Raw genomic sequence first — 117,219 nt, 5'->3', positions numbered from 1 at the left:
CCTGCAAGCTGTTGATCTTGGTTGTCACTTAAGAAGTAAAATATACAATTTACTAGCCTGATTAGGGCCTTTTATGGTCATAGTTTTTCATGTTAGAGCACCTTGTATGGCGTCTTAACCAAAAGATAGTTGCACTTGAAATGTTTTGTTTTACAATCTAAAACTTAATTTCTTTTACTTAAAGGTTATTGTTTGACATTTCTAGAATATCCCATCTTTGCTGCAGACTTTCCAAAAATAAGGTGAGTACATTTCTGTGATCATTTTTTCACAGACACTGTAGGTGTCCCTGTTTCCATGTTGTTTGTATTTACTTTTATTCTTCTGTTTGTTGTCCTGTTTCCACCAGAGGACACTGTTGCTCCAAAAACTAACACATTAGACTCTGCAGCCATGTTGGGATCAACAGGTAAGGCAATCTGGTAAATACTGTGTTACACAGTTGATGATTGAAGATGATTCAGATCCTTAGGCTGTTAGTGATACTGTTATGGTAAATATATGACAGCAGAATTAATGATATTGACTATTTTTTCTCAGTCTATGTATTTTTTCTTTAATATTTCACTTCACTTAAGATAACTTAGTAAGGAAATAGTCATATCACGACTGTTGAAAAAACACCTTCTGCAAAGACAGTAGACAAGAAACCCAACCAGAAATATTACTGATGCTTAAACAAAAGTTCCTCCACACAGATTTATACAATTAAATCTGTCTTATTAATTCATGAATTTATTAGAATTTTGTATACAAATATGTACATAGTAGGGAAAAAAAACTTGACATTTGAAAACTCAACACTTTTTGCAGTAACAGTATTCTGTCATCGTGTGTGTGTGTGTGTGTGTGTGTGGTTTGTGTAGGCCTATGTACATACATGACGTGTGTTTTATCAGCTCCCAATTCCCTGGGCCTCTCATCCTGCTTCCAGGACTGAGTCATTTTTTGTGAGTATAACCGACCAAGTATGATTAGTTTATCAAACGTGTGCATATGTATTTCATGAGAGAGAGTCCAAAAAAAAAAAAAAAAAAAAAAAGTGGTATGATTAATTTACCAGCATTCCGCAGGGTCAAGGAAATTGATGCAGGATAATTGGGCACATAGGGAATCCTTGGCAATTTGTGCTTTCAGACTCTACTTGAGAAATTAGATGTCAGTGCAAATCTGAAATTGCTCCTCAATGTTCTCAAAGATTCCATGAAAATTTAAACATAAATCTTAAGTATTTCCAGCAAAGGGATTCTTTCCTTTTTTTGTGCCAACTTGAAATGAAGCCCTGTGAAAATGATCTGAATGAAGTGAAAGTGTATGAGGGGGAAAAAAGACATCCGAGCTTGTGTAAAGTTGGGGCTGCACTCCGAGGAGGATGTCGGGGCTCTTGCTCTCCGTAAAATCCTCATGCAAGAATTCATTAGATTCTTTTTGACAGGAAGTAAAGTTTGAATTCATCTGAAGACGTGTTATTATAATATTCAAGATATGTACACCTATAATGCAAAATATAACTCAGATGGTGTGGTATAGCCTACTTTTTTTCCACCGGTTGTCAGTGTAGAAGTTAGAAGGTACAAACATACAACATGTGCTCATATGAATGAGAATAAATTACACAGGAGTGAATAATTGATATAAAGGAGCATATATTTGTCAAGTTCCGGAGGTCATTGATTGATAAAGTTGCTGTGTATGTTTTAGTTTAAAAAGAAGTTAGAACATTTGTATTTTGAAAAGCATCTAGACTCTGATAAACCACTTTATTTATTTATTTTTAAAGCTTTCCTATGCAGTGGTCATTAATTACATTTTTATCAATTTAGCTTCAATTACAAGGATTACTGAAAATGAATAAATCATCACCCAGTCTGATCAAAACTTGTGGGAAATTTTATATTCATGCAAGATCAAGATAAACTGATCGCTTAAAAGTCTCGCTCCAAACTCCTAGTTATATTTAAATGTTAGTGTTTATTCCTCACGGACACACAGTGCAAAAGAAAATGCTAAACAAGAATATTTTTGGTAAGCATACTACATACTGACACTCTGGAAAACGGCTTCATTTGTCCTCATTAAAAGCTTAAAAGTCCATGAATAAATAATCATTAAAGTGGATACTTTTTTCCCCCCTTTTTTTATCTTCGGCCTTATGCAAAATACACTCACTGACTAAATAAATATGCTCCATAAAGGCTGTTTAGAAATGTGCCCTCCCCCCTCTACTTCTACATTTAGATAGCTGACATGCACCTAAAGATCAGATCCTACATTGGCTGTTGGTTTTGGAGGGAAAAATTGGACCTCCGAGAGTCAACTTAATGCAATTAAGTGAGGATGATGAGTCTTTCTCTCTCCGTGCTGCTTGAATCAGTAAGCAAGGCGGAATCAAAACTTAAAGGCAAGAAGAAAAGAAAAGAGCGAGAGACGAGCGTGCACAGACCGGTCCCAGCGGTTTAATTATTTTAATTATCTCTCCTCTTTCAGCTTTCCTAAAAAAAGAGGCCATTAAAGGATGCCCGTTTGGGTTAATCTGATTAAAAAAACAAGATGGAGGGAGAGATGAAAGGCTGCAGATGTCAGTGCTAATCAGGGGAGTTAAAACTGCTATTTGTGAACTGGGACGGTTGTTAAAGTGGGTAGAAAGTGCATGCAGTGTGAGTGTTTTTTTTTAATACGTTTTTCCTCACTTCAAAACACCTCCTTCTTGCAGCCTCTGTTGATAAACTCTCTCTCATGCATCTCCTCAAACTAACGCCATGTTTGATTCTCCGCCGCGCTCTGTAACTGTGCTGGCAGCAGGTCAGGCAAGCACAGCGTGACTGGAATGAAATAGTAAAAGTTTAAGTTTAGTCCCCAGTGATATGGTTTCGTTTTCGTAAAGCAACATTAGCAATTAGCAACACCAGAGTGAACACGTCTTAGATTTTGCAGAAAGTCGGCCAGTAAGGCACATCATTATCGATTTACCACTCTCTGCATCTTCATTCTGAGGCAAAAGATAATAATAACCTGCTTCTGATCAAGTTATTTTTGCCAATAACTTAGTCCTTAAAGTGTTGTTTTCTTGAAACAAGTGACAGAAAAAATGTCGGTTTCCTATGCAGATTAACTTAAAAAGAGTATCGTGCATTTTCTACAACTGGATTAAACATTTCTTGATTCTCATGGGGCAAACTGTCTTATTCTTTCTTGTTTAAATATGCATGAAAGTAGAGGGGGAAAATAGAGTTAATGTGGGTGTAACTCAACGTCCAGCAAGTACAAGACAGCTGTGCACTGAAATCAGTCAGAATGGCCTTTTAATTCTGCAGTATTCTTTCAGTTTCTGTGTTCAATGCAGGGGAGTAAACAGATGTTCTGGTTATGCGTTCTGGAGTGTGAAATCTTGTTTCAAGGTACACACACATATAACAATTCTGGAAAATTCTTGAATTAGGTTGCTTTCTAATGGAAGCATGTTTAAATATTCTCACTGCACTGGCAGAGTTCTTCACTTGTTTTAAGAAAATTTAAATTTTTTAAAGAAAAGTTTAATATTTCTATCTTAAAATCAATTTTAGATAGAACTGACCTGATAAAATGGAGATGATTTTTGCAGTGTAGTTATTTGATGTAGTTAGAAGAAGCCATATGCATCAACTCTACATCACTCAGCAGGCCAAATGCAACTGTGTCAACTTTGATAATGTAGGGAATTGTTAAAGTTCCTCTGACTGCAGAGCTTGACATTTGTTCAGGCAAGAATGAGCACAAAACCAGCACAGGTGTTGAGCCACAGCATGGCAAGAGAGGAGGGGAAAGGAGAGAGAAAAAAAAACAAAGATCTACTTTCAAACTAAATCAAGCAGAAGGAATGTCCTGAGTGTGTACAGAGATGGACGGGAGCCCATGCAATATTAAAGCGCCATGTCTGGCAATGCCAACCGTGCCACTCCTCTCCGCGGCTCCCGCCCTCCTGGCTTCCCGGCCATCGGCTCTTTCCTCAAGGTGACACTTCAAAGCGGGCACGCAGACGTGGCAGGCCTGGCTGTCGGCATGGAGCCAGCCCCCAGCCCCCCTCTTCCTCCTCTTTCTCTCCCGCCCACCACCCATTCTACCCCGCTGCCCCCACCACCACCACCTCAAAGACACAGCTCCTACCCCTGCTGGGCCAGGTCAGCGCCAAGATCCACACCGCTTGCCGCCTTGGGAGCCGCTGTCAAAAAACTCTTCCCCACAAGCTTAATTAATAACGGGCCATTCCTAATGCAAACCCTCTGAATCTGCAGCCTGTTTCCCTCCAATCCTATTGGTGAGTTCTGAGGCCTCGACAGAAGGCAGACAAGGAGAGGAGGGCTGGTTGGGGATACATCCAAATCATTTGAATTTAGATGATTGGGATTCACATGCATTATTCTCCGCGCTTTATAACCTATTTCCTGTGTTCTACAGTGTGCCTGGCTGCCTGCTTGTCTGTCTGGGTGGGTTTTTTTTTTAAAGATGATTGGAGACACTCGAACCAAAGAATATAGGGCTGCTCTCCTCAGCCTGTCTGACAGGTGGGGTAGGAAAAACCTAAATGTACACACATATACACACACCTAGTCTGCATCAGCTGGGTCCAGGGCCTGTAATCACCTCTCAAATCTGGAGGGAGAATTTTACCGAGCGCGCCATGATCGATATTTGCCGATCCGTCTGCCCGTATCAACCTCAAATAAAAGCAGAGAGCAGGAGACAAGGCAGCACAGGCAGGTCGTGGGGAGGTCTGCGGCACCCCCCGTTTGATGTCTGTGAAAGCGCTCATCAGTGTGTAGAACTGGCTTCATCCCGGCACGTCGGGTCACCCCGCCTCACCCTGAGCAGCGCACGGCTGATTGTCTCGCTGTCGGGGCGAGTGGGGTTGTTGTTTTCCGAGGTGAGAGGACGGATCTTTTCCAGCAAGCTGGGCTTCAGTTTTTTAATAGGGCCCCAGCTCCGGCACCTCGCAGGCCCGCTCAGGCCGACACGCTGATGATTAGGAGGGGAACTCGTCCAAATTCACTCCTCCTCCTCCTGCCAGTCCTGAGCTCATGTTGTTACTGTATTTTTATTAACTGCATGTGCTCCTCTGCCTCATCCATTGCATTCTTGATGGACTGAGTGGGGGGAAAAAGTGCGGGCTAAACAACCCTGTGTGCCTCGAGAAGCCGTGGTTAAATGGTACACAGCTCGGAAACATAAGGTTTGCAGTACGAGCGCAGCCACAAGAGCATTGCGGCATTTAGGGCAAGGAGCTGGTTACGTTAGCTTGATACACTGATATAATTAGGTCATAATAAATAAGAAAGGCAACGGGGAGTGAGGGCGTGTCTCAACAGTGGCCATTAGAGAAACCACATAGGTTGCAGTTTAAGAAAAAAAGTCACCTGTCTACCTGGAAATACACACACTTTCTCTGCTCGGTCTCACACACATTTACTCAGTGTCCTACTTGCAGAGTCCTTATGAGTGTTGTTCTAAACCCCAGAAGCCCTGGCCCTTTAAGTGAGCTAACTGGGGTGGTTGTAGGCTCAAACCAACCTTAATTAGTACACTTACTGCACAGCGAGGGCAGGTACGAAGGCGAGCCTCTGCACTGCAGTTTCCCTCAGATTAAGCCTCTTTTAGACGAGGCTGTAACCTCCCACAATGGCGCTGTAATTAACTTCATTAGCTTTCAATTCTCTTTTAGTTTTGGCAAAGTGGGTGAGGCTTAGTTTTGGCCTCCGTTGAGATAAGAGTCGCAGAAATCGGTTAATCTCATCTGTCTGTGCTTTATCTCCACCAATGTTGCTGTATTTCATGCGTGCTACCTGCTGTTCATCTTGGCGACATGCATGTGCATGAGCGGGTTGTAATGAGTCAGGCATCGGGTTTTAATAAGCAGAGCTTTACCCACAGATCCTTCTGTGATTTGCATCCATGTCGGACACGAGGCGTAAAGCGGGGTGATTGATTCATGGCTCGTCCCATATTGGAGCGAGAGAGAGAGAGAGGGAGGAGAGAGAGAGGGAGAGCGAGGAAGGCCATAGATTTATTATCAAGCTCAGCGACAAAGGGAGGAAGAGAGTGTGCATATGTTAATCCGCTGGCTGAACGATGATCAAAGACTGGAACAAGCTGAGCCCTGCTGATCGCCTCGGGGCAAACGATGCTCTCCAAGCAGCTGGGAAAGTGTGCAGACGAGGAGTAAACAGATAGTTAGAAAAATCAATAGCCGAGGTTTGGGCCGTGGCTTGGTGTGAAGGTCAAAGGAGGCTGGTGTCCGCGGCGTGTGGAGGGAAGTCTGGAAACCCGGGGTTCTTTTAAGCCAATTTAAGAGAAGTGATGTGTTTACAGCTGAGTTGTGTCCAGGCATGAAGGAAGTTCAAGCTGAGGTTACGGCTGCTCTGGTCAGCTCTGTAATATAAAAAAAACCCCCATCAGTTCTGGTTCAGACTCAGACATCTAAGGATTTGATTCATGGACAGTGGCATGGGTATGTCTTTGTAACTAGGACCTCGCATCAACTTATTTGGGTTTCAAAGGAAGAAGGATTTTCTTTTTAGTGTCAAAACACCCAGCGTGGGACTCGTTTGTTCGTTATCTGTTGTCCCACCTTCTTTTGACTGTCCTAAAGTATTCCCACAAGGCCTCTACCTCAGGTACCCACGCCGGCTGACTGCTTTGGGAATTTGTGCCTTCCCTGTGATCCCGTCCTCAAGGCTCATTTTTGGTTTGAATTTAGCATTTCCATCATCAAAACATCCAATTCAGTATATGTCATCATGTAAATATTGTAGAAAGGCGAGTACTTTCTCTTTCATCAAAACAGTCACCTCACAGCTTCATATCTACATTATCTATTAAAAAAAAAAACATTATCTGTCGTTACTCTATCTATTATGAATTCATATCTTTGTTTTCCTATAGCTGAATAATTAAGATGACTTAGCTGTTTACCCCCAAGCTTTGGCGTCTTTTGACTTCCTCCACATCTGAAGCGGATTGTTTTTGTGATTAGTCACTTTGTTTAATCTGGTAATGATGGCATCCCCTCAGGCTAAATGCCTGATTTGTGCTTACCAGTTTATTTATTCATTTGTACTTTTGACGTGTTAATCTGCATAAACGGCGCAGAGTTCCACCAGGACCCCCGAATGTGTTTCTGCACCTGTCAATTACAACAAATCTGAGACACCAGGAAGCAGCCACCCTGGTCTCTGCACCTGGATCGGGTTAGAAGTCTGCCTGTCAATCAGCCCTGATCTACCCGGTCCTGTCAGGGAGATATTGATATTCAGCCCTTCATCTCTGCCTCTAGTCTGTAGCATTAATTGAGCAGAACCGCTGCTAATTATGATTGATGAGAGAATGTGCAGTATGGCAACGAAATACAGTAGCACACAATGCAATGCTCCATTTTTACCCTGAGGCAGTGGTTCTAACCTTTTGGCTTGTGACCACTTTCCACCGGTTGCATATATTATATATATTTATGAATTGTCTGAATAATTTTTAGGCCTCACAAGAAAAAGCAAAGATTAGAGGAAAGCCTTAAAAATATACTTAAAAAATATACTTAATTTTGTGTAGCACAATAGGTTATGCTTTCCTATCCTGTTAATCTTGGTACTTACTACTCCTGACCCCATACTGGGGTAAGGAACCACTGTTTCAAGGGAACTAAGGCTGAACAATCCTGTGTCATTTCGGAGTCTGGATCTGGACCTGGATGAAAAAACACATTGTAATAGACAAACTGATGATGTCGGGAATTATTAGGGCTTTGTATACACTGCGCAAACTCATGACCCCTGATTTATGGCCACTATATGTATTGTGTCGCTGTGGTGCAAAGTTTGCAGAATCACTCGCAGTAGATTTGCGCATGTGCCATTTAAATTGTCATTACAATGCATTTAAGAGTAATGGCAGTTTCATGTCAAATAGGCCCCACCTAAATGAATTTGGCAACAAATCATAGGAAAACATGGTGGCATGTCAGTAGAGCAAATTAATTAATAAAACGTTTTCCAGTTATTTTATTGACCAATTTTGATAAAAAATTGGATGAAATTGTTTAAAACTGGATGAAATTTGATAAAGGTAGGAGTTATAGTGGGCCGTCCATTAATTGCAGGGCTGGTGATTCAATCCTCAGCTTCTCCTGTCTTCATGTCGAAGTGTCCTTGAGCAAGGCACTGAACCCCAAATGGCTCCTGATGGTCAAGCAAACGCTTCGCCACCCTCCATCAGTGTGAGACTGTGTGGCACATTGTGAAATATTAATATGATAATTAATATGAAAGCACTATGCAGTCGATTTACTAAATGTGTGTGGTCTATACAGGAAGATTTTTCTAGAACCAAGCAATTTGGGGGGTGGGGGGGTCTTCTACACCTCACAATGAACCAAAGTCTAATCAGTTCTTCTTTGGCCCAAACTTTCCACCACATTTCACGAAAATCTGTTGAGTAGTTTTTGAGATACTCACAAACAAGCAGACATACGGAACCGAAAACAGAACTCGTGTGTTGATACTGATCACATCGTCCGAACAGTTTGCAGCACATAAACACGACATTCTGTTTTGATCCAGGAATTGTTGAACTGGATAAACCAGTCTGCCAGGAGAGCTGACAACAGACCAAATGTCAAAAGGAACTGGCTGACCTCTCGTGCTACAGCCTGGCCATTAGCAAATCCTCCGGTGTGTTGTCGGACAGTCTGAGACATATAATTTACTGCAGCATGGCTCAGTTAGCCCTACAGCAGGCCTCTGGTTATCTGATGCAAATGTTCCCAAACGAAACGAATGCGAAATATCAACAAGCTCTGAGTAATTGCGGCTGATAAAAAATGCATGGAGGTTGTGGTGCCGGACTCGCTTCCCGCAGATGCAGGGAAGTTATCTCTCATTACCCAGACCGTGATAAAGTGCATTGACTTCGCCGTCAAGCTAAAGCAATGCAGTCAGCTCCGTCTAATAAAGGCTGCTGCCTACCACGCACTTGCTCCAGAAATCCATTTGCAGCAGTTTGTTACGGAGGAGAAATATTGTTACTGGCTGCAGCGATTAATTTTCTCTCTCTGTGCTTTGACGCTTGTCTCCGTAGTTAAAAATCCCTGCACATGAAGATGTGATGTTTTATTTGTTGTAAAACTTAATTTATACACAAGTACAGATGTACACTAACAACCCCCACAGTACATTTAAAAAGTACAGTCTGTTGCAATTCTTCATTGGTGTACTGGGATTACCAAATCAGCTAATTTTCAACAACAGCTTGTCTTTATGTTTCTTGCTGTGCCATATTTAAGACCTCAGTCCTTCTATCTGTCACCTAAATGTCAGGAGTCAGGACAAGATCTGATTCAATCTGCCATGCAAAACAGCTGTTCCAAGAAACCTGAATAATAAAGAGGATGACACGACGGCTGTCTCTGCGAGCACAGCGGGGGATCCAAACTCCACAAACCAAAAACATGAGACTAGATTATGAGGAATGGATGAGGGTGGTTTCATGGCAAAGATGAGCATGCTGCTTGTAGTCTGTGGAGATTTGAAAAATATTCGAAAAGGATGTGTAGATGTGGTTGGTGCCTCGAGTTTAAAAATCTAGGAAAGGTCAGCTGAAAGATGGTGCCACTGTTTTCAGCCCATTTGCTACTTTACTACATTAATTTACGTATTTTTTAAATGTTTGAATGTTTTTCTGACCTTTCAAGCAGTTATTGCTTATTATTTCAGTTTAGTTTCGTATTAAAAATCAATGTGTAGACTTCAAACTTGCTTGAGAGATAGATAATAATAACACATAATACATCACAGTGAACATCTTGTCATGTTTTTGTTAACTTAATCTTGTCCAATACTTAGGTTTATGATCATGTACCTGCTAAACTAATGACATTCCAGCCTCAGCTGTGCTTTGTGTTTAGTGCTAATTACCAATTAAACCAAGACAATGAACATGGTAAACATTATATCTGCTAAACATCAGTATGTTGGTATTGTCATTGTGAGCATGTTAGCATGCTGACATTAGCATTTAGCTCAAAGCACTAGTACAGCCTCACCGCTAGCATGGCTGTATACTCTTGTTTACAAAACTGTATTATTGTCTTTACTGTTTTTTATTGTTTTGACATTCTGACTGTCTCACAGCAGTACAACTAAAGTCAAGACTTAAGTCCTTGTTTTTGCAACTTATGTCTCAAGTCCAAGTCTTAAGTCTTAAGTGTACAGCTCTGGGTGAAAGCAAGAACTGGTTTGAAAACAATGCATTACCCCAGGATGATAAGTTTTAAAAAGTAGACTAGAAGTAAAAGGTGTTCTCAATGATACGTTATCCAAGTTGAGTTTCATACTGCACTGAAATGAATGGAATCCAGTAGCTTCCTGGAAAATGGAAAACGTTAAAAATATATTTTTTTACATGTATGCTTTGGAAAATGTTGGACAGCTATGTAAAGTATAAGAGATTTTTAATAAATGGGTGAAACATGCAAAAAACACATTATTAACACTCAGTGTTCTGCTCAACCTTTCCAAATTCTTATAAAAATGCTGTCAAAAAATGAGCCCTTTTTATGAGAGATAACATTTCTGTGAACTTTGAGATCTGCATGTTGCCCATGCAGATGAAAGGATCATCAGCAATTCAGAAAAAAAAAACTTCACTTCTCAACTAGGGTTAATGCTTGTGGCAGTGCACTGACGTCAACAGCTGTTCTCAAACAAGCCCTTTGATGACTCATTGACAGCGGAAGCTCCCGATTGCCACTTTCACTAACTGGGGAAATGTCAACGTCTGCGCTCAACGGAGGCTGATCACAGTCCCTCTACAGCTCCCGCCTGCCAGAACGAGGCAGTGATGAAATAGCTCTGGTGTTAATGGATGTGAGAGCAATCTTGACCCTCTCTCAAAGAGCAGGCTCTCTGTCTCCATTAAAAAGGGCCTTTGCTTTGGTCTGGATCAGAGCCTTGGCTCTCTCTGTGCCACAGGGAGTAGCCAGACAAAGGTAATTGTACGCCTCCTCTGCCCCTCCACCTCCACGTCAGGACTCAGGGGAGCGCCTGTGGAGGACACAGATTTTGAAACAGAGAGAAAACACACACAGACAAGTAATGATTAGGTTATTAGCGCTGAGGTGACTAATTACCTAATTGTACTGTCAAAAGGGGGAGCAGGAGGGGGGAGCTGGGCTGCAAGGTGAGGAGAGAGAAGCAGAGCAGGAGTGTTTGGAGAGACACAGGTTCATCTCGTCTCTCTTCCTTCCCCAGGCTGGGCTGCAGGGGTGGGTCCCTCACTACGTCTCTCTTTCCCCACGGCGTCCCCCCAGCCGGCTGTTCGGGTCCCGGTGACATCTGCTCATAGCATGGCGTGTCCTCACTCCCCCCTCAGAGGCCGGAGTCCCCCCCCACACCCCCGCATGCCTCCCCGTGCAGATGTTGTGGTCCCTGGGTCCTGCCTGCGTGGAGAGCGTCAGGCCCGTTTGATGTGTGATGAAACGGAATCAAGCGAGCCAAGGTTGAGGGGGTGAGGAAGGGTACCAGGAAAGATAGGAATGAGGGAGGAGGAGGGGAGGTAGGAAAGAGTACAGGGAGGAAGGGATGTTGGGATAAGTCTCATTATAATATCTATCAGAGGCCAGGCACACAGCACAGGGTTGGGATGTCCCTGCACTGGAGGTCAGAAACCTCAGGAGGAAAATGATGGGAAGGAAGAGAGGAGATGACAGGAGGAGAAGAGAGGAGGGGAGAGAAAATTAATGGAAAAGAGAAGGGAAGTGAGGAGAGGTGAGAAAACAAGATGAGAGGAAAAGAAATAACAGTTGAAGAAACAAGGAGAGGAAGTGAGATTTGAGGAAAGTAGAGGAAACACATTCAAGGAGAGGAAGGTAGAGGAGAAGAAGTAAGAGAAGAGGTCAGGAAAGTAGATGAGAAACAGAGCCGAAAGAGGAAACAAGGAGAAAGGAAATGAGATTAAAGGAGAGAAAACAAAAGGGGAAGAGAAAAAAGTTTATGGGAGGAGACAGGGTAAGAGGAAAGGAGGAAGAAAGGAGAGAAAATAAGAGAAGAGAGGGAAAAAGACAGAAGAGGGAAGGAAAATAGATTAGATTAGACAAAATGAGATGAGAGCATAGGAAATGAGAGGAAAGTAGAGGAAACATCTGGGGAGGAGATGAAAGTCATTGAGAGGATACAGAGTGAGAGGAAAGAAGGAAAGGAGAGAGTGCATGAGTAGAGAAGAGGAAATTAAATAAGAGGAGCAAAAACATAAGGAGAGAGGAGGAAACAGGAGAGAAGAGGAGACAAAATGAGATGAGACAAAAGTAAATTAGAGGATAGAAAGCAAGGGGAGAGGAAATTAAATAAAAGGAATAGAGAGGTAGGAGAGTAAAGTAGATGAGAGAAATTGCGGCAAAGCAAGACGATAAAAAAGAGGAAATAAAATTAGGAAATGAAAAAAGGAGAGAAAAGTGAAAGAAAGAAAGAAAGCAAAAAGAGATGAAAGGGCAGGAAAATAGACAAGGAGATGGGGTGAGATGAAAGGAAAGAAAATGTAACAAGAAGTGAAAAAAACGAGGCAAAAAGGAAAGTAAACTAGATGAGAGGAGACTCAATGAGATGAGAAAAATTAAATGAGAGAACGAGAGAGAGGAAGCAAGAACAGAGGAAGGGAGATGAGGGAGAGAAAACAAAATGAGAGGAGAGGTAAGCAGATGAAAGGCGATGGAGTAAGAGGAAAGTACACCAGAGGAGAGGTAGGAGAGAACAAAAAGGGATTGCGGGGAAAGTAAATGTGATGAGCTTAGTGAAAAGGAATGCGAGGAGAGAAAGCAAGTGGAGGAAGCAAGAGGAGATAAAACAAGATCAAAGGAGAGGGAACAAAAGGTGAGGGTAGTTGATGAAAGGAAAGGAAGAGGGAAGAGGAAGCAAGAGGAGAAAAAACATAAGGAGAGAAGGGGGAAGTAGATGATAGGAGAGAAATTGAGACGGGAGAAAAGGAAATGAAAGAAGAGGAAGCAAGAAGAGAGAGGAGGAAATTTTAATTAGAGAAGAGGAACCAAGAGGAGAAAAAACACAAAGTAGATGAGAGTTTAAGAAATGAGGGCAGGCAAGAGAAGAGGAAACAAGAAGAAAGGAAATGAGACAAAAGGAAAGAAAAAGTGGGATGAGATGAACGTAGATGAGAGAAATCATGACTAGAGGAAGGAAACAAGAGGAGAGAAGGCAAGAGGGAAGCAAAGGAAAGAAAACAGAGTTGGAGGGGATAGTAGATGAGATGAGAGAAAAGGAAATGAGAGGAGAAGAAGCAAGAGGAAACAAAATGTAGGAGAGGAAAGTGGATGATGAGTGGATGAAGATGATGAGGGTAAGAAGAGAGGAAACCAGAGGGGAAGAGAAGGAAGCAACCAAAGAGGCAATGCAATTAAAGGAAAAGAAAGAGGAAACATTAGGAAAAGACTCAATGAGATGAGAGAAGAGAAAATGAGAGGAAGCAAGAGATGAAAAGAGGGGCAAAAAAGGGTAAGAAAGGACAGGAGACCGAATGAGAGGAGAGGAAACCAGAGAAGGAAGAAATGAAAAGGAAAGGAGAATAGAGGGAATAGATTAAATTAAATTGGGGGGGTGGGTTTGTATGAGAGGACACAGGGTGCAAGTAAAGGAGACCAGAGGAGAAGAAATTACATTAGAGGAGAGGAAAGAGAAAACAGCAGGAGAAAAGATATACAGTAAGTAGATTAGAGAAAGCAATGGGAAAGGAAATGAGATGAAAAGAGAAGAAACAAAGGGGAAGGATAGGAATGAAAATCAGAGAACTTGTGATAAGAGGAGAGGAAGCAAGAGTAGAGGAGCTGGTCGCAGCGTTCTCTCATGTCTCCTTCCTCTTTCTTCCTCCAACATGGCTGTCTTCCCGTGTCTCTTTGCTCTGCGTTCCTCTATATTCCCTGATTTACTCCTGCATATCTCTGCCTAATCTTGCTCCCTGTGCAGTATGTTAATTATTGTTGTGAAAGAACAGAAAGTTAATGACGACGACATGGAGAAAGATGATGATGATGATGCGATTATGATTACCACTTAGTGCGGGCAGTGCCGTGCCACGTAGAGAAAAGTTTAACGGGAGGAAGTGGGTGAAGAAGCGCTAACAGGGGACCAGGTGAAGCGATGGATAGGTTAGCAGTTAAAGATCAAAGTGAAAAACAAAGGCGGATTTCAAACGGGCCCAGAGAGCTTGGCAACAGACCCGCGGCTCCTCTGATAATACTTAGATCTATAAATGTTTCTTTTTTTATTTATTTATTTTCTTATTTATTTTTAAAATTATTCATCGCCATAATAATTTGGGCCTAACAAGCACTTGAGGGAGACGGCTTCCTTTTGCATCTCTCTCCCCCATTTCTTTAGTTCCCCGCTCTGTGGTGCTGGGAGCTCGGGGATTTGGGGGCACTATTAGAGAGAATTTCTTTTATTTGCTGCTAATGAATGATATGCATGATACTGTTTTCTTTTTTCTTGTGTACTTTGTGGGGGTAACTGCGAGGATTGGGGCAGGAGCTGGAGAATTGGACTCTTTTTCAAGGCTTTGTTCATTTAACCCTCTTCTCGCCTTCCGAGCGAGTGCACGAGGTTGTTATCGTCACTTTGCCAGATTTCCAATTCAAATATGCAATCATACTTCACTTGACACCAGTGATATGGCATAGTTTGACTTTGTTTTTCTATTTTCAGTCACACTGTATGTTTATGAAATATGGGTTAACTGGTCTGTAGATACAGGAGAGGCACAGCAGGTCTGTAAACATCTCCGCCACAGAGAGAAATAACTGCACATTTATTGTTCTTGATTCTTAAAAGGATTCCAACAGTTTTTTATGCCCATATAGTGCAAAAAAAGAACAATTCACTCATCCTAATACTGGGCAGACACTGCACGATTTTATTAATCTTCTATTTTGACTTAACTCACACTACACATTTTAATCGGCTTCTCTGCACTGCCAAAACATACCACTTTTAATGTCACACTGTGCGGACGAATTGATCAACTAATCACGACATGGATGCTCACACTGAACACAAACACTGAACCTCTGATCAGTTTTGTCCACTGACAATTCTAAGAAACATTTAATTCAAACAAGATGGCTGCATCCTCAAAAATGTGGACAAAAAGAGAAAGAAGAAGAAAATGGACCTGCAACTAGGATGATACAGACAATATGGTCAGTCTGTTTTGCAGCGAAGTTCAGTTTTATTGATTGCACAGCACAGTCAAGACTACAAGCAGCCACAACATGTGAAATACTACTCCAGTAATATTAAAGTTAAGTTAAGCCGACCTGACCTGCCAGAAATCCACCCGATTGTAAAATTAGTCAGGGGCAGCCATATCTGTGCTTGAAATCGGGCTCAAGTCGTACAGTTTCTGCCCAGCTTAAGTCACTGATGAGAATTGTCCCAAATGCCCACACACTGCCAAAAAAAGATACATTTATTACACATCCAAAAGTTGTTTAATAACCTATTTTTAGTTTATAGAATTACATGGTCTGTAAGTTGTGACAATGGTCCTGTGACCGAAAACATTGACTTTTCTTTCACATTCTTCACACTTTGTCGCCTTTTGAATATGCAATGAATCGATCCTTTCTAGTGTCTGAAGAGCCTCTTCAAGTCATTGTGTGTGTGTGCAGGCATTTTTTCCTCGGTTATGGGACTGTTAGATACACACATACCTGACGCTGCTTCGTGAGGAACCTAAAGTTAAGAGCACAAACCTTCACAATGTCATGTTTCAGCCGAGTGTGTGAATGAATTGTCTGTTTCTACACTGCAAAACACTTTAAGAAGTGCTTTGGTACAAAAGTGCATTACATTCACCAAAGAATGTCTAATTATAATGTCTTTACTTCATATTTATGTGAAAAAGATCTCATATGGATCTCATGTATGTTTTTTTGGTGAATACAATGCATGAAATGTATTGAAAAAACAATGTTTCAGTCATAAACCTTCATCTGGCATTAAACTCACAATATGAAACAACATCTTTACACTCACGCCACCAATCAAAAAAAGAATCACAAACACCTGAAACATTTATCCTGTCAATAATTGATGAAGGTCTGTGACTGTGGTGACAGTGTGCAGGAATTTGCAGGTATTAAAATTATAAACTAAACTGCTATTTAGTTGAGTGCAATTTTTCTTGTTTCTAGAATTTTCTAGCAAATGTTAATATTTAGAAACAAGACAAAATAGGGCAAATCAATTGAACAAAAATCTTGAATCAATTTGATATTTGTTGGAACCAGGAAAAATTATTGGAGCCTTCATGGCAGATTTTTTTGTCTGTTACCAAAAAAAAAAAAGAGCCCATAACAAACCAAATGACTTGTTCAAACTGATATTTTTGCAGTGTATTCTCCTGGTGCTGTATTGTATAAAGTATTTATTTTGCTGTTTGTGCAAAGATGTTGATATCCGCTGGGGAAACACTGACCTTCACCTCTCTATGCAAGAAATAATGCAAATACCTTTTAAAGTGTCGTCTCGGTAGACTTTTGGAACAACTGCACACACACACACACAAACGCACACACACATGCATACATAGACAAACACAAGAACATAAACTATTTTGCCTGCAGTGATGGCTGCAGTACTATATTCCAAATGTTAAAACAGCAGCACACATCAGTGTGCTCTGTGCCGGCGTAAACATGGCCTGATAATGACCTCCCTCCTGACTGGAGAGAGCTGCTCCTCCTCGGCTGTCCCTCCTCTCTTCTTCTTCTTCTTTTTCTTTGGTGCGATGTGCGCGTCGACCCGGGCTCCGAAAAACTTTGAAGTTGCCTCTCTGCCACCTTCTGCCTAAATCGGCATCTTCAGATGGGAGTTGATGGAGGCGCTATTGTCTCCCTTTGGAGCGTGCTGCAGGAGAGGTTGTGTGATGAATGTTTGAGCAGTGGTGATAAAGCAGCACTTTTCCCATGCTGAGAGTCATGCCAGAGGCTTCACATGCCTCGCCAGTCAGGAGGGGAGAGTCCAGGCCGGGCTGCCCTGATCTTTACCTCCTACAGTGGGCTATATGGATGGGGCTTCAGGGAGCTTTGGGGCTAAAGGTCGACTGTATAAGTACAGAGCAGCTCCATAACACACCTGAGAAAAAAGACTTGTGTGTGTTGATGTGCAGATTCCAACTGATGCCTGCCCTTTCTTCTCTTTTAGACACAGGGCACAAAAACAAACTTTGTACTAATATGTGTGGACGCAGAGGGCTCGTGTTGATGTTTAATTCAACCCTGTAAATGACCATTAATTAATAAACCTCATACTTCAGTCTTCTCCATGTTGCATGAGTGGACGTTTATCTTTTAATCTGGCAGCCAAGATGTTTTACTCTGAATGAGAAACTACCACAGATTAACTCAATTAGAGCAATCCACTGAAAGATTATCACTCAGATGCATCTTGGAGATGTTAAATCCCCACCTTTGTTTGTTTCTGCACAGCTTGTTGCTCCCCAAACCCTGAACATCTGTGCAGAGGGAGGGGATGTTGGGGGGGGGGTTTGATGGCAGGCCACATGGGGAGGGCCTCCTCTCCCTCAGTCTGTCAGCCCACCTGACTGCTGCTGTGGCAGGCCTGCCCAAGGCAAGACCACAGGCTAGGGCCTCTTGTGGGCCTCGAGCAGGGCTCGCCAGCCCTTCCCAAGCCCATTAGAGCACCCCTCCTCCCAGGAGGCTCCCACCCAGCCCTGCAGCCCTCTGCCCCAAGATGCCATCGCTCTCCATCCTGCTCTGCTCTGCGCTGAAATAACTCTATTGTTTTCCACTGTTTGCCATGTTGTGTCTGTAATAAGAGTGGTTTGGGGGCATGTTTCTTTATTTTTATTTATTTTTCTGCCTTATGCTTGCCTTGTCCTCGGGCAGTAAGGTTTCAAATCAGGCTCCTGAGAGGCTTCGGCTTCCAGTGGTGTGAGAGTATTTTTAGGGAACAAATTCCAGGAAGGCCTTTCTTACAGTTACTGCACTAATGTGGTGTGACTGTCAAAGCTTCCACTTGTGTTGGCCGTTCCCCTGAATAGTCCAACATGGAGGATTGTCGAAGCACTTAACCTGGATTCACTGTGCAAAGACAATACCCGGAAGTATTTCTGTTGTATATTTCTCTCTCTGGTCCTTACATCTTTGATTTAATGAGATCGTCTTGGGAGCGGCTGAGGTTCTCAGAGGCAAGGTGAGGTGTGGGGGGGGGGGGATCAGATATTCTGGATATCCTGTGATTCTCTGTCTATTTGAGTCTTTTTGATCTAAATGAAACTACAGGGTGCAGAACAGACCCTGCATGTGAATCAGACCCAGTGACTTTGCATACGAGCTGCAGAAATACCAGGAGAGCAAATTCATGTTCAACCCCAGTTGTGGATGCAATTTGTGAACGTGAGCTTCTGAAGCGCACTGTAATTGTTCAATTTATAATTAATCATATCTGATTTGCCAGATTGCCATAAACTTGGGGAATAAAAATTGGGGTGTGTTGGGGTTTCTGATTTTTTTAACGCATTAAGTATTTATGATCCTTGATGGATATATAAACTGTGGTAAATCCATCGCCTTGAATATTGATTATCTCTAATTAAAAATGCAGTTTGATAAGAAGGTTAGCAGCTTTCTCTGGTCAGCCTCGACCCGTTTTACAACTTTCATATTATTTATATTAATTCCTGACCTCCTTGTGGTGTTTCCCTGCTTGCATTTCAGTGTGCCAATTAGCTGTGGAGCTCCTTAACGAGCGAGACATTAGTTCTAATTAGGATGTGGTTAACTGCAATGCATTAAAAGGCGAAACCCATCATGTTGAAGGATGACGGTGTCACCGCTAAGCCCGACTAGAAACAGCTGTTGACTTTCCTGAGAGGGTCGCGCTATAAACAAATACTCCCCTGAGCACAGCGAGATGATGGGACACCTACCCGTACAAAGTGATTGAAAGCACAAAATTAAAAAAATTAGGTGATTCAAGTGTGGACATACTATTGGGTGTTATCTCAAAATATGTAGGCCCACAAAATGATTTAGGAATCTTCTGTTCAACCCTGTCTCCTAGAAATTATGTTTATATACTATAAAGCCAGAAATGTAAGGCGACTCAAAACACTTGGTTAAGGTTAGGGAAAGATTGTGGTCTTGGCTAAATATTGAAAAAGTCAACTGTGACATGTTATTTCACTTAAAAAGTAAATGGCGATGTGTTTACTTTTTAAAATATTTATCCACCTTGATAAATAGGCTTCATTGCAGCTCTGACACTGCACAGCAAGGGGAGCAAATCAGAAAACAGCGAGCGCCCTATCCGTTAGACGAACAGTAAGATCAAGAATGAGAAGTTTAAAAAAAAAAACCTTCTATATAGCACAGAAACTAATACTGCCCAGCGCCCACCAAGATCTTTCCCTAACCTTAACCTTTTTGTGGCCTAAACCTAAAGGCTTGTGCCTTGTACAACCACCATCCAACCCAACCATCTCCAAAGGATTTGTGGTACAAAAACGTAGCGCTTCCTGGATTGAAAAAAACATTTACCATAATCCATGCAGCAATTATGTTTCCTCCAAAATGTATCAGGCAAAACCATTTATTAGTATATGAATGTAATTTTTAGAAGACAGGGTTGCTTCCATTCTGCCTTTTCTTTACATAATACTTAGTAAAAACTACCTGGTTACCAACTACCTGGCTACCTGGTTGGTTCCCAACAAGTTCAATACATAAATGACAATTTAGTAATTTGTTGTTGCCTTTCAGAACGACAAAAACGATCCATGAGTGTTTTCTGGTTTAGGTTTGCTAACGGTAGCTAACATTAGCCACCATAAGCTACTGGTCATACCAAGGCTGTATCCACAAAACCCCTGAGTGTATACAATTGAGCAAGGGTGCGTTTCATTGCTTATGAATTCAACTTTTCAAGCGTAAGAGCTTGCTATTTCTTCCTTCAGAAGTTTCATAGCCTCATTAAAAAAATTATCTTAGCTAAATTATCCTACTCTAAACGTTTGCTTATTGATATTCCTGTCAGTTTCCAGGGCTGAACAGTATTTCTTCTAAATTTAAGCACGTGCACACATTGGCTGTGTATATGCCTTTTATTTGTCCTTTGGGGGAGCGGTTAAGGTAAAGTTTAAACAAAAACAGATTATTTAAATACAATTCCATGTTCTCACAGCATCAGGACTGAAGGCATTTGGAGAACTAAGACTTTGGTGAAAATCTGTTAACACCAGAACAGATTTAACTGTTGGTACCATGAAGCACCATCTTAGACACTTACATTTCATAAACCTTTTTAGGTGAAGCTGTTCAATTCATATGGAGATTCTGAATCTGAAAGATTACCTGAAGTCGGAATAGCTGGCAGACAGCTGTTTTTGCTAATGTGTGCGCGGGTACGAGGGAGGAGGAGGAAGATGGCAAGGCGGCGGGGTGTAGCTGAGGATGTGCAGGTGCACAGCGAACGTGACAGAAAGGTACACAGACAGAAAACAGACTGAAACACGGGGAGAAAAGATAAAGAGGAAGAAGGAAATCATTGAGCGAGACTCGTAAGTGGGAGTCGGCATAAATCGTCGTAGATTACGGAGCCTGTGGAGATCTTTCGGCTTGTGTTCCACCTCTTCCTGCCTTCTGTTTGACATGAGAGTGAATGAGGTAATCCACGGTGCTCAGGGGTACACAGGCTCTGCTCCCATCTGGGCTTTGAACCTTTTGCTCACCTCATGCTCGGTCTCTGGTGTGTCGTGGTACAGTGGAGCATGTCAGACAAAGAAATTAAAGATGGCAGTTTACAGGGAAACACTCTGCTCTTTTGGTAACGCGGCTCTAAGAAGAACCTGACAAATTGATTTAAAAGGATGAAATACGTTCCCCAACCCACAAACGTTTCCCCCTCACCTTTTAAAACATATTTACCTCCCCGTCTGTTCCTGTTTTGTCACTTTGGGAACGTGTGCGTACTTTCTGCACGTTTGTGTCTGTTTGCATGGTTGCATTTATGTACTCATTCATTTTTCATGCTTGTATTAGTACTTCTTTGCAGCTATTGCTATCAATCATGGGGGGTTTTTTGTTTGCATGTAAGATTATATACGTGAGTGCGTACAATATGTGTGTTTTGAAAGAGCCCTGCTTGCAAGTGTGTTTTCAAAAGCAGGACTGCGACTGTTCCTTTGTTGCTCACAGCTGTCCCACATTAGGGATCAGCTATTCCCCAGGCAGTAAAGGGTTTTCAGAGGCCCTGCTAATTGGCTGTAATCTCCTTTTTAAACTTGAAAGCCAGCAAGCCTCCAGCCTTGCAGTTTACAAGCAATTAATGCAAGGAACACCAATATTGCTGGTCACAACTGGTGTATATCTGTTCCCTTTTCCTGCGGTTCCCTCTTATCTGATCTCACGCCGTCGCAGAGGCGGATTGACTCCTCCTGCATTGTGGGCCCCGGTGTAAACAGCTGCTCAGTAGTGGGGCCTTCTGGGGAAGAGGCACGGCGGGGGAATTTGGTCTGAATCTTGAAGTGTCCGTGGGGATGATGGCGGGATTTGGGGATCGGAGGGGTTTCCTTCTTAGGCGCTGATGAAATAATAATGCACAGAGTTGGCGAGGCTGAAATTTGCACATGAAAATCCTCTCCCTTCGCGCTCCTTGCGTCTAATGTGCCGCCGATGACAATCCCTGCCTCTCACAGTTTATATGCAAATGAGTTCTCTCAGCTTCCTCCTCCTCAGAGAGTCGGCCAGCCGAGCTAGAGAGAGCGAGATAGACAGAGAGATATAAAGTGAAAGAGACAGAGTGGGGCTTTTTTGTTGTGTTTTGTTTGTGTTTGTCTTGTTTATTTTTAAAAGGATTTTTAAAAGATGATAATATATTTTAATTTTTCCCTTTGTTTTTTTGGGGTTTTTTTTCCTGAAAGGCGATTCTCTGAAGAGTTTGAAATTCCAGACTTTTCTTTTGTATTTAATTGGAACATAATGCCGGTAGTCTAAATAAAGTGTTTGTGTGAAGTGAGAAATGGTTGTGTAATGACTAATTTTTTTTTCTCCAACAAACACATCTCATCTTCCCCTCAGGAGTCTCATCCACCTCTGCCTGTCTGATTATTCTCTTTCGATAAAAATACTGTTTCCTCTCCATGACCTCTGCTGTGCCTGGTTCCCTCTTTTTTTTTTGTCCACAGGCCTCGGCCTTCATGCTCAGCCATACTGTTGGGTTTTGCAGAGAGGAGCCTGGTGTTAATATCACCAGGCACTCCAAGCTACTAGTTATAAATTGGGGTAAATGTAAATTGAAGAACAACAGACCAAAAATCGGTCCATGCTCTAAAAAAACAAATCTGTTCAGAAAACAAAACCATGTGGATCTAAAACAGGAATATAATGATTAGTAGCCCCTACACAGCCAGCCTAAATCTCATGAGTTCAGTTTTTGTTTTTAGTGGAAAACATCCAGGAAGCCAGACCAATCAACAAACTCGGCTAGTGGTTTAGATGATGATTTCACTTCAAAACCTAATGAACATCTACTTAAACTAGGGGTTGTAAGTATAAAATAAATAATGATTCGGCGGTAGTATGACCCAGTTTTCATCACAAATGCATTCAGAACCTGATTACAGCAGACAGTTGAGGACAAATTTGCCCAAAACGTCACCTTTTTGCACTCAAACTTGTTCTACTGCCTACTCGTTATGATGTCTGCAAAGGGCCCACCGAGGCAAATTTTCAGGTTGGCTAATTGATACTTTTAAAATGATTAGCTAAACAGTAAGTCATTGTCAAAACAAGAAATGGCTGGAAGTTTCACTGTCTTTTTTCACTGATTTCCTGTACCCCTATTCAAAGCAAACAGAGCCCAGTCAGACAGAGGAGGGGTGAGATGGATGGGAGGAAGGGGGGGTACAGAGGGGGAGAGGAGAGGGGCTTCATGTCAGCCTGCTCTGCTAAGTCACGGCCAGTTAGTTAAAGCAAACGCAGGCGGACCCTGGAGAGAACGCAGGGCGGCGGAGAGTGCCAATCACAGCCGAGCCCTGGGCATTCCCCGGTACAGCTCGCCTTGAGCAACTTTTTATTAATTTAATAAACATCCCACAGAGACGGAGCGGTGTGGACTTACGTACCCTCACAGACAACAGCACCGCTCGAGCCTAATGAGATGTGCTACTCACACACACAATTATTCACACATATACGAAATACACTCTTTCTGAAAACACACAAGCATGCAGCCCACAGGCTTGGCTCAGTAAACATGGGGGGGGGGGCGTTAAAGAGTCAGTTCACCTAAATTACAAAAAATATATTTTCTCACTTTCCTATTTTGTTCTCTAGCCATGAAGGCAGTTGTGGTTGTGTTTTTCTACCTGCACCCCAGTACAATGGAGGTGGATGGAATTCAATTTGTGGTGCTCACATTTAAAACATATCTTACCTAGAAACAGACTGTTCCTTTGGTAGAAAGTTGTTCCAAAGAAAAAGTATTCACTACGAGCTCTGTGGATTATCCAGAGTAACCAGGACAGAGTTTTGTGGTGCAGGGCTGGGTTTTGAACCTCAGTACTTTTTGGTACCAAGTGTGGAAAAGTGTGAAGTATTGAAAGTTGGGGATTGAATGCTTGGACAGATTCTTAGGCTTGTCTACTTATTATTTAATCAGGTATTTAACACTGATGCAATGAGCAGGTTGATATATTTTAAAAAATGTTTAGATTTCCCAGACTGAGGTATCGAAAAAGGATTGTTTTGGTATCTGTACTGAAAAATAGCTATGGTATTGGCACCAAGATCTCATTTTTTTAATCAATGCCCAGCCCTTGGCAACAGATGTTGCTGTTGAATTTTAACCTATTTTATCAATGCTTTGAGCACCACATCTTAAATTCCATTAACCTCAATTATATTAGGCAGAAATCTCAGAGGTGGATATCTTAAAACCTAAGCTTAAACAAGCTTAAAAATCTGACCAAGCATTCCTTTGATACTTGTCACTTTTCAATACTCGATGCTACAGACACATTTTGGTCGACACTCAAAGTATTGAGGTTAAATATAGGGATGAGCGAATACTCCATTATCTGTATCTGTATCTGTTCAACCAACTAAAATATCTGTATTCGTATCCGTACTCAGAATGGGCGGGGCGTAAATCAGACGTGGGTGGTGTTTAAACCAGAAGTGGGCTGGGTTAACCAGAAGTTGTTCATTTAAGCCTGAAATTGATATGGGTCGATCAGAAATTGCTATATTTATTAGAAAACTATTTACAGAACAGCCTCAGAAGAGAACCATTTACAGAACTTTAAAAAAAAAAGAAAAGCTATATTACAGCATGATACTCGTACTTGTAAAAAGTACATTATCATAAAATGTACATTATTGGTACAGGATATTAGTTTCATCTGAGTACTCGCTCAACTCTAGTTAAATACTCAGCGTTACTCTTTCCATACTGTTTACTCTGGATAATCCACAGACGTTGTAATGAACACTTTTCTTTGGAACTACTTTCTACCAAAGAAATAGTCCCTTTGAAAATTGTTGTGGTCCTGTAGATTATCCAGAGTACCATTGTTTCAAGAAAGAGATGTTGCTTTTGAACTTTTAAATGTAATTTTTCTATGCTTTGAGCACCACAAATGAAATTCCATTCACCTCCATTGTATTTGAGTGTTGGCAGAAATGTCTCAAAACTTAAAACCAAAACTATCTGTATACCATTAGATACCACTAGATGTAAGTGAGAAAATACATTTTTTTGTAATTTGGGTGAACTGACCCCTTAAACTGGCACACCATCTTTGAAATATACTTCTTCTCTTCGGCCCCTAAAACACTCCTCAGCCTTGAGTTCATTACGATTCTGCGAGCATCGCAGTGATGCTCCAGGGGTCCGACTAAGAGCACAAAACATTATGAAAATAATAATGATCTCACTTTCACGCTTGTTTCTTCCTGCCCCGGCTGCTTATGGCGGGCGTCAGTGTCGATGGGAGTCATTAGAAGGGTCGGGCTCTCCTCTCGACTGATGAGGAACGGCTGCAGCAGGAGGGACCCGGGGAGCAGGAGAAGGACAGACTCCAGCACGCTAACAACCACAACCATCATCATCATCACCATCGCCACGTGTACCTGCTGCTCCGGGGAGACGCTGCCTCCTGTCAAACAGCGGAGGGACCCCAGTTCACCTGCAATGCTAAGTCGTGTGTGTGTAAATGTATGTGACTGCATCTGCTTGTGTGCGTGTGTGTGTGTGTGTGTGTGTGTGTGTGTGTGCATCCTGCTGTCTACATAATTCCCTCCCAGTCTCGGCTCACTCTTTGGCTTTGACTGTTCACTCCTCTTTCTCATCCTTCACCTCACCCCTCTCTCTACCCCTCCTCCATTTCTCACTGTATCACTCCATATATTCATGAATTTCCTGTTTATCATGAAAACTTATGCATGAAAATAGAGGGTGGGAAGGAAAAAAACAAACAAAAACAACACCAAAAAAAACAAACAAACAGGGTGAATGTTGATGGGGGTTTTGTCTTGTCCGGGTGCAGTGCTGCACAGTCAGCCCAGTCCTCAGGGGACATATGCAAGAAGACCCTGATTCCATCTCCCTTTTCTTTTCTTTCCATTTGCTTTCTTTTTTCTCTTTTCTTCCATCCACCCACCTACCGCCTTCCTTCTTTCCTTCCCAACACCCCAGCCTGCCCCCACCTACCCGCTGCCTTTCTCTTCTCGTCTCTCCTTCACAGCGTCAAAGCCAGTTACAGGCAGAGGAGCTCTCCTTCTTAAATAATTCACAAGTTGATTAATAGACTCACAAGGGTATAATTAGGCAGGGGAGAGATGGTGGCTAGTGTAACCAGTACAGTGCTTAGGGGAATTAGAGAGCGGGGTTATTGAGGAAATGGAGAGTACCAGTAAAAAAATAAAAAAATGTGGCGGCTGAAGTGGTGGACTCGGGGAGGAGATGAAGAGGCAGGGGGAGGATGAGGAGGGGGGGGGGCACCTTTTTCTGAGGCTATGTGTTGGATATGAGGCAGCCTCTCCAGGAGCATGGAGCCCAGGGTTTGTTTGATGTGGAAATTGGACAGTTTGAATCCGTCTCCTTTAATTTTTCACAACTTACAGGCCCCCCCCTGGGTGCCTCACATTCCTCTTATAGGATATAAATTAGTTTTTTTTTTTGTCCTCTCACTCCCTCAGTTTTTAAACCACTTTTTTTCTCTTTTTCTTTTACACATTACCCAGGTACCCCTGTTATTTTTTTTCAGCGCCTTCTTCCTCTTCCTCACTGAACGGAGTTGCAGTTTCACCCCCGATGTTTGTCAAACAGTCAGTCATCAGCATAAAACTTCACTTATGTTGCCTCTAAGGCATCTTTTGTATTCTGAAAGGGATGTGCTTTTCGCTGCCAGACTGGTCTTCAAAACAAACAAACAGAACAGTGGAACAACAGATCTCTCTTCTCAGTTCAGACATCATATTTCTGTTGTGGTGATCTCTGTCTGCCTCGCTTTTGCTGTTAAAATAAAATGAAAAGAACCAACGGAAATACACCCAGACAGGTACAACACTATGCCTTTCCAGCTTGTGTTTTTTTTTTTCTCCTCCTTCCCGGGAAGTTCTCTGCGAGTTAAAGCAGTCATATTGGGTACACATTGCTGTTTCTTTGGTTTGTTCCTCTGTATTTATTTCATTGTCGATATCTCAGATTGCGTACCGCGGTCCCACTCAGCTGTGTTTTTTCACACACAGGATTCGCTGATATCCAAACAGACTGATGTGTCCATCCCGGCGCACAGGGCTGACTCTGATGTGCGGCATGTCTGCCTGCATGTCGACGTGTCAACTCTAATTCAAACTCCTCTGTTCTCCTCTCATCTGTCTGCTCCAGATGTTGCACTGGATGTCAAAATGGAGCTCTGCTCCTGAAGAAAAAAAAAGGCAGAAAGCAACACATTTCTCTGTTTGTAGAAACTGATAGATACACTTTGAAATTCAATTCAGGCATGTAGGAGGAGATGAGCCCAATTCAGCAAGTGTGAGCCTTGATGCCACTGCTGATTTCATTTCTTGCTTGTTATCTGCACTGAATCATCTGACGTGACTGCCAAGAGAAAACATGCACTGCTTATCGGTTAATTCACTGCTTTGCTTGTCTGTATTTGACAATTGTGCATTAATCATCCTTTCTGCACCGTGTAATTGGCCCTTCTCTGTTGTCCCCAGCAAACGACTAATGACTTCTTGATATTTTTCTTGGCTGTGCAGATGCCCTGCCACCAGGAGGCGCCGAAAAGCGCGGGACCCCTCTGTGTTGATTTATTTATCTGTGTCTGGATTAAAGCCTGTACACCTGATAAAGGGGATGTCAGAGGAGCTTTGACAGCCACAGAGGCGGCAGAGTGTGTGCGATTTGGTCGCTGCGCCGGCAAAAACAAGGAGTGCCGATGGCATCTTTGAAGTCTTGACAGACGAGAGCCTCTGAGCATCCCCTTAATCTTGCCTTCCCCTCAGAAAGGCGTGCGAGCAGGCAGGTTCTGAGCACGCACGGCTCCCTGTTTGCCTTATTCTCTTAATGACACAAACCATTCAGCGACCACGCATGATAGCATTTCATCTGGCATAATGTGTGGTGGCTGCTTACTTCAAACGCTTCAGCACCTCTCCGCGTTAAGCCGGCTGGAGACGGCAAGAGCCGGGACATGAACACAGAAGGCTTTTCCTATTGGCTTGATGGGATGCCTGTGTGTAGTGTATGCTGTTTGATTGTGCTGATTGTTTTCGTGAGCCCACCTAAAGCAAATACAAAGAATCTGCCGTGTATGATTGTCTGGAAATCAGATCAGTGGAGAGAAATATGTTTCACACCTGAACGCTCTGTCTGCCTCGAGTGATTCACGGCGCTTATAATGACCCTTGAACTGTTCCCATTACTGTTTCTTCACACAGCACATATGATATTGCTTCCTCACATAAAGACAAGTTACTACAAAGACAACGTCATGGAAGTGCAGCAATAGGCTGCGAAGGGCTGTCTTGCATTACTCTGCACTCCATCTTGAGCTTATTTCCCATCAGCACTGATTTGATGTTTTTCCATCAATTCCCATCTTCCTCCCTATCACATCCAGGACAATGACAGAGCAGAAATGCGGGTGGAGTGGAATACGCTGTGAAGGACTGGAGCTGCTGGGCTGAGGAGGGCGCTGGGGTTAATTACTCTATTACTGGGTGGCTCAGGCAGGAGCTGTTTAAACAGGCCCCAGCCAGCAGGGGATTAGGCCTCATTACTCCAGCTAAAGTTACGCCCACGACCCTTCCCCACCGCCTCTTACTGCGGGTTTGTCAGGCATTCTGGGGAATATTCATATGGAGGGAGGAGGGGAGGATATAGGAAGGAAAAAGAGATTAAGACCAAGCAGAGGCAGAAGGACAGGTGAGGGGAAGAAGAGCAAACTAGCGAAAACGGCGTGGCTTAACTCCAGCGGATCGCCTGCATCATCACCTGATCTCAGCCAGGGCTACAATTATCCCCCCAAATGCCAGAGCGTAGCAAGATTAGCATCTTAGGTTTAGGTTACCCTCCCTCCCACCGAACCGAACCCCCGGCCATCCTTGGCCACCGTCCTCCTCCTTCAGGTGTCTGATGGCACTCGGTGATAATGACGGTGCTCTCGTTTGCAGGAAGGATGGGCCGTTTGAAATTAGGTCTATGTTTGTGCTCCATGAGCGGGTGCACGATGGGTCAGTTTACCGGGTCTATAGGGCATGAAACACTTTGGTTTAGACAGTCATATCACTCTGTGATGAAAGGTGTCTTTATGAAATGGATTAGTGGTGTTACACTGTGTCCAATGTCTGAATAATTTCTGTTCACTGCAAAAATATTGTATTTGTAGGGGTCATCATTTTTGTTTCTGGGTGTTTCACCTATTTACTGTAAACTACAGGGTTTCCTGCAGTCTTTTATAGTGTAAGCGGGCCACCTCGTCTGAGAAAAGAATAAGAGTCTACAGCCATGCTAGTGGCTCTATGAGGCCATTCAGGACAGTGGTGCTTTGAGCTAAATGCTAATGTCAGCATGCTAGCATGCTCACAATGACAATCCTAACATGGTTATGCTAAGCAGGTATAATTGTTTAACAAAACATCTAGCGTGTTAGCATGCTAACATTTGATAATTAGCACTAAATACAAAATGCAGCTGAGGCTGATGGAAATGTCATTAGTTTTGCAGGTATTTGGTCATAAACCAAAGTATTGGACAAATCGAAATTTTGACCTGATGATGAAAAGTCAGGGCATCATCTATGTGACCCCTCATGATGAACTGTAACCACTTAGATGATTTATGTCTGAACCAAATTTAATGGAAATCCATTAAAGTAAAGAAGGGTGATTCATTTCAACATATTGCCACTACAAGAATTGTTTTATGAACTAGAAGATAAATGATCTTTTCTTATTGGAAGATCATTCTATTTTTTTTAAGAGAGGTCAGATTGTTCTTGAACTGAACTGAAGTTTAAATGGCTGTTAGGTTGAGCTGAATATTCTTTTTTTGCCGTGAAACAGGGTAAGTGTCCAGTTGTGTTTTCACTCACAATGACCTAACCTGCATCAGTATCGATATGCCTGGGAGGATAAAGACTTTAGGGATGTATTTCAACAAAGTGGGTGTCTTCCAATTAGAAGAGTCAACTGTGTACTGGGAGAACTAATCCAAGGGCTTTTCAAAACAGATTTGTGAGAGCTTGAGTTGTGGCTTGCTGAACTGCACACTCAAAAGTTTTGTGTCAGTGCCTCTTTGTCTTTAGTTCAATCACCTGGAACACATAAAAAAAAACAACCTACAGACATACACTTTCATATCGCACATTCACACAGTAGACACGCAAATCTCTCCAGAGGGGCTGCCAAATACAGTCGATAAAAATCCTATTTCATATGAGTCAAAATGCTTTCTTGATTTATGGGACATGCTCGCTCGCCAAACTATGTGATTTCAGTTCAAATCCAGAACAGAGCTTCTATTATATAATTGAGGGGGAAAAAATCAATAGAAGCAGCTGGATGTGGCCGCGGCAGGCACGGCTCGCATCCATATTGAGAGTGTGCCCTCTTCGATCTGTGTCTGGGCTGGGCTCAGCTTCACTAGCCTAATCACACATGGAGCAGGTCAATTGGAGGACTTAGCCAGTGGCGCTCTCCAATGGCATATGTTAACATGAGTCTCCCTCTTGCTCGCTATTAAAAAAAAAAGAAGCTGCACCTGAGATCCTTGGCCATTCAGAGCTTAAAAAACAGGGATTGTTTTAAACATAGCCTGAGGTGAGAGCAAGATTCTCCGCTCCGGTAACCTGAGCGCGCTGGAGGCGGGCGGCTGAGGACAAGAGGGGCAAACAGGATATTTATCCTATTGATTTTCTAAAGTTGAAACAAGAAGATTTAGGGGGGCTTGAGTCTTAAAATTCCCAAGGAGCCGCTCACTTCTCGGCCACATGGCCATGAACACACACACACACAAAAAGCATCTTGCTAGTGAGAAGTGTGAGCGAGGTTTAGGGGCCTTGAGCTGCAAAGCTGTGCTGTGCTGTGGAATGATGTGCCCCAATGTGTGTCAGAGGAATCATTATAGCTAGTGCTAGTGCTGAAGCCCGCCTATGGTGTTTGAGTGTGTGTGTGTGTGTGTGTGTGAGTCATGTAGCAAAGTGGAGGTGTGAGCAGACAACAGATGGGAAGGGCCTCAGTATTGCAGAGATGTGGCTTTTGTCTCTCCTGCTGAAGGGAAATCAACAACAAGCGCACTATGAAGGAAAATGTGTGGGAATTTGACTCAGCACACAGAAAGTCTCCTGGAAACTTACAAATGCAGATGGCAGGTTCACAGTGCAAGGACTATGAAACTTTGCTTGTTGCTATATTCAGAATGTTACATTTAGTCATAAATTGTACTTTAGAATAATGATCTCGCTGAAAATTGACTATTTTTGCTCGTTTTCTCCAGTTCTGTTTCTCCATTAACAATGTTAGGTGACTGACAGTAGAAACGCTTCGAGCCTTGGATGGACTTGAAACTCTCCTGGTTGAATCATCAGTAAAAAAGATTAACAATTGTGGTAGAAAATATGTGGGATTTTTCAAAGCTACCTGATTAAATAATAGTCGTAATAACATTATCCATGAAACTGGTGTTCCTTTGTTGAGGAACATTAAAGTAAATAATCAATAGAAACATTTTAAATAGGAAGGGGAAAAACACCTTAGATAGATCTTTATTTTTCCTGAATGACTGTATTACTCTACTACAATGTACCTGAATGTGTTTTAGTTCAGTAAAAAGACTCACACAGCCAAAGTGTTAAAGTTTTAAAGCCTAGTGAGTGGTACAAACTCCACTCATCCATCAAATTCCTCAATAAACTTCATTACATCCAGAACTCTGCTGCTCGATTGCTCCCTCACTCCCCTACCTGGGACCATGTCACCCCTATCCTAAAAAAAGTTTATTGGTTCCTGGTATTGCAGCAGATTCAGTTCAAACCTCTCCGTAACCAGCCCCCGTCCTACCTCACTGACCTTCACAACCACACTGTTCTGCCAACACCAACCTCCTGTCTCCCTCCTCCAGGACCAACATCAGACCACTGCCTCCCCCTCCTCACCTCTTTAAAAACACTTTTACTGTTTTACTGATTTTATATCCAGCTCCTCAGTAGCCTGCCTGTCAAGGTAAGCCTGGACTTGGTGATTTTGAGGTCAAAAAACAACTAGATGTCTAGGTTAAAAATTGGTTAAATATGGTTGATAAGTGAACAGTGTTTGAATAATAATAATTTAATAATAAATTCTGTTAAAACCATGTCATCTTGACACTACTCCAATGTTACTTGACTAATTTGAGATTTGACTCCCAAAAACATTAAAGTCTCAAGTTTTGACCTAGAAATCCCAGAACAAGAATTCACAAAAACACAAAATTCACATGACAGTCTGTGCATTGAAAGGACTCAGTATTAGTTTAATACATCTTTGAAAGTAAAATGTTCAAATGCCATAATTTTGATGGTCAATATTCATTCATAATTTCCTTTTTCATAAAACATTTGCAAAGCCGTTTTTTTAATGTTTTAAATCTCAGTGTTTGCATCCATGTTTACTAGCAGTCTTCTTCTTCACTGCCTTTGTTGGCGCATTACTAAGTTTCTTGCCGCGTTACCACCACCAGTCGTCAATCAGCGGAATAACTTGAAACCGTCGGCAGAATATGATATGCGCCGCTCACGCAAGTGCAAAATACAAACAAAACAGTGGACCCGCTCGTAAAAACATCGCTTCATATCGCTGCTAGCGGTCAAAAACTCCACAGGGGACCTTTAAGTACTGTATACATTGTGTGACTGGGATGTCCAAGATGAAAGTTGACTTTCATTTTTTGTTCCTAGATCGCACTGTAAGACATGTCCACCGACGGCTGCGTTACAGCTTCTGCAACCAAAGACGGTCTGCATCAAAATTCAGTTTTTACAACGTGACCGTTACCACCCACATGTACAAACCAGCCAATCAGAGTATGGCCAAGACTCTAAGGGCCCACAGACATATACACATTGATACAACATTTCTATCTATTGTAAATGCCATTTCCGAATAAAGGTAGAACAAATGGCAAAAGCTTGTTTTGTTATGAACTTGTAGGATTGCACAGTGTATAGGGGCATTTAGACTTGCCCTCAGGGACTCGAGACTTGACTTGGACTTGCCCCAAAAGACATGAAAACAGCTCTGCCTGGATGTCCTTTGACCTGCAAATGACCAAAACCACCTTTACTGGGCTGTAATTTTAGGTCATTTTGTGCTAAGTTAATAATATAAACAGTATCATCTATTTCAACATAAATACATCACTTGATGATAATTACAGCCCATCAGGCAGGTCACAGGTCTGCGGTCTTGGCTGCAGTCGTCTGTCTGTGCTCTCCAGCTGCTCCTGTTGGACTTCCCGGGTCAATCTGCAGCCACGTCTCGTCGCCCGGCGGTCACGACTCATGACTCCTCAGTCATGCTCGCAGATGATTGCTGATCTCATAGGTGGAGAGGAGGTGCCACGGTAATTGTTCTTTGGAGTGCCCCAATTATGCCAATAAATGGCCCCTCAGTGATGAGGCTAATGGCGAGAGACCTCGTTTGCATAGCATTATCTTAATTGAGCCCGAGGCCTGGCATGAAAACAAGCCCGAGATTATGTTACTGATGGATGGTGGCGATGGTCCGGCGGCAACCATTTACCCGACAGCTATATTAATTAACAGCTATCTAGTTACATGGGCTTTAACAGGGATGAATAAGTTAACATGGTGACTGTGACGGCGGTGGTGACAGGGCTCCTGTGCTTATGTGTGGGCTTCTAATGGAGGAGACACACTAATATGGGATGTGTGTGTGTGTGTGTGTGTGTGTGTGTGGAGAAGGATGCTAAAGAAGGCCTGGCATCAGATCTTATTACCCATTTCCTAAAGGAGGAAACCGAGCCAGCGTTAGTACCAGCCTTTAAATAAATCACCACACAAAGCCTGTACTAATACTTTTAATCGTGAATTAATTACACACTCATTGCAGGGAGAGAACCCATAAATGTTCCAATATGCTCGGGCCTGAAATCTTTATCGCACAATATTTCAGGGAAATCACAGCTCCAGAATGTGTTGCCGTGCGTAATGTGAAGCAGGGACTTGTTGTGGATCACCCTGAGACCAGAACCTGGGCTCACACATGCAGAGTGTGTGTTTGGATCAGGATGGAGAGGGCCAGCCAGGTAGCTCTTTTGTTATGTAAAGACCTGCCATGTGATCCGGCAGGATAAAAGAAGAGAGAAAAAGAAACCGTTCAGATAAGCTTCCCCTCATCAGATAATCAAGGATGCCTTTGCTCCAGTTTCCCCTTCTTAGCATAAGTGTCTGATCAACTTTCAAAAAGCTCATCAGTCAGAGTTGCTCCTTGGAGCTCCACTCCAGGGGCTTAAGCAGGTTCCTGCAGGATCTGCCTGCCCGAGTCGAACTCTGCACCAGGGGGTCTTGGCCCGCGGCTCGCCCTGGAGGACCCAAACAAATTTGCAGAAAATCAGTTATTCCGCTAGACACAGTGAACGGACAGTTCCAGGATCGTTAATTGGTATTGTTTTGTAACATATTTGAGGCCTGGAGTTTATTTTATGAGTAACGTTTGTAGGGCTGCAACTATTCCCTTTACTGATTTATCTATTGATTATTTTATAATGAATCATTAAATCTATAAAATGTCAACTAGCCATCACATGGTAACATCTACAGATCACTTGCTTTAAATGAATAATCCAAAGGAATTAAATTTACATCAAGGCTATGACTAACGATTATTTTCATTGATTGTTTAGTTCATGAGAGGCCAAAGAATTGTGGAAAATGTCCTTCACAAGTTCTGAGAGCACAATATTCGACCAATATTCCACAACCCAAAGATATTCAATTTACAATAATATAAAATTTTCATTGATTGTTTAGTTCATGAGAGGCCAAAGAATTGTGGAAAATGTCCTTCACAAGTTCTGAGAGCACAATATTCGACCAATATTCCACAACCCAAAGATATTCAATTTACAATAATATAAAATTGAAAAAAATAACAAATCCTCACATTTGAGAAACTAAAACCACCACATTTTTGCTGTTGATCGAGTAATCGATTAATCAACTAATCACTTCAGCGCTAATTTCCACTGAGATGAAACAGAGAAAACCTGCAGTTCTCATTTGAGAGGCAGGAATGTGCAAATGTTTTCCATTTTTTTCCACTGGATGAAATACTTAAAAAGACAAATCTGTGATAAATCTTGACTCATTTTGAGTCACCTAATCGATGAATCAACTAATCGGTTCCTTCAGCTACCCTGTGTTTGATTACAGTTCTCTTGCTGCTGCTCTACATTTCATGGGAAGGATTTTTGTCCTGCATTGTCTCCTTGGGTGTCACTACTTTGCCATGCCATGGTGCAAATGAGCCATGCAAATGAGACAACAGAGATATGAAATGGTTTCTTAACAATATGCAGAAGAGGTCAGCGAGCCGCGCTTGGCTACAGGCTACAATAAGTGAAATTAATTACTGTTTGTGCTGCCATTTAATTGCAGCTTCCCAATGAACGGCTTAGACTTTTTTTTTTTCCTGTTACATTTTCCCACCTCGACACCCCTTTGCTCCTTGTCAAAACTCTTCCTCCACCTGTCACAGTGTCTGAGCTTTGTGCACGGCCTCCTCCCCTCCTCTTCCTCCTCTCCGTCGCCCCCTCCCTGCCTCCCCTGCTGCCAGTTTTTAACTACACTCCACTCTGGCCTCTGCTCTACTTGTTACAGCCCCAACACGAGTGCAAACAATCAAAGTCTTTGGGAACGCTAAAATATGCATGGCTATCTGTGACAGACAGATAAAGCAGGGCAATTAGCCACGTAATCCTAGAGCATCGTACGGAATAGTCCGCCTCAGCTGTCCTCCCTCCCCTCCTTCTCTTTACTCTCTTGGTCTCCATTAGTTAAATGTACTCTGTGTGTCGGCTCCCCATCAAATCAAGTAACACTTCCCCTAATTGGCTTATAAATAATACAGCAGGGCCTACATTATAATTTCATCAGTGGTAAACATTGCAGGGGCAGTTGGTAAAGAACCTATCCCTCATTAATTTCTTAATTTGGGTAGATGGAACGAAGGGGAAGTGAGGGAATGAAAGGTGGAGAAAGAGAGAGAGATGTGGAGATCGGATGAACGGAGGAAGTCGCATCACCTCAGGCAGAGAGAAAGAGAAAGCGGGAAAAAAATGTACAAAACAAACAAGGGGAGGAAGATGCTACTGCTGCTGCTTTTGTTAAGAGATGTCAGATATTCAATCCAGGGGTTTTGTCAGTACTCCTGTGCAATAGGTGATGAGGGCCCCACCGCCCCCATTTTACACACAAATACACACAAGTAAACACACAATCTCTCTCCCCAGTCTCCTTCGTTGTTCTTTTTTTATACCGACTTAATGAATATTTCATAACGAGCAGCATAAATATTCATTCTAATGGTTTTGCACATAGTATTTCCTTTTTTTTTTTTAACAACAAAAATACTCATTACAAATTCTGCATAACCAGGCCCTGAAATAATTTCTCTCTCCCTCTTACGCAGACGCAAAGAAGACAAGATTATCTAGATCAACTGCTCAGACAGTATTTCAGCAATAAGTCACCAGAACTGTGACTGAAAATCTTCCAAAAAACGTCTGGTGTTTGCTTTAAGGTGCATGTGCAAAAACGTATTTATCTATGGGAAAGGCATAAAGTTCATTTTTAATTTCCGTCATCGGCTGCAATCGCAAGACAAACCGGAGAAATTCACAAAGATTCCCCGTGTGATGAAATCCTTTTTGTAAAAGGCAATAGGTCTGTAATCAGCCTTCCTCCCCTTGGCAGATAAATGTCACCCAAACCTGCTATTATATTGCATAATGCACTTTTAAGGGAATTTTACATGGCCTGTGATAGATGCTGTAAAATATGAGGTGTGAGAATATGACACCCTCTGATCTCTGAAAGACAGATATTAAAGCAAACTCTCAAATGAGCCATTTCCCCCCTCCCTCTCCACTTTCTTTTCCTGCTGAAATCTGAACTATAAAAGGCACAGAGAGCCCTTCAGCCTTCAAGAGGAAAGTTAAGCGCTCCACATTCTTGGTGAGATTTTGAAAATGGAGCCACCTGAAGGCAATCTGTCTCCACTGGAACCTAACTTGTCACCGTTACAGAGAGCTGTCACTTCACGGCGCCAGCGCTGATGGAGACAGACATCTATCATCCGCCGCATTTACGAACACACTACGTGATGTCTTGCAGGCCTGCCGAACAGTATGTTTCACTTAAGATCTGCCGAAAACACGCTCAGGCAGAGCCACGAGTGCTTTTTGTTCACTTATCCCTGTCGCTTTAAAGCGAGAAAGAAAATATAGTTCTGAAGCAATAAAGAAATAACTGTCCATCAATCACACTTAAAGCTGCATCACACAGATCTCATTAAACTGAGACGCACTAGAAAAAGCAGCAATAAGTCCTGATTTAGAATTTTGCTCAAGTAAAAGTAAACAAGTATTAGATGTAAAATGCATTTAAGCATCACATGTTCTCATTCCTGTCAGTTTTAAATTACAGGTACATGTTAAAGCATCAATAATGAACAATCCCCAACATTGGAGATCCATCATGGCGGTATAATGTAGTCATTTAGACTAGACTTTTTTGTTTTTTTCCCCAATAATTTATAAAAGGCTAAATTATCAAGTAATTCACGAGAAAAAAAGTCTGAAAAAATAAACATAATTTGCTGGATTAAACCACAAGAGGGCCCTGGAGCAAAGAATGAACTGTGGGCCACATGTGACCCCAACCCCAATTGTATATGTATTAGTTAGTAATTAATAATCAGTTTGTGGAAACTTGATTAAGCTTACACTTATTTTGGAAACATGCACCATTTCTTGAAATAACAGAGGCCATAAAACTGTATTTTACTTGATGGTTGTCTTGAGACAATACTTGAGTAAATTTACTCAGTCACTTCCCACCTCTGAAAGTGAGGGATGTTGTGCTAAACGTAAGGAAAGGTTAAACCAACCGAACACCCCCCCCCCACACACACACACACACACACACACACACACACACACACTTAATTACAGCAGAACCAGAGGAGAAAGAGAGCATGTTGAGAATGAGCTTAATTAATGTAGCAGTAAAAAGTGGCCCTCCCTCTCCATGTCCATTCTGCTGTTCAGTATTAGTTCCACTTCAGTGCTCTCAAAGCCAGGAACAAATAGTGACTCTAATGATGGACATACAGCCTCCCCCCTCTATCCTCCTTACACACCCCCTCGGCCGGTCTCGGGTCACTGCCCCCCTGCTCCCCAGGGATGGCAGAGCAGGGGAGTCAACCAGTTAGACAACCATGTTCACCCCATCAGTTCAGAGAGAGCAGAAGACACTGACTTCATTAGCACTGACAAGTTTGGGGGGTGCAGCACAGTTTAGAAAACTTCAGAGACAGAAGAGAGAGGCCTCATGGGGGAGTGGAGAGAGACAGCAGCTGCAGAAATGCAATGACGCAACTCCGGATCGTCACTGTGTTTACTGTGATGTACTTCTGGGCTCTAACTTTGCAGACAGCCATGTTTATTTCAGAGCTGAGGGACATTCTGCTTCCTGTCTGGCTGCTACACATTTGCAATTACTATAAAGAGATGTAATGTATTTCTGAGGTCATTATCATTAAAAAATGTCCCAAAAATGTATATATACAAAAATACTTATCACTACATGTATATTTATTAAACTAATTGTTACAGTTGATGTTGATATAGATTTTAGGTCATCTTGCCCAGCTCTGCAACTTCACTGATAATTGCTATCATATCCAAACATTAACTTTTTTTGTTATAACAAACTGCATAATCCTCAATTTGTAGCCCCACTCCGAAAGCGCTTGAATCAGTTGAGGAAAAAGGTATTCACTAGAGGAAAAATGAAGGCAGATGACGCACTGGTTATCAAGAAAATTACACTTTAATCTAGAAAAGGCTTTAAAAGTTGACTGGCTTAAGAAACAGGTGAAGTGATGTCCCCATCCCCACCCCATCTGTAGATTTCTTTAAAAACAAGATTTTGGGATTCAATAGTTGACTAAAATACTGTTAACTTCAGCGAAAAGCCTAGAAAACAACCAGAATGTACCATAGTTCAAAATAATGCGGGAGATACGAATAAAATCCTCCATTACTATATCACAATATCGTGATATAGTATTTTTCAATTTTTTGAAAATCATTTGAGAAACTGTTGGATGGATAAAATAACTGGGCAGGAATGTCTGCTTTTGTCGAATCCTGCAAATGAAATACCTCACAAATCAAACTCCTTCAACACAGTGATGCAAAAATCATAGAAATCTTCAGTATTGATTTGACTGATTGATTGATTTGCCCACAGTGGCCCAGTGCAACTAGAGATATTAAAAGAAAGCTACAGATGTAGACAGCGTGGCATCTCTGACGTTTGACAAATGTATATTGTCTCATGCCGTATATATCATTATAAACTACTCCGGAACTTTTCTCAGAAATGTGACAAAATGTAGAAAGAACCAACAGGAGACTCGTAAAAGCAGCAAGTGTATAAAAACAATGTCGCGATCCCACCAGGTGCTGCAGTCACATGTCGGAGGCAGTGAAGCAGCTGCCATGTTTTTACAGAGTAAATTGGAATATTCTGAAGCAACAAAATGAATAGACACTCTTGAGAGAATACAGCGGGACATATCGCGTTCAAAATCTAGTCTAAACAAAACAAAAGGAATATAACATGAAATTAAGGCGTGAAAAGGTGCCATGAATGTTTCATGCCATTCAGCCACTGACATAAAGGATATATAAAGGATATAAATATTGTATGCAAAGAGAAAAATCCCCCGTTTGAAGTCTTGAGAGCAAAGACAGTGGGAGAGAAAGGGAGGGGAAGCAGGTAATTACTAGCGGAGCTGCTCTTTGACGGATTATTACACTAAAGCGAGAGGAGGATCAACCAAACACAGCTAACCTCTGTAACAGTACTAGTCTCCACCTATCAGTGACAGGAACATTACAATCTGAGGAGCCACTTCCACTTGACAAACTATAACACGGAGCACCAAATCCCCAGGCTGGGGGGAAAAAAAACAAAACCTGGCAGCCATGAAGGCACCAAACACTGCAAACCTACCGCAGCCAGGGCTGATGAAAAGCCCATACAAGGCTTTTAGTTACTTTAACTTTTCAGTTGACTTGCTCATGCTTTTTGGAGTGCTGTCTAAAACTTGTAACTGAACTTAAGCAGTTTTAATGAAGTGCTGAACTCAGCTCATTTTCACAAAAAGCAAGGTTATCTTACAGTTCTGCTGTTTTTGGCACAATCAGGAGGATTCATGTTTTTCCTTTGAACTTGTAGTCCTTTGTTTGAAAATCTGTGATTAAGCGGTCTTATATAAGATACTATGGCCAACGCTTTGGAGAGAAAACAAAAACGCTTCATACAAAAAGACACAGCTCTATTTTTCCGTAACAAAATTGCAAATGTCTCTTCATCAAATAACAATGAAACTGCTGCCACGCCTATTTGATTAAGTTTTGGTTTCGAGGAATGCAAGGAAAACAATGGTTTTATAATTTGACATGAAAAAAACTTAACTCAAGGTCCACTTACTAGATTTTTATTAGCTCAGAAACTGAGCTTACGTCACCCAACTCCTTCCTGCCGAGGCAGACCATGAGATGTGATTGAAAGCTCTAGAAAAAGCTATTAAGTGGACCTTGGGTCAAGACTAAACATTCACGATCAATGGCTGTACGTTTTTGTTGTATGTATTGCAGAAAATGCCATGTTTAAGTCCACAGTCTGCAATCTTTTGCACATTTCAAATGCAATCTTTGCACTAAAAACTTGAGATCGGTTAGTACTCTTCGAAAGGGCCACAAGTATTTCACTAAGTTCTGTAGTTTCAGTAAATTATCATTATGTTAAAACAAGTAGTACATCTACTTAATAGGATATTATTGCTGGTATTGTTTTTACCCTTCATTTAAATATTGATCGTCGTTTTGCAGCTGTACTCTTAAAACTAATCTTACCAGTAGTCCAAAATATTCCAGTCTCCTCCTGCATGGGATAATGTGATAAATGATTCACTTTCTAGTAAAATGGGAGGCACCCCTTTCTTACCCCAATGGACTGAATCTTCACCCAGTCTTGGGCGAATAAATGCCACCACTGGGTAAAAGATGTGGGGTTTAAAAAATAAATAAATAAATAAATAAAGTTCCCCTTTCATGAGGTCCTGTGTGTTTGGAGCTGAGCTGCCTCCTCTCTCCTCGCCCCGGGGCAGGCTATCATCTCCAGTGACACCAGAGGGAGGGCAGACCCCACCCCACCCCACCTCTGCCGGGCCGGGGGACGTAAGGGATGAGAGAGGCGGTGGTGGATAGAGGAGGCTCTGCTGGCCCAGTCTCTCAGGTCCAGCTTCCTCTTTGATCACCGGCCTCCGACCTCCATGTCTCCAAAACAAGGAGCCGGGGCCGAGAACATGCAGCGGAGCCTGTATCCCCTCCCTTCAGCCCTTGTTCCCTTCAGTTATGAAAAAAAGGGTTAATTGTATTTAACAATATGCTCTCTATCTCTCTCCCCATCACCGCCACCCTCCCCTCCTTGATTAGAATTAGAATCACATCTGGCGCCATGTTCTGTCCCTCATTACTGCTGAATCTCATTACAGCCCGCTCCCGTGGGAGGGACCGCGCCGGGTTTTTAAGCACACTTTTCGCTTTCTTCCTGCCTCTTGCTCATCTCATCTGCCTCGCCGCTTCTTCTCTTCTGCGTTTACATTAGCGGAAGTCCTTATCTGAGAGAATGACTGAGCACCACCACCCACCTCCTCCTCCCTCCCTCCCTCCCTCCCTCCCTCTTCCCAGAGCTCGGAAATTGTTTTACAGTGCCAATTAAAGTAGGTATGTTGAGTTTTTTCCAGAGTATGTATTATTCAGAGTGTATTATTTGTTGCGCTCAAAAAAAAAAAGATGAGAAAAAAAACTCACTAAAATAGGACTAGCAGAGTAAGTTCCACTCACTTGCAATACAAACTACACCAAAGGAAATATAGTCAACATAAGGAAAATGAGGGAGCTTATTTATGGTGCCCTAAAGTCTTACTGAATAATAGAAACCTCCACATATAACCACATTCTAAACTTTGTTTTTGCACCCTTGTGCAAACACTGTGTCTGACTGGGAATTGATTTTAGAGGGGGGGGGGGTAAAGAAATCTGTAAAGTTTGAGTCCAAAATGTTTTACCTCAGTAAAATATTAATTTAAAACCATGGCAGGGGGAAACAGTTTCTCTGCACACTTTGTAGGCTACACTTGTGAGGGAATAAGAGTTAGAACGTATAATCAAAGCCTTTTATTTGCACTTTTAAGATACCAATATAAAGTAATAAAAACATGAACAAAATACATGAAATAAAAAAGAATTGTAGCAGTGATGTCTGACAAAATTGAACCCTGCGTCAGAGCGGGAAGCTCTGAAGGTCGCAGGGAAGCCCTGAGGTTCCTCCGGTTGTCCAGCTCTAGATCATCGGCGAGTCGCAGAGCGTGCAGGGCGCCTGCAGGATCTTCTTTATCCACTCCGGATCTGTGGAGAAAACAGAAGAAAACAAGTCGTAAATGTGATGGGAATTTTAAATGCTGGTCTCGTATTTGTCGCGGCACAAGTCTGAACTGAATGTCAGCAGCACAAGGTTAAATACACCGCTGTAATTACTTCCTCATTAAATTTTTGTAAAAGAGGTCTTGATCTTCTAGCTCTTAATGTCTTATGCTTGAAGAAAATAAATCAGTTTAATAAAACCACCAAACACTGTGAATGAGCCATTTCTCAAGTAGTTGAGGAGATTCATGTCATGTCACTCTATTCAAAGTGATTTTTTTCCCCCCTTTGCGGTGAAAGGAAAAGAAGAAAAAAATTTAATGAGAGTCCCATGACAACAACAATGTTGGTCATTAATTAAGATTTCAACTGCAAAATAAGTTTTAAAATCAATCAGTGATGCAGCCTGTGAGAGAACACTCTTCTTCCTTGATATTGATCATTACTGTTTCCTCTTGTGCACCAGATGCCCAATTTTCACGAGCACTGGTGCCCTTTCCGTAACCGTACTGCCATGTAGCTTTAACAAAACATTTAGGTAATGCACACCTATGTTTGAAAGCCCAAAAGCCATTACTCTTTACTGATAGATGAAGCCAGCCATGTTACGTATTCCACGTCTGCAAAGGGCTTCATACAGTAAAAGCCAACAATAATTGCCCCACATGGTTTTAAAACCAAATATAGAAGAAGGCAAAAATCTGTAAGATGTTTTGAGAGAGAGGAACTGTGACGATGTTGATTTTGACAGATGCCAAAACTGCACAGACCTGTCAGTCTTTAGCTCAGATAGGCTGGAATGACCAGCAGAGCCGTGCCTCAGGCGCTCAGGCAACACCGATAAAGACCTGGGACACATGTAGCAGCCAGATGAAGCCAATCCTCAAACATTGGGAAAGAGTACACTGTTTTTCTCTCCCAACTCTATGTTTTCTACATTTAAGTTAAAGTAATTCATGCTCATCTCCAAGTTCAATATAACATCATGAGTATTGGCCAAAATGACCACAGAAATGATTGACAGCTCAAATCAATGTTCTCAGTCGGAGCAAACATCAATCTCTGACAGTCAGTGCTTTAACATTCACACAAGAAACCAGGTTACACAGGTGGCCGTTTACATGCACTTTAGTTACTGTAATGCAGACTTTGGATGGAATTATTTAGAATACAAGGATCGCTGTGTGTAGTGTATTGATCTTTCCTGTCATCCCGCCAGACACTTTCCCTGTCTGAAGTCTTTGGCGTGCACATGCTCATATGTAAAAAGCCAATCAGAAACCCGGTCACGCGCATACGTGGCAAAGAAATCGGCTTTCTCCAGGAGAAATCTGGCCGGGATAATTGGGTTCCTCTAATCTCCTACCATGATTACAGAGACTGGGTCTCGTTTACGTGATGGTTAGGAAATCAGGTTATTGCAGAAAGTCAACTATAACCCGGTTACCTAAGTGCATGCAAAGTGCACACTGAGCTGCAACAAAGCAAACTCAATAAAGTCATACAAAGATTATTTACCCCTGCACCAGTACCCATAATTCCCGAGTGAAAATGTTAAGAATGCCATTCATTTGAAAAGTTGGTATAACGAGACAGATTTCTGAGAAATAGAGAAGAGAATCTTTCATAACTGAATCAGGGCTATGTACTTGTTTCAAGTGGATTTTACATGTTCGCTGTTGTCAAGTACAATTCTTGGAAAACTTTGCATTTTAAGAGTGCGACAAAACTTAAGTTTTTTGGGATAAGAAATCCCTTTTTAAACACTTTTCAAAAAAAAAAATAAAATCAAACAAACAAAAACAGCTAATTACAATCATTCATGTTTTTTAAGCATGAAGTTTTCGAATGGACTCGAAATCCAAAATGTCAAGCGATGATCTGAGCGGCAGAGCGGGATGAAGGCCGACGTTGAAGGTGACAGGAGGAGATGGCTGATGGAGAGTGAGACTGTGAAATGGAGGTGGAGAGAGAAGGAAAGTGGCGCTTACCCTCAGGCTCTGGCAGTCTGGCGATGCTATCCAGCAGGAGGCAACGTCTGAACGTCAGCGTCTGGCAGGCCTGGTATGACAACACACACCTGGAGGAGACCGAGAGAAAGGCATTAGAGAGCTGGCTGGCAGGGACAGAGACATGCACGCACACACACACGCACACGCACACGCACACACAAAAATAGAGCAGAAACAGCACTGAGGTACAACTGACGGGCACAGATTTCCCTCTCAGTGCCCACCAGAGGCACCACGTTCTAGCTAGCGAGAAGGCAGGAGAAATGTTTGGCAGAGGATATTTATGAGGCGATGAGAGTGGTGCGTGGGTAAATATCAGAAGGTGGGAGGCTTGATTACTCCTCTGTGAAGATAAACAAACCGTCAAAGAAGGCATTTGGCATTAAGATTCAATTCATATCCTGTCAGGCTCAACTGTGGCATCTGAACCAGAGGAGCACGTTGAGGCTAAAGCTAATAATAAAAATTAAAAAAAAAAAAAAAAAAATCTTTAGTGGATTAGATTAGATCAAGAATAATCCGCGTACCTGAGCCACATGTGACCGTTTTTACAGGTTGCTTGTTTGTGTTCGGAGAAGGGCAGCACCGCCTGACACAGGCTGCAGCGCTCCGAGAACGTCTGCTTGTTCATCTTGTTCTTGATGTGGCCAATCAGGACCTGAGAAGGATGATACACACACACACACACACACACACACACACACATACAGAGTGTGTAAGTGTATAATGGTAGCAGAGAAGACAGAAGCATGAATGTGAGATTAGTGCTGATCTCATAAAAGGCTAAAACACAGCTGATCTGAAACACTAATATCACAGCTGATCAGCAGTAGTGGCTGCACAAAGTCTTATCGTTTGTTTTACCCAAGTGCACTGCATCTTCACCTGATGACATATACTATAACATGTCATAAACAGACATTAATAAAAGACTACAATGGCTGTAGAATGAAACAATTTTAAAATGAAAAATGCAATAGCTACCTAAAGAGAAAATGTGTTTTTATATATGTAAGAACCATTTCTGATATTTCTGTAGTTTGTTACTTTGTCATTTTGTTAAAAACAAACGAACAAAAAAAAAAAAACCCATTAAACCGTTCAAGCGAGTCAATGTAACTTTTCCTGAACAAAGATGCAAGATGGGCACGTAAACTTCTATTTCCAGGGAAACAGTGCATCTTCGGTGGTGAGGTCATGCTGCACTACGGTAACTAAAAAGTCCAAGCAACAAAGTTTTCAGAATTTTTCAACAATCCCACCTTTCTGCTCATCCTATTGAATCAAACTGCCTTTCTCTCCATAACAAATGGCCCATTGGTTTACACATTGATTTGACCCTCACTGACCTACTTCAACAGGAAATACATCACATCAAGGAAGTAATGAGGCCATTTCATGGGACCTTTAAAGGAAATATTAATGCTGCAGCATGTAATGATATTTTAGACAATAGTGCACTTCCACCTTTGTGGCACCAGTTTGCGTTTGATGCTAAGGGTCAAACACAAACTGCAAAAGCCTGTAGCGGCAAGGTGTATTCATTTGAGTTTTATTGCTTATGAATTCAACTTTTCATTTTTAAGAGTACACTGTGCAGCTGCACTATTTTGGATTGTATAAATATTAGTTTGGGATCATCAGCATATATCTGACATCAAGTCACTCTGATCAGGGAAAACAAAATAAGATCACAACAATCGTGGTAAGAAGCTGAAGTGAATAATTATCAGGTGAGTCACTGAGTTTTACCTCTGAAGCCCTGTCGTTAGCGTCTTTGGAGAGGTACTCCACCAGGCCACAAGTGGGTATGCTGGTGTTCTGAGCAATCCAGGTGTTGAGGTACACCACCCCTAGCACCTTCTTCATGTTTTCTCTCATCAGATGGGTCTCTACAGCATTGATCCAAGCCTGCACCTCCGCCATCTGCTCCTCCCGATTCTCCTCCTTCTCATGTTTAACTCCACCAGGCTCGCTTTCCTCTTCGTCCTTTTCGTTCTCCTCTTCCTCGTCCCTTACAAACACCTTGCTCTCCTCGCGTGTTGGTTTCCATCGGTGATCTGTAGGAGGCGTCTGTAATGACTGGTAAAGTATACGCACCAGAAAGAGCTTGAAACGCCACAAGTAGGGAAAGTCTACTTCCTGGATCTTTAGATCGAGCTCTTCCAGCAGCGACGCAGGGATGCACTTGTTTTTCAAAATTTGCCACCTCACGAGATCAAGCAGGTCAGCCATTTTGTACAAGTTCTGCGTGGGAGACTTGAGCAGCAGTGCTGCTGCCATTTCTGGCGTTTTCAGGGTCACAAAGTCAACCTGGTAGGTCCTGTGAACTGGATGATAGCCGCCAACCAGACCTTGTGTGCTGGCAAGCGCAATATACGCTCCGTTGCGGCTCACTGCAATCCCGTGTATCCTCCTCCCTGTTAGGTTTTCAGGTCGCAACATGTCCTCTTGTTTGAAAATCAAAGTGTTCTCTGTAAATGTTGGTGTTAGCTTCTTTATCCATCCGTCTATGGAACACGTGTACACTGCGACGCCATGTTGACTGACCGCTAGTGAGACCACAGGGAGTGAGTGCAGCCCTGCCACGTGAGAGTTGTGTACATTTAGTCCGGCTGGCGAAATCATGAGCAAACACCAAAAGACGTAGCAGCCGCGTGAGGCCACGATGAGGCTGCAGCTAGATTTTTGGATCGGGTGGATCATCGGGACACATTTAAGGTTTTCGACGGCGATCTCGTCGCACTCCTTCCAGAGGATGACGGGATGCCGGAGGGTGAAGTAGCCCTTCACTCCCGACAGGCTGACTGGCAGGATCTTGACGGGTCCCACCTCACTGCCAACAATCAGTCCGCTCATCCGGCGATCTGCGCTTTCATACTCCCACCACGCCAAGTCACTGGGTCTACTCACACCTGATTCGACAATGTCATAAAACACGACATCTGCCCCGTTTATAAAGGGCAACACAAACTTCCACAAAACAAGGTCACCGTTTTCCATTAAGACGGCGAGGAGGACCATCTCCACGTCTATGCATGTGTTGTCCGACTGAACCTGTTTGATCGTGTAAACGCTCGACCACTCCATTCTCAGAGGAGTCTGCATACGGAAACGCCGCTGCAGCTCGTCAAAGTCCAGCAGGTTTGCCTGCGGCGGCTTGTTGTCTTTTTTGGCGTAGCCTCGCTCCTTCAGCCTCTCACTGTACTTTTTGGTGAGATCGACTAACATATTCCACTCGAGACGCTTGTGGCTGTTATGAATGGTAAGTCTGTGGTCAAGTGTTAGGCAAGCGAGCAGACAGCGCCCACTTGAGTCACAACCTAACGGAGACCAACTGCCATATTTTATTCCTTTGTGCACTCCTACCGATGGGTTGATCACTCTGTCGGACAGAAAAACTTGCCTTACTGTGGGGTCAGGATGTGTAGAGAACTTCTCCATCGCTTGAGCTAGCTCTGCTGCTGGTCCCACCTTAAAAAGTTAAAAACACAAATGAAAAGCAATATGAGGTTAAAGGTCATTTCAGCATACATCCAAACTACATATGAAACAATATTCGCAGCTGGACTGTTGAGGACATTTGATAGTAAAGAAAGTCAGTGCTGACAAATTCATAGAAAAATGAACAATCATTTCACATTTTAAAACCGCATGCTTTGAAATACTCAAAAAATCGTACAGAATTTTAGAGCTACATTTTTAACTATTGAGAAATCACAAGGAATCTGACAATGTGATGCACGCAATTCTTCAGGTTTTAGCAGTATCTGTTAGCCTGGCATTGCCAGACTGATTCGCAAATGCATATTAGTCTGGAACCTCTCAGTTCATTTTCGATTACCAAGGGCCGTTATCAGCAGGCACAGACCAAAATGCCTCTGGACGCAATTGGAAAGACCGACAACCAATCAGAGCAATGAAACGTGCAAGTTGGGGCAGTGCTTTGTCTGTTTTCAAGCAGGAAAAAAATGGCGGCCTGGTCACAAACTTTCTCAAATTACAGCTAAACAGCACACCATATTGAAAAAAAACCCAAATATATATATATAAATTTTCTTCCCCCAAGTATATATAGCTGGTTGATGCAACAGTATCATCAGACAGATAGTATGAGGCCTCTAAAAATCAAGTTGTGCTTTGAGTGCCATTATCTACTGCTCCCTGCTCAGTAGCCCTCCTATTTACAAGCAGTTATTCATATCTATAAATGACAGCAGAAAACCAAGTTTGTCTGTCTGCCATTGTGCCTAGTGGATTATAAAATTCAGCTCCATCCAGTATTTTATCTGCCAAGTGGATTTTTGGAGTGGAGACGAACCTATAAACAATCCTGTTTACACACTAGAGCAGCTGCGCAGGGACAGATTTACCACAGCAAAATTGTTTTTCAGTTTCTCTTTTCATAAACATTTGTATTCCATCGCTTTAATTATCTTTCTTTCAGTTCAGTAAATAATGAAAATACAGAAACATCCACCACTGCCAAACTAATGGCACACAAGTGAATATTAGCTTGGCTGTGTTTCTAAGGCTTGTTTACACAAGTTGCTTAACAAGTAGACAAATAGAAGTAACACTACTCACAGATGTTATTTTCTAATCACCTATATTGTATGTTCTTTAGACACAAATGTGTTACTTATTAGCACTGGTATTACCTTAAAATGTATTGGCACTTTTATACATCCATGTTGTATGGACCTGATGGTCCCTCTCTGGCTAAAACACCACATACACTTGGCAGTCCAAGACACACGGCAAACAACACAGCTGCAATAAATAACACATCTGCATGTAGTTAATTAGTAAAAATTAAGGACATTGCAAACAAAACCCTGCTGACAAGTGAGGCAGAAATGTACTCTTTACTTCAATCAGTCCAGCCTTTTATCCAGTCCAGTTTTTAAAGTTTCACAGCTCTGAGAATGTGGTGCAAATACTATGAAAACAATCTTCAAAATCCTTTTTTACCTAAGAGGGTGCCAACCATTTAAAAGTGTAAATGTTTTTTTTGTTCCCCAGGACTACTCACTTGTTACTTATGAGCATGAGCGTCACTTTTCCATAATAGCTGAAGATTTAGGCAGTCATATGCCATAGAGTGTCGCAAATATTATATTAAAGTGTCCCTCCACTAAAAAAATTGCTTTGCTTATTGTTACTGCACTTGGATGTTTGACCTTCATTGTGCAGAATGATCAATGTGCAGTGTGATGTGGAAAATTTGAGCCTCCAGTGCACATACACTGAGAATGGACTTTTCAGACATCTTGTGTCCAGCTTTTTGAAATGAAAAATATCTAGATATTCATAGATTCTGGATTGTTCAAGGAGGATGAAGGAGTAGGTGTAATTTTAAGAATTTTGAACCAGTTAATTGATCTTTTATATGGAAAAACCCATATCAGACACAAATTCGTATTCAAAGCAGAGCATCAGCATATGTATTAAACATGTCTGGAGGGGACCTTAAAAGGTTTTCATTTCATCTACAGACAACACCAGACTGATTATTGCACTGATAGATTCTGTCTCAATCCTGTTTAAGATTAGAGCTGGGTATCGCCACTGATTTCCCAAAATCAATTTGATTCCGATTCACAAGGTCCCGATTCGATTCAATATCAATTCGGTTAGGGACGTTTCAGTAACAATACCAGTTTTGCTTGGATATGAAAGAGATTCTCAGAGAACTAATGCTGTAAATTGTACAAGGAACCCTCTAACCTGGTGCATTATTATAAATAAATATATAGATATTAAGGAAAAAACTTGACATTTAAGGTTGAAATAATGTCCCTTAATCATACAGTATTGCATTTCTGAATGTTGTGCTGTTATTTCCGCGTTAAAAGAAAAAAAGGATAGATTGTTAGAAAGACTGTGTGATGACTGCTCACTCAGTCAGAGGTCAGTCAGGTGAGCCCGGGAACCTGTATACCTGAATGGCAGAGTTCCACTCGACTCACAAAGCCTCCGTGATACAAGTGAGTTAGCATAATATATTGTAGAATTTTTATGTTATTCGCGTATTAATACTGCGTGGTTATGCATCTACGTTTATACGCACTGTTTGTTAACTTCCTTCTCCAGTGCTTTTTTTTTTTTAGCTCGGAGAAAGAGTTCATCAAGCTAGCAGCACAACACGTGAAAGCAGCCTGATCTGGAAAGTTTCCCGAGTTCTCCAGTGTCGCAGCCTTGGTGCGCCTTCCGATCCGCGGAGCCCAGCTCGCTGCACTTCGCGGCCGGAGAACGCTTCTCCTGGAGAGGAGCAACCGAACGCTGGTGGCTGGGCTCCCGCTTCAGCTCGGGGGGGAAACCGGCTACGTCCCAGCCTCACACACCGAACAAATACGGGTAAAACACCACTTTCTGACCTGGGTGTGTTTTTCTAATCTTTTTAGCTACCTGGCTAATGTCAATCTTCTTGGCAAACAAAAGCCGCGCGCAGCGTTTTTCCTCTCTCACCGCACGAGCGCTTCACTCCTGCGCTCCTCTGCCAGAAGAAAAACGCCATAGCCTAATAACACAAAGATCGATCTCTGATTTTATAAATCGATATCAGATAGTTCAAATGAAGATCGATTTGAATCGGAAAATCTTTTTTTTTTTAAACCCTGCCCTATTTACGATGCTACAATAATTCATTTGCAGCGTTTGATTTGGTGTCAACATGACAGTAAACATCTCAACAAAACCAGTGGCTCTCCCAGCGATCACCGATGAGTTTACATCCCAGTAACATCATACCGTCAAGATCCCAGGCAGAGTTACAAGAAAAAAAAAACAGAGGCTGAGTAATACTGACACAATGAAATATACATTACGGAAGAAACAAGCATAATGTGAATATGATGACCAAACAGGTGGAGGCATTAATTGTATATTTCTGTCAGCTGTGACAGTCTAATACAATGTTCTGTTTCTGTAGAGTTGAAGGTATTTTGAGGCTCTTTAAGAAACACTTCATTCCAGTGGATTACTTTTAACCATGGCTGACATTTTACTGCCTGCCAGACAGCTCTGAGACTGAGGCCAGTTCATGAACATGAGCAGAGTATGCGTGTGAAATGTGGAAATTGGTGGTCGGATACTCCTCTTTAACTGACGCTTCCTTCTCTGTAAGCTGGAGAGGGAGGGAGAGCTACGCTAACTAGCTCAGCAGACGGCTGCAGCAGTTGTGTTTGTTTCCTAATACAACATATTATAGCATGTGCATAGTCTTTATCAGGGGTTCACGAACGCGGTCGACCACTTGACGGCACGGAAATTCAGTAACTTACACAACCAGCGGCAGGTTGAGCTATCAGTCTCAGAGTTTACTAGCTAAAGTTCTATCAACAGCCGCTCTTCCTACGCTAACGTGAAGAGCTACCTGGGTCCATACTTCTTCCTTTATTGAGTGTCACCCTCTGGAGTAAACAGGTGAACATTTGTGGATATTTACCCGCAGCTTGTACGTTTCGGTCGGGACGGGAATTGAGGTCCTGTGTAGCATCAGGTCCTGTTTGTTGCTGTGGACATCGCACACCAGCTCCATCAGCGACATGGAGCTGGTGGTGCATACGGCCAGGCGGTGATCCTGCGACCAGGAGAGCGGCTGCAGCCCGCTGACCGGGGCCATGAGCGGGACGGCGGGGTCCCGCTTAACTGGTACATCATCCGGGCCGAAGAGTAGACCATCCTCGGTTTCTAGCTCGGTCTTGATGACTACATTTCTGGGCAGTGAATGCGCCGAATCTGACTGACTGGCAGCCGCCATGTTTTTTGTGCGGCGGAAGTGATGTTAGCGAGGGCGGGAGGAGAGGAAGGAGGGACTTCCTCCGCGGAGTTAAATAGTGCACTGTGTATAATGTCAACAGCAATAAAGTTTATATCTGTAAGGTCAGGCCATTTAACACTGCTGGTGGGAGAAGTAATATACAATATATCTATGACCATATCATAGATATATATGATAAAATGACCACACAGTTGAATCAAGTTTTTATATATAATAAAAAAAAGTATTGCAGGACTGTTGTATTAGACTGGACTGCATTACTTTTAGCTAGGCTTACCAAATAAACTGTCAACTGAGTGTATGTTCCCAGTGATATTTTGTGACATTGTATTTTATTCTAAATAACAAGTCAACTTGCCAGTCTGATTCATAATGAGATTGTCCTTTTAAATGAAAGCTTAGATGTAAATATTTGCTGCTGGAAAGGGGCTTAAAGGGACTTAAGATGGGTGGACTCACTGCTGCAAAGCATATATTAGTTACTGAGTGGAAACCATGATATGTCAATTTCATACCAGATCGATACATTTCATTAAACTTACACATGGAGCTTTCAGTCACAGATATCCACGGAATCTCTGCAAAGACTAGAGCCCTGTGTTGAAACCATTAAGAAAGTCGAAGACTTACAAATTGTATAAAATGAAATGTCCTCATCTCTTGCTTGTCTAATATTCATATTTTTATGAAGGGGTTTTAGGTGGAGTTATAAAAATCTAGTGGTTTCCAATACATCCCAAGATAAATCTGTGGGGTCACAAAATGATTAAAGGGATACATACAAACAAAATTCTAATTTGTCTCTGACTTTTCTGTGATTTTTGCTTTTCTTGTGAAATATTGGATACGTTCACCTCCTCAGACCTTTTAAATCTTCTTTAAATGAAACAATCTGAGAAGAGAAAATCACTCTTCGGTTGAGCTGCTCACAACTCAGGTCCACACTCAGGCCATAAGCTGTGATAAAGGACATTACTTCATTTTAAGGGGTCATAAGCCAAAAAGGTTGGCAACCACTGATTTATTCCATATTGTAGTTTTACATACCTGACTGTACATGAATTAAAACCAAAATGAATTCCCATCACTTAAAAAAAAGATAGGGGTGATCATCAGTTCACTTCAATTCAATTCAATATTATTTATATAGCGCCAATTCATAACAGAAGTTATCTCATTGCACTTGGGAGGGGTGGGGGGTGGGGGGAGGGAGTCACATCAGTTATCATATTACAATGATCATCTGACAGTCATCCATTCATATGTCTATTTTCTATACCTCTTATCCTGTTCAACTGGAACTGGTTTAATTAAGCTCATACATTATCAAGATAACAGTCATTCAATCGGCCCAGCCTTCAGCAGAGGTTCAGCTCATTCCCATGTGAGGAGCAGATAAACGTGTTGGATGACTGCTTCAGCTTCATAAGTAAAGAGAGGTGTAGATATGATAATGTGAAAATAAGAAAGAGGTGTATCATTTCTATTTACAAGGTGATTGTTGCAGTTTTTGACCTTTAATCCTCTGTAGCAATCAGAAAAACTATAGCACTGGATCAAATGCGGAAAATACCATCTCTGATCTCTGAAATGTTGTCCTTTGAACTCTCCACTTCACTTGAGTGCCAATCAATCTGCCATTACCCCCCGAAAGACTGTCAGCATCCGTCTAAAGTAATCACAATCAATAACCTTGCTCAGATTTTGAATGCGTGTTGTAATTATCCATACACACTGTGCACGTGTGAGACACAAACCTTAACAAGAGGGAAAAAAACACCGTAAAGGCAAATTCATTATTTTTTAAACTGAAAGGAATTTGAAAACAGTTATATAGCTATTTGCTTGTTCATATCACAGCTATGAAATCCAACATTCATATATTTGTGCCATCGAACCGTCAGTGTGTATGCAATATTTACATTGGAATATTTGTCTCCATAGGTTTCTTTCGTCATAGAATGATGACACCATATTTTCTGTTCCATTTTAGCACATATACTGCTGGTGACCAGTAAATTAATCTGAAACATAAATCACCAATACGTTTGTAATACCAGACTACTTAACAACCTTGTTGGCATATTTATCTTTATCAAATTTCAAATGAATACCAAATATATTTCTTTGTCTGTTTCATGTAGAATAGCGATTGTGTGTTTTGACTTTGGCAAAGCCATAATGTCTCAGAACAAAACAGCACATGTAGCTTTTGACAGTGTTTTTTAAATAGCTTTTAACTGCAAGTCTACATTTTCTTTTAAAATATTTTTTACTTATCTGTGTGTGTGTGTGTATATATATATATATATATATATATATATAAATATATATTTCTAACAGCAAAATCACAATTCTTCTGTTTATGTACATTTGTTTTTGTTGTTTTTATTTCACACTTGCTTTGGCAATGCAAACGTCTGTTTCACATGCCAATAAAGCCCCCTTGAATTGAATTGATTTGTGTCAGGACTTGCACATCCTTCTTTTAATTAGATTAGATTACATGAAACTTTAATGATGTCCATGGGGAAATGTCACTCAAAGAGGGTAGGTCTGTGTTGAAACATCACTGATACTCAACAATGACATATTCACCACTCTGAGAGAAAAAGCAGAATGAGCCCAATACTTGACAGGGACGACATCAGTCATTTCATCTGTCCGAGTGCAGTCACTCATCACCAAGAGAGATCATTAACTGTCATATGTCACCGTTAAAGTAATGAAAATATGAAAACTGTCCTGTCTGCAGATGATGGCTCGGAAATATATATCAGCATGCTTTATGCGACGAGTCACCGGACGCTCCTGGACCGGTCAAAGGTCAAATGCAGCAGTCGGATGCAGAGCTGGAGGTTCCCAGGCAGACAGTGATTTGTTGCAGCCCTCACATGAAAGCTCCTCTCGCAGTAGCTGCCTGACTCTCAGCAAGATGACAGCAGGATTTCAACAGGCAGAGTTATTTGTCACAAAACAAATTGTTACAAATCTGTGAGACAAATATAGAATAGCGAGCCCACCATGTTTTAATCTCTCATTTTTCTGTGTTTTGTTTCGATAATCGAAATGAATAAATGAACGGGGACCATGGTATGTTTCATTCTTAATGAAGCGTGTAGTGAATGAATATTTCACACACCTGCTGTGTGTCTTTGGTGGGTTTTGACTGGAGACCCAATTCCAGCCTGGGATGTATGAATGTTGGATTAAACATTCATCAAATACTGTCACAAAAACCTTATCCTCTCCTGTCAACCACACATAAAGATGGAAACAGGCCCCTGCGCAGGCCAAAGGAGCCCAGCCATGACTTGAACCTCAGCCTTTGGTTTACTTATTGTGTGGTAGTGGAATTATTTAGGTTGCACTGGAGTCATGTTATGGTATACAGGTTGTGTAGAGTGGGTTTATGGATATGGATGGGGTCAGCTCAGGTCAATCCCCTGCATCTCTAACATCCACCTGCTGTATTGTTATTGCCTGCAGGTTCCTCCTCAGCCTTTAAACCCTCAGTAGACCACATCCTCTGCTGTTTGCTCACTCCGAGTGTCACTGGAGCCGCTTACATGTATCTTGCGAGGAAGCCCACAGGGACGTTTTGATGCATGGTTCATCATACATGTTTTAATCATTCAGTCTCTCAGACACCTCCCAGGAGGGGGCTGCTGCAAGCACATTTCCGAGTACACACAATTAGTGATATAATCATGATGATGATAATGAAATGTATTTAGAGCATATCAGCGTGGTTCATTGTGTTCGGGGGAGACATTAGCAGGACTGCAGCCCTGGAAAAGCCTCGGCGCTCGGGCTCCCGGCGCTCTCCCTCTGGAGACTTGCAGAGCCCAGCAGGTTGCCACGTCAGAGATTAGCAGTCATAGCAGTCGACTTGGCGCTCCTTCTGTGCCATCAACTGTGAAAGCCTCACCTGACAGGTGTTGCTCTCAATCAGTGCTCCTCTGCCGCCCCCCTCCATGCTGTCCTTGGAGTGGGAAGGGATAAGGAAGCCTCCCCCTCCCCCTTTATATATCTTGACAGCCTCTAACAGGCAATGCTCTAAGATGCACTGGGCTTCATACACCAGAAAAGCAACTGCAAATCCCCCTCTCAATGAGAAACTATTGATATCACATCAGTGACATCAGTAGGAAACACAGTGCTGGCCTTTTATTTAGCTCCCCTCAGGGATGTTCAGTCACCTGTTAAAGGTCAAGGTGATAGGATGTCAGGATGAGAGGGAGGGCTTCAATGCAGGAATAACAGAACATGCTGGGAACTGCTTTAACAGACTGTAGGCCAGAACGAAACCAATGATCACTTGTTAAAAATAACACAAGAGGGCCAAGGGTATCTTTGTTTCGAAATAAAAATTGATTTAAGTGTATGTCAATAGAAAGGTTTCAGTCGTAGTCATCTGGACACTGTTTTCAGAATCAAGACGTTTCGTCTCCCATCCGGAAGTCATTCTCAATTGTTTTTTTTGTTTTTTGTTTTTTTTTCACAATTGAGAATGACTTCCGGATGGGAGCCGAAACGTCTTGATTCTGAAAACAGTGTCCAGATGACTACGACTGAAACCTTTTCTACGATAGAACACTCCTGGACGAATGAGGGACTACACCGCCTGTATGTCAATAGGCTATTTAATGTTGAATGCTATGATGAATGGAATGAACCTCTGACATCTACCCGTCACATGCCCACAGCAGTGACGGAGAATAAGCACATTCACTTTTACAAACAGTATTTAGCAAAAAGAAAATCTACCTGGCCTTTAATGGCCACTTCATATTATCTCTGGTTACTCAGCTTACAGTATCAACAGACACAGTCAGCACAGATGACATAAACACCTTACTGTGAACAGTTTCCTTTGGAAATACTTTCTACCAAACACAGACAGCTGTTCTGTGGATAATGCAGAGTAATGGCTGCGACTGATTATGGAAAAACACATTAATTCTAAATGTATTAAATGTAATTTTTTCAGTGCTGTTCTGCTCCATTGTATTGGCATCGAGGCAGATCATCAGCCTATCTCAAACCCTTGTTTTTGTGTTTTGTAATTTTGGTGAACCAACCCTTTAACTGCAGGTGGGCGAAGCCTGTGAGATATGTCATGCTAGCAGTTTGAGTAGCATATTTCTGCTCTCTCATGACATTGTTGGCTAGCTGCTGCATAAATCCCAAGCACCCCTACGACAAGGCGGACTATTTAAACGGCCAGGCCCCGCCCACTCTTTTGGTCGACTCTGCTCATTTAGAAACTTAAGGGAAAAAAAGTGAAAAACTTCGAGGTAACTTGCCTGTAACTGCTTGTTGCTAATGCTGCTGTTTATGTAGCCTTTTCATAAACAGGATACTCTGCCAACGTCTTCAACGAGTTTCCTGTTTTGTGTGGAAAACTAAGGGAGTCTTCTAAAAGAGGGATTTATCATCAACTGTGATACCAGGGATATGCTTCACTTCAACAAGGTAAGTAGCTAGCTTGATTGCTGCTTGTGCTATCTTGGATATTGAGTGCGTGTTGGCTTTGTTCAGTCCCTGTTAATATCTTGCTGGTGCTAATATTTGCTTAATATTTATAAGCCTTTTTCATGGAAGACATTCTGACTTTACAGTAGGAAAAACACAGGTGTAAATAATAAAATTACTGATGGCTGAATTCCATTTAGCTGCTTTGGTTTCAGGGTCCTGGTATTGGGCATGCTGGCTCACTGTCACGCTCGTTAACTGTTAATGTTACTGGTAACACCTGTGCTTTTCCTTCCATGACTAGTTAAAATGTCTACTGTGAAAAAAAATGCCTATATTCTGCTTAAACCTGTGTGCTATATTGATATTAATTATGAATTATTCTTTTGGTTGTTGTTTGGCAGATTATGCTGCTGACTTAAAATATGACTAGACAAGTTTCAGTGTTTGTGTTATGAGCTAAATTTGTTTTGCTTGTTTTTGGGGGTTTCCTGGTAGCTCACTATAACCTCTGGTTTCTAGTTTCAGAGTAATTGTAGGAATGTGAACATCATTGCCCATACAGTACTCACATAATTGATTATGTGAGTCGATACCAATGTTTAAAATAACAATTTGGCCGATGCCGATACCAGTGTTTTTTTGTTGTTGATAATTTTGTTTTTGTTGTTATTTATTCCCCCTTTTGTGCCAGGGAAACAAAGAAATCTTCTTTATAAAAAATAACTGTACTGTTCATTGCATGTTTGAATGAGCATAAATTCAATCATACAAATTTATTAAACAACCTTTTAATATAACTTTCTTTCACATGAAAAACTTTTTTTTTTTTAAAGAAACGGCTTCAAAAGCCTTTTTAGCCTGCTATACAACAAATACAAATAACCAACACAAACTTTAGCCAGCGCAAAACTGATGCGACACAACAGATAAACGTCGGCCACTGGAATCTGTGAATGTCATCCTATTTGCAGATAGGCTGATAGCGGCCGATCCATTAGGTGACTGCCATTTTCTCACCCTGCACTATGATCATTCGCCTGGTTTTCCATTTCACCACTGTGCATCTTTGAGTTTGACTGGCTTTTGAAATAGAATAAGACCTTTTATGACAAAAACTAAGATTTAAAGTAGCGGTTTTTCTCTTCTGTTTCCCATAAAAATGATCTAATGGAAAATGAATAGTACTTGCTGAGCAGTAGATCACCTGTGGTAATTTTGCCTGATAATGCAGGACTCTCATGTGTAAGAAGTAACTTTCTAGAACTGCTGAATCAAGGGACTATTTGTTTAGTTTACAAAATCCTGCCACTACCTATTAACTAGAAGGTATATTACCAGGTATACCCGAGGCCGGGCCCTTATCTGTGGGTTATTAAGGGAAACATGGAAACTGATTGGGTTAGAACTCAGCAGGAAAACCAGCCTTACTATTTATTCCAAGCGATAATGGCTGAATTATTCATCCTGTGTGATGATTAATTAAAAAAAGCCTCAGGCCCTGTGGCAGGTACTTGCTGCTGAGGCACACACCGACTTTCCCATGTGATGTGCTCGATGTCTCTGCCTCCGCCCGCGCTCCTCGTGCTTTCCTCTGCATGTCTTTAGGGAAGGTGGTGCCCTCACACACGTTACATGCCTGTGCACCCAACACTTTAACCTAATTCACACATACATGAGGTGAAAGACTATGGCCTGGTAATCACATGTAAAAGCAGACTGGGGGTCAAGTTCAAATAGTTCTCATGGCTTGCTTTAGCCTATAATATTACAACTGGTTCTAACTTATAAAGATACAGTGGATGCATGTACGATTCTCATATAGGACTCGACCGTGTATAATATGTTGTAATTTTATTCAGGATTCGACATTAACTTTTTGCAAACTTTTTACCTTTCACTTGTCCAGGCACAAAAGTCACTTGAATTGAAAATGACAATAATTTACTTGTTTCATTTTGTTTGCGAATGCAGAATGCAGTATTCAGACGAACAAACAGTTGAAAGCATCCAAACAGTGTCAACATAAAAATGATTCACTTTATGAATTTTATGAAAGTGGCTATATATAATGTTTTCACCAGGTATATTAACGGCGTCATCCATGATCGATTAACTAGTGGACAATTTCATTTCGCTCTACCCCTCCCGGGCCATCTACCGACAATCCCACATGCTCTGCAGAGAAACACAGAGTGTCTTTTACTTATGCCATTGTTTAGTAAAAGCTTGTAAGTGCACCTGTTGGTGCCAGTGTCATTCGGTACCACGTTGTTTTCGATTGTTTCGATAGGCGATGTCATTAACAACAAGCCTCCAACAGACGCGGCTCACCAAGCTGCTGTGAAAACAGACTCGTGGGTGATAAAGTCCAAAACACGAGTTGTGTTTTTTGGGGCGACTTTATAAAACATACTGCTGACGAAGAAAGTCAACACATACAGGGAGAAAGAGAAACTGAAAGAGGCGCGGCAAGCCTGTGTGTGTGTGTATGTGGGGAAAAGAGAACTGAAGGGAAAAGCAAGGTGAGCAGATTAACAAGATTCAATAAGGTGGAGGATTAAGTAGAATTAAAATGGTGAAATAAGAAATAGGGTGCGTGTATACAGAAATACCCTGGGCCATATCGCCCACCCCTATAACAGATATTCAAAATGCTATATGGCTATTGTAGTTTTTATTTGAGCCATTTTGTAGTTTTAAGAGCTGCCTTATCTTTAGAGCTAACTTATAGCTAACTAAAGTGTTACAACTAACCCCGTAATGACAACTAAACACATCAGATGAGGTGAGGCAGGGAAAGACAGTTAGGTCTGTCACCAAAGAATACTCTATCTGGCATGTGACATTGAGCAGATACTGCAAGAAATTAGAAAACCTCACAGAACAAAAGTGAAACTTTACATCAGTGGTGAGCAGATAGCGGGCCCATGGGCCAAATCTGGTGAAAGCTGACGTTTTCCCTTTCATTGTTCAAAACATTTACGTGATTGTGTATATATATATATATATATATATATATATATTGTGTTGTGTTTAGATAACATCAAACTTGGCTAGCAATCTAGCTCTCCCCACTCTCCAGTTAGCTATGTTAGTAGCTTAGCTAATCTCAAAATCTTTTTTTCGTTCAATGCGACTGATTCAGTGAGAGCAGGTCACAATTCTCTAAGTTGGTGCTTAGCAAACGTTATCATACTTCTTGGTACTTTCCCCTGGCACTTGGCCGGGCTCCGGAGGTAAAATGTTTGAACTGCGAGCGGTTCCTACTCTGCGGGTCAATCAAGGCATTCTGAGTTGGACGTATTGTGGGGGCATTTGTTTCAAACTGGTATTCTGAAAGTATTCATTTGACTAAATAGCAGAGTAATGAGTGGCACATAACGTGAAGACAACCTGGTTAACCGGGCTAAGCCGACTAGCATGCTACAGCTGATAGAAAGCAACTGGTGCACTGCCAAAACGTTTCAGGTAAAACTCGTGCTCTAGAATTTCCGTTCCGCGTGTGCGAGTAGTAGACATAAATAGACTAATTTAACAGTAATTGTTTGGGTCACAGGGCGTATCGATCCGAGGAAGTCGCATACCAATCGTCCTGTACGAATACACATACCGCTTACTCCCCTAATAGGTAGACAGGCAGGTAGGCCAGCCAATCGTTTCATTTGGCCCGAATGAAATGATTGGATGGGCTTATCACAGTCCTGTGACAGCCACAGATACTGGATTTTTTTTTTCATTTTTTCCCCTAGCACATTTTATGTATTGTTTGCTGTTGGGATATAAGGAGAATTTCAACAAATATAACAAAAAATGCTTCTGAAATACATTACCTACCCTAGCTTTAATGTCGAACCCTATTCTACCATGTGTTACTGGAAAGAAAATGCAGGCTGACAGGTTTGGTACTCCATTAGGTTCCTCACAGCAGACTGATTATGATTTTTAATTTCATTAATATGTTTTGCCCCATTGCCCTGTTGTCTTAAAATCGATATGGTCCTCAGCAATGAATCTTCATCTGTCAGTAGTCGATAGATCGTCAAACAGCACAACCCTAAAGATAAATAAAAATGATTGATTTCTCAAACTCCAAATAGACTGTTGAAATATGTTTGACATATTACTGTTTAAGTTTAAGATGTCATATGGGTCACAGTGGAATTTAAAAAAGAAATCCAATGACCGCTGTTACAGCAGTGTTGGAGATTTTTAATATCAGTAGTTTCATTTCCCTGCTTCAGGATGCTCTTGGAAAAGTTTTGACACATCTGTACGAACTGGACATTTCAAGTCTGCTTTGAAAAGATCTTTTAGAATAAATAGGGTTATTTGGACTTGCTCTGTATAGTATTAAGCCTGCAACACAAAATGACAACACACGGAGAACTTGTTTGCTGGTGGATGCAGAGCTGCAGCGACATGCATGCAAACGTTGCAAGCTCAGTTTTATCCCACAGCCATATTTGTATCACCAGCATCATTTTGTGGAGAGACCATATAGCACATTATACAGGGTTGTAGTAGTAGTAGCCTAATAATTTTATTTGGTCTTTAATAACAAAATTAATGCATATAGAAAGAAATAAATAATAATAATAAGGCATTTAAATTAAAAGGAAACAAAACAACAGCAAGCATTTGACCAAAAAGGTCAATAACAACATAACATATTCTAATAGGCAACCCTAGGTTTGATGAGAATCTGTTATTACATTTGATATAATTTTTAAACCGAAAAAGCAAAAATAATAAGAAATTCTGTTATCTGAGAGCTAAAAGGGGACATGAGGATGTTCAGAGGTACAGCCTCCTGTGCTGGCAGTAACTTTATACAGGCTCCCAAGTCATGCCCCCTTTTCCTAGCCGACTTTGTAGAATTCTTATCTTTTAACCACATTAATCATGATAAAAGCATTATCATAGGTGATTTTAACCTACATGGACAAAAAGTCAGTGGTCAGTGGTCCCACCCATAGCCACGGCCACACCTTAGATCTGGTGACACTTGGACTTAGTGTTGATGTGTCCTCCATTGTTGATATGGCTATGTCTGATCATTTTTCTGCATTCTTTTCGGTTATAGCCTGCACAGCACAAAAAAATACAGAATGCCTTGTTGTGTCTTACTCCTGAGGTTGCTGCAAATTTCATGACCTGTTTAGAAAGTACACCAGCAGCTATTTTACCCTCCTATTGTGATGATCTGGTAAATCACCTAATTACCCAACTTAGGCAAACTATTTACACTGTTGCTCCTGTCAAACAAATAAAGGCCAACCCCAAACAGAGAGCCCCCTGGAAAAATGACAAAATGACAAAATTAAAGAGAAATTGTCGTGTATCAGAAAGAAAATGGATTAAGTCTAAATTACATGTCCACCGTGACATTTTCTGGGAGCATCTTGGTGTGTACAATAAGGCAATCAGAAATGTTAGACAAGTTCATTTCTCCAAACTGATCAGTGATAATCAGAACAAGCCAAAAATCCTCTTCTCAACAACTTCTGTCTTATTAACCCTGTCCCCTTAGACTCTGGTGATCTTTTCTCCACATCCAGATGTGAAGAGTTTGCAGCATACTTTAGGGATAAGATAGCCATCAGGTCTGTCATTGCTCATCTAAGGTGATTCTAAGTGATAACTTAGAATCCCCTACCTCACTATGTGCGGTAACCCTAGAGTCTTGAAGGTAGTATCACTGCTTAATAGGGCTGTCAACGAATATTCTAAATTCGATTTTGTATAATCGAATTGTAAAAACAAAAATCAGACATTTGATTGTGAAAATTAAAATTCGATTGTGAGAAAAAAAATCAGCACTACCGTGACTGTCTGCCTCGCGAGTTCTCGCGTTGCACTGAATGCACTGCATGACGGACAGGAGTCACACAACATCACTTTCACTGATTGATAATGACATGTAGTTCAAGCTGAAATGAGCGAATAGTTCAACAACAACCGTGTGGTAATGATGACTGAGAGTTCACAAACCAACTCGGCCACAGAGAGAGTGATTTGCACACTGAGCAATCTGAAAAGCTCTGTTTGGAAATACTGTAAAACTTAACTGGTAGCCCACCTTAGAAAGGATGAAATCTGAAGGCTACTGTAGTTATTTCAAGTTGCATTCATTTTTATGAAAAACAGTTTTGATCCTTTTGATTGGTGGATCCTTACAGACTAAAGGAATAGGCTATAAATAATTGAGGAATGGACACATTTTTGGATTTTACCATGCCGGTAAATCTTAAAGAATTATACTTTGGTGCTCACGGTCTCCGTAAAATGAATGAACAATTGAATGAACAATTGAATTGTGGAGAATCTAACTGATCTAACAATGTGTAGCATGTCCATATTAATAAAAGTTTAGACATGTATATTTGTATGCACGATCTAAGCAGCTTAGAACTAGCTCAAGCGGGTGACCCGGTTGATTTTAAGAGGTTTTCTACATCCAGAGAACTTCTATAAAAAACAGACCCAGCATCTAATTGAGATTTGGATTTTAGTCAGTAGATGGCAAAATTGTGGAACCTCTTGATAAAGTTGTATGCAAGCTACAGTTAGCCTACCATTCCAGCACTAGCAATCCAAGGGCACATCTTGAAAATATGCACCCAAATGAGCATGGCCTGATGTCCGGAACTAAAAAATTTTGCTTCACATTTTGCTCTGGCCTCTTTAAGTTTGTATTCAACATAATACCTTATTATGTCAATGAAATGTACTGAAACAAATGTATATGTGACACAAAAAGGCAATTTATAATTTTGGCTGGTAAAAGATATGCTTGGCTGGTGGATTTTTTCATCTGCCAGTCCCCTTGGCCTGTGAGTCAAAAAGTTAGTTTTGGACACTGGGCCTTGGTAAAGGTTGTGAACGACCTTAGAATCAACTTGGACAAAAAAAAACTCTCCGTGCTTGTTCTCCTTGACCTGAGTGCAGCATTTGATCAGAATCAGAATCAGAAATACTTTATTGATCCCCGTAGGGAAACTCTTTGTTACAGTAGCTCGCCTTTACGTCAGTGCACACAGGAGAAAGTACTAACAAACAATATGATACACTATAAAACAGGTCAGAAAATAAATTTAAGTATCAGTCTAAGGCAGTTTGACTGATACAGTCGACCACAACATTCTCATAGACAGACTACATAAATGTGTGGGCCTCTCTGGCACGTCTTACCTCACAGGTAGAGAATTTTTTGTTGTCCTCGACAAACACTCATCTAAGACATATGACATCAACTGTGGCATACCACAAGGCAGTCCTTTTCATTCTTTATATGCTGCCCCTTGGCAGTGTCATCAGAAGACATGGCATCAGTTTTCACAGTTACGCTGATGATACTCTATATTGCTGTGCCTCCTGATGACACAAGCCCTATCGATGCAAGTGTAGTTTAGACATTAATGCTTGGATGGCTCAGAACTTCCTTCAGCTCAATCAGGATAAAACAGAGGTACTTGTCATTGGAGCAGAGGCACAGAGAAAGAAACCAGGCTAAAAACCTAGGTGTCATCATAAACAATAATTTAATTTTCGATGCCCATATCCGTGACCAAATCGGCCTTTTAACATTGTGAAAAATAGTGTGTCCATTTCTCTTCACTTGTACACACTTTTATCACTAGTAGGCTGGACTATTGTAATGCTCTCATTTTTGGTCTACCAAAAAAAGCCATAGATCAACTTCAACTTATACAAAATTCAGGTGCTCGTGTGCAATGAAAGCACACATTATACCTGTTTTAAAATCGACACACTGGCTACCTGTTAGTTTTATAATTGATTTTAAGATTCTTTTATTGGTTTACAAATTACTAAATAGTCTCGCTCCCAACTACGTGTCTGACATGGTTTTAAGATATGTACCCACTAGATCCCTCAGGTCCTCTGGTAGTTGTCTCTTGGTTGTTCCAAGGATCTGGTCTAAGCCCCACGGCGAGGCCACTTTTAGCCACTATGGCCCCAGCCTGTGGAACAGCCTGCGGGAGGACCTGAGGGGAGCAGAGATATCTTTATATGAAAACTTGAAACATACCTTTTTAGCCTAGCTTTTATCTATTGTGGGTTTATTTCAATTTGCACTTTTTCTTATTATTAGTTGTATTATATTTTTTATATTTTTATGTTCAGCACTTGGAGTTGCATTTGATGTATGATTTAAGCTATATAAACAAAGTTTGATTGATTAAAAGCTGATAGTGTGAGATGGCTCTGCAACACCCTCCATTTTGTGGGTTCCGTCTTGGTAATAGATTTCATGAATAGATTTTTGGATGGTCTTTCCTGCACATTGATGCATTGTATCTCACTGTAATCAGCGGCTAGTTGCTGCCAGACTCAGGTAGGTAGCGGCTGTTGCGTCCTCTGACCTAGTGTGGGCAGCTGGCAGTGGGCAGGACATGCCCTGTGGCAGTGCCAGGGGAAGGCCAGGAGGGCTGGGGTCCAGGCCTGCTCTTGCCTCTGCTCGGGCCCCGCTAATGGAATGGGGCTGGGCCGCCCATATGGCACTTGTGAGAAGAACTGGGGGCTCTGGAGGTTGGCACGCGGAATCACCAGGCAGTCTCCCGTTAGAAATTAAACAGGACAGGGCCAGACCTACATGATCACCCCACGACCACCAAGCGTTATGGATGTGCTCGCTGATGGGGATGGAGACACACTTGCACCAGAGGCTTCCATCTGCCCTTAAAGGATCATACCATTGTTTTTGGATGTTTTATTCCATTAACTATAAATTTTAAATATTTCTCGTTATTGCCAACCATTTACCAAATCACCTTAAGGTTTTAAATTGATTCTCCACCTTCCAGGCATCGTTTGGTTTCTATTTTGCTGCAGTATGGGAAAACAACTAGCGACCTGAAATGTACGTTGTGGTTGCACAGTAATGCAGTTGAGAGCAGAGGCTGCTCTAAACTCTCCCCTGTTGGTATATTGTGGGAAAACCAAAACCGGGAGACGAACAATAAAGTAACACAAGCGTTGTGAGTAGAATAATGTGATTTGGGTCATTTCTTCATTACAAAAGTTAAAGTGCACCAACAGAGTTTTCCAGTAGTTTGCCATTAGAGACTGTTGATAGTGAAGACAACATCAAGCAAATTGACAAAAGACTCAATAATCCTCTCCTTTTTAGTAACACTAATCATACAGTATTTTGTGTATGCCATTTCCACTGCAAACCTTCAGCTCACTAAAATAGGCACTCTCTATGACAAGGAGAAAGAAAGAGAAAATGTAAACACGATTACTTAGGCTACTAATGATTGAACAGAAATGGTCTCCCTTTTTAGTAGCTACACAAGGCAAACCTTCCCATTGTTGCTCTCTATCACAAAGTGACTGAAAGAAGTTATTTGGGGGTATACTGTATGATAATTGGTCAGGAAATGGACAGATAATGTACGCCACATTAATCTAGTGTTGTGATGGTGCAACAACTGAAGTACAAATCAATATCAATGCTGTGGAGTGCCATATTTATCTGGACACAGCTCATATTTATTTAGTAACACTACCATTTTCAGTCAGACTTCCTGCTTCATTTGCAGTAACTACTCTGAGAAGGCCTCACTTTTGTTTCTGTGGAGCTGGTCGACAAAAACAGTCCAGGTTAATGAGCCAACAACTTGGAGAACGTCCTCTATTTGGAGGTCAAGGAAAAATCGGGTTTGCCAGAATGTATGCGTTAGCCCCGTGAACAGGAGCTGGCCAGATAGGCTGTGTGTAGGCAATGAGGTGGACAGGGGGAGAGCAGTGTAGCCCACCAGCCCTCTCTGGCACCGGACCGACCTGGCTCCTCTCTGAGCTGCGTGGGACCAGGAGAAGGAGAGCCACATGGGATGGGAGGAGAGAGGAAAGTGTGTTGGATCGGTCTGCAGTGCTGCAGTGTTAACAAATGTGTTCACATACTGTATGTACTGAGATAATGCTTACCCTCTAGAATAACTCTGTGCTCCTTGCTGACTGTACCACACAGGCTGATGCAAACGGAACTAAAATTACCACTTCAGGGTGACACTAGCAATTTGTACTGCAGACCTAAAAAGGGAGAAATAGCGAGGGTAATTCACGGAAAAGTCAGCGGAAAAATACACTTTGACGTTGCCCTGCCCTGGTTTTCCTCCTAATATTCCATTAAAAAGTGAGGCCAGACTTTTAAAACAGGTCACTCTTGCTAACCCTCCCTTCCATCTCTATTTCTTCCACCTCTCACTCTCCTCCTCCTCCTCCTTCTCCTTCCACCACCCACCTCTCTGGATCTGGAACAAAAGCCACCTCCGCTGCCACCACCTCCCCTCCCCATCTCCTGCTTTTCCATTTTATTGGTGACAGCTGCCGCGAAACAAACTCGCGGAGCGAGAGAAATGATGTGTCAGTGGAAGGTCCTTTAGCCCGCGCTGCTAATCTGTCACACGCCGTTTGTTGTTTACTGTTTCCTCCTGCTCGCCGACTGGCCGGCAGTGTGCGCCGCACAGTAATGGCGACAGATGCTGACCCGCAGAAGTGTGAATCTTGCCGATTTCTCCCTGCTGTCAACCTGTAAATTACAGCTATCGGGAGTAATTAGACCCGATAAAACCCTTCCAAGCCTCACCCCCCTTGACACACACGTGGACACACACACACAGCTCTGGCCTGTCAGTGACCTGAGTGTGTGCCATTTTGAGAAAAAAGGCTGTAGGCACTGAGCTGTTATGTTCAAACTCAATTTTTTTTTAAATTGTAGATATATTAGTTAGTTTTTACATTTAAAATGAAATTAGGGACTTATATACTTTCATTATAGTGGTCTCTGTAAAATATTGAGCACTCTTGTCTGGTTTAAGGATTTTGTCTCTCTTTTGGGTCAAAGTCTGACATCTTTCCCCAAAACACTTTGTGACTTTGAGGACTCTAAGATTGATGCTGGCAGCGACTCTGAAGTTGCAGAGGTGAGTCCGTCCACAGTGAACTACCTTGAATGAATCTGCAGACGTTGCCAGTCGTCCTCTACTTATCCTCACTGAGGTTTTGCAGGGACAGCGGGGTCCTGGGCACAACCAGAGAAGTCAGCATCGGGGCCACCTTTTCTTGCCCTGGCATCCGTGTTCGGCCTGCAACCACCACGGCGGCCACCACTGCCAAGCATGCTCTTAAAAGCAGGGCCTGTGCCCCTTTAAGTAACTTGCGCGATACCAAAGGTCACGCAGCCGGGTCTTGTCATCCTCTCCCTGACTCTCTGCTCTCCTCCTCCACCTCCTTCTCCAGCCCTCAGTGCCCACTTCCTGACCATCAGAGCCAATCACTTTCCTCCTCCTCTGCCGCCGCCAATGCCGAGCAGCAATCTGTCACCCGGGCACTAGGAGATGCCACCCTGCCGGCCGCCTTCCGTACACTGCGGTAATGGCTTCTGGCAGCCCTAGAAAGATAAGTAACAGGCAAAAAGGCAGGAGAGCGGGATGAAGAGGGAGGGAGGGCCAGAGAGCAGGGGACCCTCTCTCACATTCAAGCTGCCCCCATCTCGCCGCTGTTCGACCCTCTTCTCCCCCTTTCGTCTCACCCCGCTTTGGCCTGGTCGCTTTGCACGATACTTCAGTGAATAAATGAGTCGTTTTAATCCGACTGACAAGCTGGCATTGCCCAGCCCTGCCCTCCATCTGTACTGGCGGCCAGCGCAGCAGCAGGCCCCAGGCAGCCCGATGTGCCAATCCAACACACAGCTTATCCTGGCTGTAGCTTCAGGGACAGAAGGGTTAGAGCTCTATGCGGCAGCTACCCTCTCCACCAAAAGAGCTATTTATATAAGAAAGGGATTAGACGGTGGAGGCTTTGATGAACTGGAAAAAAATTATGAATTTGCTGCCATCTTGCTCTAGTGCACGTTTGAAGTCCTTGTCTTTTTAAACAAAAACTGCAGTTTATTTTCTGCTTTTCCGTTTGATCAAATAATCGTGTGTGGGCGTTAAATTTCATTTTACACTTATTCTCAAAGCACAGATTTATTTTTTAGCGGTGAGATTTTTATGAGATGTAGTTCTTCCCCACGATTGCACAACAATTGTTGCCCTCTGCAACAGATGAATGTGTTCACTCGCCGACAAACATGAAACTGAAAGTGTAACTAGCCTCATTTCCATCTGTCCCCACCACTGAGGAGTTAATTTTGCTCTGTCATCCTTGGCACAGCGAGAGGCCAAATGCACTATCACTCACGCAGTCTGCCGTCCTGACCGAAAAACCCAGAGGGAGAAAAAAAAATTGGCCGCAGGAGGTGCTAAACCCTCTGCTCCATTTCCTCTCTCCACAAGCTCCTCTCCACTCCCTTACTTGGCCATGTGTCACCTCCAAGTCGTTTGGGAAGGGACCTGGTAACATTTGAGTGCCCAATTAAGCGCAGGGGCTCAGTCCGGGCCCCCCTCTATGTTCCGTTCAGGCACGTCACTGATGAGCAGGCTGCTATCTTCCCTATGAACCACACACACTTACGTATACACATTCCTCCCACCCTCTCATTCCTTTTCATGCTTACTTCCCCCGTCAGTTCTGCCTCTTTTTCACACAAACACACTCTCCTCCCTGGTAAAAGATCCCCCACAGATCTGTTTGCAGCTTACCTTTGGAACAGGAGGTTATGACTGTTTGATCCATGGCTACTGAATCCGTTGCCAGTTATACACTGGGGCCTGGATGCTGCTTATTAACCGGAGGGGTCCTCCCACTGTGCCGCCAAGAATCTGAGGCCCCGGTGTTTTGCTGCTTTTGGTGAAAGATTAAGCACTGTTTTCTTAAATTAGCCTGGAAAACATGAAGCATAAACATAAAAGAAAATATTCTTTATCCGCAAGGTCAACTATGCGCTCATTATCACCCAGATTGAATAATTACTGAACTTAAGAAGTGTAGAAAAAAATGAAACAACAACTCAGAGTTAGCGCAGTCAGGCCTTTTGAAGTGTTAAAGGAGTGCTTATTCCCTTAACTGGAGTGAAAGAGCATCGCTGGATAATTTAGGTTACAGGCTTGGCGGTGACAGCTGGGCAGCATTGAAAGCCAACCAAATCGACATAAATCACTGACTTTTTTCAATAAGTAGGTTAATATCTCAGAATGGTGTTTAATGTTTTATTCAGTGCAGAGGCAGGGACAGTGTTAAGGGACAGCAAGTGTTTTTGAATGCAGATGGGAGGTGGAGGGCTGTGCAGGGTTTGGCATCTCCCTGCAGTCGGCTCTGAGCACGCCGGCCCTGTTAAAGGAGCGCGGGAACAATCCTCGCCCCTCTCGAGCCCTCTCCATATTAAACAAGTGCTTTGTAAGTGTGCCGTCATTACTATTCATCACAAATAAATACTTAAGCACTGAGAGCTTAGCACCCTGCTGCTTTACAGTTATCCATTATTTCTGTCACCTGGTTGTCCTTTTTCTGTCTCCTCCCCTCACTGCCTCTTTCCCTTTTGTGACTGAATGTTCCGGTGCCCTTCAACTCAGTAGTGTGCTGGGAGGGAGCTGGTGGCTAGTGCCCATGTGCCAAGCCTCCCTGCTTTGTGTCCCATATTCTCTGCCCTCACCTGAGGCCTTGCCCCAACAGGACAGCAGGGCCAGAGGCTTTATTGTGCACTATGTGCTTCCCAAGACGATGCCCTTCTACTGTTCCACTTTTCCCCTCCACACCTTTTCTTCTCTTTTTGCACAAACCTAACAAACACACCCACACAAACACCCCTCAAGTTCAAACATGCACCAAGTCCACTCCTGCCCCAGACATGGGGGCAAAAGTCCACTGCACCCTGTCCTCTACGGCTGGTTTTTGGAAGGTGATCCGATCCTTTTTCCTCTGCCACTGTGCTTGGCGGGCTGGCTGGCTCTGGTGCAACGCGGCGTGCGCTGGCGTGGACTGAGGCTGGGCCAGTGTGCTCAGAAGCTGATGAATTGCAGGCGAGATGCGGGGCGGCAGCCGGCGAGGAGCTCCGGCGAGCGGCCGTCACGCGCTATCAACGTCTGCTTGTGTGATGGGGGAAATCGGAGAGACAGTGCTGACAACTTAATTTAACACCAGATCTGGAGGAAGCCAGAGTGCCACTGCGCTCTGGATAATTGATAACTCTGCCACTCCACCACACCTCGCCTCACCTCGTGCCCACCACGCCTCAGCTCATCATCTACCCAAATCAGTGGTGGACACATTACTGTACAGATTTTAAAGCTTGTCAGGTTGTTTTGCACTGTAGAAAGCAAGGGTGGAAAAATACTTTTTAATACTGGTGCCAATACAGAACCTTAGTTTCAGTATTGATATTGTAAGAATTTTTTTTCCAAAGCCTTAGTTTGAAGAATATAAATACCTTTTTTCTACATTTTCCTTTTAACAAAATAACACTAACACTAGCACCTGTACAAAAACTTTGTCCACATAAAATACCAGCTAAAATTAGCAAAATAATGATTTTAATCAGGAAATAGCTGATCAAAGAATAAGTAATCAAGACTTAGGACTATTTCTTGCTAGTTTGCATGCTTGGTTCTACAATGTGTTTTTAAGCTTTATGCTGTATTCTCCCTTTTTAAAAAGTAGTGATTGCAGTCAAATATGACACACAATCTCTCCCTCGTTCTGACTTAAGAGTGACTACAATACGGACATTTCTCCTTGGGCTGCAGTGCTGCAGCGCTGTGGGGGGAACGCGCTGCCTGGATCTCCTTCACAGGCTGTTGGAGGCTGCCGAGCAGGAGCCCGGTTGACTGGTAATGCCCATTAATTACTAATACAAACTGCTAATTAGCAGACCAAACACTGGCATCTGTACAGTTTGTTTTCCCTGCAGCGATGATATTGAGTTCTAACACAAAGAGGCAGTAAACCTGAGCTGCCTGATGCACATCAGAATCAAAAGGGACTTTCTGCTAAGCACACATTAATGCCAGGATCATGCACCGGAGAGGTCAAATAATGGGCAAAACCAAATTTCATAAGGAGGAGATGGTAAATTACCTGTTGTACGATCAGCAAAGGACAGAGGTGGGAAGTAGATTTTACTTAAGTACTGCTTGAATACTTTATACTTTCCCTCACTATATTTCAGAGAGAAATATTGTATTACATATATCTGACAGCTATAGTTAGGCTATATTTGCAGATTCATATTTTACAATTGATATGAGATAAGCTCATGCTGGTTGTCAAGGGAAAGCTTTTTAACTTTTCAGGAATGCAGGTTTGTTTTAGTTTGTTCACAATGCATTTTTGACAGGGTCTAAAATGGTTTTGATACAAAATGAGGTTGGTGAATTTTCTCTACCTGTATAGGAGCTGGGCAATGAGTAGGCTACTTTACTTTTGATGTTATAGTACTGTGTATCAGACATCAATACTAATTTCATACTGACTGAAATGTTTGTAGTGTTGAGTATTAAAAACTGTCAAGTACCAACTGTTGTCGTTGAGCAACAGACATTGAATGTCTGGCCAGATTTCTGTTCTGTTCTTTGAACAAATAATTCCTAATTTAAGTCAACATTTTGCCAATTTTATTCAGGTTCTATGGCTGCTTGTGTTTAGACATCACTTAACATTTCAGAACATTCAAAACTTTTTATTTTTCTCAAATTGAAAAATTGATACCCAAACCCAGGTATCCTATTGGGAATAATATTGAAACATTTCTAACTATACCCAGCCGTAGTATCCTAGTAAAAATGCTGATGTCACTGTGGGATGGGTTTATCAATGATCACACTTCGGCACATTCTGCTAGTATCCGGCCCCCAGGCCCTACCCAGCTCTTCCCAGCCAAGACAAGATGCCACCCCACCCTGCCACCCTACACTTCTCCCACAAAAAAAAAAAATAAATGAGTAATCGGCCACAAAGTGTCAGCCAGCCTTAATCCCCTTTTAATTTCCTTGTGGGGCCTACGCCAGGGCTCTGGCTGCAGCATGAAGCTGGCCGCTGATGGCAGGATGGCCGTGGTGACAGGCAGGCAGGCAGCGCAGGCCTGGGGGTGTTTACTGTGATCCAAGCAAAGAAAATACAATAACCACACACTGCCACCACTGTTTGCCTTACACTTGAGTGGGATTTAGCTTTCCCCAGCACTCTGTCACAAGTATGTGTGTGCACACGTGCCCCCCCCAACACACACACACACACACACACAATTGTAATGCAACCAGATTTTACAATGGACATATGCATGCTCTTTTTCTCTCTGCTTCCCTCATGAGTGTGCACACACACAAACACACACCTACATGCATATATTAAGCATGTGCACAAGCACTCAAGCACACCCCTGGTAATACTGCACTAGATGAGGCTATTTATATCTTAATTTATACAGGTTGGTCTCAGCGTAGGGGTCGTTGCCACACAGCTGCCCAATCCCTGGCAATCCCACAATGCCAAGAGTATTATCTCCTTTTGAACAGCAATTTATTTTCTTTCCTCCTCAGTTATTCAAAAGTAAAGGTCCCGTCATTAAAATGTATGCTTTTTCAATGTACCCGCACCGGAAAAGGGCAGCCGGTGAACTGCATTCACTCCCTGTTCACATAATGAAAGGCGTAAAGGAAGAACGAGGTGCAAGCTGAGGAAACAGTGCACGTCTTTGTAACACATTTGCCCGAGAGGTGGGTTCAGTGGAACAAAATGGAGAAGGTTAACGTTATTCTGGCAGATGAAGGAATTTTTCGTGACATTTACACACAGCAGGGATTTTCTCGCTGGGAGCACCCTCAAAACACTCGACTACCCAGCATATGAGCAGTGGCATATGCATTAAGTGTATCAAATATCAAAAATGCCTCCTTGTTCCAGGAAACACATACTTGGAGGAAGCAATACACACTTAATGATGTAATCTGCTAAATGTGCACCAATTGCGGAGAAGAGGTGTTTGTAGAAAATGGTTAACAAAAGGGATTTTAAGTGTTTTTTTTTTTAAATTTTTGAGATACAGCTTGTAGAGCTGTCCAACGAATCAGCTGGTTGGTTTTCGAATATCACAGATGTTTTGGTATTTGCGTATATGTCGGCCAATAAACTGAAACTGTAGTGCAGAGATGCCAATTTGCAGAAATGTAATTTTAGAAGCAGTTTTCCATTACACAGCTTGTCCACCAGAGAGCACTGACAGTCAGTTTTTCAAATGTTAAATGTCCCGCTTAGCCTACAGTACATATCTTCGTCACAATAACTTAATATGACCAAATAACAGAATTAAGAAATCCTTATTGTTTTTGTTATGTGCTTTATGATTAAAATGAACGTCTGACATATCAGTATAAGATCTTTTAACTCTCAAATATAGAAATCGGTATTTGTCTTAAAAATCCAGTATCGGTTGGATTTTAGTTGAAAGAGAAAAGGTGTCCTTTCTGTTTGTAACTGTGACAAACAGAATCAAACAGTTTTGGTAATCGATTAATTGTCTGTCTTTTTTCAGCAAAAATACCAAAAATGCACTTGTTCCAGCTTCGCAGTTGTCTTACGTGATAGTATCCTGAATATCTTTGGTTCTGGACTGTTTGTTGGTCAAAATAAGCAAATTTTAAGAAGTCACCTTGCTTTAGGAGAGTGTGATGAGCATTATTCACTATTTTATGACATATTATAGTCAACGATTCATTGATTAACTAATAATCAGCAGATGAATAGATAATTAAAATTGTTAGTTGCAGCTCTGAAGTCAAAAAGTCAAACTATAACTACATGAACTAAACCCCTCAAATGTGAGGATTTGCTGCTTTTCTCTGTTTTTATATCATTTGTGTTTTGGAAAGAAAACAAAAGATTCAAAAAACATCACCTTGGGCTCTGGGCGCACGTCATTTTTCACTATTTACAGATATTTTATAGATGAAATGATTAATCGATGAATTTAAAAAAAAGAAAATAATGATTAAATTCAGCCATATGTGAATGTTTCTCCTCTTCCCACCTCTTAGGTTTATTTAAAAACATCTGCTATGGTGTTTGATTATAAATAAAGGCCTCTAAGTGGAAAAGAGAATATTCAAAGCATCTCTACTTTTTCGAAGGGTTTTTCTAAGCGCCAATTCTCACAGCAAAGGTCTTTATGGCAACATAAGGGGTTAGCCTAGATTTTCAGTCCAGTCTCATTTAAGGCTAATTCCTGTGTGGGTCTGGATGTTTGATCCCATTGCCCATCTGAAGTAATTAATGGGTTATTAGTAAACAGATATTCACGCTCGCTCACTCTTGCCAACTGTTTCATGCCATCTGCTGCCGGCGCACGTGCTTTGACATTGGAAATATGCTGCTGAACCAACACGGGTGTTTCAACGCATAGGGAATGAACCGAGCTTTCATCAAGTCTAAACACAGTCAAACAGTGTCATCTTTGTGTGTGTCAGTGTGAGTGTGTGTTTGTGTCAGAGAATAAAATAGAAGGAAGAGCAGGAAATTATAAGCTTGCTTGGGCTATTTTAAACCTGCTTGTTAATTTCAATCCCTTTTAACTGGCTCTACTTTTGATACCAGCCGACCACTATTCTTATATTTCATCTCCTCCACCCCCTCTCCTCCTTCTTCTCTCCCTGTCTCTCTCTCCTCCGGCTCTAGCTCTGCCCTCCTGTCTGTTTTTATCCTTTTTTTTTATTTTCAGTAATATAGAAGGGATTAACCCTGCTGGCCCCTCAGTGGTTACTGTTTCATTTTATTCTTATTAAAATCTTAAGAACCTGCTTTATTATTCCAGTTTGATGCTACCTCAATAATCCTCTGCCTGCCTGTGTGTGTGTGTGTTTGTGTGTGGGTGTGTGTGGCATGCAGCCACAGACCCATAGGTGTGCTGTGTGATGGATGTGTGTGCTTGTGTTTGGGCTGGCAGGAAGTCCAGGAAACATTACACACATTTTAATCACATGTGTGCAACATATAGATGCACAAACGCAATATTACGCTGGGTCGGAAATCCAGGAGTTTATATTTTTTAATATATTGAGAGAAGCATCATAAAATGACATATACATTTCAACTCATTGTCTCGTGTGTTTCTCTAATTCGCCACTTCTGACAAACGTATTTTTTCCCCGTCCGTGTTGAGATGGCTATTACCGCTGATGGGTCTCTAGTGTTTGCTGTGATCTTTCTTACAGCGAGCTGCATTGATTTTGTGAAACCTCTGATAAATCTCTGACAGGAACTAGACAGGAGTGTTGTCACAGCAAAGCTTCCCTGGATCATGCAGTGATTTCTCCTGCAGTTTCACTGACCCGGGGAGGTTTATTTAGAGAAGCAGTGCAGAGTGGCACTGTAAGGTGTCTTCTGTTGGTGTTTTTAATTACATCTACTGCTAAATATTTTAAAGTCAATCTCCACTGAACATCAGCTGAAAGATGTGAGGGGGTATTGATCAATCCAGTTGGAAATTTCATTGATTTCTTGAGTTTAAATTATTTTGTTTTGTGCATGAGTCAAGAAAAAGAGTGCAGTAGCTCTTGCTCTGTGTGTTTTCAGTTTGCCATATATAAGCAGGCAAATGGGGATAAATTAAGGATTGATTTCATCCTGCGAGAGGAATAGCTAATGTGACGTTAACCTATCATTTAGTATGCTTTTGAAGAGCATCTGTCCAGATCCAGCTGTAAGCCTTTCAACCTGGAGACCAATCATCTCTTCATTAAAAGTGTGATACTGTTCAAGTGTCTCTGCAAGGAGCCAGGAGCACACAGGATTACACTATTGACTTAGAGAAAGGTCAGCATTATTTGATTTTCTCAAAGGTTACTATTTATACGTATTTATCGAATGCCGTTTCCTCATAACATACTTGCGCGCGTGGGAATGGCACATATATTCATTTTCTTTTCTTTGTTCTCCCGTTTGGGAGTCTAATGCAGAAGTGTATGCATTCTAATTTCTCATTTACGATGCATTCAATTCAGATGAGAGGAGGATTGTTGGGGACAAAGCTGATCCCGCTGTGTGAGATGAATCAGAAATTGAACCAAAGTGTTTCATTAAGAGCTGTTGGCTGGCTGCTAAGACAACACGGGGGTGTAATGCCCCTCCCTCCTTCCTTCACTTTTAATTTTTTTACTCTTTCTATCCTTTTTCATTACTCTTTTACTCACATCCTGTACAGCCCGGCACCCCTTTCTTCCTCACTTCATACTTCTCTTCCCATTTGCCTTCCTCTTTTCCATCTCTTTCTCCAAGGCCTGTGAGAGCACCTCCTCCTTGCAAACAGAGACATAACCAAATCCTCCCCCCTCTTGCCTGTGCACTGGGGTCACGCCGTCAAAATGACTCTTTTTATTACAGTTCATAAACAGCGACTCCCCCAGCGGCCCCGGGAAATTTCACATAAACTTTGATCAAACAGACGTTAGCCTCCCTGGTCCTCAACCACCTCTCTCCATGCGTGAAAATAGCTCCGCTCAATCACAGGCAGAGAAAACATGCCGAAAACAGTGCAAATAGCAAGGCAGTCACTGATATATCAAGTCATTATTGACCAGAACACCAGGGGAATAGATCTCATATAAAAACAATAAGTTACTCTTTGCCTTTTTCTTTTCTCCTCTACCCTCCCCTCTTTTAGCAGAGGCGGAAATGTAAGGCGATGCACTGGCAGTAAACTTTGTGGCTTAAAATTAATAGCTTCGAGGGGAGCTCAGGTGAGCAATCGAAAGTGATAAAAGCATCCAAAATAAAAAAACAGCAGTTGATTTAACTGTGTGTACGTAGATGCTGGAAGCTGTACAATAGTTCTTCGTGTTCTTCGCTCGCTTCATCATCCTCTCCATTTCGTTTAGTAGAGCTGTCAGACCAGTTTTTCTCAGCGTCAAGGGCTCGCAGTGCTCCCTTGTTGGTAATCACGGTCGAGGCTCGCTGTAATGGAGATGAGCAGCAGGAAAGCAACACAGTGTTTTGTTGTTTAGTTGGGTTTTCGGGGAAGAGTTGCTACAGCTTTTCTCGATTGTAGCTCAAAATCCGAAATAAGGGGCAAAGATCAGTTCCTTTTCACTTTTCTCAGGTCATGCTTAAATGGCCTTTTTAATAGTGGTTTTCATTATAAAATATTGAAAATAGCACCTGATATTCAAAACCTCACACTTGTTTACTGACTGTGAATGGGCAAAAAAATCATCCAACAACAAGAAGCTTTTTTTTCTTCTTCTTTTTTCAAATGATTGTATCTCATTTTACTTTCAGATGCAGGGCAAATAAAGGGTAAATCTGTAATTTCATCGTTATAAAAAAAGAGTTGACTGAACTTTATTGAAATTAAATCACTAAACTGATTTGACATCAAATCTGGAAGCATCAAAAGGTTTTTAAGTGGAAGTTTTAGGGGGTGAAAAAAGTGATAAATCATTATTTGAAAAATAATAAACAAAAATAAATAAATTCTGTTTGAGGGTACTGTGGGTTCCTTTGTTGATGAAATAATACTGACCGTATCCTCTGCATATTAGATCGTGCCTTCTAGGCATTTACATGATTATTCAACATTTGAGCAGGTATTCATCAGATATCTTGCTCAGTACTTTAATAGGACTCTTGCCTACTGACACTCAAGTTTTGACTGATTTTTCTTTTTTCTTTTAATGAACAGACAACACTACTTGTTACTTTTCCACCACAGGACTTACCAATTCAAAAGTGCCACAGCCAAGTTCTATTTTTATGCATTTTTTTAGGTCTCTTCTTTCTAAAATAGTAAAACTACCTAATTTTGGAAGCTAAGCATCAAACGGATCGACTCTGCACATCCAGCCTGTCCTTCTACAGTAAGATTGTGATGATTGTGTGTCAGTGTGTTTGTGTCAGTTTTCTTTAGGAGCCTCAGCAGAACATGATGCAGCTGAGCTATAGTTACTCCTCTGTATTGTGTGTGTGTGTGTGTGTGTGTGTGTGTGTGTGCCTCCCTACCACACTGTACTGGCTCTGCCTGGGTCCTCATATCAGCCGGTCTATCTTCACCACCCCCCGCTGACTCCTCACCTTTCCCTCCACTGCATCTTATGACTCAACCTCTCCTTTCTTTAATACTCCGTTAGCTGCGCCAGTTACTCTATCTCTCCGAGCCATCTCCCCCGCTCTTTTACCTCTCCCCCCCGCCTCCCCTCACTGCTAATCCTCTCCCAGGCCTAATTGAAGGGGACAGCAGCTCAGCAGGGTCACACACACTGTGGTGTTAAAATGGAGAGCCCAGGTACCGAGTGACACGTCTCTCCATCCTGATCAGCTTGCCGTATATACATACCCAGCTGCTGTTATTGTCTGAGCCTCTTTTCCATTTCTCCCTCTTCTCCTCTTTCTCCTCCTGGGGGTCAGAATGCAACCTGGAGCCAGAAGCAGTCTACAAATTGACAGAGAGAAGCCCAGAAGAAGAAATGGAGGCTCAGTGCCTCTAGTTCATTATGACTTAGGATGTGAGTTAGGCAGCAGTACGTGTTGACATTGTCATGGTTATCACGGGAACATCTGTGTATGGCCTGTCAGTCGTGTGTGGGAGGGTGTGCAACTGTGCTCAAAGCGAAGGAGGACATGTTTGTGTGCCTGCATGCATATACATACTGCAGATGCATGTGCTCTCTGTGCATTTTTTTTTTCCTCCTGTTTTCATGTGTCCATGTGGAGGCTGATGGTTCCAGGTTTGGATGGCGGTGTCTTGGCACCCGCAGGTCTGCTGAGACCTGCCTCTGCGTAGGATCAAGGGGTGCAGGGGCTGCTGCTGCGCCCAGCTAGCCTGACTGTACACCAGCTGCAATCCCTAATGCCTCCGCCACATCCTTGGCAGGCTGCGCCCCTGCCCTTTTCCACCCAGCTCTCCATCTTGGCAAAAATGGAAGCTTCTTATTAATTTATTTTATTCCTTCTTCCTCTTCTTCATGCCTCAGGATATGTGACATACATTAATGCCATTTGATGATGGTGTTTGACCAGTGGGCACATGATTAAACATGATTTCTGCTCAGCCTTTAAATCTGCCAAAACAGTGCATTTAAGGGTAATTACACCGGAAGTAATTGCATAATATATTAAAAAAATAAATAAAAAAACGACCAGCAAGATGGAGTTGCAGTTTATCAATCCCGCTGCAGCACTGTGTAGAAAAATGTTTGATGTGGATTTTTATAGGGAGTCTGTTTATCTTTGTACTTGTGTCAATGTTTACAAATATGTTAGAATTATTTTGTATGGCTCATGGTGTTTGTCCTTTACTGTGTGTAAGAGGATGTTGATATTCTTAGGAAAAAGTGTTATGAGAGCAGTCAGGAAAAGTTGATTCCCATAAACAGGCTAACTTGAGACATCTGTTGTGAGAGGCACTTGAATCACTATTTACTGTTTTGCAAATTTCCATTGCACATCACAACCTGTGTTTTTCTTTTTTTTTTTATTATTCTCTGGCAAGTGGGAGAATTTGTTGTGTTTTCTTAGGGTGTTATTATGGTTGACTTTGGGGACTGTCAAAGGGACATGGCGCTGCTCAGTTAAACTGGGACTCTCAGTACCCATCAGGCCCCTGTGAGTCTTTGTGAAGACGACACCACAGAAGGCGCCTTCCAGAGAAAGCGTCACATCCAGTTAGCAGACACCCGGCGTGCTAAAGAGGTTAAACTGCTGCGCCTGGCACAGCCAATTGTATTGATAACCGTTTGAAGCTGGTTTTCTCTCCTACCTGGCATCACGCTTCACACGCTTTATTCAGCTTGCCACTCCAGACAAACTTCAAACCTGGTAGAGTGTGTTTTCCTCCACTCGGATGTATATAGTTGTGGGTGTCTGTGGGCGTCTGTGTGTGTGTGTGTGTGTGTGTGTGTGTGCGTGTGCAGAGCCAGGGGCCTTTGCTGTTGTTTGTTTGTGCTGCCTCCATTCTATAAACCAGGCCTCTGATCTCCCAGGCAACATGCCTCCAAATTCCTCTGCCGTTCCTGCTCCACGTAAATATATCGGTGTCAGTTTGTCTGATGATGAAATGAGCATTAGGATCCGGGGCAAGGCAGGGAAACCACGCCGCTTCTTTTGCGATTAAAGCCCTCCTCTCTGCAGTGTGAGATCTCCGGCTTCTGTTCGTGTTAGAGAATAAAGTTTCTGCGAGCAGAAAAGTGTCTTAGCACATCTGTGTTTCCTCTTGACTTCTCGGTCTATTCGTACTTCTGCTTTACCGCTCTCTGCTGTCTTTCCCTCTCACACTCCACCAGTCTTTCGTTATCGGCTTGTTAGCCCGAGGTCCTCGCCTTGGCCTGGAGTTATGGCTCTGTCGGGCAGCTGCTCGACCAGCCCTGGGGGTCCTCGGAGGCAAATGGCATGTCAAGGAGTGGTCACTGAGGTAGATTGTCTTCCCCACAGTCAGCCTCACCGCCACCAGCCTCACTTGTCCAATTAGGAGCTTTTTGGCCCCCCTTTAAGTCCCCAACCCGTCCACTCTTGACTGATTCTCCATCATCTCGGGCCCCAAGACGAACACACCTGACACCCTGCAAGAACACAGGTACACATAAATATTGTGTGTGGGCAAACGAGCTCAAACACAAAATAACAGCGCTCTTGTCAATGCATGCATGTGGGCCCTCATGTGCATGAATGAATAGTTCATGGACATAGCGGATATTTATGTGTTTACATAATAATTATGTTAATCAACCCAAGTGAAATATCATGTGGGTTATACCTTATGCTGAAATCACAAGTTGATAAATTGATCATTTGATTTAATTTGTTAACAATTTTGATAGTTGGTTGGACATTTAAGTTATTTATCAAGCAAAAATGCCAAATTAAAAAAAACATTCACTAGTTTCAGCTTCTCACATGTGAAGATGTACCACTTTTCTGTTTCATATCATTGTAACTGGAATATCTTTGGGTTTTAGACTGTTGGTTGGACAAAACAAACTATTTTTAAGATGTCACTGAGGACTTTGAGGAATTGTGATGAGTATTTTAAACAATTAGTCAAGCATAAAGATAATTAACAGATACATCTCTAATGAAAATAATCAGCCCTAGTTGAACCGTTCTTTTAAATAATAGCTCACTATGGTGCATCTGAGTCTTCGGGTTGAAAGTCTTGTTTATGGCTCAGTATGTAGAGCCTGGTACTGCATAGGCTAATTAGTAATACCACAATAAGTTGGGATTTTTCAGTGACCATTATTTGCAGTTGACCAGACTTGATTAGTGAGTTGCTCGTCCAATCACAGAGCTCAGTGGCAAATGCTTGAATCCACCTGATCTGTTGTTTTAAATTCTAATAGGTGTGAACTGATACAGAAACGGGCATTATTTTAATTAGTTTACACTCAGAGGTAAACTAACACTGATGAGTTTGCTGTGTCAAGAGGGTAGAGCTTGGCACTAGCACATGAATGTGCTGGTAGAGATATATTTTTAATTTAATACTTGCCCGTACTTTGATAATGACAATAATTCTGTGAAATATTGTACATGTAAATCAAACTGAGGCTGTGCTGTTATTCCTGTCTGCCATCGCTGATTGAATCGATTGTCATGTGCTTGCCTGCTCCCCCGGAGGCTACAAGCAACATGAATCATTTCCTTCCTTGCCAGAAACCACAGTGTTGCTCCCTTGGCATTTCTGCAACTTTCCCATAATTTTTCCAGTGCTGAGACTTGAATGCTTGATATAACCAAATTATAAAAAGAAAATCAACACTTTAAGTTTTGGGGTTTTTTTTGGGGGGGGGGGGGTGAATTTGGCAGCTTGTAAAAACTACATGTGTTGACATGTTCAGTCCTATAATACAGATCTTAGATGTAAATATATTATTTAATATGTTACTTAATACTCCAGCTCCATAAATGAAGGCATCATATGTAGCTTTCTAACATGTAGGGCTGGGTGATAAGAACTGTGGTTTGAATCGTATTGTGATGATATGATCATATTGTGTTATCATTTTACTAAACCTTTTTGTTCTATTAGTGATTCCAAGAAACCCTTCTCAAAAAAAAGTTATTGAAGTTTTTTTTAGTGCTGAAATAATTAGTCGATTTAAGTAATTAATCGATTAGTAAATTGCCTAATCATGTTATTTATCAAGCAAAAATGTCAAACATTATCTGGTTCCAACCTTTCAAATGTGAGTTTTAGCGTTTTCATATCATTGTAAATTGAATATATACATATTTTGCTTTTGGGTTGTTGGTCAGATAAAACAAACAGGTCACCTTAGGCTCTGGGAACTAGTGACAGGAATTTCTCATTATTTTTGACATTTTATAGACTAAACAATCACTGCTTTAACTGTAAAAATAATTGAAAGATTAATCCATAATGAAAATGATTGTTAGTTGCAGCCCTAAAGTTTTAGTTTCACGTGTGAAGAGTTTTGTCTGATGTATGTCACATATTTGCCATATCATTTTTATAGAGAGAGAGAGACAGAGACCACCTGGTCCCATAACTCACCCCCCTCCCCTTCCTCACCCCAACCCACACACAGAGAGAGAGAGGGGGGGGGGGAGGAAGGCCTTATTCAAAAATGCGTGGTCCTGCTCTGCTCTCTGCCCTCCACCAGGAGACAGTGTGTGAGAGAGCTGCCAGACATCACACGGAAGCACCGTTAAAAATACATGTATACCACCGCTCATCATTTATTGATGGCCTCTCCTCCCTTTATGTTTATGAGGTGAGAGGCCTCACTGTGGCCCTGGTCAGTGACCCCCAGGGTCCACCGGGCTGTCCAAGAAACTGCCTGTTCCCTTTTAATTTAGCTCTCTTTCAAATGAGACCAGATCATGGACATGCTTCCACATGTGTAAGTTGTATGCAGGGATCACTTATAAAGAGTAAATTGCCGCTGTGTTGAAAACAGTGTAGTTTCAAGAAAAATCTGCTTTTTCAAGGTTTGGAGAATCAGATTTACTACAAGATAGTTGACCTTGTATGTATAATGGGATTAAAGTGTATTTTTAAACAGTCTACTTGTTCTTTTCACCTATTAAAGGCCGTGTAACCTTTCAATTTATAGAGAGATGAAAATCACAAAAATGTCTATTAAGATGCAATGGTGAAATGCCTTCCACTGTCTATCAGATGAATTTAGCATCACTATGAATCACAAGATAGCAGTCAAGCCAACTCTATCTGTACATCAAACACTTTGTGTCTTCATACAGAAGGGTTATTTTTCAGTCTGGTAGTCCTTCTCTTGTTTTGCTCTTGCTGAATTTATCACATTGTGTCTACCGCAGATGAATAACTTTGCATTTTCATTCTGAAAGAAGCTGAAAAAAATGACTGGTTTGTGGTGGGATTTTATGGCCGGCTTTGCCATTTCCTTGAATGTCTTTGTCTGGAAGTTAGATACAAATCAGTGTGAGATTTACTCATTGCCTTGAGGTTGTCGTCTGGTCCCAGAGGCATTTCCAGGGCTGGTTGGCCGTTGGGGGTCAGGGCCTCAGGGTGTGTTATCATTTTATTTATTTATTTATTTATTTTTTGCCTTGTCATCTTGTCATCTGGCCCGAAGTGGCTGCTGAGAGCGCAGTGTGGCGTAACACAACAAGCTATTGATTGAATAATCTCTGTGTCATCTGATAGTAATGTGGCTTACACCGGCCCCCTGCTGCAAGCTACACAGCTTTCATCACTCCCTGGGAAAAGTTGAGGCACATCAAGAACAAATCAAGAATTTGTTTGTTACTGAATGAGTTGTTGTTGTGCTTTTTAATTTCTCTGTGTTTTTATACCACTTTAAAAATATATATATTTACTATGATTTCCCATTGGGATTAATTTTATTTATATATATATATATATATATATATATATATATATATATATATATATATATATATATATATATATATATATATATATATATATATATATATATATATATATATATATATATATCACATAATACTCCACTACATTGCAGAAGCCCAGCCCTCAAAAGTAAAGCCAAAACTCGTCACAGGGTGACAGCGTGTTCTCTGATTTCATATTGGCTATTAAAAGTAAACTATGCTGTTTTCAGGACAGGGTATCAAACTTCAGTACTTTTTTGGGTACCAACTGTGTCTTTAGCACCAAATAGGCCTATCGAAGTACCAAAAGTTAGCATCGAATGCTCGGCCCTTCATAGTGTTCACTTATTCTATGATTTGGTATTTCCTTATCTGAATAACAATTTTGTTCATTTTAGGCTGTATTTTAATTCGGAAAAGGTTTTGCACAGTTCCACTGTGTTAAGACTAAATAAAACACTGACGCATTTGCGATATGGGTTATATTGTCAAAAAGAGAAATGGTTTTGGAGAAAAAAAAAATTATATTCCTTAATATGAAATATAGGTTACAATACATTAGTGATTTCACTACTGAATTTTAGGTATCGTATTTGTTATCAAAACATTTCAAACATTTCCCCACCATAATCAGGTAGCCTAATGTTAGCTATGATCAGTGATCTATCTTTCCAAAAAAACAGATCAAACTAAATTATGAAAATATGCAGGCTGGTCCTGTTCACTTGTGGACAATTAAAAGTAAAAATGCAATTGCGCATTGGAGAGAGTGTGAATTTTTGATAGCTACAGTGTTTCTTAGTGGGAAAAAAGAACTACGGAAGTGTAAACAAAATAGGTGTGTACGCATTCGTCACTGGCAGTTACATCTAAATAAAATCTAATATTAACTAATTTAAAAGCAGATATAGCTATACCTTTTTGTTTTTTACTGCTTTTTGTCAACTAAGCACTAAAAATACAGTATGTAAGACTATTTTAATAATTGCTAATTTAGCCTATTTGGCAACTTTTTAGCTACTACAAGGGTATCTTGGAATAGCCTAATGTGTTTACTTTGTTCCCATTCTGTCAACACTGCTTGAATGCAGCATTAGTTAGACTACCTGTTAATTAGCGTTCTTATGTTAGCATTGATAGCTTAGCTAGCTAGGCTATACCAGCTGAATGAATAAAATCATTTCAACCAGACAAGTCAACCTGTACTGAAACGGAGTGTAATGCTTGTTTTGACACATTTGTTTTATGGTTTCAAAAAGTTACAATTGGTAGGTATTGTTTAAGGCAGTTTACTTTTTCTCAAAGCAGGGAGTTCTGTCGGCTGTTAATTTTTATCAAGTTTTAACGGTGCCTGAGTGGGCCATGTCGAAACTGTCGCATGGTAATTTCAGTCAAGTCAGTCGGGATATTAACCGTCCTCTGCAAGCCAGTAGAAATGAAAGAATGAGAGGTTTCAAGTGCAGGCTCTGCGTGTGGTTGTGAAGCAGCAGCCCCACCTCTTTCTTCTCTGCGTCTATCCCCCTTCTCCCGCTCTCCTCTCCTGTCTTCCCCCCTAACCCTCCTTCTGATCCAAGAGGAAAGCTTTCATTATTTGCTGAGATTGGGATGTCAATCCCCGCACCCCTGACCCAAGTTTGTAGTTCTCCCCCGTCATATTGGGGAAATGATTAGTGGGGTTATCTCTGCTCCACTCCGCGAGGCTTTCATTCCTCCTCGCTGCCCCCCGTACCTCCAGGCAAGGAGTGGATCTCTAACCGGGAGGCTGCTGCTCTCCTTTCACTCCTCCACACTCTCCCCCTTTACACTTGCTGATTCTTCATCATGTGCTTCATCTCTCTAAATGTCTCTGTTTATTGCTGAGTCAGATTCATTTTAACGCCAACCTCTCTCTCCTCTTTTTCTCTTCCTTATTTTCAGCTATTGAGCCATAGAAATTTTGGTTAGATGAATGAAGTTTGGTGACCTTGTAATTTTAGAGTTTAATATGAAGGAGAAATAAAATATATTTGGGAAAATGATGACTTAGCCAGGGTTAGTACCTACAATTTGTCCTACTTTTCCCTACCTGCTGCTGACTCTAAATACAGCAAACATAAACTGAACATCAGTGCATCCAACTGCAGCCTATATTTATATTTTTACCATATGCCCTATAGACTGAAGCACCATGATCCTGTTTAAAACAGACTGCCATATTTTGGAAAGAAACGCAAACATACTTTGTTTCTCATTTCTCTTTCTGTTTAAAAAACATTTGAATCATTTTCCGTGTGTCATTATTCAAACTGTTTATTGCCCTGTTAAGAGAAAAAACAGGCCTTTGTGTATGTGGAAGAAAAAAAAAAGCTTTAACTTTCTCTTTTTTGAGAACCACAGTCAAACACTTTGTTTGAAGTATTACACATGAGGGTATGTGTGTAATAAAGTGCTTTTGCTCTGTTTTGAAACACTTCTGTGTGCAATGATGGCTTCAAAGGTGATTCCAAAATGCCCTAAATACATAGAGTATGTAGAATATAGAGACTATAGGCATGTGGGAATAAATTCATGTAATTTCTTCTCTGACTAACAGCAGATATAATAGCCCATATAAAGGCACATTTCGCTTATGCCACGAAACTGTAATATAAGTTATTTTCTTTTATGGCCATTGTTTTTTTTTGGGGGGGGGACGGCAAAATAGGCCATGCGTTTCTTGAACATTTTAATTGATCTATTTTTCATCTTCCCCCGCGGATTTTTAAAACAAAACGCTGGCAGTGTATTGAAACAATCTAAATGCAAGCTGCAGATTTGCCTCATTGGTCCTGAAAGCCAATATTAAAGCTTTCACACCACGAGCACAATGCAAATTACGCTTTGATTCACTCTTAATTTCATCAAAAGGTTGTTTTTTGTTTAGTTCTTTCTTTTGCATTATTATTATTATTTTTATTATTAGGAGTCCATGGGATTAAGCAGAGTCACTGATCCTCTGGGTCTAAGCCTTTTTTTTTTTTTGTCTGTCGGGAGCTCAACGAGACTCCATCCGCACTTCATTAACCCTGAGCCGGGGACAATCCACGGTATGAGCCGGGGGATTTACCACCAGCCTTTCACATGCAAAGAAAAGGGAAAAAAATCTCCGAGTCATCCAACAAGACACACGGGGGCTTTTCCTTATATAATCAGCTGTGCACTTTGCAAGAATAACCCCCTTTTCATAGAAAAGGGTCGTCGTTATCCGAATCGGTCACGGATCCTCATGATGGGACTATAATGATCTTTTGGCAAGTTGGGAGGTGTTTGATTTTCTCCCCTGCGCTTTCCCCTCTTCACCTTCCCAGTCGTCAAAACTCTGCTCGGCCCACTGTATTTTTAATGCAATTTTACGCATCATAAACGCGCCAGTTATCAGGCCGTCAGTCTGATATTTCACGGCGTGGTCAGCCACTAAGTGGAGGCCCCAGATAACAGGTGCCATGCGTGGATGACAGCAGGGGGAGCTGGCTATCAAACCCATTATCGACTTTCAATTAAAACCTATTAAAGTCTTTTGTCTAATCGTTAACATCCTACACGCCAAGTCTTGTCCGTCAGCCTGAACTCCTTTAACCCCCAACGCGCCACGACCGGATAACTTGGGTCCTCACAGACTTGGAGGGGGAGAGTGAGGTTGGTGGTTGGGTGAAATTTGTATGGAGGAGGGAGGGGTGGTGGTGATGGAGCCGCTGACCAGCTGTCCCCACGCTGATCCCCGGTCTGCAGTCAGCTCCAGCCCGGTCACCAGCTGTTGGAGCCGTTTGGCAGAGGAGTGCACATCCAGCACCCTCAAGGAAAAGAAGGATGGAAACAATCAATTTCCAAATGGGATCATTTAGGGCACTTAAACAATTGCGCACATAACATTAATATTTCATCTCCTGCATTGTTTATGGAAAACGTATTGGAGTTGCTGCTGTTAATTTAGGAAAGTGGGAATGGTGGGGGGGTGAACAGGACAGGGTTCCATTTTGGACAGAACGCCCTTCTGCTTTGTTGGCCCTTCTCTAAAGACATTAGCTGGAATTGATCTTTGATTGCACTTTTTAACGTGTGTGTGTGTGTGTGAGAGAGAGAGAGAAAGAAGGGGGCTGCTATCAATTTCCAATCAAACTTTCCTCCTTCCTTCATGTAGGCCTACCAGGAACAATCAAAACTTTGTTCATGCATTTATACCTTGAAAAAGACAAACACAAAACGTAGGACTGAAATTTAATAAATAGCCTAACAAAAGCCAATATTTTTGTAATTAATACAGAATAACTAACAGTTATTGTCCAGAATAAATTTAGTTGTAAAATCGTTCTGCAAATCTCTGCTCTTCTTTTGAAAATATTAAGAAAACGGATGTTATAGTACTTGCTGCTGGCTCCACTGGTTGACACCCTTATTAACTTTTTTTCCCCCCTCACGCCCTCATCTCAACATTAAACAAATTAAATCAACGACACTAAACCAAACAGAGGAGGGGAAAGTCGTTTGACAGACGTGTTCAAATTCACTCAAACACGTTTCCCTCTAATAGAAACCCGCGAGCCCTTAAAATTGTGTTTATTTTCGAGCTGCTTCCAGAAAAGTGGAGCTGTTTAGTTAAAGCTACACCACCATCTCTCCAACCTTTGCTCACTGACACTGACACGTGTTCATATCACGTTATGATAAAAAATAGGCCTACTATATATAGGCCTATAATATTCATGCAGTGGGCAGTCAAGCCCTCAGAAACATCAAGCAGGCCTCTACATGCACTTAAATGTATTTTTCTGTGTTTGATGAAAACTAGATGAGTATTGTTTGTGTCGAAATTATGTCAATAAAGGATATTTGTTAAAAAAAATAGACTGTTATCCAGTTATCAGTGTGATTATTTATAGGAAGATTGCACTGAAATGTGCTGCTTTAACTAAACATACTGTGTACAGTGGATGGACAAAATAACAGTAACACCTAATAATAATAATGTAATGCAACACGACACAAACTGCAGCTTCAGTCACTAAGACGAATCGACCCTTCTGCAGTCTCACCAGAAAAGAGTCGCTGCTGTTCTGCGCACACACTGCAGGTTTAACGTGGAGAAATAAGATCAGGCTACATCCACGTGTTGATTCCGTCTGACAAGCCCCGTGGCGTTTCTGTTTCACACACATTCATGCAGCCACGTGATTAAATGAAAGACTTTTATTTCCACATTTATAAAAGTAATTCTCTTTTTACATCAAATCCCCCTTTTTCTGTCCAAAAAAAAAAAAAAAAAAAAGAACTTCACGAAATGGGGGAGAGTGTTTTGGGGGGGAAGCTAGGAACGAAATAAAAAAAAAAAAAAATCCAAATAAAAAAACGATCCAGGAAATATACGAGAACCACTCCACAAGTTTGATATCTGCAATATACATTTTCACCAAAGGAGAGTATAACAATTAAGGGTTATCACGGCTTCATATGAAATAACATAAGTAATGCACAACGTCTGTTCAAATACATCTATAGCAAATCAACAGGCAGTTACACCTGGACGTGGACCGATCGGTTTGTTTATCGGAAAAAAAACAAAAAAAAAACATTGCTGAGGTGATTGCGTCCCCCATGTCCCCCTCTGCAGGGATAAAACTGCTTTTTATAAATTACTTGACATTTTTACTCCGCTAAAACTTCAACTAAGAACAAGAAAAAGACTTTATATAGATTTCTTTCTTTCCGTAGCTCTCGTGGTTGTGCCTATATGTGGGTCCAGGCAGGTAGTCCATCCTTTCTCAGACAGATAAGTTGTGTTTTTTTTCCCCCTCCCTTCATTTTTTTAATTCTGACTCGTTCGCCTGTATAGTTTCTGACGGCTAATCTAGCCTATTGTTGATAAACTGGATCACCGTGGTCTGAAAAAGACACACTTGAAGATCAAACAACAACAACAAAAAAAGTTTCTTTAAAATCAGTCTCTTTCGAATAAAATGCAAAATTATTCTTATTTACAGGTTTATGACTGCTGATCGTGTTGTTCTTCACGTGTAGCCTAAAGACAAATCAATGACAGATTTAGAAAGAAAAAAGAGAAATATTTACTAATTGTTCCTTTGGATCCTGTAACTACATTATATTCAAATTACATGGAAGGCTGTTCGTTTCCGCCTTTGCCACTATCCATGAACGTCCACATAATAATAATAATAATAATAATAATAATAATAATGCCAATAGGGGGTCTAATTGGCATTGAACTGTAGGTCAAAGTGCCACCAACAATTGTATCTGTTGTTGGGAAAAACACTGAAAATACTGAAACTTGGATTAAATAAATACATAACTTAGATGATTTCATTCATATTGAAAAATAAATAAATTATAAATAAAGCTCATGTCCCCAAAAAAAAAAAAAAATACCAACAGAAAAAAATCCTTCCACACAGACAGTTCGAGTTTCAGCCACAAAGCTCCGTCCACAGGGTTCAGCCTACATCGGTCATTTCGCACCATATAAAGGCCATGGATAGTTTTTTTTTTCTTTATCTCTTGTTCGTCACGTTTTTTTTATCTTTTTCTGTGTTTGTTTAATTTCTTCTGAGTCCAAAGCTGCCAAGGTCGGCCTACCAAAAAAAAAAAAAAAAAAAAAAAAAAACCCTGCAGGGGCCGGCTCACCGCTGCTGAGCTGGCCGAAGCACGCCGGGCATGGGGGGCAGAGGAGGCGGCGGAGGGGGCTCGCTGCCCCCCTGCAGGCCGTGCAGCAGGATCCGCGGGACCAGAGGTCTCTGCAGGGCCGGCGAGGGCGCCGAGGGGCCTCTGTACAGGTAGAGGGCCGCTCCGGGGTCCAGGTTGGACACCAGGCTCTGCGGGTAGAAGTATGGGGACGGGAACATCCTCTGCAGGGCGGAGTAGTTTCCAGCTTCCGCCAGCAGCTCGAGTCCCACCGCCGTCTGCCTCTTCCACTTTGTCCTGGAAGAGGGAAAAACCGCAGTTTTAGCCTTTTAGCATGTGTATATCTGTAAATGCATGTATTAGTGAGTGTGTTTGGAGGTTTTTTTTTGGTGTGTGTCAGATTCAGTCTGTTTACCCGGAGTCTAATTAGAAGTCAGGAATACATCTGTTTATTTTTCTTTTTAAATCACCAAAATCTCCAACCTGCCATTTATATTCACACCCAAGGATGTCTGTTAGATTGCCATATGCACTCCATGCAGGTGAATAATTCATAATAAAGATAATTGAGTAGATATAGTGGTTTGTTTGAATTATTGATATGCACACATGCAACGATGCATTATTCATACTCCAAAGTGTTGTTTTTATATTTATTTATGTCATTTAGCTGCCTGAGAGTCAAAACTGCAGACAAATAAACGCTAAAGTTAATTCAACCGAAAACTGCAGAAAACATGCTTTTACATAGGCGGAGACGGTTTCTCTTGCTGCTGCATGGAGTTGATTTATTTACAGAAGGTTGACGCCTCGGTTTTCAAACTACTTGCAGGGGGGATTGACTTTAATCGGATACGAGCCTAAAAAAAAGTAATCTTGTTGCATGAAGATGCTGAAAACTGAAGAAATGAACTCATGGCTGACAAGCGTCACTCCCTCCATAAATGTGTCTCCATGATTTCATCTTGTAGGCCTAGGGTTTTCTTTTCTCTTAATAGAGAGCTAAAAATCGAATAAAAATCAAGGGTGTAAAAATAAATTAAATTACAACAATAAATAAATAAATAAAAATGACACCCTGGGGGCGTTATCCAGACAATGACAATTTGGCGACATGTTTGTGATAGTTAATAAAGATATCGGATCAATTAATCAGCTGTCAATCAATAACTGCTCCTGGTAAATTTACTGGATGCACCTTATTTTAAAGTCAAAGTTAGAGCTGAAACTAACAGTTAATCGACTGGTTGATTGACAGCAAATTAAATCAGGAACAATTTTGATAATCAGTCAGTTGTTAAAAGTTAAAATGCCAAAATGTCACTAAATTCCACTTCAGCAAATGTGAGTATTCTTTGTCTTCTATGATAACTGAATTTCTTTGGGTGTCGGAAAAAACATTTAAGACATCTGGGCTCTGGGAAACTGTGATGGGGGATTTTCTGACATTTTATGGACCAAACGATTAATCAAATAATCGAGGAGAAATCGGCAGATGAATCAATAAGTAATATAGTTAGTTGCAGACCTAGTGGCAGTGACTCCTGTGCAGTTAAGTGAAGTGGACTCAAGCCACCTTTAGGGTGATGGTGAAAGGAAAACATGGCGTCCCTTGGTCCATCTAGTCATGAGCCAGCCGTGAGAAACCAGATTATCCCCCCTCCTCCTCCCTCTTAAGTAGCAACGGCAGTGTATTTACCTCCGGTTCTGGTACCAGGTCTTGACCTGTGTGTCGGTGAGGTTGAGGGAGGCCGCCAGCTCCATGCGGTCCTGGACGCTCAGGTACTTCTGCCGCTCGAAGCTGCGCTCCAGCTGGGCCAGCTGGTGGTCAGTGAAGGCCGTCCGGGCCTTCCTGGGCTTCTTCAGCCGGACCTGGGGGCTGTCTCTACTGCTGGAGATCTCCCTGTCCCCCTCCTCTTTCACTGACGGACAGAAACAGCGCCGAGAAGACGAAGAAGAAGAAGAAGAGACACAAAAGAACAGAAGAAGGTGAAGACAGCGCCAGGGTATAAGGAAACTACATCCATCTTTGTGTGGACGCGCAACCTCGATACACGGAGGAAAAATAAACCTGTGCAGCAGCATATAGGGAAATAGATTATAACTGGGCAATCTTACGTCCCTGTCCCTTTCATTAGTATGGAGTTGCTTACTTTAATTAAGGATTGGATTCCGGAGAGAACTGTGAAATATGAAATAAACTAGTTGGATCAAAGCAAAACATTCTAATAAAACTCAATGTCGGTGTTTTTTAACTGCACTGTGTTGTGCTTTTAAATAAAGGCTTAATTGGCTGATTGATTGATTAGCCAGATTTAATATTATCATGATAATATAACAAAATCTTGCTCACCCCCCACTCCCACCCCCAAGTCCAGATTAAGCCCAACTTTGGAACTATACAGGCTTAATTTGTTTTTAAATGCAAGTTTATTACGTTTTACGTCAGTGTGAGAAAAGTGCTGGAAACCACCGAGAATAAACCCGGAAATTAAATCTCTGGTTTGAACACCAAGTGAGTCCAAGGCATACTATTTAGTTAATACGAATTTTAAAATTTTAAAGAAAATGACAAAAACGCTTCAAACATTTTGTTGAAATGTTTAAAAACATGTCTTTTTTTTCTTTCTTTTTTTTTTAACCAGCATGCTGAGATTTACAACTGTTTATCTACATTTGAGAGGAATTGACAATTTCGTCTGTGGAGCGGAAAGGCACGGCGCTAGAAACAGTGCCTATAGGCTATATGGAGCTATTTGATTCGGTCTTAAATTGTTATGAAAAGCTCTTCCAATATTCGCACTTCCAGTCTGATATTGTTCCCGTCAGTAGACCCGCAGTCTTTGTTCTTTTTCTGCGTGGTGTCATGTCAGGGCGAGCATTGATATACATCTGAAAAAAGGAAAGGAAAGGAGAAGGGGGGGAGAGAAGCGAGAGATCTTGGTAGTTGAATAGTTGAGTCGTCTCAAGAAGCACAATAATCCGCCTAATTGAGCCACAAGGGAAGGACGAGCCTTTCAACCGCGACCGGAGAAACTTCACAGGACCGTGGAAATGAGTGGAAATCAAGAGCCGGGCGGCCTTGCGCGGCTACAAATCTGATTAGCGCCGGGGACAAATTGCATCAAATCCCTGAAATATTATAGGAGGCGGATTCGTGGAAATCAAAGCCACCAAGTACAGGCGCTCTGTGGGCCCCGCGGCTTCTTCAATCAATCAGCGCGTCGATGAGCATCTCCATACACACTGTGACACACGTGAGCGCGCGCGGACGCACGCACGCACGCACTGAATTTGTTGAGCAAATTGATGACGCGCGGCCGTCTCAATGGCCTACAAGAGAAGTGAATTAGGAAGAAAACCAGTGTGAGCCTATAAGTGAATAAAACAAAGGAAAACTACTGAAATAATAATAACAATAAAAAAGAATGCAAATGCAAATCGGCTGTATTCAATTTTAGTTACAGCGGCCGTAGTCTTTCCAGGCATTAAACTGCTTCATTAAACTGTCAGTGGACGTGACATGTCTGTTATGGCTGACATGATTGGAAACAGAGAGGCCCTTGATGGCATTCATCTGGAGGCGACCCTGTCATCTTGCCTGCCTGACATCAACAGATGCTTTCTGGATATTCCGCTAATGCGCGGCTTGAAACGCGCCGCGCGTGCACACGGGCGGCCGTTCATCTGAAATGTAAAAACTTAATGAAAAGGAACTCATTAGCCTGTCGCCGTGCAGGGACAAATGCCACGTTTCCACCGCCGAGAATCGGCTTCCGGTGGCCTGCTGCTGAAGAACTGTACTGCGAGGTTACAGCTGAAGATCACTAGATGTTTCAGCATTTCACTTTTCCCTCCCAAAGTATCAAATATTATTTAGTAAAGTACATATTATTATTGTATTATTTTTATCATTATTTTATTATTATTATAATTATAGAAAATAATCTGAACAGGCCTAAGACACGTCAATATTTTTAATTAGGCTACGTTTATATTTCTCTAGGTTTTACATTTATCATCACCCAGCGCAGCAAAATGCTTAAATTCGGCTATATTTTGAATAGCAGTTTGGCTTTCATTGAAATTGAATTCGTTGTTCCAACTTCATGGCCTATTCTATTTTCCCAGATTGCACCACGCATTTTGTACCAGCCCCCGCTATGACCCCTTTCTTTTATTTCATGTATTACTGAATCATTATTTAATGAGGTTTGTCCAAATTAACAGTCCGTTTTAAAGACAGAAAAAGAAGCACCGAGACCAGACGAGCTGCAGCTGAAAACCACACAAAAACTCCGAGGAAGAAGGAGCTGCTCCAGATCCAGCCAGACTCAACTCCTCTCCAAAGCGGAGCAGCTCGTCCTGTCTACAGACGGACCAGTTGAAACCCTTACCTTTGTATTCACTGTCTGACGACGAGTTGCTGTGGATTTTCTCCATAAAGTCGTCCGCTATCTTCGAGGCCAGCCTCCCCGCCTCCTGAGTCGGCTGTCCATTGCTGGAGTAGGGCGCGCAGGCGGCCAGAGGCTTACAGTCCGCGAGAATATCTCTGATGAGGAAAGACGAGGTCACGGTCCTCTGCTGCGACCCCGCCGATATCTGCGCGTGCTGGAGGTGCTGCGGCAGGCCGACGCCGTGACCTTGCCTCTGGGCCACCTCCTCCACGCACTCCCTCCTCGGAGATGGAGGCGACGAGCAGCCGCTCTCCACGTCTGATCTCGGGCTGAACTCCAGAGGCGAGCGGCACTCCCCCACCAGGCTGTCCCCTTTGGACACCGGACTTCCAGGCCTGTGGGACAGCAGCGAGTCGATGCCAAAACTGGACCCGTTGGCGGACGCCTCCATTGTCTTGATCGAGGCCTCCTCAAACTACCATTTGGTATTCAGGACAAGTTTTATTTTTGGGAGGGGGGGGGGGTTTAAGTCTCAGTTGATCCAGCAGAGGAAAAAGAACCCCCCTCCCCGCACCAAGAAAAAAATTTTCTGGATACGCTACAAATGGAGATTATTCATCCGCTATTTCCAGTTCCCCAACTGGTTCTTTTAAAGAGAAAATATCTCCAGGCTAAGTTGCGTTATAAGAATCGTCAATGCATCCGATGTTCTTGTCTTTCTAGACTTGACAAAAAAAAAGCGAGTCCTCCAGAAATCGATTCAGCCGCTGTAGTCTCTTTTGGGAGAGTCGTAATCGATTCTTTTTGCTTCCTTCAGGACCAACCTCCTTCTGTTTTCAGTTCAGAAGCCTCGCCGGCAAGCTGGACCAGTTATTGCTGAAATGATCTCAACTGCAGAACACGAAACGATGCAGAAATAATTACTATATCTGGAAATGTTAGAGCAGCAGCAGCGGCAGCAGCAGCAGCGCACCGGTGTCTTCGGGGGGAAACGCGTTTCAGCACCATGGACAGGTAGGCCTGCAGCCGAGTCAGACCTGAGAGAGGACCGCACAGTGTTGAGGGCAGCTCGTCATGCGGCCACACAGACGACGGATGAAAACTGTCCGCATTCTTTTTAAGCAGAACAACAAAACCGTAAAAACACGAATCAGAGAGAGAGAGAGAGAGGAGTCCGAGAGCTGCAGCAGCAATAGAAAGCAGGAAAAGAGGAAGACGCGGGACGATGCGACGCGCGCCGCAGAAGCGAAAAAAAGGAGAGGTAAACTGGGTTAAATAGTCACAACTGGCAAGTAAAAGGACGAGGTGTGATGAGGGTGGGAGGGAATCCCAAAAAATTGAACTTGAGGAAAAGTCAGGAGCTAGGGTTTTAAGAGCGCCTCGTCCACGTGAGTCCCCTGTGACAAGCCTTCATTGGCTGAGGGGAGCTGGAAGTGGACCTCCCTACACGCCCACTCACTCTGCCTCCCACCCTGCCTCCCTGCCTCTCCCATCCTCTCCTCTCCTCCCTGGCTCATCCTCACTTTGATAAAAGAGACACTGAATTCATCAGGAGACTTAGATCCAACTGTTTACAGGCAATTTTCACACTGTTTGCTTTCATTACATCATTGATGAGGCTTATAATGGGGTTATTATGTGGAGCGGCTCGGTGTTTTTCTTCTCGACTCCCTGTCTTTGACTGGATTTGTTTCCCACCTCCACCGCTCCTCTATTTCCACATCTTCCCTCAACATTTTACTTTTTCTTATCAGCACAAATTTTATATTTATTTTTCATTAGCCTGTTATATAACGGATTATCAGATGTAACATTGTTTAGGTGCATGTGTTGATATTGCGAAATTCATTGACGAAACTGCCAAAATTATGAAATATTTTTATTATTATTATTATTATTGTTGTTATTGTTATCCCCTGCCGGGTGGTGGTGATTTTATTGTTTTTAAAATAATTTAAATTTGTTAGAGGCCTCTAATTGTTTTGCTCTTATTGCTGAACATTATCATTATTAAACTCTGGAATTTTTATTTTTGGTTAGTCGAAAATCTCAACTTTAAAATCCCAAAACAACCTTTGCAGATACAGCACGGCCACCTTGCCAAGATGTTTTTTCATGTTGCCTTTCAAATAAGAACATTTCAGGACGCAAATATAATGAAAAGCTTTTGGTTTTGAGCAGGCACAATGTTTTGCCGTTTAACAGTCATGATTTAGAGCACAAGAACTATCTAACATCCCTGGTAATCGTAAACAATAGTCCCGAGCAGCGTGACGCAAAACTTCAAGGCGCGCGAAGTGCCATTGTGCGCACTTTTCACCTTTAACATGCGTGAAATACCATTGTGTGCACTTTTAGCTCCATCCTGCACAACAGTTTGCCCCGCGCGACGGCCCCGACAGCCCCTAATAATCTAACTAACCCCTTTCTCATCATCGTCTACACCCCCCCACCCCTCCATTCCTCCTCCACCCCATGTGACCACCAGATTGGAGGCGCGCGTCGGTCTCAGACACCGGCAGGTTAGTGAATCCGCTCCCCGCTCCCATGGGGTCCCATCACGGCTGCAAGCTGTCACATATGAGGCGGGGACAACACAGATATAAGGCAACACACACCCACCCTGACTTAGCTGTTTCTTTCTCCTCTGCTGGTGCATGAAAAGGAGCTATGGATTGATGCTTTCTCTCGGGTTTTTTTTTTTTGTCGTCTTCTCTTTATCCTTACTGTGCCGCATGTCCACTGGCTCCAGTAATGTTGTAGTAAATAAATCATAAGGTCTTTAAACTGACTTCTTCCTCTTTGTGATTATCATATGGCCTGTGAAACTTATAGAGAAGCTTTAATTCTTCTGATTTGTTTCTTAAAAGACCTCAAAAGTCCTCATTTATTTAATTTGAACTCTTTATAACCCAAACTGTTTTGAGTTTGTCTTTATTTTGCCCACATTTGTATGTCAAAATGTGGGAGATTAAATAGGTTTACATCTTTATTTACAGACAAACCAACTAGTAGGTACTTGAAAAATAAAATAAAATAATTATTCATTTTAAAGGATTTCAAAAAAAAAAAAAAAAAAAAACCCACCATGCCATAGCATGCTTACTTACCAGATTTGGGAAATAATGATTATTTTACATTATAAAGACTATGGCTGCAACTAAGCATTATTTTCATTATTAACAATTTTGTCGATAATTTTTTCCATAATTGTTTAGTCTTTAAAATGTACAAAAAGTGCAGAAAAATGTGAAAAATTACCACAAGTTTTCAGAACCCAAGGTGACATCTTTAAATAGCTTGTTCTGTCCGAGCAACAGTCCAAAACCCAAATATTAAATAATATCCAATTTACCATGACATATAACAGAGAAAAGCAGCAAATCCTCACACTGGAGAAACCGTTTTGATGGCGGTGTCAAAACAGTTTTGCTTGTTAAATGACTGAAATGTTTAGTCAAGTTGTCAAAATTTGAATTACACAAATAATTGTTTGAGCACTGATATAGACTCAGTGTACAGGTGTATTCAAATAAAAAATGTTTTTGTGCAATTAAATTAAATAAAGGCTTCAGGTAAATTTTAGAAATCCTTTAAAATCTGAGAAATGTATTTTTTGGCAGAAGACAGTGCAGCTAGGCAGCTAGACTGTAGCTGTATTGTGTGTGTAGTGTAATGATTTGGCTCATGCTGCTGCTGATTTTGGACAAGTGTCCCTCTGGTTTCTTTTTCTTTTTTTTCTTTTTTTTTTTTTCCAGGAAGGGGTCTGAATTTGAGCGCCAGTGCAACTGTTACCCCAATGATGAAACAACACACACACACACACACACACTGATGTTGTGGGAGGATGTTATTGATCCATGTTAAAGAGAGGAAACAGGAATGTTTCCAGGAAATGGTCAGTGAAAGGTGAATTGCTGTCTGTCTCTTCACCTCTCAATCCATTCGTTTTTATCAGATGGTTAAATAAAACTTTATTATTGATCCAAATTAAACAGCCCCACACCTTCCACTCACATTTTTACCAAAACAAAGTTGCCCCCCTTGGGCCATTTCAGTGAAGTGTAGACAGTTTTTCCTCTGACTGGGCTGACAGCTGTACAGTTTAATGTAATTTTTATAATTGCTTTAAAGACCTATATTGATGTTAATATTTCATTCTGATCAGGCTACTAGTCTTTGAATATTTACCAAAATATCAATAATATAAAACCTATAACAAGATTAACTGGCACCAATTGGGGTTTCATCGTTATAATCCACCTTTCAGTGTTAATAATCTATCTGTGGACATGTGCTTTATTTGTTTGTTTTTTTTTTCCTCTGTATTATTGGAATCCTGTCCATAAGCTTTACTACTAATAATGCCTGCTGGGCCTCCTCAGCTTCCCTGGTATTTGTAGGGTGGAAAAAACAGAAAACATTTTATTTACTTGCTCAATTGAGCAGGTGTGTTAAATATATATCTAGATATGTTTTGTAAAAATGTGTGTCGCCTTTGAATAAACTTTGGCATCTCTGTCGTTTTGGAACATCGAGGAAAGCATGTCTTTCGAGGGGGATATATGTAAAAAGATGACTCCTCTCAACAAACAAACAGCATTAAAAAAAAAGGCAGGAAAAAAAGAAAAAAAAGCGCTTGCTCTGGAGCTGGTGCTGCACCCTGGACCAGTCAGGGATGCAAATGATGCACCTCAACGCCATCAGGTACTGGAGTTGACAGAAAATAATGAGAACCCGCTGAATCTTTTATAAGGTTAACACTCACATTTCCCAGTCAGCTGTCACACAAGAAAGAATTTAGCACATGCATGCGGGCGAAATAAACCTTCATCGTCTCATTAATGCTGACAGGGCCCTGGACCGGCAGCTCCCAGCGCCAGCGCCGCCACCACCTTCGTTTTGTGTCGGTAATTTGCAGCGGAGACAGACCCTCTTCTCCTGGAGAGGAAGAAGAAGAAGAAGGAGGAGGAGGAGGGAGATATTTCGGAGGAGAGCAAGAGTGAGAGGGAAAGGTAGAGAGAGAGAGAGAGTGGTACAGGATCGGAGAGCGAGTGCAGGGGGAAAAGAGGGAGGGAAGGTGGGCCTGGGGGGCGGGGAGGGTGGAAAGATGGCTAGCGCGCCAGGAGTCTGATTCTCCCCTAATTGGAAGCATTGGGCATTGTCAACGGAGGATTTTCAGCTGCTCACTGACAGGTAGAGCCGTCAGAATGATAGCCCACTTGTCAGCGCAAAAGACCAATAAAAACAAACCACTTTTGATTTAATTGGAGGCCTAACCATGTGTGTGTGTGTGTGTGTGTGTGTGTGTGTGTGTGTTGCCTGCAGGGCCAGGGCCACGGGGAGATGGGAGGAGGTGTGAGGATGAGTGGGGGCATTTGTGTCTGTGCTTGTGAAGGAAATCATCACTCTAGCCATCAGCGTGCTCGCCCTGCCTCCATCTTTGCCATCACTCCTCGTCCTCGCTCTCATCTGGCGGCTCTTTGGGGGCGAGTGGTCACCGGTCGCCCGCGGTGAGAGGGTTTCAGGAGAGGCAGGTTTTGATTCTGTCCCAGGAGGGCTTCCTGAGCAGCAACATCAGAGCAAGAAACAGATTCTCCCTCTTCTTCATCTTTCCCCCTTTTTTTTCATCCTCCATCAACAGACTTGGGGTTCTTGCTGCAGATGCCAGCCTTTCAAAAGGATGAGGAAGGAAGGATGAGGAATATTTGACATTTTTCATGCTCCTCTGGCGACTCAGACAAGAGGAAGGGGTGAATCATAAACTTTTCTCTCCATGAGAGCAAATGTCACAGTGAGGCACCTGTATAATCTGGTTTGTGTCCATGTGGTTGTGCTCCCTAAAGATGTATCTGCAAATGGAGTATAAAGCAAAGATAAAGACACAAAGCATGTTCGGGTTCAGGCGTAGTCATTTGAACCTGAATCCAGCGTTTTCTTGAATTTGTAGCCTCTTTTATTTTTATTTTTATTGATTTGAACTGGGCAGGAAACCTGTTGCTGTTATTTAGAAGAGCATTTACACCAGAAATGTCAAAGCAGAAATTTTACTTAGAAACACCCCAACCCTCTACATTTTTTGAAGAATGATTATGATGGTGCTTTTTTTTTTTTTTTTTTTTTTTTTTTTTTTTTGGGAAGAGCCCTAGACACATCTACAAGATACGGCCAAAAGTATGTGGTGTGGGGCTGAATTTTCATGGTTTGGGCCCCTTAGCTCCAGTGAAGGTAAATCTTAATGCTACAGCATACAATGATATTTAAGACAGTAGTGTGCTTCCAACTTTGTGGCAACAGACTATTTCCTCTTTCACCAAGACAATGTCCCCGTGTACAAAACCAGGTCCATAAAGAAATGGTTTTCCCAGTTTAGTGTGGAAGAACTTGACTGGCCTGCAGAGCCCTGACCACCAACTGTGAGCCAGGCCTCATCGCCCAACATCAGCGTTGGACCTCATTAATGCACTTGTGTCTGATCGGGAACAAATCCCTGCAGCCAGGTTCCAACATCTGGTGGGAAGCCTGAAAGCAGAAGAGTGGAGGCTGTTATAGCAGCAGATTAATGCCTGTGGCTTTGGAATGACTATCACACGTGAAATGTTAGGGTGTCCACTTACTTGTGGCCACGTTTTTACTTGGCTGTTATTTAGCAAAATGTTTTGTGTCTCATTGTGTAAACAACACAATATAGACTGGTTTAAATAGGTTATTTCATGTTCTCCACAAAGCACCATCGGCCGCTCAGCAGTTTGCCGAGGGTGATTATATCAGCCTCTTTTCACTATCTTGAATCTTGAAATTACAATTTTCCACTGCAACAGCTTCGGGTGCAAGGTCACACTGAGAAAGATATGAGTACACTTTCAGTATATTGTAATTCAAATGATTTTTGAATGTGTTTAGCATCAGCATCTACAGCTCTAAACCTTCCCCACATCATCACAAAGACTACAATGAATTAATAGTTATATTAATTAAGATGCCTCAGTTGGCTCTCTTGACTAATGTGTGTGTATTTCATAATTGCAGGTCCACACATGCATCTGAATATGCACCTACCCTCCCATCCTGTGCTGTCGGCCCGGCGTGCATGCCCCTTGCAGACAGTGTTTTATTATTCTTGACAGAGTTCACCGAACACATCTGGTCAGAGGATAAGAAGGGATGGAGGGATGGTGCCAAGAGGCAGAGAGGTGAGTGAGGAGCCAATGGAGAGGGGTCTGAGCAGGGGGAGGACGAGGACCTACGACCATCCATCATAACCGTCCCTCATGAGGAATGCCAGCTCCTTCAAACTAGGGCCAACCTTACTTTTGCTGACCTTTGACCCCTTGGCTCTAAACCGAGAAGACTATTAGAGCCATCAGGAATGAGATGGAGGGGATCTGTTAGTGTTGTTCGTAGGTATTTTAAGTAGTATGTTTACGTTTATTGTGACAAAGACCTCTAGCTGCCGTGTGAATTATGACTCTTGTCTGTTAGGAGCTAAGGTGGAAGTAGCGTGATGTAGCCACAGAACTTCATAGGGAGGAGGTCGGTGTGGATGGATGGGTTGACAAAAGGTGTGACTAGGATATGGGAGACCGCGGTTTGTTTCCTGTTTTTCAGTCATCATTGGTTTCTTTTGACCATGAGAAAATTTTTCTCTCAACCATTGACAATGAAGATTCCCTAACTAAGTAGTTTAGCTTAACCATAGCTGTGTAAGATCAGAAATCGCTAATATGAATCTTTTTGTAAGTTACTTGCAGTGTTTGGCGGTAACGCATTGCTTAGTAACTTTTAATAGTGATGTAATTGCTTCTTTCAGTAAAGCATGGTGTAAGACATTCCGATTTAAAGTTCAGTAATTACATTACAGTCACTAATCCCAGTGACGCTTTGTTACTTTGGTGGTGGATTTGTTTGCTATCTTACTGGGAGTTTGATAGAGGCTTGATTCTCTGTGCGTTCAGTGGACAGACTGCTGCTGAGGCTGCGTAACAAATGTAATGTAACAAGCAATGTAATAATTACTATTGCTGTCGATTGTTGTTAGTAAAATAATGTATTTACTTTTTCAATGAGAAATTCTTTAAGTAACTTGATCAACACTGGTCAACATTTGGTCCTTTTTGGAAGGCAACTCATTTTGTTGTTGAGTTTGAGGACCAGTTGGCCAATACCATACCTAAGTGATACTTTTTGATTATTTGCTTTGAGGAATATGAACACATTTTTCTACAAAACCCTTTTTCATTTAACAAATAAGCCAAACTTCTTCAATTTTCAAATTTGTACTGTTGTCTTAACACAAACAGCTATACAATGACTTTGTCTAAATAAAATAGAATCTAAATAGCAAAACTATGATTTTAATCATGTAATGTCTAATAAAAAATAAGTTAAAAAAAAAAATTGACCAAGTATCAAATGCTAGCTTTTAGTGCTTGAGAACAGGGCTGCAACTAGCAGTTATGTTCATTACTGATCGATAATGTGAGAATGTAGAAAAATGCCCATCAAAAGTTCACGCAGCCCAAGATGGCTTCTTTAACTAGTGTGTTTTGTTAAAAAAAAAAAGAAAAAGATATTCAATTTATAATGATATAAAACAGAGAAAAGTAGCCAATTCTTACATTTGAGAAAGTGGAACCGGTGAATGGTGCATTTCAGCAGCCAAACTAGTGCTAGATAACAGTCAGAGCTGTTTTCCCCACGCAAGGTGTCATAGTTCAATGTTAACCTGTCATGTAGACCCCCCCCTGAGTGATGGTGTATCGGTGGGCTCACATTGGGCGGGGGGTCCCCTGCAGCTGCCACAGGGAGACACACACAAGCTGGTGGACAGAGTGGAGATTTCCCCTCCAGCTCCTGTACTTCCAGGGGGGCACAAGGTCCAGGTTTGCCTCCTACCCTCTACCCTGCCGGGGGAGACCAATGCAGGCCGGGCCCTTGGCCTTCTCCCTCCATGTGGGGAAGTGGGGGCATTGAAGAGGCCGTGCTAACGTCCATGAATCACATTGCGAGTGTCACTCAGGACACACGCCCACACACAAATAAGCACAATATGCAAGAGTAATGAAGCCAACGTTTGACAAGATGCTGCAGAAAACTGTTACAGCGTCCTCCAGGAGACGGATGGCCTTGGCTCTTCTTTAGGGCAGCGACTAACAATTATTGTCATCATCGATTTAATATGTTGATTTTTTTTTAAATTCATTTATTTATTTATTTTTGATAAATCTGTTATTTGTTTAGTCGAAAAAGTTTGTTGAGTTGAGATGACTATCGTGACATCGTGAGTTTGTTTGATGTGATGCAAAGCAGCTCATTGCATTGAACAACAGTTTACATGTGATTTTTGTATACGTGTTCTTATAGAGATGGTGATAGGGATTTTTCCCAGCCCTGCTCCCTGTGTTGAATTTTACATTCAAAATTGTAATCCTTAAATCTGTTGTATGCATAATCATTCATGAGGCAATTTACAGTGAATACTTTACTGCAAATTGTATTTCCATCTCTGCAACACACAGTCGAACTGTTTCTAGGTACATTTTCTAATTCACATATTTTTTTGCTCCTACACCTAACTGAGCTGTTGTTACTGAAAAAAATGTCAGGCCTTGTTCTAGTTGTCACATTCTCACACACACACACACACACACACAAACTGGATGCGTGGATCATGGCAGGGGGCCTCCAGCGTTCCATTCTGGCCTTAAACTACCTGCTTCCTAATTTGGCCAATATGCAGGTAATATGTGGGGTCGCAACATCTCAATTATCACACCTCCTGTCAACGGCTCCCAATCCGCCACTCTCCGCTACCTTCCCCCCAACATGCCTTCACCCCCACCACGCCCCACCCCACCCCACCCTCACCCCTCCCGCCGTGACTTTTATTGCTTCATTAGTATGCTCCACATGCTCCGGTGCACACCCACGCTCTGCAAGCCTTCAAACCTTAACAACTTTTGGCAGATCAGTGCGTGATGAGGGGATGATGAGGGACTCTTTCTACTAAAAGCCCACCTACCTGGCACTGTGGCCCATTTTTGTCCAAGTGTGCGCCCAACCTGGTGATGCAGAAAGGGAAACAGCTGGGCGCGCTGGTGTGAAGGTTTTTCTGGGTGTCACACCTAAAAACTCAGCAGATGAGATATGATACCTGAGTTTTGGTACCAATACTTTAGTTTGAGGAAAGTATTTCTTTACAAAACCCTTTTTTAATTTTGCTAAGTATTCCAAACCTCCTAATGCATCAGTGTTTAACCTTATCACCGACCTGCCTGTTTTTTAAGTTATAATGAAGATTCCAAAGTTTCCAAAAACCCCAAATTTGTCAGGATAAAAAATTATGCGTCTTGCGTTTGAATATTTAATTCAGTGTAAACATCATATAGCTTCAATGAAGAGATGGAACAAGCTGATACAGGACAGTATGACAGTGTCAGTGTGGAATAAGATGATTTTTCCAACCATAAAACTTTTTAAGGGGAAATTGGATGTCAAGGGGTTATTTAATGTTGTTTTAACACAAGCAACCATACAAGATCTTTGCCTGAATTAAAAAAAAAAAAAAAAAGCCAAGTTCTGATTTAGATCTGGAAATATCTGATGAATGAACAAGTAAACCAGACTTAGTATGTGATCAGGTCATTTAGCTTCCGATACTTACAGTTTCTGATACTCGATGCTGCAGACACATTTTGGTCGGTACTCAAAAGAAATTGAGGTTAGATACTCGTCCCCACACCTGCCGCAGTTCACTCCTGACATGGATCACTCACCTTGGCTTTCTTGAGCACCTGCTCTCCTGCAGCGATGTCTGATTTCTGGGTAAAATACCTGTTGGGATGCATGCAAGCATGTTATATCTCCTGTCGCAACCATCCATCCTACAGCTAAGCAGGTATGTCCAAGGTGTGTTTAGAGAGAGTGTGTGTTGGTGGGGGTGTTCAGCGTGTAGAATAAGACCCCAGAAAATGCTCATTAGAGTTGACCTTGGCACTTGGAGCTGGCGTTTGATGGATCGGGTACAGGGCCAAACAAGCCCCTGGGGAGCCATGATCTTATCTCTTATTGTACACAAACACACCTCCCCCCGTTGACCCTGCCCCCCCACCTCCCCGCTCACTCACACTCCTCTGCTCTACACACATCACAGGCAGAATAAATCTGTGTCTGACACCACAGGAAAAAGGAGAGGGGGGGGAGGCCTGAGGGAGGAAAGGAGAGAGAAGGCAGTGCTTGAAGAGAGAGGGGGGGAGGAAGGGAGGGAGGGCGACAGGAGGAGAGAAAAAACACAGTGGGCCGAAGAAAACCAATAGATTACTGAGATGTCATTACCTACATAAGTCAGGTGTGTGTGTGTGTGTGTGTGTGTGTTTAAAAATAAATAAATAAAAACTATGCGATGCATGCGGAGTGTTAAAGGGAAACAGAGGAAATTGGCTGAGTGGGGGAGGAAGGAAGGAAGAGGGGTGAGGATCAGTGGATGATGAGTCTGAGATGAAAGACGAGACTCTCAGGTGTCTCTGTAGCGCTTTCACGGTTTGTTCTGTTCCTCTTACCTGTCCTTCTTCTCGATGACACACACACACACACACACACTATTGCCACCGCCACCCTCTTGTCTCCCCCCTCTGCTCCCAACCAGGGGACACACCAAACACATGAAGAGACATGAGGCAACATCCACCTCCAGGATGGCAAAGTCTCCCAGCATCCCCATAGTCACAGGGGTGGCATCACAGGCTTGTGGGCTCTTTGTGTTCGCTTCTTCTGCTGCTGCGCTACAGGGAGAAAGTGACACTCTGAAGTCTTAATTGAGGTTTACCTGGTGTTTTTTCCTCAGTGTTGTTGTGCGTTAAAGTGTGGTTAAACTTTATAATCAAGCCTACAGGGTTTACAGTGTGAAGCGAGGAAAGCGGGGAGCGTGTGACGACATTACAAACACGGTTGTTTACCGGGGTGCTAGCAGCAGCTAGCTCTCTACCTGCATCTAGTGAACAACAACAACAAAACTCTGCCACATTCTCACTGTCAGTCAACAGCCCTCTAAACAAACGTCTTAGTGTTCCCAGAAAAGGAATTTGAGTAGAATGCAACTATTTACTGAATCTTTGGGCATGTTTGAATGGCTCCCTCTATTTTCTCTTTGCACTTCGTCCCCCTACCTCGCTCTTGTCTGTCTGTCTGTCAATGCAGAGATCTGGGAGGGACTGAGAGACTGATGTCTCAGCTCCTCCAGGATCCCACCAGGAACGCCTTTTGACAGTTGCAGGAGCAGCAGGATACAGTGCAAAGATGTTGCTGTAATTGCACCTGGTTGCGTCATGAAAAAGTAATAATTTGCTGTCAAGGACGTCAAGGTGTCAGCGTTCGGCAGGAGTTGATAAGGTATTGACTGCCTCCAGAGTGCTCACTCACTCACTCACTCATACTCCTTTATAAAGTTGACTCCCAGAGAAAGAGGGAGACAGGAGAGGTTGGGGAACAGGGGAGAGAAAGAGGGAAGTGAAAGAGAAGTTTGGGGGGGGTAAAAAGGATAAAAGAAGGGAAATGAGCAATGAAAAAATAGGCTAAAGACAGTCAATCTGCATGCTCTGAGCTCCAAGACATTAATTGCACTCTATTTGCCACTTTGCAAACCCTGTTCATTTATAATACATGCACAGATTGCGTTAAATTATACATAAGCGATCAACAGGCTAAAACAGCATGGCATGCTCCCTGTAAGTTGAATAATACACAATTACCACCTGGCTCACTCTTCTATTCACTTTGATTACTGTCACATGGGTCGTGACTCGCCACTGATTGACACTCAGGCAGGAAAAAAAGAGGGAAAAAAAGCTGTGACTTCTTGTTGTGAGGTGGACCCTGCCGCTCCCAGTGAACCCTGATCTTAGAGTGAACACAGAGCCTCATTGGAAGGTCGACCTCCTCTGCTGAACACACAGGTGTCTGGTAAATGTTTGCATGTCTTTGTGTGGTGTTAAGTCGGGTCGAGGCCTTGAAATCAAAGAGTGGAGTGTGTAATGTATGACGAGCAAAAATAGTGCACATACACATAGGGATTCCTTACACTTCCATTTAGGGTGCTATACTAACTCTGATACATTTGGGTACAAATACCAAAGGAATATGTTTTGATACCTTAGTTTGAGAAGTAAAAAGTGAACAGAAGCATCCAGAGTTCTTAATATTATTTGTTCAGCCGTACAAGAACTTTTGCTTTAAAAAATTGGCAAATTTATGATTTCAATCTAGAACTATCTGATCAATGGAAAGGAAAACAAAATTACAAACCTGAGCGAGCATTTGATGCTTTCTGTACATGACAGTATTTGATAGGTGTTCCAAACACATTTTATTCAGTACCAAAAAACGATTAGGGTTCGATACCCAGCTCAACTTATGAATTTGAGCTGGTAGAGGATGTAGCGTCTTGCTCAGGGGCACTTAAAGGTGAGGAATGCGATTCTAATCCAATACACGTCTTTTTGTCAAAGTCAGCGGATATCTCCTCACGGTCTGCTAGCTGTCCGTTCAGTGTGCGCGCTGAAAAAAACTCTGGTGTTTATACACAGCCCTGGCTCTGTAAATGGGAAACAAACAAAGTGGCTCGGAGTGAGCCACACAACACTATGCCAGCCATGATTTGTGTGTCAGGTATCGTTAAATGACTTGCTCACGGACATTCAGCTTAGTTTGCCAAGATATGCTGCTGTTGTGATGTTAGCTATAGTAGCAGGAGAGTTGTGAGTATCGCTGTCTGGAGCTGCTGTGCTGGCTCTGGGAAACCGTCTCGTCCTCTCTAGCTGTTAGCTTTGCAGCAGCAACTGTAGGGACAGTTTGCTAAGCCACAACCTAGCTAACGTTATTATACAGTTACATTACTCGCTGTGTCATTGTTCGCTCTATATCATGGTATTCGTCATGGTATTGGATTGAATCACATACCCCACCTTTAAGGCCCTGACACACCAAGCCAACCTTAAAGAGCTAGTGCTAACAAAGACATACTGATGCATAGGCTCACATCACCTCATGTCTTCTGTCTAAAGCTGCTGCTGGCCATCTGACCGCTGACATACATGCATGTTCTGATCCTAAGTGAGAGGAAATAACTTCTAATCTGCACTTCAGAGATAAACAAAACAAACTTGACAACCATTTCCATGCCACTGCGAATCAAATTGAGAAATATCTAAAAAAATAAATAAAGTTGCACCTGGCACTGCAGTTTGGCTTAACATTACTCTGGCGATGTCAGCATGCTGTCTTCAGCTTGTGGAATAAAGGAAAAGGCAGAGGCAAAGTATAAGGAGAAACTGAACTACATGGGTGAAGTCATGGATTAACTAAGCTGAACAGCCAAGCAAGACATTTGCATTGAAAGTAATATGGCAAGTCAAATCATCAATCGTCATTGGTGAAAAATAATCAGCTTTGCCTTGCAAAACTTGAATGCTCTGGCTGTCTTTTTTTTCTGTGTTGTGTTTCAGCAATGCAACTCGCCAATCATGGCCCACCCTTAAGGAAAGCAGCGTGTTGTTGAAATTCAGTGACAGTTGAACATTTTCACTTTGGAATTGTGGTGCATTTCAGATGCAAATGCCTGCGCAAGGGGTCACCTATTGCTTCCAACACCAATTCAGTTAAAGAGATGCTAACAAGGTGCCGACAAGAGCCAACGGTGCCCGACACATCACCAAAACTATGGCGATGGTTAGCCACAGACGCTCAATGACACTAAAGGGGTGATTGTGGGTTCGGCATGTCAGGAACACTTCAACAGCAGTCGTTAATAGGTGCTGGCATGCCAGCCACTACAGAGATCAAACCTGCAGCCTTCATTTACAGGACAATCTCTTTCTAAGCAGTATTCCACCCAGCTGCTCTGTGATCTTTGACCTGCTGCTCCATCTTTGATCAAGGCCCTCTGAAGCAGGATGAAACCCCAGGCTTGAGCTTTAATGTCCAACTTCCCTCCTTCTCTCTCCTCTTGATGTCGTCCAGCCATTTCATCATCATAGGGAGATAAAAACGGATTGATGATGGCATGTTTGACAGTTAGAACATGCAACGCATCAGCCACATGTGTGAGAAGAAAAACACCTGCTTCAATCTTTGCCTCTTGCCTCTTGAATGCGCCACCCCGGCTTAGCATAAAGGGAATGCCCCCTGCTTCAAAGCTGGGGTGACGTAAGCTAAAAGCTCTTTCTGAGCGTAAAGTGAAAGCCACCAATACAGCAATGCAGTGGTTATCTGTCCTCATTGTGGCTTAATGAACCGTCAATGGAGCAGCTTGGACCAGCTTATAGACTTCTCATTGTTGCACAGGGGCTCCCAGGGTTGATAGATTCAGCGTTAAGGGTCAGGATTTGTGGAGCTAGAGGCACAATCCTTCGGATATTTCCCAGAGATCTAAAAGCCAGTTAATCAGCTCTCCCTTCATGATCTCCCTGGCTGTTCATCTTCCCATGGACGCGTTCTATCAGTCTTTTTACCACCAGCCTCCTCACGCTTTCTGTGCCTTTATTCTGCTGTGTTTGTGTTTGGGATTTGCCCAAGTGGCCCCCAGATCAGTTGACCTGACCCCAGCTTGGCGGAGAATGGTTCGGGTTTTAGCTGCAGCCTCTCTTACATTTTAATCACAGCTCTCTAGTTTTCTGTCGCTGCCACACACACAGAAACACACACTGAACTGTTTTTTTTTTTTTACTAGGCGAAAATGATCAGCACAGTAGATGGTATGATGGTTCTCTTTAACCTGCGTTTTTAAACTGCGGTGAAGATAAACTCATCTCTCGCAGCGCCTCCTGTAATTAAGCCTGCTGTCTTTATTTCTCTTGGATCACCTTGCATTAAAAATGTCCCCCTGGATATCAAGTCTCCCCCTCCTCCCTCCCTCCCTCCCTCCTTCCAACTGCATCCCACCCCTTCCTGTGTAGTTTGTCAGCTGAAGTGATTGCCTCCCTCTCCCGCCCCCTCAGTGGCATTTAGCTATTCTCATTTGCATGTACATGCCCTCGCTGTGCGGCCTGTGGGCTGGCGAGATTGATCAACAATGCCGTGTTTTATTACATGTCAGTCGGAAGGCTGGTTACCACACGCCATGGGCACACATGTGTGTGAGCACATACAAGCGTCTACACCGGTGGGTGTTGTGTTGGTTGCGACACTCGCACGACGGGTACTTGCTCACAACCAAAAACACACACAGGGCTTGTACGTCGCCTCCAGATTTTGACACTTTACAAACATATATGCATACGTGCACACCTGAGACCTGGTTAAAAGGTATTGAAAACACACACATCATCTTGGACTCTGCACCCCGCGGGAGTTGATGCGACTGAACATGTATATTCTTGCTCGGTGAAGCCTGCGTTTACGGTGGTATTTTAGCGTAGCCTAAGCCTTCATCTCCTCATATTACATACTGAGCTGACAGATATTAATATGCAAAATAGGAGGATGCTGAACAAAATGCTGATAATTAAGCGAAGATGTTCTGGGTAGAATCGCGCTTAAGAGTGTGCATGTGGGACCCAGCACATGGTAAGCCATATGCGCAGTTAGCGCTATCCTTTGGGGTAGGGGGGTTGGGGCTTGTTTCCACACAGGCTCTGTAAAAATGGAGCCTGGGAGACTTGAACTGTATCCTTATCACACCTTTATAGAGTCATCAGAGCGGAAAGATGCTGTTCTCGCTCTGGTTTTGCTGAGGAACAAGATGTTACTTTATGTGACACCAACACAGAGGTCAAAGGTCAGCGGGATCTCCTCAGTCTGACATCACTGGTGTCACTTTATGAAAATTAGACATTGTGTTATGTTTCACAAAGGCGTATCTCCTTTCTGTCAGGTTGGCTGCCTTACCCACGAGCTCCTCCTTCCCTCTTCTCCCTCCTTCCCTCCCCCGGCTGATCTCTCCCTCCATCCCCAGAGGGGGTGAGGGAAGTGGGGAGGATTTTCGTGCTGCCGGGGGCGACAGGCTCTCTGTGCCATCCACTTACACAAACGGCAGGATCAGCGCTCCACACAAGAATAATTAGAAGATAATGGGTAGTAATGCAGCCCGATCTGTCCCGATTATCTCCTGGCACCGACCGGCACAGCGCCATCTGGTGCCAGATCTTGGGGCAGCGGCTGCTCTGCCACATGAAAAGAAGGTGGGCTTAGGCTTAATCTCACACCCCATTCTGTTATTGACTGTCTGTATGGTGCTGTAGTCAAAAGTGAGTGTGTGTGACTGTGTGCGCATGTGTGCCAGTCTCTGTCTGCCCCTCTGAGATGGTCGATATATATCACAGAGAAAAAGTGAGATTGCATTTATATTACATGTGTAGGTGACAGCCGGTGTTGCGGAGTGTCTTGGTGATCGACAGTAAAGCAGAGTGTTGTTGAGAGCCCGGTGTGAGTTTCTGCAGAGCTGTTACATGGACAAGTGTCTGTCACGCTGGGCTCTCTCTCAGCTTTACTCCCACCCTGCGTCTTCTTAAACAGCCTCTCTCCCACAGCTCTGGGCCAATTCAATATGACAGTCCATTGTATGACCAGTGTGGCCCGAGGTTTAGTGCGTTAAGACTCTTTGTGCTTCGTGTTTACAGACGCTTTACGTTCCCGGCAGAATTTAAAAACCCCTCGCTTACCCCACACCTTTGCACAAACCAAATGGCCTAATTCGCGTAATGCCTCGGCTATTATCTGTTGGACTGAACGGAGGCACACTGCTTTATCAAATTATCCTGTCACGTATTTCACACACAGCCAGTGCCATTTAGGAGAAGTACACAGTGGCCATGGATTGACTCATGTCTGTATGAGGAGAGAGTTGCTCTGCACCAGTGTTTTCGCAAAAGTGGGCAGTCAGGCGCTTTGTTGTCATTACTGCATTGAGAAGTTTTGCTTCGTCTTGAAAATGACAGATGCCAAAATTATGTCTGACTGGTGCTAGAAGGAGTAGTCAGCCAGTTACAGTAATCTACGACAATGCCAAAACGTGAGAATTTTCTGCTGTTTTATATCATTGTAAACTTTTCAACAGTTTGTCAATCAATTTGAAGATGTCACCTTGGGCTCTGGGAAATATGTTATTTTCTGACATTTTATAGATTAAACAAATGACTAAAATAAGACAATCAAGACATTGATCAATAATGAAAAGTTAGTTGAGGCCCAATGTCTGAAGTTGTTATTCTCCTCAAATCTTCAGTCTGAGAACTGCATGAACAAGATGTTTCTTTTTAACTTTTCAACCTGACATGGCTTAGAAAATAACATAGAATATGTGTTTCAAATACTTATTTGTCTTACTATTAATATTCAAATGCAGCGCCATCTGGTGCCAGATACTCCATTTAATGTAGTTGAATAATCCTATAAAGAATTAATGTATTTATTATAGTATACAAGTTATTTATGAATATAAACAACTATATATACAATATATATAGAATACACATGGTATGCACCTCTGTGTACAAATGCACTAGCATATATAATGTAATATTATGGAAATGTATTCTTAACCTATGGGAACAGTATAAATAACATGTTCAGAGGTCCACTTATTAGCTTTCAACTGTATCGTATGGTCTTCTTCAGCAAATGGAGCTGGATATTATCTTTGATACAGTATATTCCAAATATATTTATTTATATATATATATATATATATATATATATATATATATATATATATATATATATATATATATATATATATAATTACCCATTCAAATAAGTAATGTATGTACCTTTCTATATATTGCTAGTGATATATAAAATAATATTAATGATATAAGTTGTTATTATCATTTAATTATTTTTAGATTGTCATTAACTAATTTTACTAGATTATTTTGGAATATTAATGATTATAAAAATATTATTGGAATACTGACAAAATAATCTCACTACAAGGTCCATTTAGTAGCTTTTGCGGACCTTTTAATCCTATCAAATGGTCTTCATCAGCAGATAGAATTTGCCCAGTTGACATAAAAGTTGAATATTATAAAATTATAAATATGATTTAAGGATATTAAAAGTTGGAATGTTATTGGAATATAGCGCCTTTACTCTTTCTATGTTGGTATGTTTGAACAGCAGGTCACCCCGCTGCCCCAAAAACTGCCAGAAATTTTCAACAATATGAAGAACTTGGACATCAGCAGATACTTTTCTGTAACATGACACCTTTCAAATTGCCCTCCTAAAGCACAATCTTGTGTTTTTATACAGTTTGAACCGTTCAGAGTTCACCCCCACCCTAACGGCCAGCTCACTGTATCACCCTTCCACCTTCTTTTCCACTACTTTTACCCTCCCACTGTCACTCTAATTTGCTCTCCATACACAACCTTTGCTGTTTATTGAGATGCTAACTCTCTTTATGAGCACCTAATCCCGGGGCAGGGGGGATAATTTATGAAGCATTTACATGAAGAAGCCCAGCTAATTGGAAGCATGTGTCTGGGTAAGCCTCGCCAATGCAGACACACTGCAGATGAGCAGGCCAGGATTCTCATCGCTCGTAACGTAACAACATAATCATCGTTTCATCTCAAAACAAAAATTTCTCCCAGAGTCTGCAAGCTGGCCAGGTCCTGAAGCGTGTTTTATAGTGGTGGCATATGTCGAAGAGGCCAAGCTATCAGCGCGCAGAGTCTGGAAAGCTGTCTTTTGTTTGCCTGGACACGTACCGAAGCAGCATTCTTCTCAGGCTAACTGCCCCATCAGCAGAGAACTGAGCCGTCAGAGAGGCACTCAGCGCTGCCTCTCAAGGCTTGACCCCCAGTCTGCCATGTCCAGGGGGAGGTCAAAGGTCAGGTAGACAGGTCTTTGCCAGCCAGCCAAGAGGGCACTGGCCATTTTGATGTCAGATGACACCTTGATTCTCCATTTACTGCACCTCAGCATCCCTGGCCCTATTCTCTCCAAACCTAGCCTCCCTCAAAATACCCCATCCTCATTTACATCAGGTCGTTTGTTATGACTTTATGATTATATATGGGGCTTTGTCTGGCTGTGCATGTACCTTCACCACTCCCAGCTGGTCCCCATTAATAACAGGGCCCCGGTGTAGACAGAGCAGGAGAGACGGAGGAGCTTGTTAGCGTCATAGCCGAGCGCAGGGGCTCAGCATGTGAGAGTGGAAGGGCCGACAGGACAAGAGGGAGATGTACAGTACACATGCACACACACATTCACAAACACACACACACACACACAGTCACCTGGAGTATCCTCTTACACTCCAACCACAAATTTGAAATACATGACATGATGTCCGGCATTTGTCCTAGCAATTGCACAAAGCCATCATGTTTGTGTGAAACTACATGTGTAAATGTGTCAGTCTGCTACTGGGTTTTTTTGTGTGTGTGTGTGTGTGTGTTAGTGGGCCACTGGGCATGTGTTGAGGTGAAAGCATAATGAGGCTGACTGGACGGAATGGGCCGCCATGCAGACGGGCTCCATTGTGGGTCCCAAACGGCGGCAGAAGCCCCTAAAATCTGTGTCCCTGATCTACGCACCAGGAGTCGATGGGGAATAAAGGCGTGGAAATAGGATTTATTTAGCACGCCTCATCAAAAGGGAATTAGCAGGGTTTGGGGAGGGAAGACGGGGCTCTGTTTAGAGCTAGGATGAATGGCAGGATCATCTCTGTAATCCTGGGCCCCCCTCCTCTCCTCCTGCACCCAAGAAAAAGAAGAGAGTCACCCACATTAGCTCTAAAGGTGCCTTCTGTAGCCTCACCCTGAACCTCAAACCAGAGATCCTAAAAACAAAAAATCAGTTTGTAA

The 117,219-nt window shown here is 42.2% G+C and overlaps 2 protein-coding genes and 3 long non-coding RNA genes across 6 annotated transcripts; 2 read left to right on the top strand and 3 right to left on the bottom strand.

The window, feature by feature from the left end:
* Positions 1–21,399: 21,399 nt before the first annotated feature.
* LOC122865190 lies at positions 21,400–25,637 on the bottom strand. The gene is made up of 2 exons (XR_006375412.1): positions 24,986–25,637; positions 21,400–21,801 (listed from the first exon to the last, which is right to left on the bottom strand). It is a non-coding gene; the product is annotated as an uncharacterized LOC122865190 (long non-coding RNA).
* A 16,440-nt stretch (positions 25,638–42,077) lies between these two features.
* gtf3c4 (general transcription factor IIIC, polypeptide 4) lies at positions 42,078–52,884 on the bottom strand. Its single transcript, XM_044173260.1, has 5 exons — positions 51,801–52,884; positions 46,103–47,824; positions 44,878–45,008; positions 44,330–44,418; positions 42,078–42,323 (listed from the first exon to the last, which is right to left on the bottom strand). Exons 1-5 carry the CDS (start codon positions 52,113–52,115, stop codon positions 42,259–42,261), a joined length of 2,322 nt encoding a protein of 773 aa, XP_044029195.1. The 5' UTR covers positions 52,116–52,884; the 3' UTR covers positions 42,078–42,258.
* Positions 49,140–55,229, top strand: LOC122865187. 2 transcript variants are annotated; one of them, XR_006375410.1, is made up of 3 exons: positions 49,141–50,340; positions 50,447–50,710; positions 54,892–55,229. It is a non-coding gene; the product is annotated as an uncharacterized LOC122865187 (long non-coding RNA). The 2 variants fall into 2 exon arrangements; XR_006375409.1 differs by having other exon boundaries at positions 49,140–50,710.
* Positions 55,230–57,245: 2,016 nt separating this feature from the next.
* On the top strand, positions 57,246–104,468 carry LOC122865725. Its single transcript, XR_006375534.1, has 2 exons — positions 57,246–57,614; positions 103,439–104,468. It is a non-coding gene; the product is annotated as an uncharacterized LOC122865725 (long non-coding RNA).
* Positions 90,691–98,270, bottom strand: barhl1b (BarH-like homeobox 1b). The gene is made up of 3 exons (XM_044174548.1): positions 96,410–98,270; positions 93,712–93,934; positions 90,691–92,309 (listed from the first exon to the last, which is right to left on the bottom strand). The coding sequence occupies exons 1-3, from the start codon at positions 96,858–96,860 to the stop codon at positions 92,012–92,014; spliced, it is 972 nt and encodes a 323-aa protein (XP_044030483.1). The 5' UTR covers positions 96,861–98,270; the 3' UTR covers positions 90,691–92,011.
* Positions 104,469–117,219: the final 12,751 nt, after the last annotated feature.

This window comes from Siniperca chuatsi, linkage group LG18 (assembly GCF_020085105.1).
Source record: "Siniperca chuatsi isolate FFG_IHB_CAS linkage group LG18, ASM2008510v1, whole genome shotgun sequence".
NCBI classification, from domain to species: domain Eukaryota; kingdom Metazoa; phylum Chordata; class Actinopteri; order Centrarchiformes; family Sinipercidae; genus Siniperca; species Siniperca chuatsi.
Note: the sequence above shows the minus strand (reverse complement) of the source record. Positions and strands in the feature narration are given on the sequence as shown.

Coding starts and splice junctions, on each gene's coding strand:
- barhl1b (XM_044174548.1), bottom strand. CDS start 96,860: ATGGAGGCGTCCGCCAACGGGTCCAGTTTTGGCATCGACTCGCTGCTG. Junction 93,935..96,409: donor GTCAGACAGTGAATACAAAG/GTAAGGGTTTCA, acceptor TCTGTCCGTCAG/TGAAAGAGGAGGGGGACAGG. Junction 92,310..93,711: donor ACCTGGTACCAGAACCGGAG/GTAAATACACTG, acceptor TCCCTCTTCCAG/GACAAAGTGGAAGAGGCAGA.
- gtf3c4 (XM_044173260.1), bottom strand. CDS start 52,115: ATGGCGGCTGCCAGTCAGTCAGATTCGGCGCATTCACTGCCCAGAAAT. Junction 47,825..51,800: donor CCGAAACGTACAAGCTGCGG/GTAAATATCCAC, acceptor TAACTTTTTAAG/GTGGGACCAGCAGCAGAGCT. Junction 42,324..44,329: donor CAGACTGCCAGAGCCTGAGG/GTAAGCGCCACT, acceptor TTTTCTCCACAG/ATCCGGAGTGGATAAAGAAG.